Source organism: Chaetodon trifascialis, chromosome 23 (genome assembly GCF_039877785.1).
Source record: "Chaetodon trifascialis isolate fChaTrf1 chromosome 23, fChaTrf1.hap1, whole genome shotgun sequence".
Lineage (NCBI taxonomy): Eukaryota > Metazoa > Chordata > Actinopteri > Chaetodontiformes > Chaetodontidae > Chaetodon > Chaetodon trifascialis.
This window is the reverse complement of record NC_092078.1, coordinates 6,762,908-6,871,068: the sequence shown is the minus strand read 5'-3', so window position 1 is coordinate 6,871,068 and position 108,161 is coordinate 6,762,908. Positions and strand designations below refer to the sequence as shown.

At 43.5% G+C, this 108,161-nt stretch overlaps 9 protein-coding genes and 2 non-coding genes across 14 annotated transcripts; 6 read left to right on the top strand and 5 right to left on the bottom strand.

Annotated features, from left to right (window-relative positions):
- The first annotated feature begins 6,612 nt into the window (after positions 1-6,612).
- Positions 6,613-13,165, top strand: sat2a.1 (spermidine/spermine N1-acetyltransferase family member 2a, tandem duplicate 1). Its single transcript, XM_070993845.1, has 6 exons — positions 6,613-6,809; positions 7,419-7,470; positions 8,002-8,085; positions 10,144-10,245; positions 10,403-10,443; positions 10,642-13,165. The coding sequence occupies exons 1-6, from the start codon at positions 6,741-6,743 to the stop codon at positions 10,807-10,809; spliced, it is 516 nt and encodes a 171-aa protein (XP_070849946.1). The 5' UTR covers positions 6,613-6,740; the 3' UTR covers positions 10,810-13,165.
- Positions 13,166-15,923: 2,758 nt separating this feature from the next.
- tnfsf12 (TNF superfamily member 12) lies at positions 15,924-22,513 on the top strand. Its single transcript, XM_070992680.1, has 6 exons — positions 15,924-16,763; positions 18,136-18,217; positions 19,944-20,000; positions 20,150-20,173; positions 20,271-20,398; positions 21,353-22,513. Exons 1-6 carry the CDS (start codon positions 16,590-16,592, stop codon positions 21,626-21,628), a joined length of 741 nt encoding a protein of 246 aa, XP_070848781.1. The 5' UTR covers positions 15,924-16,589; the 3' UTR covers positions 21,629-22,513.
- A 3,701-nt stretch (positions 22,514-26,214) lies between these two features.
- Positions 26,215-65,911, bottom strand: chd3 (chromodomain helicase DNA binding protein 3). Of its 3 annotated transcripts, none has more exons than XM_070993189.1 (40): positions 65,205-65,911; positions 62,669-62,796; positions 62,399-62,587; positions 62,189-62,316; positions 60,875-61,113; positions 60,662-60,795; positions 60,436-60,565; positions 59,700-59,875; positions 58,352-58,633; positions 58,068-58,271; positions 57,374-57,597; positions 56,592-56,723; positions 56,405-56,498; positions 56,111-56,302; positions 55,812-56,012; positions 55,491-55,628; positions 54,844-54,965; positions 54,583-54,756; positions 54,289-54,430; positions 53,816-53,947; positions 53,503-53,620; positions 51,984-52,108; positions 51,667-51,898; positions 51,197-51,381; positions 49,927-50,104; positions 49,629-49,715; positions 48,960-49,045; positions 48,376-48,509; positions 48,142-48,286; positions 47,257-47,419; positions 46,975-47,138; positions 46,027-46,210; positions 45,834-45,938; positions 45,611-45,742; positions 44,550-44,658; positions 42,726-42,858; positions 40,568-40,763; positions 39,552-39,715; positions 39,100-39,226; positions 26,215-28,343 (listed from the first exon to the last, which is right to left on the bottom strand). In XM_070993189.1, exons 1-40 carry the CDS (start codon positions 65,368-65,370, stop codon positions 28,240-28,242), a joined length of 6,198 nt encoding a protein of 2,065 aa, XP_070849290.1. In that variant the 5' UTR covers positions 65,371-65,911; the 3' UTR covers positions 26,215-28,239. The 3 variants fall into 3 exon arrangements, with proteins under 3 accessions (XP_070849290.1, XP_070849288.1, XP_070849289.1); XM_070993187.1 differs by lacking the exon at positions 26,215-28,343 and adding an exon at positions 34,200-34,568; XM_070993188.1 differs by lacking the exon at positions 26,215-28,343 and adding an exon at positions 34,200-34,568 and having other exon boundaries at positions 49,629-49,694.
- A 2,951-nt stretch (positions 65,912-68,862) lies between these two features.
- On the top strand, positions 68,863-68,936 carry trnan-guu (transfer RNA asparagine (anticodon GUU)). Its single transcript has one exon. It is a non-coding gene; the product is annotated as a tRNA-Asn (tRNA).
- Positions 68,937-69,749: 813 nt separating this feature from the next.
- On the top strand, positions 69,750-69,823 carry trnan-guu (transfer RNA asparagine (anticodon GUU)). The gene has a single exon. It is a non-coding gene; the product is annotated as a tRNA-Asn (tRNA).
- A 378-nt stretch (positions 69,824-70,201) lies between these two features.
- Positions 70,202-73,446, top strand: naa38 (N-alpha-acetyltransferase 38, NatC auxiliary subunit). The gene is made up of 3 exons (XM_070993477.1): positions 70,202-70,287; positions 70,870-71,044; positions 71,790-73,446. The coding sequence occupies exons 1-3, from the start codon at positions 70,249-70,251 to the stop codon at positions 71,912-71,914; spliced, it is 339 nt and encodes a 112-aa protein (XP_070849578.1). The 5' UTR covers positions 70,202-70,248; the 3' UTR covers positions 71,915-73,446.
- dnajc3b (DnaJ (Hsp40) homolog, subfamily C, member 3b) lies at positions 72,652-80,137 on the bottom strand. Its single transcript, XM_070993476.1, has 12 exons — positions 79,688-80,137; positions 78,687-78,797; positions 78,384-78,508; positions 78,184-78,258; positions 77,938-78,081; positions 77,519-77,700; positions 77,230-77,349; positions 76,889-76,994; positions 76,613-76,733; positions 76,209-76,338; positions 75,952-76,100; positions 72,652-74,593 (listed from the first exon to the last, which is right to left on the bottom strand). The coding sequence occupies exons 1-12, from the start codon at positions 79,770-79,772 to the stop codon at positions 74,451-74,453; spliced, it is 1,491 nt and encodes a 496-aa protein (XP_070849577.1). The 5' UTR covers positions 79,773-80,137; the 3' UTR covers positions 72,652-74,450.
- Positions 80,138-81,189: 1,052 nt separating this feature from the next.
- On the bottom strand, positions 81,190-84,256 carry cldn15a (claudin 15a). The gene is made up of 5 exons (XM_070993284.1): positions 83,678-84,256; positions 83,240-83,404; positions 82,903-82,984; positions 82,696-82,803; positions 81,190-81,807 (listed from the first exon to the last, which is right to left on the bottom strand). The coding sequence occupies exons 1-5, from the start codon at positions 83,892-83,894 to the stop codon at positions 81,711-81,713; spliced, it is 669 nt and encodes a 222-aa protein (XP_070849385.1). The 5' UTR covers positions 83,895-84,256; the 3' UTR covers positions 81,190-81,710.
- A 4,162-nt stretch (positions 84,257-88,418) lies between these two features.
- Positions 88,419-91,095, bottom strand: fis1 (fission, mitochondrial 1). Its single transcript, XM_070992961.1, has 5 exons — positions 91,041-91,095; positions 90,456-90,588; positions 89,727-89,803; positions 89,381-89,486; positions 88,419-89,274 (listed from the first exon to the last, which is right to left on the bottom strand). Exons 1-5 carry the CDS (start codon positions 91,083-91,085, stop codon positions 89,171-89,173), a joined length of 465 nt encoding a protein of 154 aa, XP_070849062.1. The 5' UTR covers positions 91,086-91,095; the 3' UTR covers positions 88,419-89,170.
- Positions 91,096-91,245: 150 nt separating this feature from the next.
- LOC139351546 (cytidine deaminase) lies at positions 91,246-94,367 on the bottom strand. 2 transcript variants are annotated; one of them, XM_070993490.1, is made up of 5 exons: positions 94,204-94,367; positions 93,956-94,072; positions 92,645-92,756; positions 92,491-92,548; positions 91,246-91,462 (listed from the first exon to the last, which is right to left on the bottom strand). In XM_070993490.1, exons 1-5 carry the CDS (start codon positions 94,208-94,210, stop codon positions 91,349-91,351), a joined length of 408 nt encoding a protein of 135 aa, XP_070849591.1. In that variant the 5' UTR covers positions 94,211-94,367; the 3' UTR covers positions 91,246-91,348. The 2 variants fall into 2 exon arrangements, with proteins under 2 accessions (XP_070849591.1, XP_070849590.1); XM_070993489.1 differs by having other exon boundaries at positions 91,270-91,462; positions 93,956-94,068; positions 94,200-94,312.
- A 6,342-nt stretch (positions 94,368-100,709) lies between these two features.
- On the top strand, positions 100,710-105,916 carry tm4sf5 (transmembrane 4 L six family member 5). Its single transcript, XM_070993630.1, is given in 6 exon segments — positions 100,710-100,883; positions 102,092-102,172; positions 102,603-102,740; positions 103,928-103,938; positions 104,332-104,515; positions 105,873-105,916. Coding segments are annotated over 6 exon segments (606 nt in total). The 3' UTR covers positions 105,891-105,916.
- The last annotated feature ends 2,245 nt before the right edge of the window (positions 105,917-108,161 follow it).

Below are 108,161 nucleotides of genomic sequence, written 5' to 3'. Positions count from 1 at the left end.
ACCACCCAGGCCATATGATGTGAATTAGCCATTTAGCAAATGTTAGCAATGCTAGTACGCTAAACTAAGATGGAGAACATGGTAAACATTACACATGCTAAACATCAGGATGTTAACATTGTCATAGTAAGCATGTTATCATGCTAATGTTAGCATTTAGCTCAAAGCCTAAAATACCACCTCACAGGGCTGCGAGCACGCCTGTGGACTCTCAGTTCTGTTTCTGTTGGCCCTGTAGATACTGCTTGCTTGTCCGGCTCTTTTTACTTTTTTCCTTCTACTTTTTGTTTTACACCCCTTCAGCGACTGATATCAGCAAAAGCAAACAACCTGGGACACATTTAGACAGTTTATGTTTCAAAGTTTCATTTGGTTCTTATCAGGAAGTGTTAATCTGCGCGCTTACCTGTGTGCAAATGCGCAAGTCAGCTTAACATTTGCACAGTAGCCCTGAGGCTTGTCGGAGGATTATTACGCTTTCAAACAATTCAAAAGTAAAGCATGTTTGCAGTAGCAACAGGTTTACACGTAAATCTCTGTTGTCTGTAAACTGGGTTGACCTCAGAGTTGACCTTCCCCTCAGTGAGCGGGAATCAAAAAGGGAAGCTGATCATGGAGATGTTATCAGTGGAATAGAAATATGAGGCCTATAAATAACACTTTTCTGTTTGAGTTGTGAGTGAAAGGCAGGTAATTTATCCCTGATTAATAGCACAGATGAGATGTTTGCCGACGTCTTCCAGAAAGTGAACCTGGGGGCAGGACACTAACATGGAGCTTCGCCAGAACGAAAAACATCTGTCTTTTCCTTCCCAGAAAGCTCGTTGTTTATTTATCTTACCGAAAGCGTACCTGTGGTGTTATTGTTTAACCTTCTACTGCATGTCAGCCAGGGCCCCGAGGTGAGCAAGTGGCCAACGGAGCTGACCTTCGCAGAAATCACATGACTCAGATGGTCTGAGGGAAGTTATGAGAGGCGGGCTGGCCAATAGAAAACACAAAACAAAAAGCAGCATCTGCCTGCCCGACTGCTTCTACACACAGCCGCCCGCAGATGACCTAATAAGGCATGTTAATGGGCCCGTGTGGAGCAGCGGGAATGACACCGTGTCTGCTTTTTTCTCCTCTAGTTGTCTTTACACGAGGGTTGCGTCAGCCTGGCTATGAGCTAATTTCCCTTTTTTTCTACTTTGTCAGACTGAGATAGCTGGTCGGGTTTAAGTATAAGCTGAGGCGGCCAGACAGGAGGAAGGCTTCGTCTGGGGGAATTCCTTCAATCACAGGGCTTATTGTCAAGTTTTAATGTCACTCCGATGCAGACTTTCTTGAAATAGATCATTATTACAGCCATTTGTAACATGACACTTTGCCTAAAACCAATTATGTAACATCTTATAATAAATCAAAAATGAGACTTTAATGTTTTCTCTTGTGGCCACCGTATTCCCTGAGTGAGCCATTCATGATAAGCCGAGCGGAGGAATAGCTCTCTCTTATCGCGATGCTTTGCTGTGCTTTTGTGTTCATGTGCTGACACACGCCAGCGTGGTGAAGTAGCTAATTATGGAGGGCGCTTACTTTGACAGCAAAATAATGCCCAAAAATGGAATTTATGGCAGCTGAAGGAGGGAGGCAGGAAGGTGTCAGCAGCGATTCCTCTTTAGTTTTGACTGTATTTGCGTCCCTTCAACTCCTTTCTTATTTGCCACTTTTAGCTCTTTTTAGACACTGATAAATGAGGTGTTGACTGCTTTGTTGTGGAAATGCTCTCGAGCCCAGGGACCAATCAGAATCTAGACTAAACAGGAAGAGGAGGTGGCTTCCTGTCCAGGCCAGAAGGAGCTGACATTATCCAGTATGAGAATGAATATAGCAGTATACTGGAACAACTCTCTCAAACGGACAGCCAGACAAACAATAGCTCGACAAAATCAGAAGCAGCCAGATTAAAATGATGTATATGAACTTAATGCTACAATCCAGCAATTCAATAACACTAGCTTTATTTGTAGGTAAAGGCTTTTCTATTTCTCACAGGCTTGTTTTTCTAGATTTGTCCCTAAGATCATTAAAACATTTTAACAAGTGCATCACAACATGTTACATGACATTTGAAAAGCCATGTTTACCTTTCAGTTGTAGCACCAGGACTATTAACAGCATATTGAATTGTTCGAATGACGCTAACAGAACTTGGCTGTAAAGTACAGTCTGTAAATACACCTTCTAAAGTTGGCACACACAATTGCCATCTTTTTTATTCGGAGGTGCGAATAATGTCAGGGTTATGTAATAAGTGGTCTTTTCATTCGCGCTTAATAGAAGTGACACAAACTTGGCTTTAATCTTCTAGTGCTGCATCTTAGACGTCAGACTGTGTGCGACAGCGATATCATGTCCTGTCAAAGAAGGAGTGACGGTGTTTTCATGAGCAAAAAGAAGCAAAATCATGCCTGCTTTCAGCTCTGTGACAATTCATTTTTCACATTATTCTGTTTATTTCTCTTAAGGAGTAAAGGGACTTTCTCAACCTGTAAAGGAACACTTAATCATCCACTTTAAGCTTATCTGAAAAATTACAAATCACCAAATTTGGAGACACAGTGTACGCTTTCAGTGGGCAGCGCTGATCTGGCAGCAGCCACTCTGCCGCACGTGTTTCACACGTGAGAGCCTGATATGACATTTTGTTCCTTTCTTTGCAGAAGCGTAATTGTGTTTAGGTGGAAGTGGCCGCTGCCTCCAGTGTATAGCCATCTGGTTAAATAGGTAATCTATCACACCTAATTACAACAGATTTGGGGTTCCATCTATTCTACAGTTCTACCGAGCAGCCATTGTTTTTTTTTTAATTCCTGAAAATAAAGCAGATAACCTGCAGTCATAATATGCCTTTTCCAGACTGACCTGTCTTATTTATTTATGATTACGCTCATATTTGATTACTGTTATCTGCCTTTCTTATTGGCTGGCTGAGTTGTTCCTGGGGGAAGGAGGAAGTTAAAAATGTTGAAAAAAAAAAAAAACCCTACCTGCAACCATCATGTTCTTAAAGGAATAAATAGATATTTTGGTAAATATTTCTAACTGACAGATAAACACTTTCCTGCCAAGAGTTAGATGAGAAGATTGATACCACTCTCACATCTGTGTGGTCAATATGAAGCTACAGCCAGTTAGCTTAGCTTAGCATAAAGACTGGAAACGGGGGAAGCAGCTAGCCCGAAGCTAACAAAATCCAACACCCAACATCTTAAAAGCTCACTCATTGACTTGCTATTTCTCGTTTGTTTAATCTGTATAAAAGCAGCGGTGTCGTTCTTGTTCCCAGGCTTACTGTTTCTAGACTTTATGCTATGCTAAGCTAACCATTTGCTGGCAGAGGCTTTATTTTAATGGACCGATATGAGAGCGCGACATGAGTGATAAGCCTTTCAATCTTCTCATCTCGCTCCTCACAAAGCAAATAAGCATATTTCCCAAAATGTAGAAGTACGCCTGTAAGATAAAGGCTTTCGAATCGATGTGAGAAACGTACTTTGGTGCATCGTCAGTGATGCAAGCTGAGGTCATCGGGCATTTCCGGCCTTTCAACATCAGACGCCCAGCAGCACAGAATAATAAACCCTGATTAGCTACTGTTTAAGGCGTCAACAACATGCTGTGGGCAAGTAGGTATGACATCAAATCCACCGACCAGCATTTTCTCAGGGTTTTTGTAGCATTTGTCAGAAAGCCCAGTGAGGCCCGACTCGTTCTTACTCACGATCCACTGACGAATATTCTCTACATTGTTTCTGCTTCGAGCTGCCTGTGAGTCCTCAGCTGCATCTGTTAAAACTGTCAGGGGCGTCTTACGCACGTCATCAGCAGAGCCAGCGAGGCCGCTGATGAAAACGGTGGCAACGCTCTGGTTTTTCTGCTTGCGTCGTATGAAAGGAGCCGTTAGTCAGCCTTAAAGAGCCACACCGTCTTGCTGGAGCTATTAATAGCCAGGCAGGCGGCGTTATTTTCTTCCAGGAGAAAGCTGGCTAAAATCCCCTTCTCCCTGCTCATTTCCTCCCCACCCTCCAGTCTGAAGAATGCCGTGTACTGTGACAGATCTCTCATAAACGTATTTTTAGCCTGGAGCGCACACGTTCGTCTAATTATACTGTGACACGGCTGCAGAATCAACACATGAATAAGCAAAGGCAGCAAGTTACAATGAGTTATAAGCATGTTAGCAGTAATTCTAAACATTAGCAGGCTTGAGATTGAAAACACCTTCATGTGAGAGTGGCCAGTGACCCCTTTGAGGTGCTTGACTGCTGAATCTTTCGTCAATTCTTAGTTTGAAGCAGACTTCACACAAAGCTAAACCAGCTTTTCTGTGTCATCTGGTTTCACTGATAATCATTATGCTGTTGTTTAACCGAAGGCTCACTCAAAGATTAACCCACGCCTGCGCTGTCTGGCTTTGCGAAGAGCCATGAAAATACAGCAACAAGCTGAAAAAGGTGAATGGAAAAAGCAGATTCTGGAGGGTTTTTTGTGTTTATGTGTAAGCACAAAGGTTTGGCTTGTGTTTCAGCTTCACAATATGGGTCTCAAAAACATCGTTTGGACTTTCTTCCCCCCAAATATCTGCGCTGTCCACTTTCAAATACACAAAGAAAGACAAAATATTTAAGGGTGCTTACTTGGTGACACAATCAACCAAATTCCTGCGTCCAAACTTGTATTTTATTTCATTTTGTGTATCTTCTCTCACTTTTACTAGTGTGTAAAATCTAATTTACTTCTATCTTATTTGATTTTATGATTTATTTCCTTTTTTTGACCAGCTTAATAACAAAGGCTATCATAAGACTATACTGTATGAGCATCATAATGTCATCATATGGTGATTATACTCCCCATCAGAGCCGTAGAGCCACAGACAAACACAGACTAATAATGACTGTAAGATCATCATTTAGCTGCTAGTATCTGAGATTTTCATTGCACCGCCTCTGTTTTTATGAGAAAAAGCCATTTCTCAATCTCACAAACCGGATGCTTGAAAGGCATTTGACCGGCGTCCACGAGCAAAGATGTCATCCCAGCCCTCACAAGATGAGTAATGTTTTAATTTCTTCATCCATTCACATCATGTGGTTACTGTTTCTTCTTGCGGTGCATCCCCGTCTCTCCCCCTCTCTCTCGAGGCGTTCTCGGTTCCTTAAAGCTCTGCTCGCCGTGCCTGTGGGAAACGCCGTAGACGAGATCCGATCATGAGATCATTCTTATTTCTGGTGCCGAAGTTCACAGTTTGATGACATGTCCGCACTGTGCGTCATCTCAGGCAGGTTTAACTAAATATAACCTCTCCAGTCCTGACACCTTCTTTAAGGATTTCTGGAGGAGCAGAAACCTGAATGAATCTTCTAGAGTATAATGAAACAGCCCTCCACCCACACAGACGCATGGCGGCCTACAGTGTCAGTCCATATAAAACTAAGTTCAGGCTGTCTTTGCAGTAACTCAGTCTCAGGGTTACAAAAAATGTCAGAGACATTTGACCCAAACTTCAGTCCAAAACAGCCTGTTTTATGTTCTTAAACGTCCCCAGAGATATACAGTATGTATTAGTTGTATTATTTATGCACTGAATATTAAATGATAAAATGGATTTTAGCTTCAGCAATGAAGGAGGTGCACTATTTCCTCTACTGCTCCCACAGACATGCGTAATGTGAGCTGCACAGTAACATAAAGACAGACAAAACGTTGCTAGCGCCCCCTAGAGGCCACAATGTGTATTTCACCCCAGACAACTCAGAAATATTATTGATTTTGTGAATATGTAAAGATTATCCTGAGGAAGGATAAAGTCAGGAATTTGTTCACTGCACTTCTGGCCAAGAGTATTTAAAGATAAATCACTGTGAAGCACAGTGTTGAACAGGCAGGCTGACTGAGAGCGCTGTCCTTGCTCCAGAGCATCGGTTAGTTCAAATCCCCCTGAACAGAGTTGTACCTCTAAGGTTTCAGGTCATTTTCAGATCAGTGCCTCTTTTCATTCAATCAAGTGTTTTGATTAATGTGTCTAACGTATAGCACACAAGAATTCATCTGTCTTTGCAGCATCTTTGTAGAAAATACAAGCCACAATATGACTTTATCATAGATCATGTAAACAATTACAGTTACATTTTTTGTCATTTGGCAATATTTACTCTACCAGTTTATATTAAGCTGTCCTTTGTAAAGGATTAATCCGTTGTAACTAAGCCATTTGACAATGGCTAATTACTAATTTAGTAATTCTTTAGTAAATAATGCTTTGCAGACAAGTTAAAATTCATTAATAAGGATAATTTGGGGGTTGACAGGTTGCACAAAAAATCCCTCTAGATGGTTGATGTCCTTCTGGGTCAAATTTGGAATTGTAAATCTTACTAAGTCATTCCTAATGAAGGCTAATGTGTTTGTCACTTTCTAATAAGCTGCATAGTTGCAGTGATGAATGCTGATGAGCCGTCATTAACCTCAACTATCTTTCTTTATCAGTTCACCCTCGCTCCTCACGTGGAGATGGCTATCGCATCCGCCGGTCGCCTCCCTCCTGGAGGGCGGCGCTCTCAGCTCAGTCCTAAGTCTGCTTCCGTGAGGTTGAGTGGAGCGGTACACCTCCATCGCTCCTCATTTCCTTCCCACGCCGCATCCGCACGCATCCCACCCGAGAACCGCCGCACTGTGAGCGCCTTCAGCCCCGCATGACCATGGAGTACGCCATCCGTGCAGCCAACGTGGAGGACTGCAAAGACATCGCGAGGATGATCGTGGTGAGCGGCGACACGTGCGCGTGCTGCATATCAGCCTGCATCAGACATGCCATCCTGTGACTCGCGGGCTGACGTCAGCGCTTCATGTGCACCATGTCGCTGTTGTTGGATAATTGAGATGTTATAGGATTAGCAGTGGTTTTATTAGCGCGCACATGTGGCCAGGAGCGCCGCTCACAGCCGTTTGTTCAGTAGCGGAAGTAGACTTTTATAGTCAGAGTGGTGGCCAGAGGGTGGGCAGGGCTGTGTCAGGGGGTCCATCTACTATAGGCCCAAAATAGGAAAATACAGTTAAATGGGATAGTCATGGGATAGTAGCCAAATTCATCTAGGAATTAATAAAGTAATATCGGATGAATAACTGTGCAAAAGTAGATGCTAAAAAAATGAACCTGAGCAGTCTTACAGATGTTTTAACACAGCTGTGTCCAGGCGTTCGTCTCGTCCAGGCATGTGGAGAAATTTCTCTGTTTAAAACACTTTTCCAGCGTTTGAACGGTGCAAACAGGGCCACGCTTGAGCACAGTGATACTCACATTATCAGGGTATGGGTTGTCATATTTCAGGCAGCTGCTAATATGAATTTGTGTTATTTTAATGTGTTCACAGGAACTGGCCGAATATGAGAAAGTAGCAGACCAGGTGAAAATCACACAGAGAGGTACTCTATGATGGAGCTCTATTGGATAAATCTGTGCAATTCTTTGCCTTGATGTTACTTTAGATCTGTTTGACAGTGCTGGAAAGTAACTAAGTACATTTACTCAAGTACTGCACTTAAGTTCAATATTGAGATTCAGTTTTATTACTGTCACTAGGTTTATCTGACCTCTGGAGTTACTTTTCAGATTCAGATTTTACATGAGTGGCACGGTGGAGCAGCAGGTAGTGTGCCTGCGACCAAAAACATGCTCATTAGGTTAACTGGTGACTCTAAATTGTCCTTAGGTGTGAGTGTGAGCGTGAATGGTTGTCTGTCTTTGCATGTTGCCCTGCATTCGGCTGGAGACCGGTTCAGGGTGTACCCCGCCTCTCGCCCGTTGTAGCTGGGATAGGCTCCAGCCCCCCCACAACCTCGAAAGGGATAGGCGGTATAGATAATGGATGGATGGGTTTTACATGACTATTTACATTAACCATGAAAAGACCAAAACATTACCGCCACCTAACAGCGTCTGTGTATTATGTGCAGACTTGGAGCAGGACGGCTTCTCCAAGAACCCGTTCTTCCACGGGATCGTCGCTGAGGTGCCAGAACAGCACAAAACCAAAGAAGGTGAGAGAGAAGCATCAATAACACTGTTTATCTTTTAAATTCTGACGATTTTATGACTTGTCTTGTTTTATTTTGCTGCCTTTGTGAAGCACTTTGTAAGTTAGACTTTATAAGTCTCCATAAATAAGATTATTGTATGTGTGAGTGATAGCGTTGAACACATCTTTATTTTCAAACAAACATCCTCTCTCCAAGAATCATCTTAAAACCACACTGAACGACAGAAATCAGATTTTTCAAGCATTTTTAGACTCCCAGCCTCTCTGGTCAGCGATGTCCTCAAACAGCAGGTAGTTTTACCACCTGTCTAAAGGAAAACACCTGTTGTGGCCTCACTGTTTGGACTGTGGCCAGAGGTACAACATGATTCAAGCTGCCAGTGCAGAAACTGCATTGCAGCATCATTTTCTTTGCCCAGCAGCAGTTACAATTAAAAGGCCTGTAGCCAAATGGTAGTTATGGACAGTTGAACCCTTTCCCATGCTTAAAGTGACTCATGTAGGTAAACCATAAATCTAACCAACCAAAATTATTGTTTCAAACTGTTTTCTAGCTGGAAATACTATTATCTTGTTTGGTCCTTTACCCAAACGCTGACAGCCTAATAGGAGGTCTAGCACACAGGGATACACGTGGACTGTGGGCTTTTTGATTCAATTGCTATTATGAAATGAAGAGGAGAGACGCTTGTAATGTGCTTCTTACAGAAACGATTCACCCCAGAGTGACTCTTGTTTCAGCGCTCCTTAAACACCAGAACATGGCTGAGCTGGACAGCTTTTGTAGGAAGCATGTCGCTTTCACTGTGAGGCCTAAAATCCATCTAACTTCAACTAAGGACAACTTACTCGTTGAGTTGGGTTTAAACTTGTTAGCAAAAGTTTCCTTAAGCAATCCTCAAGATTGTTCAATACATCAAGAAGATATAGAGGACATTATAATTTGAAGGCATGTTTCCATCCATGTCCCAATATTCACTCTCATTTAGCTCTGTTTTGGTCTCCACCAGCCTCTGAGGGAAATACCCGCAGCTGAACGCTCCACTCTTTCCACGAGTTATTGCTATTGTTATATGCAGTTTGGTGCAGCGCCTGCCACTGCCAGTAGTTATTCCATTAATTGTTATTATGAAAATATTAATTCGCGCAGCTTGAAAGGAGCAGTGCATATGATTTAGTGGCACAAAAGGTGTTCTCTAGAGCCAGTGTTTGGTTTGTTCTGGGCCAAACATGGTGGTCCAACATGGCGGACTCTGTGGAAGAGGACCCACTCTCTCCGTAGATATAATGAGCTCATTCTAAGGTAGCAAAAACACAACAGTGCTTATTTTCAGGTGATTCTGCACTAATGGAAACATACATTTCTGATGATCGATCCCTCTAAATCCTACACACTGGTCCGTAAAGCTTATCAATCTTACCAATCTTCAATGAATTATTTTAAATGAGAAGAGAACGTCTGTGAAATAGATCCTTCAGTCACAAATTACAAACCCTTCATTGCCACAGATTTTTTCTTATTATACCATTTTATAAATGGGCAATGGTGCGGCACATAATTCAGAGCAGCTGCATTTTACACTTGTCGTCAGACCCATCAGTCCTTATTTTTTAGCTCTGTTACCTAATCTAACGGCATCCTGCTGATGTGGCCTCTGTCCTTACATAACGAGGCTAACACACTGCTTCTCCTCAGAATACAGTAATGAGAACATTAACGTACGCCCTGCTGCACAGCTGGGCCTTTTTCTTCCATGACACAGCCTTTTTTCCATACAGTCACCACTGTCCACTCTCCACTGGCCTCTGATATCTGACTCCATACTGAGGAGGGGCTGCCTGTGTCTGTGTTTGAGTTACTATGCCTGGATATCCCATTAGTCTGATAATCGAACGTGGCCAGACAGCTTCTTCATCAGCGTATATTTGCCTGACAGGATGCAGATTATTTTGCAGCAGCTACAATCAGCCCAAAAACCACACAGAAGTGAGGACAGGTAAAAGTCCACGGTGATTTCTGCAGGTGATAAAGGTCACATTTTTGTCCGTTTGCTTTCAGGCCATACGAAGATAGGTTATGCACTTTACTTCTACTCCTACAGCTCATGGGTGGGCAGAGCCATTTATATGGAGGACTTATATGTGATGCCTGATTTCAGAGGTACAGTACACTGTCTAAAAATTTGACATATTGTTGTTGTGGAGTAAAGATAATCTAATAATAATCAGAATGGCCTGGAGAAAATCAGCCACAACATCAAAAAAGCATGCCTTTATGTGCAGGAAATCTTTCATAACACGTGGTATGTGTCTTTCAGGGAAGGGTATTGGTAAAGCACTTATGAGCAAGGTAGCACAGGTGAGTAAATTCACCAATCCATTGGTGTTGTAACTGGTACCTTTTCTCTCTATATGCACTGTTGCTTAGCAAAAATAATGCATATTCTATGCATTATTTTGCATGTCTTGGAGCTTGCATGCCATTTCAAGTTCCATCCCTTATGTCAGCACAGTAGTACTCATGTCTGTCTTCCTGCTTAATTTTGCTGTCCCATAGCTGGGCCTGGCTGCCGGCTGCAACCAGCTCAACTTCACCGTCCTGGACTGGAACAAATCATCTCTGGACTTTTACCTCAGCCAGGGCTGTTTTGATGTCACGGCTAGCAAGGGCTACCACCTCATGCGCTGCGAGGGAGAGGCGCTGCAGCACCTGGCCCAGCCCTAACCCAACACCGGGCTCATGATGGCATGACCTCTGCAAGCATGAGGCCAACCCACAGTGCAGGGATAGAGCAGCACTCAGTGGCCCCGTTCCAAAACTTTACGACAAACATGACTCTGATTTCTCAAAAAGCAGGTTATTGAAATGACTGTTTAGCCCCACCCCCTTCAGTTACTGTTACTACACCTTAAAGTCGTCCATGCTAGCACAGCACAATGCTAGCAGCGGCAGATTTACCATCTGAAGTTCTTGTGAAGCCAATGGTTTTGGCCCTGGTATTATAGAACAGCATGATAAATAAAAATGGAAATAAAATGTTAATTGAAATGCTGAAATGGTTATGAAGACCAGACTGAGGTGTTTAACAGTCATATAGCTTTCTTGCATTATGACATGGCTAGAATTGGTGGAGTCAAGATTTTCCCAAATGCAGTAATGAACCACTAACATTCGCCTAAACTCTGATATCACAGGATTTTACATACCATCCCACACAGTCTATGTTTCAGTCCAATTTAACTTGTAACACTGCAAAATAATGCTGCTAGTTGAGCTCCTTGGCTTTGAAAGTAATGCTCAGTCATTAGCTAGTTAGCTAGGCATGCTAACATTTGCAGCGTCCATTAGAACAGACAAATAAAGGGTTAATGCATTTGTTAGCATTTTGCTGTGCCGTTATTAGTAAGACTAAAAACAGAAGACTTCCAAACTCTTTTTATACGAGGCATCACTCTGACTACAGCCTCACGCACAACACTTCAACATATAGCCTAACTGCTCTGCCTTGCTGTGGTTCGAAAAGGTTGGTCAGTTGGCTTGGTATTTAGAGTCAAGCATTTAAGTATTGGAACGGGGCCCACGCAATACACTTAAATCGTAGATAACCAAGGCACTGAAATCTGTGGTTTTGTGTTATTCTTTGTGATGATCCAGAGCACCTTTGGTTTTACATGGATCGGATCACTTAACCTTTCTGTTTAAAGTGTGAAAATTTTAGAATATATGGTGAAGGTATGTGCATGTGTGTGTGGTGGTGGGATTTTTAGAAGAGAAAAAGAGATAGTAACATAGTTTAACAGTCGATCGTGTAGAAATTAATTCATTGTTTTGCACAAAAATCCAGAAAAACCGTATGCATTGCAAAACCAAGTTTCAATGTTTGACTGTTGGAAAAGAGTGGGTTTTTGGTACCCTACCCCTTTAAATCTATAATAAACTATGACAACAGCAACCAAAGAGTCAGTCACCTCTCCCCTTGTCTTCCAGATGAGGAGTACTTGTAAAGCTGTTGTGAAGCAAAATATGGTTATTTGCACTGTTTTCTTCCTTTTAAGCTCAATTTATGTATGTATAAAGTTGTGATGAAATTGTGAATTAAAGGAATCTGCTGGACTCGACCTAAACCTACTTCCATGCAGCCGCACAACAAACTCTTGGGTCTGGTTTCAAAGAAATGGATGAAGCCTAGAATCAGACGCTCCAAAAAAATAAATGTCTTGGACCGGGCTCAGTTTGTGTCTTTGAAACGAAAAGGTCTGCACTTTGGTTTCATATCCAGTCTACTTTTTGCATCATTTCCAGCAATTTAATGAAAACAGTCTGAGTCGTGGGTTATATTTAGTTTGTTTTCTCTCACTCTAAACAAGTAAGAACCACTGACCCTCCTTCGTAGCTTTTGCAATTTGCATTTCGTGTCATACTTTGTTTACAAGATAATTGAGTAAAGAATGTGCAGTTTTAATTTTTATTTTTATTTTTTTAATCTTTGGGACATTGGGTTGGGAAATGTCCATGTCCAGTATGTTTGCTCCACTGCGTAAAATCTGCAGACTTCAGTTTGGAGGGTTACACTGGCTGATGTGAGCTGATGGCAGTTTGCTCAGGAAGAGGCACCGACACTACTCGGCTAGATTTCAGATCCAACCTCTGGGCCTGAAGCCAACATGCCAACATCTGCACTTCCTTGAACAGCCAGTTGTGAGTCAATCCCCATAGACTCCCCCCAAAAATGTTTGGTCTCTACAGCTAATTTCCCTGTTCATGATGACTGCATGGGGGTGAATTTTTATATCACTCACTCACTTAAATTATATCAAGGCTTTAAGTTCTGCGTAAGTGTGAAAATGGCTGCTTTGAGTGACAGCTAGCCACTAGGTTCAGCAACCAGGCTTCATTTGGCCCGCCGCAGCTCCACCAATGCTTCACCTCTTCGCTCTTTTTTGGATTAGCCAGGAGTTTGGCTAAGTGTTAGGCTGTCACTGAGCTTCACAATGGCTCTTCACAAAACCATGCCACCAGACTTCCTCCTTTGCTCCTGTCATAAAACGAATTAAACATTAAACGAAACCTGACCTTCTCGCACAGACGACTGGCTGTTTTTCTGGACAGGGCGGGCTGTACAGAGCACATGAGCCCAGAAATCAATACAGAGTCCAAGGGAACATGAAGAGATATTTATAACCTCCCTTGTCTGCAACTTCCCATCAGAATGCCAGACCCAGAGCTATAAATTATACATGTTACTTTGTTCCCAGGATGGATTCTGCAAACTGTTTCAAAATCAAAGTTCAGCCCTGATTCCTGTCAAGTCTTTGCAATGAACGAGGGTTTGAAGAGCAACTTTGCATGCAAACGACAAGAAAAGATAAATGTTTGAAATGTTTATTTAGATTTTAGTTGCAGGATGTGTGTGTAATAACTACACAGTGTAACAGTCAGTATAAGTAGACAAGACAGCCATGTTGATGTATTGGGCTCGTTTCCACAGTGTGGTTTTGTTGTCAGGAAGGGCTTAAGTGTGTCACCCGGTGTGCAATCCACATGGGGAGACATTTCCAGTGTGTTCTGTGTTGGTGTTTGTGTGTGTTCAAATGCTGCAGGCAGACATTGATGTATTATGCCAGCAGACGCGTATATTTTGATGCGATCATGTGGCCGATTTTATCTCTGAAATGGTTGAAAACGAAGACGGTCATGGAAACCTTGTGAATCCGACAAGTAAACACAGTGCATTTTACAGTTCATCCGGTTTTTAAAGGGTTTCATAAGATCAAATACATTCCCTCAACCCACAAAGGAGCAGGAAATTCCTCAACTGAAACATGAAAATCACCAAAAATGGACCCGTAGGGTTTTTCACACAACTAGCAATCATGCCATGGGCTTTTCTCATAAACTTAAATATAAAATCTAAAACGATTCACATTGAGAGAAATAACCTCTTGAATTCAAATATATGTATACAGTTTTAACTTTCAAAGAATTGCTTGAAATTGTGAAATTATTAGCAGTGTGTAATTGCCTTTAACCTATAACACCCTTAATGTGCTAGGACCAAGCTTCAATGCTAACTCCTTTGTTCACTATTTGCCTTCAAGAACACTGTGATCACCTGCTGCTGGTCTATTGGAGGTTTCCTGCAACAGCTGAGAGAAAATTGTGGATGCAGGCTTTGTTAATTATATCCAAAAGCTCTGGAACACACAGCCTATAGGTATCAGTGGAGCCAACCTGCTAAAATTTGAAGACAAGAAAGCTAAAAACATATCTCCTCGCTGTGGCTTTTAACTTCCTGGTACAGGCCTGAAACATCAGTGCTGCACATCTGTGAAAACTGTGTATTTTACTTGATTTATGCCCTCTTTGTACTTTATTTTAAAGGCACCCAGTGGTTGTCTGCGCAGACTCTCAGTCATCCAGGTCATGGTTAAGCAAGGTTGAAATAAGGACAGCTGGACTTGGCTTTGGAAACTTGAAAACATTTTACCTCTCATCTCAGAGGTTTCTTCAGCTCTAACTGACTGTTGGGGAGTTCCAGGTATTTAACCTCTGTGAGTCGTTATCGCAGTCATTGATACCACCTGGGTCATCAGTGCGCCAGCAGAGCTTTCTCTGTTGTTTCTCCACTTTTATGCACATGTATAGACTCTTTCACTCCTCTTTCAAACCATCTGTCCTCACTGTCCAAAATATGTAAGCTGTTGTCCTCAAAAGAGTGTCCTTTATCTTTCAGGTGTTGGTAAACTGCTGAGTGATTTCACCTGAGGAGTTGAGGTGTGCTGTGGTGACCCTGGTGTCCTAGTCCACTGTGCGTAAGACCACCGTGCATCTTCCTCCATCGGTACCCTGTGGAGTTTTTAATCACTAGTGGCATCGCAGAGCAATATCTTTCAGAGCGGCTCCCCTTTTTGTCACTGTCTCATGCACACACAGGACATGAGAACGCCTGTAAACAATCAGATATAAACAGATTTCACGTTCTTGCCTCAATGATAAACACTACCCTCCATTGTTCTTTGGTTAAACCTGTTTAACCTCTTATTTATTTTGCTCACAAGGTAGTGTTACGCACAGCTGCTGCAACAAGCTTTGAACTATGAGCAGTTGTCTATGAAAATTGGATTTTTGGGCAACAGCGAATGTTAACACAACTGTTTGAAGAAAAAAAATCATAGGGTACCTTTAATTACCTGCAGTGCGTTAAAATGGAGGAGGCTGTATTTATGGCTGTAGCGTAATCATTTTAACTCTTTTTGCACGATTTGTGGGAGGCTCTGGTTCGACCTCACAATACGCACCAGGGGTCACAAGTTGAATCTACATTCTTGTTAAATTTTGTTAAGTTCCACTTCATCAGAAATCTATAAAGCATTCAAATCAAACAATTTGTGTGGGAAAATCTACTGAAGCTCATTGAAATGCAACCTGTCACAAGGCGTCACGAGGACAAAGAGTTAGGAAATATCACATAACCTTAAGAACACGAGATTTTCCGGCTTGAACTTGGAAATACAACTTTTGAATTCATTTCATTTGGCTCCTAAAGCAACAAAGAAAAAAAAACTGTATTATCTGATAAATGTTGTGGGGTTTTTTTGGGGGGGGGAGGGGGTAATTCTCAATGTTGCATTGATTCATTGATCCTTCACAGTTTATGGAGAGGTTGATTTTCTATTAAATGTGGCTTGTTTGGGAGAAATAGTGCACTGGCATCAAGGTGAGCGTGCCTCACCTGTTGATGGCACACAGGATAGACAGTCCTACAGTCAGTGCAGGCGGCTGTATCTTTACCTATACACTACAGCCACCCTGTGGTCACAAACGGAAGTGTTACACGCGTGAATGGCACATATTTTCAAGGCATGCAAGTTGATGAAAGTGACTCTGAGAAGCAGAAAGCACCGGTGCGCCTCGTATGTTTTTCTTGTGCTCGCCGCGGCGATTTTAGCGTCGGATGCACGTTGCTATCACCACATCAGAGCTCGCCGAGGACGCACGGAAAGTTCACCTCCAAGTCTGTGCGCGTGTGCCTGCGTGTGTGTGTGTGTGTGTGTGATTTCACGCTCGTGCGTGCTCGGTCGGTCTGTCTAATAGAGTGACCCCCCAGCACGCTGTTTAAAGGGAAGACAAGAGAGCTGAGTCAACGAATCACAAGGAGAAGGATGCAACAGTTGATGTGCGCAAGTTGCACAGTTTTCTTGTGTTTGGAGACGGGCCGCACACACGGAGGATGGTGGCTTTGATCTGCGTGGAGGAACGATCGGATGTTTACTTGCTTTAAACCCCTTCATCTGTCAGATACAACGACAATTAAACAGAGGGACCCGCGCGTCTGAAAAGCAGCGGGTGTTAGTTGTAGGCTCTCCACTCGCGCGTCTTCCTTAACCAAAATGGACATTTGGACAGAAATACATTTGGAGGGACTTCATGCTCTGCTGGAATGGAGTTGAAGCGGGGATCTCGGATGATCTGCGGCGGTGAGTAGCAGTGCAGTCTGCACCAACATGCATCGGATTCTGCAGAGGAGGCGAGTGCGCAAGCTGCGGGTCGTCTGGGCTTCTCTGGCCCTGGTGGCTCTGTCTCTGGCCGCATGCAGCGCGCTGTTTACGGCGTGGACTTGGCGACAAACGCGGGACCTGTCTCAATCCTTTAAGATCCTGCAAGACCGACTGGAGCAGGTTTGTAGCATACTTAACAACCAAGTGTGCCTCTCCGAATAGCATGCATTTTGTACAAACGATAATATCTACGCGCCTGCAACTATTACAGATCTTCAAGTGTTTCTTATGTAACTTCTTTTGTGGCTGCGGTTACTGGGAATCTTCGCGGGGGGGATTATGGAAAAATGCAATTCCACACTTCACCCCCCTTCTCCCACCCCTCGCACGTACTCGGCTCTGTTGCACCATTTGTCTGCTTGGCACATTTATTGCTTACCAATAAGTGCAGTCAAGTTGTGTGGAGTTACTTATTTTTGTGTCCAGCCCCCACCTCTGCTCCCCCCCGCCATGTTTAATTACTCTGGTGCCAGTTTGTGCTCCAGTTTTATCTCCATTTACTGGAAAGCCTCAACTATTTGGCATGTGAGCACTTCAGACCCAACTGACTGCACAGAGGCTTGAAACAGGCTGGATGTGTGGCAAGTGTAAATTATTTGCAACGCGCGTAGGCGCTCCTCGTGCGCAGGTCAGGCTCGGATCATTTCAATGGGAGTTGCATTTGCAGAGGACAGTCCTAAATCCTATGCAGTCTCATGCAAAGTGCAGTTAAGAAACTTCTTGCACTTGCAGCAAATGTTAGACTCCGGCATGAGGTTGCATCACAAGGCAAATTATGTCTGTAAAAGCGGCCAAAGGGAGCTGATGGAAATTCTTCTGGTTTCAAGTTCACAGTATTTACAAAACCAGGTTGCACTGGATTTGAGATCAGGGGGACAGGTTGGCTGTGTATCATGTTGACAGACCTGCACACACACACACACACACACACACACGCACTCACAAACACCCCAAAATTGGACACGTGGAGTGTTGATGCTGGAGCCTTTCCCAAGGGGCCCCGTTCCGTCCATTTGACCGTTGGCCAACTCCTGATGAGAGCCAGTGAGTGAACGTCTGGAGAGGGAAGAGCAACTCGCTGCCTCCATTTCCACAGTAGCAGTAAATTTAAACATACTTTCCTTGAGCCACTTCTCCTCTTACTTCATATAGGCCTCCTTCGGTCACTCAGTGGGCCCCCGGCCAAGGATTTAAAACTTTGCTGGCTTGACAAAATTCATTTCTTTCTCAAAAAGGGAGTAAAGACATGTGAGGAATGCAAAGCACTAAAAACATGCATTAGGTGTCGCAACCAGTCTCTGAGGAAGTGGTAGACCCATTCTAAAGCTAGCATGGCAGCGGGGGCAGGATAGTGGAAGAGACGAGCCTGTTTATGTGGCTGGCTGGCTTGAAGAGGCCGTCTGTGGCTGTGTGGGATCGCTGCCAGAAAAAAGTCATAATAGGCTTATTGGACATTTGTTAATAGTGCGTTTTTTCCCCTCTCTTTCAACAGGTCAATACACAGAGGAAGGCCATTGTTCAGCTCATTCTGGAGAAGAGAGAGCTGCTGGTGGGGCAGAGAGTGAAGAGAGACGGTATTGCAGATCACAAGTCCTCCACAGCTACATTTTCTTTGACTTCGACACCACCAACATATAGAAGTTTTGTGCTTTTCAGCCGCCCCCAAATCACCACAGACACAATACTTACCAACTGCGCTCTGTTGTTTTTTTGGGACGAACATTTAACACAAACGCTGGCCAGCCTTGGCCCACATGCCACTTTGGTCAGGTCTAGCGGGCCGCAGGCACTACCCGCTGCTAAAAGTTGACACAGGAAAAAGTAGGCAGCTGGATGACTGCTTCAGAAATTACAGGTCTGACCAGAACGGCCTCGGAGCCCAGAAGAGCAGCTGGCGCGGGACCGAGGCCTTGTTGCACGCTTCTGGGCAATGAAATTGATTTTTTTTTCAACCCCCCCCTCTGAGCACACGACTGACACAGCTATGATTTGTTGTGAAAGCAGCGATATTTGATGACCTATCATTGCAGTATTTATAGCCTCCGCTTGCGTCACCATCACGAGACTGCTTGATTGTTCACATTTTGTCCGAGAGTGAACCCTCAGTCGCTTTTCATGCTGGATTTCAGCGGGGGGATGAATATCCAAATTTGACAAAAGGATTCATTTAGAGAGCGGCGTGCCTCGCCAAAATATCTATATTGATATCCTGCAGATATTTTTTTTTCTTCAGTAACTGATATCTGACTTTGTCTTCCAAAATGCATTAAACAGTGTTCAGAAATTCATGGCCATCAATGGAAAAAGAAGGCCCAAACAGCTTTTTCCAGTTTGTGGAAAGTTGACCACCACGGTGGTGCAGCGTTTCAGCAGGACACTGCTTTTATGTTCTCTCCTGATGACTGACAGCTTAAGTCAGGAAACTCTGGCCTGCCTTAGGGCTTTACGCTCGCCCATAGCAAATCCAAAATCTACAGGGTCACCCACCTGTGAGTTATTTTAGCAGGGACTTAATATTCCTGCATGATGGCGGGGGCCCGGCGTTTGGCTGCTCCATCTCGAAACATAAAGTACGCATTTCACAGTTCATATATACAGTATTGGAGTTGTATCTGTGTTTAAAATCGCTCCCCGTGGGCCAGATTGCAAAGCTAAAATAAACCATTAGAGAGTAACAAGAGCAGGCATTCTGGAGCTCTGGCCTTTTAGTGTTGTGTTTTATTTATTGTATTTATCCGAGCAGACCCCGTAGCTGTTGCTTCACTCTGTTCTTAAGCGACTCTTGTGGGTCACAGAGCAGCCAAAGACCTTTTTGACTCTCTTTTTCCGGCACTTCATTCCTCTTATTTAGTGTTCTCAGCTTTGTCTCTCAGGCTACATTTAACGCTCTCTCACTCACTTTCCCTCCGTCTATCTTGTATTTTCCTGCACCCCCCCCCACACAGCTCTCCATCCTCCTTCACTCCATCTCTCTCCTCTTCTCTCTTTGTATTCTGTATTTTCGAGATGACTGCGAGCAGCTGGCACTAAGATTAGCCCCCACAGGAAAAGAAAAAAAAAAGAGGCACACACTTATGACTGAAAATAACAGTTTGAGGAAATATATTGAAGCACGTGAAAGGAAATCCTTTGTCCATCTGCTAACCGCGTTAAAACGAGCCAGGTTGAATCTAAATGGCTGCAAATTAACACACTGTGTTATTAGACAGATACAGATGGGAAGGGTTGTTTTATCAAAAAAACCACAGACGTATTTTCTGCCATTCAACCTCATATTCTGTCTCTCCTTGCCTTCCGAAGGGGGGACGGTGCGAGGAAGGAATGGAAATGGAAAGAAAGCGGCGTCTCATTTTGAGAGTAAGTGGCTTGGCAGATCGCTTATAGCCGTCTCGCGTAGCATCTGCTGAAGTGGTTTCAATCATATACCCCTATACGATTGCACTCATAAAATCTTAATTGACTTTCCCTTTTCTTTCTCTTTCAATGTCTCTTTTACTTTCCACCAGTAACCAAAGTCTCCTCTCAGCAAGGTAAGAGTCATAAAAATGAAGGATGGAGGATAATCTGTGAAACTTTAGTCTATGAGATGATTCATCTTGGCTATGTGTGTGTGTTTCTGTGTGTCAGTGGGAGAGGGTGGCGTGATAAAGGGTTGGGAAGAGAGGACGCTGAATATGAGCAAGGCGGTGAGGTACAACAAGGAACAAGGCACCTTCACTGTGGAGAAAGCGGGCGTCTACTTCCTGTTCTGCCAGGTGAGTTTGTGCTGGGAGCTGTAGTTTATTAACAGTTTAAAGGTGAACGTAATCAATATTTTTATATTAACATTGGACCAAATGAACATGTGTGATATTATAGGAGTTGCTTGTAAAGACAGACCCACTGAGAGTTATCATCTTTGCAGCTCCCCTCGGTGCTGTAGTGCCTTTAAGCATCTTTGGCTCATTGTTTTGGCTTTCAGGCCTACAGCTTTAATGTTTTGGTTCACTCTCACAGCTCTCATCAGCATTGTTTCATCTGCCCTGCACCAAACCAGCTAACAGACAAAGTTAGCATGTAGCTGGTGAACTTGGAGGAGCTAAAGAGCCAGATATTTCCCTAAGGAGCCGGTAGAGACCAAAACAGGGCTAAAAGTAGAGGTTAAAGGAGGTATCCAGAAACAGCTTCTAAATGAAAAAGGATTTACGTGAAAAAGTTTTTGTTTTCCTCAAGGTGAAAGGTGTTGAAGGTTTGCAAATTCAAATGAGCGTCTCTGATGAAGTGTCTTTCCAAGTAACATGGTTTTAATTTTGTTCAAAATATTCAAAATTAAAAGAAAAGTTTTGCTCTTAAATTGGGTTTCCTGACTTGCTGAGGCGAAGTGAAGAAACCTTTGATCGATTTCATATTTGTAACGAGTGTGAGTCTTGGGATGAGCCCCACTTTTGTTTTCTTACGTAGTGGATCTTTCTAAAACACAGCCACACTGTACTGGTACCTATCACGTTTTTTGGAGAGGCAGATATCAGGTTTCCAGTAATCTCATGTAGCCAGACTTTTGACAGAGGTCTGGAGAAAATCTAGCCAAAAAAAAAAAAAAAAAGAATTATGATAGCAGGACTTTGGAAATCACGAGGCAGTCTGGTTAGTTTTCACATGGATAGTTGAGAAGAAACAAATTCTTCAGGTGTCTCTAGTTGCTAAGATGTAGAACATCTCTGTCTCGTCAGGTGTTGTTCAACGAGCAGCAGTCTCAGTATGTGAAGCTGGATGTGGTGACCAGCGGCCAGAGGCCTCAGAAGCTGCAGTGCATGGAGGGTTACGGGACGACCCCCTCCGCCGGGCCGCACCCTTTCCACTTCCTGAAGCCCTGCCAGGTGTCCGGCCTGCTGCGGCTGGACAAAGGCACGGAGCTGCAGGCCATCACGGGCTCGTCCTTCAGACTCCACACCGTGGGCAACCCTTCAGCCTCGCCTCACATCTTCAGCATCTTTAAAGTCAACTGAAGCTTGGGATTCGTTTTTACACAAACTCATCTGAGACCAACAAAATTCACTTGTTTTTGTACGGATGGGATTTTGTTTCCTACACGGTAAAACAGTCATAAGCATTCGTGGGCATCACATCGTGCCACAGCCTCTTCCCAAAGACGTTAATTTGAAAGACAAACCTGACATTTGTGGAAGTTGTTGTGGAATTTTTCTCTGGACAGCGGTGCTGTTTTGGAACGCAAAACACAGACTTTTGGATTAAAACCAAAACCCAAAGTGGATGAAATGCCTGGATGAATGTCTGCCGAGAGAACAGATGTGATGGAAGCTGTTCTGTAGATAAAGGGCTTCTTAAAAAAAGAAAAAATACTTGGATGTTCATCTTAGCCTTCGTATCATGTAATAAATTGTGCTTACACTATCTTTATAAGACTGACAGTAAAGCTGTGCATGCACCTTCCACTTTTATATCACCGTTGCCTCAAGAAGCTGAGAGCACATCTGCAAGCGTCAGATCTCGACACTATAAGCAGCCTACACGAGTTGTCAGTGATACTTTATACAAAGCAGCATCTGTGTGAATTCTAATGAATCAAACTGTACTTGTTATACTGATTTTATGATCTTTACAATGCAATGTGTGAGTGTGACATTACTGCATTTCTTTAAATACTTTCCATATACTTTATATACTTTTTTTTTTTTTTTTTAACCTATGTGCATATCAAGACAGGAGCTGGGGGAACATTTTAAATAACATGGATGTGAATTTGTGCTCTTTTCTAAAGTCAGATTTGATTGTAAGGTATTTTTGTGTATAGTATTGGCTTTACTTTTGGAGAGTAGTTGCAAGTTATAGTAAGAAATGCGTATGGCTTTAAATACAGCTCTGCCGCTCTTTTCCTGCCTTTGTTATCTGTTTGATGATGCAGCGACCGTCACCTCCAAGCCGTAACTGTTCATTTGTCATTAAGAATCAGTCGTTAAATAGTATTTGCAGAGGCCCTCGTGCATCCAAAGCTATAGTGCAAGATTTTGAATTGAAAAAAATAGCATGCTGTTACACGTTAGCATGCCAGATTTAGCATGACCGCCACCTGTTGGTGAGCAGGAGATATTATCTGAATTTAAGTTTTCTCCAGACTGACTAACCTCACCTTTACCCTGCGGCAAAACACAAATCACTCACTCACCAGGACAGTCTACTGCTATGCTAGCGGCTCTGTGAGCTAATCGTCAGCATGCTAACATGCTCACAATGACAGTGTTAGCATGCTGCTGTTTAGCACTGCTTACCATATTCACTATTTTATTTTAGCGTGTTAGCACTAAACAGAAAGTTGAGCTGAGGCTGATGGGACTATATTAGTTTTGCAGTGCTGGATATCTTAAAATTTTGATGCCAGGTGATGCAGCTAGAAAAAAGTTAAGGGGGACCAGCAGATTAATAGGATCCGTCCTCTGGGGAGCATGAGTCTCTGGACCAAATGTGCTGTCAATCCATCAGATAGCTGTTGAGATATTTCAGTGTGGACCAACTGACTGACATTGCCATCCATAGAGCCACACTGTTAGCATAGCTGATACATTTTGGGTGTTTTTTGGCCTTCAGTGACTCAACCAGAATCAGTTCATCCCAACTAAAGCACAGCCCTGAAATAACGTGGAACAGATCCAGCCAGAACCCGGGAGTCTGGGAAATTACTCCGCTGTTTATTGTCAATAGAGCAGATCTGGCTTATGTACGCAGTCAATCTTGATAACCTCGCAGACAATAAATCTAAAGCTCTGGTTTCTGATTAAGGAAGATTGTCACGTTGAGCTCTTACATTTTTGCTCTCATAGGTTTCTCAGTCACCTCGTAAGACTTCTTTATTTTTATCACTTTTTAGAAATGAAACTCCTTCCATGCTCTCATATGCTGCTGCTGCTGCTGCTTTCTGTAATATTCCCTGCTACAATACAAACAGTGTGTATTTCTAGCAGTGGGTTCAGCACTCCCACTCTTGTTTATAAGTAGTTTTTGTGGACGGACCGCATTGGTTTCTCCTCAGCACTTTACTGCAGCGAACATAGTGTTTTTAATTGGAGCAAAACATCCATGTTTTCAAATGGAAAAATGTCCGATTTTTAAGTGTAGACATTATATCCTGTTTGATTTCCTCATAGTTTTCCTCTTCCCTTTTGTGTCTCTGTCATCCCCCCAACACCACTGCCACCACCCCCGTGCACCTCATATTTCCCCGTCAGCACCGATTAGACCGCACACACACACACAGATTCCCCTGAGTGTCCTCTGCACACACACACTAGCAGCCATCTAAATTTTCACTTCCTGAATCTGAACCTGAACCACATAGCTGAAGGTCTTTGTGTGTGTGGAGGGACAAGGAATGTTTTTCCTCACACACGCACACACACACACACACACACACACACACACACACACACACACACACACACACACACACACACACACACACACACACACACACACACACACACACACTGTTTTACACACTTCCCTGCCCCAATTCCTATTTTTCGAAATGTCAAAGTTTATTACCGCCTCGGAAAATCTTGTGAAGACTTCTGAAGAAGTTCTCTGTAAAATCATGATGTACATGCAGTTTCGTCTCGACTCACGCGTCATAAATGTGGAATAAAGTTTTTTTTTTTTTTGGTTGTTTTTGAAGACTTTCAAATTTGTTTCATGAAAAAGCAAAGAAAAACTGCTGGTAAATGACAGTAAAGGTGAGCAGAAAATGTCAGAAATCTCTGAAATTAATTGGATGGGATTCAGAATAAATTCAAAGCTGCATTAATCGATATTTAGTGTTAACAAAGGGTCAACTAATAATAAGTGGAGTGAAAGGAGTTGCTCAATCTGGGATGACAAACCAGCAGATATTATCACTCTGCTCTGTAGAGCATTTTAGCATCTTTAAGCTAACTGTTTTGGTGTTGAGGCCCATGACTTTGCTGTTTTGGCTTACTCTCATTGACATAATTTCCAGCGCTTTTCAATAACTTTTTTCAGAAAAAAAGCTGAGATAAAACCACTGTTCACTACCTGCCAAGTACTAAAGGTAGACCAACAAAATTAGCAACAAGCTGGCTAACATAGCGGAGCAATTAGTGGCGAAAGAGCCACATTTTTCCATCAGGAGTAGGTGGAGACCAAAACAGAGCTAAAAGGACAATGAATGTTGGACTTGCATTCATCAGGCAGACACACATCAATACAAATGAATGCTAATGTTGCTCCTGCATGTATGTCTGCTAACACGTTAGTCAAAACAGCTTTAAGGTTGTATGTTTTGGCAAGTGGCCAAAAATCTGTTAATATTGCTTCAAGACAAGTTTTTAGAACATAGAGTTACATGTAAGATATTGAAAACTGAAGAAAGCAGCCTTATGAACAACACCATGAGTTAAAAATAGTAGCACACACGCTGCAAAGCATGGCTATAAATTGATCCAATTACCAACTTAGTCATCGCAGTTTAAGTGCGTGGTCATCCAACCGCACGCTTTAACGAGTCATACTGTAAATCATATTTGGTTTGTGACACCTCATCACAGGCTGAGTCACTTTGTGGACGAGAAGCGTTCAACCAGATTTTTTGCTTTTCAGATTGTTGCATATGACGATTTTTCAGAGAGAGAGAAAAAAAGCTAAAGTCATTAAAAAATCTTATCCACAGATTCATCTTGGGCCCCTTTGGAGACTGAAGAATCACCACTGTAATTAACCCAGACAAACATTAGAAATATCACATACTAATGATGATTTTATTTAGTAATTTATCATTACTGGGATATCATTTTATTATTATTATGTTTTATACTCCAAAAATGTACAAACTCATAGCATCTGATGAGAGAATATTACACAATTTGGGTGAATTTATGAGGCCTCTGTGAACTGATTTAATTACATCTTCAGCAATATCAGTTAAAATTTCCTGACATTAATACATTCGGAATCGGCAATGACCTCAAGTAAGAAAGTCCGCATAAAAAACATCAGCTACATGCCAGAAACATGAACGGAAAATGAATGTACAGTAGAGAGGAGCGTTCACCTGAGACGAGCTAGTATATTATCTATAATGAGCCTGTCAGTGTGCACGTAATGGGAGTCCGCGAGGGATCATAAAGCTCAGATAACAGCGAATAGTGAACTGTGTGGCATCAGTCTGTTCTGAAAAACAGAGCAGGATGACTCCTCACCTTTAGTCATCATGAATCACTCACCATCTGCTCTTCAAGGCTGCTGTTGTGTGTGTGGAGGGGGAGACAGAAGAAAGTATGATTAAGGCCTGTGTAGAGGAGACACTGAATCACAGCCCCCCACATCGACGTCTCCCCACTTCTACGCAGCATCCACAGCAGATTGATGATAAGTGTTATTCTCTGAGGACGCCTCTACGGTCTGTTCAGTTCGAGGTTAGGTTTTATTTGCCTTCATTTATCAGCAAAAGGTAAACAGAGTGCCCGTTTCTTCAGTAAAGCCGCGCATTTCAATTTCAAAAAAGGGCTAATGTGCTGAAATACAAGCAAAAAAAAAAAAAAAAAAAATCCACACAGGGCATTTTATCATTTCATTCAGTTTTATTACAAACAAAAAAAAAGAGAGAGAGAAAGAAAAAAAAGGAGATGCGTCATCACTGACGTTTCACTGCCACTCATCATTTGATCGGCACCACTACATACACAGTGACACAAGATACCCAGAAATTAACACAAAAATCTGGAGAGAGGACAAAGAAAAAGTGGAAAAAGAACTTGTTTTTGACACAACGTTTTAGTTCAGGGGTTGCAAAATCTTCTGTATGAAACATAATTTGTAAAATGGACTATTTCCTGGGAAGATTGGCGAAAAATGTCCGGGATAAATTAACTCCTACATTAACTATCTTTTTTTTTTCTTCTTATTTTTCACTTAAATCAGACTCCAACTACAATTTACAGGTTGACATCAGGTTCTTAATTCAGTTTGCTAACTTTACATTTGTTCAGCTATGTTTATTAAGGCGTTTTTTAATGATGCGGCATATAAAATGGATTTCCAGTCTCTGATTTTCCAGATAGTAACCGTGACTTTTACTGGGGTTAAATAGTATACACTTTGTTTTTGCTCAGAGAAGCATTTAGGGTTACATATGGCCTAGTTTCTATATATGCATATGTCATTTGCAAGCCCCAAATCTAAAACGCAAGCGAGAAAAATTAGTTTTCTTGTAATATATCTACCTCTGAAGTTAGCTCAACTTCTTCGTTTGCGTTCTCTTGTAATTATAGGACAAAGAGGTGCATTGTGTGTCGCACATATCGTATTGTTTTTTTTCATAGTTACAAAAAAAGGTCTCTTTTGGTAGAAGCTCTTTCTCAAATAGCAACAGCGAGAACAACAGCAACATCGACGACAACAATACCCAAAATCGCGAGAGTAGAAACACAAGTGAACACGAATGAGCTGTTTAAATATGCAAAGTATATCACAGGATTTTGTAGAAAGTAATAGAAACGCGGAAATTAAAGGTTGAGAGAGGGGAATGGAGGAGCGGGAGGGGGAGGGCGTCAAGAAAGAGGAGTGTTCAGGGTGATCGTAGGCTTTAATAACACTGACTTGCTTATGAAAGGTTATAAACATTCATAGGAGGTTTCTGAAAAATAGCGTCGACGCGAGGCCTTTTCTGGAACAAACCCCCCAAATACCTCAAAGCTCTGTACATAAACTAGATCCAGGGAAGCGGAGAAGGGATGGCGGCAAATACTTAATGTGGTCAAAGGAGTCCTGAATATAATTATCATTATCATACCTTTCTGCGTGTGTTTATCTGAATGTGTACCATTGAAAAAAGAAAAAAAAAAAAAGCAAAACAAAGGGCCGAAAAAAAAAAAAAAGCTGGAGCTGTGCTTGGAGCTGCTCGGACTGAGAAATCGAGAGATTCAGCCTCTCTGGGAGAATTAAGAAACAGTATTAAAACGACTGTAGGCACAGCTTGACACCATTTTTTTTCCTTGCCACGAGACAGCATTATTGTGATTAGAGCATGCTTCAGGGGATGGAGTGCGGCGGGAGAGATGATTTTCACATGCAGCTTCCTGTCGAGAGTTTAAAGACCGGGCGAGGAGGAGGAGGAGGAGGAGGAAGGTTACATGGTCTACTGAGAGATCTAAAGGTTTCTAGGATTGAGGTGGGTTGAGCGTTGTGTGTGTGTAGGTGTGTGTAAGTGTGTGTGTTTTGATGAGGTTAGAAGCATCCCAAGAGGAGGAGGAGGAAGAGGAGGAGGAGGAGGCCTTGTGTGAGGAGGCCGCTTATGAGGAGTATCATGGTTTGAGGCAGACGAGAAAAGGTCACAAGAAGTTATGAGACAATATGGACTGTATTTACTGCAGTGAAACGTGTGTGTGTGCGTGTGTGTGTGTGTGTCCGTGGACAGTAAGTGCACATGTGCGTGAGTGTACTATACTGTACGCGCGTGTGATTGTAGTTTTTCAGGGAGTACCAGTCAGCAGAGTAAAGTTTTCGGGGAGAAATTGGAGATATCTTTGCAGCAGATGGGTTTCAGTGTGTGCGTGTGAGTGTGTGTGTGTAGTGTGTGTGTGTGTGAAGTCTAGTCGTCGATGCAGATGACCTCTCCGGTGCGCTGCTCCCGCCGGTTGACTAGCAGCTCTGCTTCCCGCTCCTTCTTTACAGACATGGGAGGCCCGTTCAGCACTGCAGAGGGAGAGAGAGACGCTCAGTGCTGCGAGCAGAAAATCCTCCACGAAGCTCAACACACACACAGGAACACACAAATGCAAATATGCAAATTTAAGCATCTTTTCAAGACTGCTATTAAACATCAGTTTGGCATTCATCGCAGGAAAGAAGGAAAATGACTCCTCACGGCTTAAAAAAACACAACTCTGGAGCGACAGTTCGCCCAGTTTCTGCTCTGCATGTTTATGAGAAGTTGTTTTGGATATCTCTGGATGGCAGATTCAACATGCTGATGTCTGGCTCGGACCCCTTTTTGGATAATGAGGAATGCCCAGTAGGTTTGACATCTGGACGTTTGTGGATGTACCAAAAATGTAATTTAATAACATCAGCTCTTGATTAACGCATATCCCCTTTCTTAGGTGCACGTGTTTCCAAGCAATCATGTTATTCAGAGTTTGAAAGGTGCTGCAGTACATTTAGCATTTTAGCATAGATAAATAATCCTGTTGTTGTTTACAGTGTCATTACAGCAAATCAGATCACTGCAGAGAGCTTTTAGTCATCCCCCATTTTCAACTGCTTCTATTTATCTGTTCGCTTTGAATATTAAAAAATGGTGAAAAATGTGACTGAGAAGTACAATTTGTAGCAGAAACACTCAGTAGTTCAATCATTTCTCCCCATTACCAGAAGGAATCTTGTGTTGAAATGTGTTTAAACCAATGCAATGCTTTTACAAATCTACGTGTTTTTCGTAAAAGCCATTAGAAAACTGACAATACTTTTTAGTGCTGTATCCTCTTCAGGAAATCAAAGAGGACTCTGGAAAGTGGAGCAGATACGGGTGAGAAGAAGGCTCAACATCCTCTTTTGCAACATCGATCAAAGTTTGGAATGAGGCTGGAAAAATATGGCCTTGGTTTTCTTTTGGCCTCAGGACTAAAACCATTTCCAGCGCTGACAGGGAACCTGCCAATCATCTCGTTTATGATAAGGCGGCCAAGGAATCGTAATGAGCTATTAAAAATATGACAAGTTACACCTTTAAAACAATTGTTTTGCCATGAATAAGACACAGAACTGCACCCAGGCTTGCAGCATAATACCTTCATAATCTTTTTAATGAGCAAACTTGCATAATACAGCACATCTATATATAATATTATACAGTATCATGTTTACAATGATGATAAACCCAGAATGCATAACTGTTGAGAAAGTGAGGCCGGCAATGAGTAAACACACGCAGGCAATTGAGGTCACAGACACACAGACGCACACATGCATGACAATAACCATCTTTCTACACGACTGCACAGCTGGCCAGCAAAGGGATCTGCGCTTCCCACATTTGTGCGCTATCATGAATGTGCTCGGGGAGTGGAACGGCGAGTTTAGCGCTGCTTTCAAAACAAAGCCAGGAATAGACCAACAGCGCGCTTCTCTCACTCGCGCCACAGGGAAAGATAAACTGTCATAACACCCCCGTGCAGATCAGAGATGTGATAAGGAGTGTATTGAGTTGAAGACGTTTGACGCGGGGGGGGGGGGGGCTGTAAGTGTGTGTGTGTGTCTACAACCAGAGGGGGGACCACTTATGGGAAAACGTATGGCATTCTGCCAGTGGAGGCCAACAAAGGGGATGGAGAGCAAGAGAAAGCAGAGAGAGAGAGTTCGTGAGTGTGTGTGTGTGTGTGTGTGTGTGTGTGTGTGTGTGTGTGTGTGTGTGTGTGTGTGTGTGTGTGTGTGTGTGTGTGTGTATGTGTGTATCAGACAAAATCTGATAAGAGGCAAAACTAATCGAGGTAAAGACTGGGTGAAAGAGCAAGAGGAATTACGGGTGCATAGAGAGAAAAAAAGATGCAGAAGAAGAGATGATAAAAAAGAGAGATGGAAAGAAAAAAACAGTAGAGTTCTCTGGAAGGGAAGAGGACAAAAAATAGAGGTTGACCGATACGTCGTCACGACCAATAGAACAGCTAGAAAATGTAGTACAACAATGCCAACGATGTGCATGAGGTAATTTCGAGTCATCATGATGTAGTTTGTCCACCAGAGAGCGCTGACAAGCATATTTTTCAACTGTAAAATGTTCCGCTCAGTTCATAAATCATAAATTTTAAGGATCCTTATCGAAAATGTTTGGGGTTGTGCATTTAGGGGAAAAAAATAAGCCAATACTTCTTTTAAAGTTGTAATCCTAAAGATTTTCATGACATCAAACTCCACTTCTGATGGTATTTAAGCAATGTGTTTTTAAGCAATAGCCATTCAGTGTATTCACCTTCATGAATTACCTCTCTGTACAGTTAGTTTAATTGTTGGTGGCGGAGTCCGCCAACACCTCCACCTGCCTACAGGTGGTTATCCACTGTGACTGTCATTTCATTATTATCACGACAGAAGAGAGCGGATCCGTTTTAATACTGGCTTGCTTCTTCATGTAAACAAAGTGAGTTTGTGAGTAGCGCCCTCTTGAGGATTATAACGTAATGATATCGGGATTAGCCTCACAAAACTCCAGTATGAGTTGGGCATACGGTAGATAAGCTACGAAGATAAAACAGGAGAAGGAGTTCAATGAGGCACTTGTATTACACCAGATAACCTCTGCGACCTCCAGCATCGTACATTTCTCTCTGCACTACCTCACCTCTGTCCACCCTCCTCCTCCTCTATCTCTTCACCGTACAGATCCTCACTCTCTGCAGCCTGCCAGCAGATTCACAGTAGCAGCAGAAGTTGTTAGATAAACATTTTCAAATCCCAAATTAGGTCGGCAGTGATAATTGCAGTTACAGTGAAAACATAATCCAACAGCTCACACCTGGACACATCTGTAAAAATTCCTAAACCATTTTATACGTCTATTAGGTCTAAAACTCTGGAAGTGAACTGGATCGAGCATCTCAGGTCCAGAAAGGCAATAAAAAACATTCCTGGCCAACATGACAGCCTGTGTCTCTCCCCTGTAGGTCCTGCCTACTATCTGATAGAAGTGAACGCTGCCATCTTGGCAGGAAACGCAGCATTTTTCCTTGCTGAAAAGCTTTGCGTGATGGTGTCCGTGCCAGAACCTTTCATCAAGAACAACCTTCCGTGTCTCAACTGTCAACCGTTCAAGAACTAAGAAAGCAGAGGATTGATTGTAGAATCAAGAGTCTGTCCAACTGGGACTTGAAAACAGTTTCGTGAATCCATGTGTTGCAAGAGTTTGGGGGTAAAATCATGTCCTTTGAAAGCGTGTCGACACTGTGGATGCATGTGTTTTCAAGGCTGGGGATCTCACCTCAGCTCTTTTCTGAATACTAATCACTATGTGAAATGTGAGTATCGCTAACTGTCAAGTATTCAAAGTGGGCACAAAATGCTTGATCGGACTCTTTGTCACGTATTCTTCGATTGGATATTTCCTGATTTAAACCTGCATTAATTCATTTTTGGAGCACTTGAGGGCAGTGCAACATTTATGTATGAAGTTAATATGGCTAATGTGTTAGCAAACAGTCGTCTCTTTGCGCATCCAGCAGATGAAGCGTAACATTAGCATTCATGTTTCTGTCCAGCTTGTGATTGCAAGCGCAAGGTTCTCTCCTTTAAGCTCTTTTTTGGTCTCCACCAACACCTGAAGGAATCATCTGGCTCATTAGCTTCGAAGTGTTGCGCTATGTTCACTAGCTTGTCGCTAAACTTAATCAGGCGCTGGGCAGGTAGTGTACAGTGGATTTATTTGGTTTCACCCAAAACCGCTGCCAGCAGCTGGAAATGGTGAGTCTGAACCAAAACAGTAAAGTTACAGCCCGTAAAACCAAAACAATGAGCTGAAAGACGTTAAAACGCTGTGTGAAGCTAAGAGGAACTGCATTGTTCTTTGTGGGTTCGTCACTGCGAGTGACTCCTTTTGCATTACACATAGTAATATGAGCTATTGCTAATATAAAAATATCGTTCAGTGCAGCTTTAAATCCTAATTTAGCTAATTTTCGCAATCACATTTAGGCGAAATTCTTGCACGATTGTTTCGAACGAGACAAAACTTATCACGTGAGAAGATGCATTGGAGCGGTTTAGCTTATTCTGTGACATAGAAAAAAGGGATTTGTAGAAAAACATTCTCCTCTTCCAAAATGTACCGTTTTGGAATGAGTGAATGAACTCAGGTAACACGTTGGTGGTGATATCAAAAGCTTTAAACAATACGCAGTGTTGATGAAAGTGGCAGTGCTACAATGAACACATGAACAAAAAACACATTCACACACATACAGTGAAGTTCTCATTGCAGGCCACACCGCTACCACACTTGCTCTGGTGTTCATGTCCTTCAAGCTTAAGAGGGAAATACCACCCAATTTTATCCCAAAAATACTCATACGGTGTAGAAAAGTCTGGACCGTGTAACCTCCCTTCCTTCCAGAAACAAGGCAGAGGAGTTTGTCCTGCTTTTTAGTCCGGGATGTCACACTGATGTACAGCTCTACTGCACACACGCCGAGCTGGAAAAACGATGACACAGTCCAGAGTGTTTTATTTTCTCGGGGATCAGGGGACATTTTCCAGCGTGGAATCCATCACACTGTCACAATAAAAGAAGCTGAAACAACGAAAATGTCTCCTCGGGCTTCAAACCGAGTCGCCCCTCTTCTTTCAGTGACAGATTACAGTCTTTAGCTTTGGGGAAGAGCTGCTCGTAGATACTGATTTTGGCTGTGACGAGGCTTAAAAACAGGAAATGGAGTGATATTCCCCTTTAAGTGACCTTCACAGAAAAGGTGCAATGGTAAATATGCTTTGTAATACAGTAAATATCTCAATGCCAGTCCATCGGATTGAGTCAGAGCAATGTTGCTGCAGATTGCTGGACAAAGGCAACGTCTACTTTTTTATATTCATGGTTCTTGCTTTTATGCTTGGTTGGACTCAGGAATGCTAGGGCAAAGGAGTCCATGGGAAGTAGTGTTTCATACTTACAAAGTCCACTTTTTTTCCCCTTCTTTTCTTTTTTGCAAGATAATCTGAGTCCGCTTCGTCCCTTTCTATTTCGAGCTTGGACTTCGTCCATCTGTGCTCAGCAGATTAATTAAGTTCTTTGCAGGTTTCTAGGTTGTGTGTGAGGTCCACAGTGTATATAGTATGTATATGTGTGTGTGTGTGTGTGTGTGTGTGTGTGTGTGAGAAAGAGAGACGGAGGAGTGGAGGACTGTGGAGGAATGAGGGAGTGCAGGGTCAGAGCGAGGGGACAGGCTTGTTCACTCAGCCGGCGGATGAGGGATTGATCTGGGGGGAAATCTTTTTCGCCGCCGAGGGAGAAACAGAAAAAGAAGTGGAGAGAAATTCGTCTGAGGAGTTCTAAAGAAAAAAAAAATCCTCCTTTGTTGCATTTCTCTCCGTTTCAACCTTCATATCTGAATTCCTGAAAACCTGTGATTGCATTAACATACTGTCTTTTTTTCCCCTGCTCTCCTTAGTCCAGACATCTTTTCCCTCTATGTCAGATTTTTGGGCTTTTTTTCAGTAGCGTCTTTTCTCTCTTCTCTGGGATTGGTTTGTTCCAGGCAGGTCATCTCTCTTCTTTTCTGTCTCTCTGCCTCTGCCCCCCCCCCCCACATCATTAGTGCTTGATCTCGGGGGCCAGCTTTTCACCTCTCCCCTCTCCTTTTGGATCTCTCTCCCTGCAGCTGATTGCTTGTTTTCTTGGATCAAAGTGCTGCCGCTTCTTTTCACTTTTCATGTCCTCTCCTTTTTGCCTCCCGTCCTTATTCGATCCGTCCTCTGAGCTTTATTTCTCCCTTTATATTCCTTACATTCCAGCAGTGTCGGGGTGCTCTGTCCTTGGGTCCTTTTTGGACTTCCTCCTCATGCATTCAGGTTTCAGTCTCTCCTATTCAGCTGTCTCTTTTTCAGGCTCCGTTTTTGTTACATTCCAGGATGTTTTATCCTCTCTTTTTTCCCTGAGGTGAGCCTCCTCCTCCCCTCAGGGCTTCTTTGGTCGCCCGTTGCGCGGCAGGTTCTCCACCGTGTTGCTGAGCCGGTACTTGACGATGATGCTGTGCACCGTGGACTTGGGCATCCTCAGCTCCTGCCCGATGGCCCCCTCTGATTTGCCGTCCTTCCAGAGGTCCACCACTCGCTGCCGCTGCACCACATCGTGCTCCTTGGTCTTCTGGCAAGCAGCGGCTGGCCCTCCGGCGGCTCCCCAAGCAGCTCCCCCGGTGGCCCCAGCAGCGGCAGCGGCTTCTGTGGGGGCAGACAAGCGGCAGACTGTAGTGGAGACTCGGAGAGGGGAGCAGGATAATGTGACACTTTACTCGTCCCCGTAGGGGATTCTCTTTTAGTTAGCCTCCCTCCTCTGCAGGGAGGTCAGAGGTCAGAGGGAGAGCTACTGGAGCTGGCGGGGGTTCAGCGTCCCGCTCAAGGACACTTCAGCAGGCTGGGCGCTCGCGGTCATGAGGGCTCCACTTGAAGGGCAATCTGCCTAATTTCTACCCCCCTAAAGGCCGAAGTTTTGTCTAGAGTGTGGGACTCCTTTTAGTGCAGATGAGTAGCTTCCTCATGGCAGTACTGATGGCTGAAACAGGTTTTCCAAAATGCAATTCAAGATATTGAGCAAGTGCTGAGATATTGCCATGTGTGAGACAGCACAAAACAATCCTTCATTGGAGCATTCGTGTATCATTGCATTGCGCAGCAAAGTTCAGAGAGTGCAGCTATAGACATAGATGTGTAGACATGCATATTTCTGGGTATGTTTTGTGTACTGGAGTGAGGGAGCTTCTCTCAGGAGATGTGCTATTAACGGAGGAAAGCTAGGAGGTCGCATCAGAGAATCCTGTTTTTTTAACTCCATTTCTCCTGCTCGCTTTTTCCCTCCCTCGGCTGAGTCTAAAAAGGTCAGGAACCAGCACGACCCCAATCAGGACCGTAAATGTGGCCTCATTTGCTGCACGCCTGTGCCCTGCCAGGGTTCAGGATGTTCAGACTCGGCTCGGCCTCGGCTCGGCTCAGCTGCTCGCCGCGAGGCCCCCGCAAAGCAGAAACCCACAGAGCAGCACAGCTCGCGCGACTATTTCTGAACAGCCAGCGCCGGGGCCCAGCCCTCCACCGGTTCACTAGTCACAACACGACGTTTACACAACCAAACTCCTTCTGCGGTTTCTGTCCCTCTCAAAATACCTTGGTACAAAGTCCGAATGTTTTCTTGGCACGGACAGATTCAGACGGGCTGAGCATAATGACATTTTCAGAGATAGGCCCTGGCTCTCTAAAATGCAATGCCTTTGACAGATGTCTCAGTCTACAATTACATAAATCAAGATACACTGAGTGAGAGGCAGGCGCAGCACTGAGAGAGCTGGCTGTTGTGGTTTTTAGGGCAAAGCTATTGGGGAATATCAGGTTTTACCAGTTATCTCTGCTACATCTCTGCTATCTAAACATCTCTGAACACGAACGCACATGCAGAGCGCAGAGTGTGTCTGGTGAGCATATGCTGTTACCAAACTAATTATGAGAAAATAAATTCACAAACTGCCAGCGCAGGGCTCTGACAGACTGCAGGCGAGCGCAGTTGGACGAGAGGCCAAGACGGAGCAGATTTTGCTTTTTATTTTTTACGATTTTAATTCTAAAGCTTTTAAGTCAATAAGTAATGAGAGGCACAAGGACTTCAAAAGAGAAAATAAACATGCTTGAAAAAGAAAATACTCCTCAGACAGGTTTGATAACACTCCAGACTGTGCTTTACTGTTGCACAATGTACTGCTGAGCGGAGTAGTGAGGGTTTGAGGTTGGACATGTTAAGAGATGAAAATGCCTTAATATAGCAGCGCAGCACGTTTGTGTTTGATTTTGGTAATGTCTATTTCAGGTGTCTATCTGGCAGCCACATCAGAAACTCTGCTACAGATGGTTTTTTTCCAACTCCTTTCTGGATTTTGAAGGTTTCACAACTTAAGCTACTCAGGGAGATAAAGCGTCTATTCAAAGTGTTCAATCAGGTAGCTCTTTACTCCGCATATTTAACGACTATATTGAAATTTAAGAGTTAAATAACGCTGACTTGATCATAAAACTGCAGCGCATAGACATTTTCCTGAAATAGCCAATTCCCACAGTCGGTAATTTTGATGAAGCCTGAACATTTTTTTAATTTTCTCTGCTAAATGCTTTTCCACAACAACATAACCATATAAAGATGGAATTCCACAGATGATATCTTTAAATAGAACCAACATTTTGGACGGGTTTTGCCCATCATCAGCGCAACTTGCCAAATAATCAAGTCCAGATCTCTGAAGCCAGATTTGTGCTCCTCTGTCGGGGTGTCGTGGAGGCTCTGTGGCTTTCCCGGAGCTGATGTGCACCCTCTCCAAAAATTTAACAACACTGAGGCTACAGAGACCACAATAACAGTGATTAGCGAGATTGGTCTGCTTGTGTTTTGTCATACATGTCTGATGTTGCAAGAGATTATCTAAAAAAAAAAAAACCCTCTTATTTTTACAACCCTGATTCCAAATAAGCTGGGACACTGTAAAACAAATAAAACAGAATGTGATAGTTTGTTAATCCTTTTTGACATGTACTCAACTGAAAACAGCACAAAGACAATATTTTTAATGCTTTACCTTCATGGATTTTTGTAAATATCTGCTTATTCTGAATTTGATGAAGGAACATGTTTCAAACAAGTTGGGACAGGAGCGACCGAAGACTGGGAAAGATGTGGAATGCTCCAAAAACACCTGTTTGGATCATTCCACAGGTAAACAGGTTGATTGGTAACAGGTGATAGTACCATGATTGGGTATGAAAGGAGCATCCTGGAAAGGCTCAGACGTTCACAAGCGAGGATGGAGCGAGGTTCACCTCTTTGTGAACACATGATTGCAGGAGGATATTACTGCATGGACTCAGGAAAACTTTGTAAAATGTTGCTGGCAAACACAGTCCCACAAAGCTGTGATACTTGCGATCTAGGCCTTTTAGTAGCTAATCTGTGTCAAGTTCCAAAAACACTGGATCCTTTCCCATTATTTCCCACAATGCAACCCAGTCCTTCCTTAAAACCTCCTTGCCTGGTAAACGCTGGCATCTTTCATCCTCCACAACCCCAGTTCATGATGCAAGCATCGATATTGTCGGTTATCAAACTACAGTTTCTGCAGGCTGAGCAGTGCTTCTCAACGACTTAACAGAACTTCATGTGAGTGCCTCTTTAAACATGGTTACTTTGATAAGTTAGCGTTTTAGCAAACGCAAATTCTGCAACGAATCTTTGCATAATCATCCTTAATCACCAAGCAAATGAAAGAATGTACCTTCAGGTATATAATGAATGCACAACATGACCTTAAATCTGCAGTGCGAAACTTTTGTCTCCCCCTTCTGGCAGTGAGATTAATTACACAAACAATGACATGTTTTTGGGCTCCGCCACGCTACTCAATGCTGCAGCCTATGCCGTTGCTACCGCTGTTCCCCCTGCAGCTCCGGCAAACCAATCGCTGGTTGACGTAAAATGCATCACATCTGGTGAGCCAGCGTGGCAAAGTCACCACAGACCAAATTTAAAAACTACTATCACAACATATTTATAGCAAGTATAAAGCAGGAATTTTGCCAAATTGTTCCAAATGTAGAACTCGTGCAGGCACTAGCTTGCATTGCCTAGGGCAATGCAACAAAATTCAATTATTCTGGAGCAAAAATCAGTAGGTGTCAACAGGTGTCAGCAAATCCATTTTTATGTCTGCTTGGAAATATCCCTGACAGACAATGTGAGGAAGCAGTTCAATCGCTTTTAATGCTGCCAGGGAAAGCCATCATGGTGAAGTGGGTCAGTGATGACCCTCCTTCTGTTTCCATTTGGAAACGTCTGATCTCCGAGGTTGCAACCTCGTCTTTTTCTGCAGAAATGGAAGAAACCGTCGAACTGTCTGGCAGTGAAATGTAATCTGGACTTAGGTGGAAGACAAGTGCGGACAAACAACTGAAGCTGGGACATTTGGCAGATATCTGACACATGTAATTATCATGTAATTTCACCATATTGTGTACCTTATCACAAACACAAGAGAAAAGAGAGAGGCAGAACTGGCAGCGATGCTTAACGAGCTTTGTGTGAGCTCGCTTGGAAAGCGATTGAGTGCAACAAACGTTCATTTGTAAGTAAAAGTCTAACTCTGCTGTTGCTGTTGTGCTCCAACAATCAACAGGTTAAATTCTCTGCTGAGCTATAAAGCGGCTCCCGTGCCAGAGGCAGCTACAGTGAGATTGCAAAAACACCTCCACAAAGAAGCATAAATCAGGCTTGAACTGCAAGCTTGCCAAGTGTCAAACAGATCAAACAAACTGGTATTCTTGTATAAATTACCTTGAATACTATAATTACAGGATGCCTTGATGACTTTGATGTTTGTCATTACTGATTGTAACTCATTCACCTCTCTCACACACACTCAGATTCACAGACAGAGCACTCACGCTGGCCTAATGTTCCCTCCTGGCTGACCCGTTCAGTAGCTTCCAATCAAGATAAAACATTTCTCCGCACACAAACAGTACATATTTAAACTCGCTAGTGGTAGCTCTTCAAATCAAAACTGTATCGGCTCACATGTTAAAACTAAAAATGCCATTTTTTACAGCTAAGCCTTTAAATAAAGTGAAAAAATCCAGATATCTAGGGCATCCCATAAACAGATTCACCTGGATTTCATACCAAAAAAGAAACAGGGCTTTCGTCACTGGAGCTTCAAACACTGACCTGATATGAAGGATCCGGGTGGCATCTGGCTGTAGTTGGCCCCTCCCATATGCAGGGCGCTTGGTGGGGCGGGGGTGAAGGGGGCTCCGTAGTTCTGAGGGGTTGCGTAGGGTCCCGGAGGTATGGGCTGCACAGAGGAAAGGAAGTCCTTTTTCAGGAATTATGTGCATGCAGGAAGTGATTTATAGAAACAGAAGATATAACAATAAGAGAAATAAGAGAAACCACCTTTAGGTTACATAAGCTGACAAAAAAAGGGAAAAAAATCTGCTGACTAAACAGTTGAGGAGTGAAAAATCACAGGTCGGTGACAAGATAATGGGCTCTGTGTTTTAATTGGCCGTCCTCCATCTATTATTTTTCCACTGAGTGCAGGCAGCTCGAGCAGGTTTCAACCTGTGAATGTGGCTGTTTTCTTAAGTGTGTGCGTGTTTAAAAAAAAGGCTGCTGACCGGGGGTGTGTGCGTCTCGGTGCCCTTGCTGGCCAGCCGGCTGAGGATGCTCCTCTCGGACATTTGCAGGCGGGCGGCGATGGGTGGGACTCTGGACAGCGTGGCTGGTAGCCGGGTCACGTCAGCCTTCATGTCACTCAGCAGCTCCTCCAACTGGTTCAACACTGCAATGACAACAACAAATGCATCGACAGCTGCGGGCTTACTGGAAGAAAGTCCGGATGGTTCACTTCTAATCCAGATTTTCACATTTTAGCTCCTTTTGCGCCTCTTATCAATCATTTGATGCTTTATCTGGATATGTTGTTGATTAATGCAGAAAATTTTGTCTGTTTCCTTCTGAAACTCAAGCTGGTATAAGTTCAGTGTAAAAGTTATTGTGATAAGTATGTTGCTTCTAACATTTACAAGGTCTGAACACTATAAATAACTTGTTAAAAAGTCTCATCTTTATAGAATTTCTGGGCTTTTAACTTGCAAAAAAAAAAGCACATTTTTCACTCTATTTTTACAAGAGGTTTCGGTTCCCATCCTTTGTTATCTCGCCTCTCTGTCATCACATCGCTACATGGACTTCATCACTGATTGGAGACAATTTGATAAAAATGTTTATGAGCATTCATGAAGTTCAGCGGCGTTACGTGCAGAAACACAAGGCAGGAACGGTGGCGCACTGAGCATGTTATCTCTCGACAGAACAATATAAACATGGACAGACTTGCCAGGGAGCCAGAGAGGAAATGTTTGGAGCTATCACTTAACACAGTGTAAGCTTATCTGCCTGGCTTTACTAAAGTCAGCTCCAGGCAGAGTGATTTGGTGGCTGCAGCAGGAAAGATTGATTGCGCAAACGACGCTGTGAGATGTGCTGATGTATATCTCTCTTTTTATTGTGCGCCTGCTATTATCTGTCTGCCGATCTGAGGCTGGCTGTTTGCTTCCTCTGCACATACTGAATTTGTGTTTTTAATTAACTGTGCAGACAAAATGACTGGCATCATCCCATCAGCCCCGACCTTTGTGCAGGACAGCGTTGGCCGGCTTGTTGCCCGCCAGCGACTCCTTGCTGAGGTGCTGGTGCGACTCGGCGAGGCACTCCACCTCTGCAAAGCGTGCATTGAGCGCCATGGCCGGGTGGGTGGGGTCCTGGGTCATGTTCAGGTAGGCCGCCCGTCGCAGCTGCTCCTCTATCACCAGCGCCTGCTCCAACAGCTGGACGAGAGTGAAAATGCATTGAAGTCAAACCAGCATCTATTGTATCACACAGAGGCATAAATTCACATTTACAAGCCCGGCTGGTCTGTAACGCTTCATGCCAGAAGTTGTTAAAGGCAGGTGAAACATCTAACATTAGTAAGTTCAGATTGCAATAAACAAAGTGCTTGATTCACACTGTGTCCCAATTCCAGTCCTGTTTCAGCAGCGAGTATACAAGAAATGAATTTACTGTCTGTTCTGGACTAAAGAGAACCGATGCGCTAACAGACATTAATCAAACTGCGACTCTGGACTTAAAACCAAGCCTCATATGTATGCTACTATTTCAATTTCACGCTTTGCTAATACTCATGTACTTTTTGTGGAAATGAACCAGAATCATTCACTTGTCGTGTTCAGTTGTAGTATAATTTTGCTGCAAAGCTTTTATGCATCTTGTGTGTATTTTGAATATAAGAACCAAGAGATGATTCTCATTTTGTAGCAAATGTTGTGATCTTAAAGGTAAATATTTCATTCAAAAATGTGGAATAAGTAAATGAAAATACTTCTGCAAAACCCCAAAAATTGCACATAAAACAACAGAAACAGTCCAAATCTTCCCATCATCACCCTCGCAAACATACACAATTCTTTTCATTTTACATGTTTTTCCTGTCTTTTATTTTGACATACTACGACTGCACCCTCCGTGTCTATTATTTAACAAAATTTTCATGATAAATGTAAAATGAAAACACGTCTTCATGAATTCAGTTTGAAGAAAACAGAAACCAAAGATTTCTAACTGTTCTGAAATTGTCCTCAGCTGTCTCACCACTATCAACAATTTGTTGTAATGTTTCACAGCTGTGCGAATTTCCATTGTGCATTGCATTGTGGGATACTACTTTCCATCAACAGCACACTCCAAAATCAAGTGTTTTTTCAGTGAACCTTTTGAGTTTACTTTCATTTTTCCAGTGTGAACACATTACCTACTTAAAACCACCTTAGAATCAGTATCAAGTGTGGAACAGGGGCACGGGTCCACAACAAACACTGGTGTTTTTTGGACAATTTGATGAATTCAGGAGGATGTACAATAACTATCTCGCCAAGAAATAATGAAAAACAGGCGGCAGAATGAGACAGATAACAATGTGTGCAGAACAATGACAGCAGATTAGGAAAAAGAGTTATTTCTAAAGCATGAAGATCACAGAAGAGCTCAGTGTTTTGTTGACAAGTAGATTCCTGAACTGTTCTGGCATTTATCAAATGAGTGCTTCAAACATTTCAGTCTCCTCAGAGCATGAGAGACTCTATATACCTTAAGCTCCTCCCCTGCACAGCTGAAGTCACTGATTGCATTGAGAGGCGTTAAGATACGACTCCTGATCTGAATGGCAGCAAAGAACAAGGTAAAAAAAGCACGCGTCCAGTCAAGAAATACACTTCCGATGACTTAGCAAGAGAGATACGAAGGGCGTGAAAGAAGCCGAGATACAGTGAATGAGGATGTTGAGGGCAGGATCTGAAACATGTGAGCCGGTCAAAAACAGGATGAGAGCTTTTCCAGAAGTGCAGCGGTCAGCAATACCATCAAGCCAATATGTGGGTCTAGGGGCATCTGTCATCCGACCATCAAAGAAGTCACATGATCGAAGACACTGCGAAATGTTACTAAAATAGGTCGTTTGCATAAAAGTACAGCTGGGATTTTTTGAGTTTTGTTTGCTGCTCATAGTCATAATCTCCTGATTGATTCTGCCAGTTAAAGACTTTATTTAGGCAAAGTTCTTATACTTAATGTTTGAGAAATTTGGCTTCTTAATCTAATGAATGTTATATTTTGTCAGGTATTGGGAAAAAAAGCTGAATAAAACAGCTTAACTACTAAAACCTGAACAGTGAATCTAGTGTCTCTGCTTCTGAAAGTCAAGGTGAAGCAGCTCTAGCTATGTCTTGCCTTACCTTGAAGCGGCGAGCCAGGAACTTGTTTTTCATCTCCAGGAAGTTGCCTTTATTCGCCTGCGACTTGAAAGGCTCATTGACGATGGCGAACTGGGGATCGTTCTGGATGTCCTGCCATCGGGCGTAGCCGTGACTGGCACAGGGGTCAAGGGTCATGTAACACTTTGTGTAAAAGACAGCGTGCAGCAGCGCTATGTGGGTCATCATCTTCCCTACCCAGCATCATAAAGGTAACAACACAGTGAAGCTACACAGGGAAAGTTTTCAGATTTTTTCAGCAATGGAGAAGTTATGAAGCACATAAAAATTAAAGGAGTTCAACATTTTGGAAGACACTTGCTTTCTAAAAGAATCTTACCTGGGAAGATCAACACGGCTCTCACACCTGTGTGTTTTATATAGAGCTGGAGCCAGGAGACGATTAGCATGACTGCCTACATTAGCATACAGTAAAAACTAGCATAAAGAACAAGTGGACACTTGCTAGCTTGGCTCTGCCCAAAGTTCAAAAACATGTTATTTTTTGTGGTTTTACAAGGAGTTACATGCTGTAACTATTTCATGGAATATTGTTAGTTTTTGTGGAAAAATATGTTTATTCCATTTCTTATATTTAGCATGACTTAGCATAAAAGCTAGCATAAAGCTCTAAGAAAACAGCTAGCCTGGCTCTTGTCTAAGCTAAAAAATATGCCCACCAACACATGTACAGCTCGGTAAGTAACATATAGTGTCTTGTTTGTTTAATTTGTACACAATTAGAAATATAAAGGTGACCATTTGTGGTTTCACGAGGAGTTACGTGCTATAACTTCATGGAAAAGGTCTCTGTTTAAGGTGTAAAGGCACCATGGTACCAAACCCAGCATTTCCTGGGGAGACAAACTACAGCATATAGCTCCCCCTAAACAACAAACAGTTGTTTTTCTATTTTCTACTTATGTATGGATTGAACAAATGAGATACAGTGACCTTTATAAAGTGTTGGTAAGTCTATTTTTAAATTCTGGACGAAGCCAAGTTTGCTGTTTCCTGCACATTCCAGTCAATTATGCTAAGCCTGGCAAAAAGCCTCCGGACTCCAGCTCCATACAGTTTTAGGAAACATGCTACCTCACTTCTTAGCAAGGCTTAGGTGAAAGGACTCACTCTTACAACTGTCCATTCAATACAAAGTTACAGCTAGCAGCCAGTGGGCTCTGCTAAACTGCCTCTTTCTGAGGGTAACAAAGTCCAAGCAGCACCTCTGAAGATCACTAATGAGCACGTTGTATGTGATTAGCTTAAAATGTTCATAAACAGAAATGTCAAAATGTCTCCTTGGTTGCTTATTTTAGGCAACCAACCTAGGTAGCTGTTTACCACTGTTTACTGTCGTCATGCTAAGTTAAGCAACAGACTTGAGAGTGATATCCATCTACTCAAAAAATAAGCAAATAACTCAGCAAATAAGTTCATTTCCCAAAATATTAAGCTATTCCTTTAAGCTAAACACTGTTTTATAAGGGTGATTCATTAAATTTTTCATTTTCTTAAAATACAAAATTGCTGTTTTTTAGCACATAATGGGTTTCAGGCAGGTTCTGATGCATTTCTCCCTTATTATTTCAGTTTAACCAGTTTTATGTGAATGCTGCATGGCCTTAATTACCATAATAGAGGGAACAACATGGACTAAATGAGCCACTACATCAGCTTCCAGCAGACGGTTTGCTGTTTACTGAGCTCTGGCTGGCTTGTTGACTTATTACGCTGGGCTTCTGCCGGCTGATAGAAAAATAAACACGCCGGGGTCATTGCCCGGGCAACTGCTGTCAAGGATACATCACGATTCCCGCCAGCAGCCAGAAGTCGTGTCGGCGGTGCCAGATCTCGTTCATCTTCCCCGAGGAGATGGCAGCCCGCTCCTCGTTCTGCCAAAGAGTGTGCAGCTCTGCGGGGTGAAGCCAACACAAAGTAAAGCTGAGGCTGCTGGTCTCAAAGTGCTTAGCTAGCTGAAACCTGGCTGCAGGTGTTTCCACAGAACAAAGAGCCGTTCTGGGTTTGAGCTCAAGGTGAGGCTCGTTTTGGCTCACGGCTGCCTTCGTGCTGAAGCTCTGGGAAGCGAGGGGAATGGTTTTTGTATTAGTGGTGAATTCTGTGTTGTTTAGACTACTTGGTGGCTTGTTTGGACAACTTAACAAGTTATTTTCACCTTCTCACCTTTCTCTCCTCATCTTTCAGGGATCCTTTCAGGGAGTATTTTTATCCAAGAAAAATGTTGATCCTCCCAGTCCCAAACAATGTGTCTAAGCTACATTACATTTATTTTTTGAATAATACATACAGATCTTTGTAGGTCTAACAGACAGGGATACAGCTCTTACTTAAAATATTGCCGTACAGAATAAAATTGCTCTGATAACATCTGTTTGGCACTTGCAACTAATAAGCCGACGCTGTTTTGATCTGTCGTGGGGCTCTTCAGGTGTCCTGTTGGCGATCCTGAGATTTTAGGAACCGACAGTGTCGCCACTTGAAGAGAAAACAAGCATCCAGGCCTGAAAACATCCTTCCCAGGTGTAATCGCTTCCACTTTAACAAGGCTACTGCTGCGTTCATGTCATGTCTGAGTTACTGTAATTAACAGTTTCCGACTTGCCAATGCAAAACTGTGACTAGAAAGCCACAATTATTCTTAAAACTCCGGTATGTCCAACTTGGTGGTTAAAAATCCGGAGGTAATTAAAGCTGACCGTGTTGCTGATTATCCCTGCAGCAAACAATTATTTTTCTTAACATGTTATCTGTTGACTGTTTTACATTTACAAATACACAACTAACAAAACTAAATGCATTGCTGCGCATACGCCACCACATCGATCAGCTGAAGGATCAATACTGACCAGTGAAGCCGCCGTCTGCGATGTTAAACATAAAGCGAGGTCGCTCCACGGGAGGCTTCCCGTTGCCCTTCGGCGCCTCCTCCTTCGCTGCTTTGACTTCTTTCCCAGCATCCTTTTCACCCTTGACTTCCTCTGTTTCGGAGAAAGGCAGCAAAGGTATCATTTAGCAGAGAAAGGAGCTTGTGTTTCTAAGGCAGCGGAGATCACAGACAGTGAGAGGTACCTTTCTTCACATCAGCCACCTCGGCTTTGTCCTTAGCATCCGTCGCTTCTGCCGCTGTGGGTGTCTCTTTGTCTTTTTCCTTCTCCTCTGCTGCCTTTTCTCCATCTGCAGGGAAAAACACTACAATTCACACCTAGAAGAACTTCTACTGCATTGCTCCACGCTACGTTCAATTTCATCCAACTGACCGTACCTGATTTCTCCTCTTTGACCTCTGTGTCTTGCTTTGTTTCTTCTTTACTCTCCTCTTTTTTCTCCTCCGTTGGAGGGTCGCTTGTTTCTTTCTTCTCCTCCTGCTTCAGGTCGCTGCCTTCCTTGCCTTCGGCTTTCTGACCAGGGGACGCATTGTGTGATGTCTCTTTTGTCGAAGAGGAAAGCTATGGGAAGCAGCACGATGGACATGGTCTCTTTGTTGTTGTATGATAGAATCTTTAAATGTCAATCAGCTTTAAAGGTGCAGTGTGAAGGATTTAGGGGGATCTATTGGCAGCAATGGAACATATGTAAATCTTAATTATTATTCATGATTGATGGCCACACTGTTATTCAGTTTATTAAACAGACACCACCATCATCACTGTATGTTGCAGACATTTGTCTTTTTTATACTTAACATTTTGGATGAGCACTTTCCAGAGCATGCTGTAATAGTTTGCTTTGTGTTTTTCTACCTCACGGGCAGCCAGTATTTTCCATTTGATATAAAAATGCCGCCATAATTCCATTTAAAGCATGGTTTCTTCCAAACCCGCGCTGTTTGCCACACAATAACAATGTCATTTTTCATTTTCATGGTGCATGAAAGTGAGCAGAAAAACCTGACTGGAAGCAAGAAAGACACGCAAAAAACAATGGCATGCCTTGGGAATGTGTTGAAAGTCGTGCGAAGTATATGGGCTTTGTGGCAAAACACATAAGAAAAACAGAAGAGTGTGACTCATTTATCTGTATCTCTTGCATTAGATGTAACTCCATCAGCGTCTCTTATTGATTAAACTGAGGTTTTGCAAAAGGAACATAAAACAGAAACGTTAAAGAAAACTTTAATTAGCCTTAATTGGCTGATTAAGAACACACTAATTGGACAGGATGTAGATGCTTTAGCTGTTAAGTGTCTGCTGGTTTGAGGACAGTGTCCCACCTCCTCTGGGTCTGCAGTCCTGTTGCCGTCCACCTCCTTCCCCTCATCCTTCTCTTTGTCCTTCACTTTCTCTTTGTCAGACGGGGCTTCGCCTTCCTCTTTGTCCTCCTCCTTCTCTACCTCTTTTCCATTCTTTTCCAGCTTGTCTGAGGGAGCAGGGGTTGCTGCAGGTGTTATAAATAGACACGCAAAAACACATTGCTGTTGGTTGGACTGAGCTTTATCTGGCGCCCTTTACATGGAGTGCCCCCTGCTGGATCTGGTGAGCGTATGTTTGGCTACCTGGCTTAGAGGTGCAAGGTGTGTTGTTATAGCTGGCGTCGGGGGTGGGTGTGGCGGTCTTCACGGCAGGAGAGGAGGCCCTGGAGGAGGTTTTGTCTATGCTGACCTCAGGCTTGAGCTCTGGAAGACTCCACCGCCCGTTGATGTGCTCAAACTCCTGGATCTGGACACACAACACTCAGCAAAATAAAAAGCTTGGCACGCGCTCACTTTACCTAATACCACCTTATTTAAACTCACCACCCACTTGCCCTGCTCGCCTGGCAGTATATCATACATTCCCCCTGGCATAGACAGCAGATCACGATGTCAGCAGGTTTCGACAAGTTGGACTGAGAACTGGATTGAAGATGTTTGGATAAATTCAAGTAAACTGGCGAACAGAGAGTGGTAGGCTAATCAGAAAATATTTCAAGATGTCAGGGTTGATTTCTTCACTGGAAAAACACGTTTTATTCAAGACCTAAAGACTACACTGCCTTAGAGTTTACTGAATTTAAGACGTCTTACTACTTATGGACCCTGCTGATGTGGACATTAAAGCTATAATCCTTATGATTTTCATGAAAGCAAACCCTGTTTATGATACTTTTTATGCACAGCAATAGCCATTCAATGTCTTTGCATTCAATAATTATCTCTCTATAGGGCAGTTTTCATTGGTCGCAGGTCAATGGCGACACGGGAAACAACAGATGATACTTCAAGGAGCGAGGAAGGAAGTCGGTGAATGTGACTGAAGGTAACGTGAATCAAACTTCTGATGAGTCATGTCAGACAGATTTCATCAACAATGGTGGTTGTTTAGCCATGAACTCCCTTGTTTTGTCTTGACAACATGCTTCATTTGTCTCGACCTAAGAGGCAGAGCGGCTTTGGTCTCACCTTCTTCTTGACGAGAGACATGACGCCGATCCGGGTGAGCACCGGCTGCCGGCACAAGCCCTCCCTCGGCACGCCATCGGCGAACGTCTCTGCCCCGTCGGCCACCGGCTCGCATAGGTGACGCATAAAGAGAGACACGTAGGCTCTGGCAAAGAAGAGGACAAACGTGCGGTTAAAGGACGGATAGGAATGGAGGAAGATTGAATATTTTCCTTCAGCGCAGTTTTTCCTCACTTGAATTCTTTCTCAGTCTTGCCCCTGAGGTCTCTGACCAGCCACTGAGAGGCGAAAGCGTCCTGAGACGGCATCCCCCAGCGCATCACTGCGTTCAGGAAGGCCTTTCGCTGGCGTGTGTTAAATCCCAGCACCTAATGATGGAAATGATGTTATTTCAGATAATCCTGAAGGAAGCTGGCGCAGTCTGCACGGCGAAGACGCTGCCAGTCTGTTTAAATGCGTCTGCATGCGTGTAAACCCTGGAAGTGAGAAAACTTTTTTTCATTCATGCATTTCTCAAACGCCCCAAGGCCTTTTTCGAGTACATCTGATTACCTAATAAATCTAAAATAAACTTGAACAGCGCTGGCACTCATAATCACGTCCGCTATTATCAGGATGATGAATGAGCTTGGAAGGTTCAGAGCTGTTGGAGATGTAATAGCTCCAATCTCCAATTTAAGACTGTTAGATTGTTAGAAAAATATCTCAGAGCGCAAGTTCAACTTGAAACAAATCTGACAGATTCCAGTAATATCACAATATAATAAAAAAAAACAAGCAAAATGAAAGCAGAGCTGGTTCCAGAGCGTTGTACAAACCTCGAGGTTGCCTCCCACTCTGGCCAGGAGAGGAGGCAGAGGTTTATCTTTCTCATTCCTCAACTGGCGACGCGACTGCCTTCGACCTGCAGGTCACAGGAGGCGACATAGTCAAGATAACGTCTGTTAACGAGTTGCTCATTAGCATGCGTACTGGTAGCCTATTTGCTCCTCAGTAGTCCTTATAAAAACATATTAATGCTTTATTCTTAAGTTGTTACAATTCATGTACGACAATTTCCTTACTTGCTATCAATAAGCACTAAATAGGAGGTGATTAAGAAAAAACTGGTCATGCAGAATAAGGCATTAATATGTGTTTTATAATGACTTATAAAGCGGCAATATGCTACGAATATGCATGCTAATAAGCAGCTAGTTGATGGCTGGTGTTTGTAGATCATTAGAACATTCCACCAGAAACTTCTCAAATGCTTTGAGTGTTTTCCTCTGACTGTCAGAAGGACGGGGGAGGAGGTGGAAGGAGGTCTGCATTTTTGGCGATCCGACTAGTTTGACTCTGCCAGGCGACTGTAACAACTAAATCAATTTTGACCTGTAATTCAACACAGACCCGATGAGTGTGCGTGTGTGTTACAGCAGGCATCGCTCTGTGCTCACGAGCGGCACAGCTCGGGTTGACGTCTCTCTTTCGCCCTCTCTCCTTACCTTCTGGCCGATCGTCAAAGTCCTCGTCCTCCTCCTCGGAGCCCACTGAATACTCGGACTGGTTATCTGAAATGTCAGCATGCCACTCTGAAACAGCACACGGTGGTTTGTCAATAGGCCAGGCCCATTCACTTCCACTGTGCAATAAACGACTCAAACAGAGGATGTGTCGTCTAAAATACTATTTCTACTGACATCATCAGATTAGAATAAAAACATAGATATAGAGTCCTCTTGAACATGATCCTGAACTACTTGACAGGAGTTTACTGAGCCTGTTAAGGCTGCCAGGCCCTACCTTGGTCTTCCTGCGCAGCATCGTTGTAGTTGACCGGCTTGCGGTTCCTCTTGCCTTTACCCAGTTTGCTCGCCAGGTCCTCTTGTTGCTGTTCGTAGTGATGTCGCAACAGCTTCTCCCAATAATCCGGATCCACGTTCTCCTCCTGCTTGATGATCTCCCGCTCGATCTCCTCGATCTGGAGCGTCAGAGGAGCACAGCTTTGAGTTAAAAACCCTCCTTTGCTGCAAGTTAAGACCCTGGTACAAGTTGTTCAGGATGCTCCTTTCATACCCAATCATGATACTATCATCTGTTACCGATGAACCTGTTTACCTGTGGAATGTTCCAAACAGGTGTTTTTGGAGCATTCCACATCTTTCCCAGTCTTTAGTTGCTCCTGTCCAAATGTGTTTGAAACACGTTGCTGCATCAAATTCAGAATAAGCAGATATTTACAGAAATCAGTGAAGCTCACGAGGGAAATCATTAAATATATTGTCTTTGTGCTGTTTTCAGTTGAGCTGAGTCTGTTTTGTGGTGGCTGCATTGAACTCGTTCTGTCTGTGCTGCATCTTTCCGCCACAACAACACGCACATTTATTTTCCTGCATCATGAGGCAAACAGGCCGGCGGCAGCACCTTTCTGCAACTACCAGTTAGTTTCATTATCCATTAATCTGCTGATTATTTAAACCAATTCATCGTTTGGCCTGTAACATTTCAGAAGACATGTCCACACTGTCCAACAAAAAGTCCAAAATGAGACTTTTACATAATCACTTTATTGATGATTTCTTTTTGCAATTTTCTATGGACTGAAATGAGCAACGAAATGTTTCATTCACATTCAGCCCCACATGCTGGCATGTGTGTCTGTGTGTGTATGTACTTCTGAATTTAGTGGGACACTGGGAAAAAAAAACCTTTTTATCTCTTTCTGTCAATTTCTAACTCAAACAGGGCTTATGTTATGTGTGTGGAGGATAAAAACGGCTGCATTTATATTGTACTTTTATCCAAAACAGACCATCAGGAGCACAAAGATACTTCAACATGTGGACCACCCAAGCCCAGCCCGAGAGAGAGAGATCATGGCGGATCTGAAAATGACATGATTTGTGAACATGCATGTGAACCTGGAAACAATCTGGGAGTCCAACTGTCTGCTTTATCTTAGAGTGTGTCGGTATAGTGTGTGCACTGCACTGCACTAAACCCCCACTCCTCAACCACATCCAAACTCCCGCTTGAAATCCATCATAACATTTCTACCACCCCTCCCTCTCACCTTATCCTCCTCTCGGACCATGTACTGGGCCACTTTAAAGGAGCTGAGGTACTCGTTCATGTTCTGGACGTCCGAGTCGTCCGTGGCGTCTTGGCTTCGGTCCAGCAGCCTCTCAATGGCCGTGCTGTCGTAGTGGATCACGCTGCCCTCGTCCTCGGCTTTATCCCTCGAGCTGTTCTTCATACCTGTAGTCAAAAAGGTGGAGACCACTTGTGCTGTTCTTCCAGACAAATTCAGCAAATGCAATTATTCTTGTCAACCAGCTGCACCGTCAATAAAGCCACGACAAGCCAAGCGTGTCGGCCGGCCAAATGTGTCGAGATGAGGGGGCGTTAAAGTGAGTGCGTTTGACAAAATAATTTCACGCGGGTGGATCAGCCTGCCAACTCGTCTCCATTAGGATCAATCTCACGCTAACGTTGACCCAAACTCTACTGGAAATCCCGCTCGCCAGTGAGAAATAACCCCACCTTCTCCTTCGTCCTTGAAGAGCTCTTCTGTTCCAAACTTGAGGATGTCGTCCAGTTCCTGTTTGGTCATGGAGCCAGCTTTGGACCCCAGGCCCGGCCGGACCACCAGGTGGGTCAGCATCATCTTCCTCTTGGCCACCTGGGTGATGCGCTCCTCCACGCTGGCTCGCGTCACAAAGCGGTAGATCATCACCTTTCTGGCCTGCCCGATTCTGTGGGCTCGACTGAACGCCTGCGGAGGGAAGGACAAAGCCGACAGGTGAAGCTCAGATCGCACCGAACCGCTGCCTCCATCGGCGGATGCCGGGCCGTCGTACCTGTATGTCGTTGTGAGGGTTCCAGTCGGAGTCGAAGATGACGACGGTGTCTGCTGTGGCCAAGTTGATGCCTAAACCTCCAGCTCTGGTGGAGAGCAAGAAACAAAAGTGACAAGCACCAGGAGCTGCAGGCAGAGACAGAGCGACACAAACAGACAGTGGCATTAATTATTTCTCTTTAATGACAGAATCCTGCTGATACCTGCTCTAATCGAGATGTTTCTATCCATATCCTGTAATATCATGTTCCTCTGTACAACTGCACAATTATTATGGATGAGCATTGATAAGATTTTATTGACACCAATGCTGTTAGTCTGATCATGATCAGTTTTCCGTGTGGAAAAAAGGAGGTCTGCACAGGTTTTCAGCATCAAAGCCCCTGATTTGTTACCTCTGCATGTGACTCAGGTGTGCAGAAGCTCCACTGTTCACCTGCTCGATTCCCATCCCAGGCAGTTCTTCCCCCTCATCACTGTTCTGTGTGGTGGGGTCTATTTTGTATAGTGTTGTCATATAAGCTCTATTTATCAAATTTGAAATATTTATATATAAATAAAATATTTTGTGTGTGTTGTTGTGTTTTCTATGGCCTCTGTGCAGCTTTTTCTATTGCTGAAAATATGTTTGGAGGCTCAAATTGACTCTCGTCGGTTGCCTGATACTGAAACTTTTTTTCAGGTCAATGCTCTTCTTTTTTCCATCAGCACTCATCCTTCAGCTACTGTTCATTCTGTATTATTTAATACCAATTGTTGCCAACAACTACTTTGTGATATAGCCAAATTCCAGATTAAAAACAAACTCAGCATGAGACCCAGTGCCAATCGTCCTCTGTAACTCTCAGACATCAATAATTGCTGTGCCCGGTGTGAAAGCTAAATAAATCTCAGGAATCTGTCGGCTTGGCATCAGTTGGAGAAACTGATTCTCAGTTCTGATCCTGCTGCCTGACTCCTCGTGTCCCTCTACCAACTACCTGAACCTCCATCTGCTCAGCAATGCAGAGCAGCAAACTGTGAAGTCTAAAAAAGCCCAGCTCTTAAGCACACAAAGGAAACAGCAATGCAGTACCGATGCAGTATTTGTATTAGGATCCCTCTTCATTAGGCGTTTCCTTTGGATTTAGCTCGCTGTCCCTGACTATCATTCAAGTCCAGGTATTAATACACATTCATACATACGTATATATGCTTACAGTACATTTCTGCAGGTTGTTTTACATTCAGTTGATAAAATAACTCCATCTATGAGGGTACATGTTAGCCCTTGTTAGCAGGAAGTGGGAACTCTTATTGTGAAGAAACAGGAAGTTTGGCTCTTCTGATAAAGGTTGTCATGAGCATGGAGTTTGCTAACTTTAAACTTTTTCCTGTGGAGTAAAATGTATGATTTCTGTCAATTTGACGGAGCTGCATGAGTGAAACTGGTGATAATGATGTAAATCCTACTGGTGACCAGTCAAGGTGATGGAGAACTTACTGCACCTTTAATGTCAGCACATCATCCAGTGTCTCACCGTTGAAGCGGTCAATGGCCTCCTGTCTCAGCGCTCCTGTGATTCCTCCATCAATCCTCTCATACTTATAACCTTCATGGTCCAAGAAATCTTCCAGCAAGTCCAACATTTTAGTCATCTGTGAATGGAGGAGAGGAAGAAAGCCGGTCATGTGAGCACGCTTTCATCTACACTTGATTACCCTCAGCTGGAGTCGGTCTGCTGCTGAGCCTTCTGGAAGAATCTGTGAAGAGAGGTGTCCATCTGGTGTGTGTGTGAACATACTCGCCTGTGCTTGTGCTGACTGTATATCTGTGTCCGTGTGAGCGTGTACCTGTGAGAAGACCAGTACTCGGTGCCCCTGCTCTTTCAGTTTTCTCAGCATCTTTTGCAACAGCATCAGTTTCCCAGAGGCCTTCGTGAGGGCCGACCCCTCGTAGGCACCGTTTGGTGTCTTTTGGGCTTCCTGCAACATGCACAAAACATGCAACGAGGTGAGTAATAGCACAGGAACTTAAAATGAATTAATGAAAAATGATGTGAAGCCTCAGAATAAACAAATGACAAAGACCGCCTGCATCTCAAAAGTCTTAAAAGCACAAATGTGATACAAAAGCACTACTGAACATGGCCACCAGGTGTCACTGTTCTGTGATTGAGCAGTAATTCAAGCCAATGGATTGAAAAGAAATGAAATACCAGCAAATAACGGAGGACTTAAACCTCCTGTGTGATCAGACAGAAGGTCAACTGTTTGGATTTAACATCAGAAATGATGCATCGCTGGTTTTCTCTGTCTGCTCTCACCATGGAGGCGACAGGGAAGAGGTAGGGGTGGTTGCAGCACTTCTTCAGGTCCATCATGATGTTGAGCAGGGAGACCTGGTTTCCTCCGCCTTTCGAGTTCAGAGCCTCAAAGTTCTTGGTGAGAATCAGCTTGTAGTATTTCCTACATTTAAAGACATGAAGACGAATGATGAAACGGTAAGTGCTGTATATATTATACATGAACATATAGTTGGTGCTGGCATGTAGCAATTGAGGAGGTGTTGAAAGAGTGGTGACAGGCAGACCCCCCTCAAGCCCTCCCACGTGTCGTACTTCTGCATCGGGCTCAGCTCCACTCTGACAATCAGCTCGGTCTTGGCCGGCATGTTCTTGAAGACGTCGGCCTTCAGCCTCCGCAGCATGTGAGGCCCCAGCAGGTCGTGGAGCTTCTTGATCTGGTCCTCCTTGGAGATGTCTGCAAACTCTTCCAGGAACCCCTCAAGGTTGCTGCACAGAGAGATGGACTGGGTGAAGGACCGAACGCTGAGTTTTTGGTTCAAGTGAGTGTGTTTGCGTGTGTGTGAGAAGGCCTACTTGAAGCGGTTGGGTGTGAGGAAGTTGAGCAGGTGAAACAGCTCCTCCAGGTTGTTCTGCAGAGGAGTTCCTGTCAGCAGCAGCTTGTGGTCGATCTTATAGTCGTTCAGACGCCTGAAAAACTGCAAAGGCAAGAAAAGTTAAACTCCCTTTCAAACAATCCAACATCTGCAATCATTTCAGTACTCTGTTTCCACATACAATTACAATGTATCTGATATTTGGTGCATTCATGTATTTACTGGCATTGTGGCTGCCATTATCAATGTAATTATAATTTCCTTATAGTTTAGTATATATATATGTAATCACAACTGGCTCTAATGGTAACATTTATACAAGAGCCCAATTGATACATGTAATGTTTTTGATAATTCGTAGTTTTATTCTTTGTTTTCAGTTTATGTACTCGGGACTCCCTGAAAAGCAGTACTAATACTGAGTTGATCACATTGGTATTGAGTGTTGTCATTACACAGTTTGTCCACCAGAGGACGCTAAAATTTTCAAGTTTTTCAAAAATGTTTTATACTGAATACTGACTCGAATATCTGTCTCAAAATTACAGACTTAACAAATTTAGGCTTTTGAAGTGATATTACAGCATGTGAACACTGACACACACACACACACAGTGGCCACAGCACCTTGGACTGGTTGTTCTTCAGGCGGTGAGCCTCGTCCACCACCAGACAGGCCCAGTCGATGGACTTGAGCGCCGTCTGGTCGATGGTCACCAACTCGTAGGAGGTCAGCAGCACGTGGAATTTGATGGGAGCCTCTCTCTGCAGGAGCAGTGGAGGGGAGCAGGATGTAAACAGTATGTGCACACTCACATGTGCAGTGCATGTCATGATGTGTGCGAACAATTCTGTCAATGCAAATAAAGGCTTTCCATAAGATTCGACTGAAAATGAAACATCTGTCACATCTGTTTCCACTCTCCTGTCCACGCCTTCCCTCCTCACCCTCAGCTTGAATGCCTTCTTCCCTCCTTTGACAGCCGTGTCGTCGAAGGAGAACTCGTTCTCTCTGATGATGGCTCGGCTGTCCTTGTCGCCCGTGTACGTCACCACGTAGAAGTCGGGCGCCCACATCTCGAACTCCCGCTCCCAGTTGATGATGGTGGAGAGCGGAGCGCTGACCAGGAACGGACCCTTAGTGTGACCCTGAGCGACAGAGGAGGAAGAATTCAGGCAATCTGTCAGTGTCAGCTTTCACAGGGAGGAGAAACAAGACGATATGAGGGCCGGGGGGGCTCCAGCACCTCTTTGAACAGCGAGTAGAGGAAGACGATGGTCTGGATGGTCTTTCCAAGGCCCATCTCATCGGCCAGGATGGTGTCCGTGCCCTGAGCCCAGGAAAACCGAAGCCAGTTCAGACCCTCCAGCTGGTACAGGTGCAGCGTCCCACCCGTCGACGTGACAAAGTCGGGCTGCTCCTCGTATTTTATCGTAGGCTGCGAGGACAGAAGGAGAAAAGATTTCTGGTGTTTTGGTAGACAGGAAGCGGCTATAAATCAGACTTCTTGATACGGAAACAACAACTTCAGTTAACCCACATCAGTGACCGGTGAGGCAGGAGACTCCTCTTCGCCCTCCTGGTTTTTGGTCCTCCTTCTGGGTTTGTCTGGGTCCTCCTTCATTACTGCGTCTCTGTTGGACAGCAAGCCATCCCTGAGCATTAACCAGCCATGTAGCAACAAGTGAGAAGTCAGTCGGGGTGGGATGCTATGCAATAGGTCCTACCTGTGTCTCCAGTAGTTGCTCTTGTAAACTGCAAAGCCGGGGATTTCCAGGTCGTCCCTCTCCCAGGTGCACTGGTCGTAGGTCAGGTCTCTCCATTTGACCAGGTAGTGGTAAATCCCCTTCTTGTCCACACTGGCAGACAGGACAGTGAGTGCTTTCATCATGTGTGTGATTGGCATGTTTATAAAGAGCAATAAATCACATTGGCTGACCCTGGAAGACAGTTCATTGGATAGATGATTACACCATGAGACAGGGTGGACATTGATGAACTGGCTGCTGTAAAGCTCGAGTTTGTGGTGTCCAAAATGCGAGAAATACAGTGTGCTAACAAAGCCCTATTTTTCTGTTTTGCTCCTGAAATTTGTGGTCTCAGCCAACATTGGAGTCAGACACTTGGACGGCGCTCCTGTCACTTTAAGGCTCAGAGCTCAAAACGTGTAAGCCAGTTAATTTCCACGGTTAGGTTGTTTGACAGAAGATGAAATCTTCTACGCTTTTTTGCTGAAAAAATGATGTGTGATGAGAGAAAACTGCGGGAGTAAGACAGTTTAACAGCTGAGCCCTGCTCTGCACAATGTCACCTCTCGAACTCCTTCCATTCATTTCAATGAGAGGAAAAAAATCCCATAAAATGAGAATATTTATCCTAAAGGTATAAACATCACACATACACTCAGGAACTGAAGCAGGATTGATTTCATGTCATGAAGTACTTAAATACTGTCAAATGTTACTTTTAAAGAACTTCAACGTCCACACACCCAAACAGACGCCCTCACCTGTGGTTGATGATGCGGTGGATCATCATCCACTCGGGCTTGATGCCATATTTGTAGTACTTGTCATCCAGGATGGCGTACTGGGGGTCCTTGGCCCTCCTCTTGCTGCTCTTTCCCACTCCGTTCTCGTCCTCTCCGCCCGACCCGTAGTCCAGGCTGGGAGGCTCGTCCATGTCCGTCTTCCTCTGGTAGTTTCTGTACATCACCGAGTGGTAGATCTCCAGCTGGACGGAAGAAGAGGGAGAGAAGGATGATTTTTCCTCAAGCCAATCAGAAGCAGCGACTGGATTAACTTTTTGAGTAAAACTCACTATTGACTGTCTTTATATTCCTTTCAGTGACCTCTTCAGTGAATCACATCTGATGGCTGAAATACTGTACAAGTCGAATAAAGTAAGAATAAAGTTCTTTTGCCCACTGAGGATGCACAGGATCACTAGTTTCCAGCCTTTTTGGCTTGCGAGCCTTTAAAATACAGTGAAATAAAGCTTTCATATGAACATGACTTGTGAGTACTTGAACTGAAGAGTTATTTTCCTCCTTGAATTGTTTCATCTGAAGGATTTTTCAAGGCCTGTCGAGGTTAAACGATGCAGTATTTCACAAGAAAAAACAACTGAAACTACAGTTCCTCATCTTCTTCTTCTTGGATTTATCACTTAATCCATCGCTCCGCTGATCGTCCCTCTCTCACCTGCAGCTCAGTGATCCAGGTGCAGTGCCAGTAGGACTGCCCGGTCAGCTTGACAAAGAACTCCCTCTCGGCTCTGCCCTTCATGGGCGGCGGTGGGGGGGCGTCGGGTGGGGCGTCAGGAGCTGGGGGGACCGGGATGGGAGGCGGAGGCTCACCCCATCGCCAGTGGAGGATCTTCTGGACGCGTCCTTTGATTGGTGGACACTAGGGGGGGAATACACTTATTAGTTAGTCCTTGGGACATCAGACATAAAGCGCAGAGAGGTAAACCAGAAGCAGCTCACCGTGCAGCGCGGACACAGCCACTCTCCGTTGGGGATCTCCGGCAGCGGCGGGTTCAGGCAGTGGATGTGGTACGAGGAGGTGCAGGTGTCGCAGCACAGCAGCTCACCTCCGTCTTTACACACCCGGCAGAACTCCATGTGGTCGTCATCCTCCTCCTCCGCCCCCGTGGGGACACCCACCCCCACCCCGACCCCGACCTCTGATATCACTCTGTCCTCGCTGTCCTCCTCGAAATCCTCGAAGTCCTCGTCCTTCGCCTCCCACTGGATTCCCTCTTTTTCCTGGGAAAGGAAACGTTCGATTGATCGATCAACGTCTCAGCCGAGTTTAAGAACACAGTCAAAGCGGCCCCAGGTGTTTTCTTATTGGCTTCGAGCAACTATGACAGAAAAACTACGTACGGGGAGGAGAACTCAGAAGCTGATTGATCCTCGGACCACCCGCCTTCCATCACAATCACAGCTGAGATGCACTTAATCAAAGCACGCGACTGGCCGATCTGATCTACCTGACTTATGCAAGACTACTCCAGCAGGGGGCGATGTCAGGAGAAGTTAAACATTTGTGGTCCTTTTCCTTTGCACCAATGACCTCTTCAAAAGTAGACTTTGCATTTTTCTTGTGTTTCTTCCATGTGTTGTAAGCATGTTGCACACTCAGTGAAACTCCCTCTTCATCACACCACACTGTTGACGATACAGCACCTTAGCGACAACAGTAATGATTACAAATGTGCAGATAGTATCGGGTCAGCTTCACAAGGATCTGGACCACCATTCATTGTTTTAGCAGTGATTTTACCAGCACATGCACACAAAGTCTCCACCAAACACCCGGACAGTCGACTAAAGTCACAGGGATTCAACCCGGGCAACAAGCTGACAGCGACACACAGAACAGCCCACAGACTGGACCAACACTCGCTGTGATTGGCTCATTTCTCCACACGCACACACAGTCATGCCTTCAGAATAAACTGATTCAATCATCACTTCATGTTCTCCACATAGTGGCTTTCTTGAAGTGATAAAACAGTTCACTGTGTCATGGTAAGGAAAAAAGAAAGAGCATGGTTTTTTTTGTGACATTACTGAATAGATCTACACCCACAGCACCTCTTCAGGTATCTGTCTTTGTCTGGGCAGGATTCTGAATCTCTCCGCCGAGATGTGCAATGCAGCTACAAAGCCTCTATTCATCTGCTGCTCCAAGCAAGTAAAAACAAACCACTTGTAACTGCTTTTTTCACTCGGGTTTGCCAAGTAGACGCGTGGCCGGGGGAGAAATATGCGAACGAGGATGCTGGGAACAATCACGCGTGGAGAGCAGGACCGGACATGTACTCACGCAGTGCGGGCAGCTCCACTTGCCCTCGGGGGCCTTGTCCAGCTCGGGCTCGAGGCAGACGAGGTGGTAGGCTCGAGGGCAGGTGTCGCACAGGATGATCTCTCCGCCTTGCTGGCACACCTCGCAGTAGTCCTGATGATCCGTCTCGTAGCCGTCGCCCTCCTCGTCACCCGGGACTGGAAGGAGCAGACCGAGGACGGGAGAGTTTGAAACATGAGCGTTTTTGCCAAGACTAAAAACACATAAATTAAAGCAGATCCAGAGATTTTTCAGCCATCTGAGAGTCTGACGTGATCAGATTTAGTTTTTTTGTAAGAGTGCTCGTGGAAACTTGATCGAGGATGGTCAAAAAAAGGGGGCAACATGCAGGATGTGGGGAGGATAAATGTCACGGTTTGTCCATCTAACTTGCTAAATGCTCGTTGCTGAAGCTTTCAGTGTTGCTTCCTCTTGTAAAAACTCTACAATTTGTTCTGCTGCTGTATGAGTCATGTTTCTGCACAGTCATGATAACACGTTATGTAGTTCAGCTGTGCTCAAATCGATTGTGAAACTGGTTAAAGAAACACACTTTAAACTCTTATAGAAGACTCCTCTGTGCTCATGTCGGTTGTTGGAGTCTTTGCAGTGACTCTCACTGTCTTTTCAGCACATAATAACACAATAACCGTGATACCGTTTCATCTCTGATATCATTTCTAGCACTACAGTGCACATAAAAACAGCCGCTGCTCACTCTTCTTCTTCTTCTTGGCCGGCCGTCCTCGCTTGTTCTTCTTGACGCGGCCGGAGCTGTCGGAGCGGACCGAGGAGCTGTGGACGCTGGAGTCCTCCTGCTCGGACTCGTCCTCGTCCATGTCGTCGCTCTGACAGAGAGCAGGGACGGGTGGAGGAGAACAGAGGTGAACAGGTGACAGCTGGGACGTGGACGGAGACGGAGGGCGAAGAGGATTTGTACTCACTGAGCAGCTCTTCTTCCTCTTTGCACCAATGGGCGACAGTTTGATGCGAATGGGCGCCATCTTTTTGGCCTTCGCTGCAGCCTTTTTCTTGTCTGGGACTCGAGGACTTTTACTGCGCTTCTTATAACCAGGACCTGGACGGATACGATCATGAGCAACATTTGACATAAAAAACTACCCACAACTATTGCAGGTGTAAAGCTGACCGCTGACCTTTGCCCTCTTTCGTCTTGGCCTTTCTGATCGGCGGCGGCTGCAGCGGCGGCTCGGGTGAGGCGGTCGCCGCAGAGACCTGCTCGGCGACAGCGATGGCGGCGGCTGCAGCGGCTGCAGCGACGGCAGCGGCGTTGCCCTTAAAAGGGTTGTTAGAGCTGAACTCCCTCCACTTGGCCCCCAGGATGGTCATCATCTTGGACATGGGGATCTTAGGATTCTTCTTGGCTATCATCGGCCTGGGGAGGGAGGGCGAGATGGTTGGGAGAGAGAGACCATACGGGCACTAAAACACAGAAATCTGCATCAACTTTCACCTAATTCTAAGTTTATTTTCATTTCTGCTGACTGTTAATTTATATGTATTAGACTTTTGCACTACAGCTCAGTCCGACAGCCAAATAACTTCCCAACATATACATGCAGTGGACACAGATTCCTCCACGTTATCAGAGTCAAAGCGGCCAAAGGGTCGAGACCCGATCTCGTGCTCTTGTTTTCAAGCCGTGCCACCTGCATCTGCGCTAACACGCCGCTGGGAGTTTCACCAGGGACAGTTTATGCTGAATGGTGCTGCCAGCGTCGAGGGAGGCTGGTCCGTGCGACAGCAAGAGGCTTGAAACTTTATACAAAAAGTAGCCATTGCTCCGTTTTTTGTGCACACGGCACATATCCACCTTCTGTTTGGATATAAACTTACATTAATAATTCAGTATTTATTTCAGCACTCTTTGCACTCTGCACCTTTGCATTACTGTATTCTTGTTTACAATCCACAGTAGCTCTTCAGCTTATATACAGACACCGTGACATATTTCTATGCTTGTGTGTACGCAGATGTCTTTGTTCAGCTTTGTTGTGCAAACAGTGACAGTGAGACAAGTCAGAGTCCTTGCATGGGTACAGGAAGTGAGGCTGTGTCTGATTCTGATACATGCTTTTAGGAAGCAGACCAGAAACAAGCTCACACTCCAAAAGTAGGCTGATATGAACCTTGCACCTAAGTTCATGTATGAGACCAGTTTCTCACTGTGAGGAGACAAAGTGATGAATAAATTACATTAAAATACAGCAATGATTTTTTTAAAAAAAAGTTTTGTCGTAATATATTTAACGTTTGACCTCATCGGCTTCATTGATTTTTGTAAATATCTCCTTATTCTGAATTCGATGTCGTTCACAAGCGAGGACGGAGCGAGGTTCGCCACTTCTCCATCACCGAACAGTGTTTGAAGCAAATCAAAAAACTATTTGTGATGTTTTACCAGCAGCAGCGCATCAACGCCACGTGGAAACGAGAGGGAGAGGCTGTACCTCATGAACTGGCTGAAGGCTTTATAGTTGGTGAGTTCCCTGTAGTCCTCCTCCGTGAAGGTATGATCAACATCCTCCAGACCCCACTCCTTCGCCAGCTGGGCCGAGGTCTTCTGCTCTATCGGTTGCTGAGGAGAAACAACGCGTCAGAACAGAGAGAAACCGGATCGAACGAGGGCGGACTTGCCAGAGACGACTCAGCCGCTTTACCTTCGTTGTCTCCTCCTGACTGCTGTCTCGGTCCCCGTCGTCTTTTTTCTTCTTCTTGGTTTTCTTCTCCTTCCTCTCTTTATGTTTCTTCTTTTTCTTCTTCTCCCCAGAGCCATAGTCGCTGGCTACGCTGTCCGAGTTCTCGCCGTAGTCTCTCTCTCTGTCTGAGTCTCTGTCTACATCGCTGTCCTGACACGAGAGAGGAGGACATGCTGTAGTCAGTAAGAAAAAATGTAAAAAATCCAAAGCAGGACAGCTTAACAAACTTACAATCTTCTTGCGTTTTTTTGCTTTGGCAGGTTTCCCCTCTTTGTCCTTCTTCTTTGTGTCTTTCTTCTTCTTCGGCCGGCCCTTCTTCCTGCAGGGGACCTCTCTGTCAGATATCTCGGGCTCTTCGTCTGGGAGGAGAAGCAGAGGGGAGATGGGAAGCGTGAAAGAATCAGACCAACGATAATCTCCTCAACACCCGGCTAATCCCCTTCTGAACATAACCACACACAACAAAGGCTGTGTGATGGCCACGGTGGCTTCGGCGACCTCTGACCCCGCCTGAATTGACACATGCTAAATTAGATAGTTTGCCAGAGGGCTGCGAGTGAGACTTGGCCGCTTGTGTTGGTGGTTCCATGTCATGGAGAAGTGTGACCGACAACTTTTTAAACAAACTATCTCAGCCACAAGTCCTGAAGAGAATAAATAAATCTAGTGTTTTTATATTTAGAAACTTTTCATTTAGGCAAAAACAAGGAAATCCTTTTATCATAGAGAGCTCTCAGGCTCAGGGCGTCTGAAACGCACGGCTGTATCTCGGCTTCCAGGCAGCAAATGATGTGAAAATATCAGGCCAGTTATTCCCCACGGTATCTGTGCGATATCATAAGAGAGGTTAAAGCTATTTAACCTGCAACCTGACCTGGCTTTGGAGCAGAAAAAGAGAAGTACAGGCAGCCATGGAGAGGCAGCAGCCTCAGCTTCAAAGGACAAACTGCAGCAAAGCGTTAAAGCATGACCAAAATACGGGCTGCGGTATGTTTGATCGGCTGCTTTTTGTCGGATTTTATTGTCTGCCTTGTCTTTGTTGGTGAGCGCTCCCACCAGCAACCAGCAGCAGCCCCCCCAAACACCTCCTCCTCCTCACTCCCACCCCGTCCAAACAACCAACCCCTCGCTTCCCGCGTAGCCGTGCAGCGCGCAGCCGCCGAAGACACGCCGGGGGCGGCGGCAGCACGCACGCAGGGCTCGGTGATTCAGAGGCCGCCAGCGGGACAGTGCGGTGAACTGGAGCGACTTCTTCTTTCTCCCCGCTGTGCAGCTCCCGCACCGGGACCCCGACCACCGCTGGCAGGGCTCGTGAGGGGTTAAAGTCCTCGTCAGGAAGCCCCGACAACATAATTTATCTGTCTGGCACGGCATGGCGGCGGGTCAAGCCAATTAAGTCCAAAGACAATGCAATGGATCACTCCTGTAATATCCATATTAGAAATTACATTTTTATCATGTTATGTCACATTTCCTCCATTATGACATCTGCTCTGTGACTTTTAAGTGTTCTCACACATCTGCATTGCATCCAAAGCAAATCATTAGTTATTATTCGCCTCTTGTGAATAAACTGCAACCTTAAGGCTGCTGCACTGCTGTTTCTGACTTTCTACAGTTGCAGCGGGGTTAACCAGCCGCTACTTTCACTGCAACTCCATATGCAGCCCCGCTGTCACAGAAACTTCCAGAATGTCATATGCACTCACTCAATCATCTGTAGACCAGATCAATACTGCACATCGCCGCCGAGAGCAGCAACTCGTGCAGCACAAAAACACACCGATCTGCTGCACGAGGATGCTCGATTAAACATTTCAGGGATATTATTCAGATAACTAGTGTGCTAAGCTACCAGAGGGGCTAAACAGTCCCACCTCTCTGGCCTGTAAGTGAGCAGCATGCAGCAGTGTCCTATTTTGACCTGTCACAGAGACAATGGGGCAGGGGGGGCAAGTTTCTGTCTCACGCCACGATTTCACACTATGTCCCAGCTTTCATGTCTGCACCGCTAAAAACGCATCAACTCCTCCCGGTGATGGGTTATCTGTGTATATGTAGCCTCGGGCCAGGGGAGTCCATGTTTAAGCCAACCTCTCTCGCCGAGAGCTTTTTACCCTTCAGCTTCGACCTTATTACCCCGCAGCCCGAGCTCATGCACATGTCATGTCGCGTCTGGGAGCTGTCAAACGGGGGATTTAAGGGACAAACAACTTTTGATGCGTGGGGGAAGCGGACAGCGGCGGTGGCAAGTTGCTTTAAACTTTGTCAGGACGTGATCGCTGTCGAGAGGAAGTGGAGAGGGAGAAAACAGAGCTCGCGACGGCGCTGGGACACATCTGGCCGGTTGTGCGTTATTTTGTTTGTCTCTTTTGCGCTTTGTTGCAAACTGTTCCCAAAGCGCGCCCCTCTCGTCTTTTCCAGCCTCTCTTGCAGCTGCAAACATGGCACCTAAGGCGGCATATAGGTGCAGTAACTGGGTGGAAATAGGTTTAAGGTGGGGGGGGAAACATGTGCGTCTTTTAAAAAACCAAAAAAAAATCTGGATTGGTAAATTCGATTTTTGGACGCGCGCACTCGACTTGTCCTCGCGGGTCTCTCCTGCACCGGGTTGGTCCCGGACGGGTACGCTTTTGAGGCACAATTCGCGGGTTCCGGCTACTTCCATCATGCCTCCCTCTCCACCACCTTAGCGCCAGTTAAAAGTGTGTTTTTATCCCGTGCGCGCGCTCCCGACCTGTCCGCCAGCTTGCTTTTTTTACCGTACCTGGCGCGGCTGGTGTTGCAGTTTCCCGAGGCGCCGCCGGCGAGTTTATGTCGCTTGCGTTCTCGTCTAGGTCTCCGTCGTCGTCGTCTTCTTCATCAAAATCTCCTCCCTCGGAATTAACCACCATGCCCTCGTCTTCCTCACAGGAGCGGAGAGGAGAGGACATTATATTCCTGTCATCGGGTCCGTCCTTGTATTCAAAAAAGCGTATTCTCGCTCGAATGTATGATATTTATTTAATATTCAAATCGGCACAGGAAAAAGTGGGGGGCGTTTTGAAATATTTTACACTCGGCAGAGCAACAAAGATGGCCGCCCTCTTATATTTATTTTTTAACAACCCCCCCAATAAGAAAAAAAAATCCCCTTACATAAAAAATGGCTGACTATATTATTTCAGAAGGCACCCCCCTCCTCCTTTCCCTATCTCTCTCCGTCTCTCCCTGTGCGCGCCCCCTCCCTCCTTAAAAACGTACACATTGTTACAAGAAAAAAGGGGTGTGTGTGGCTGCATGTAAGTTACATTGTTACTTGTTTGTTTCTTTTCTGTCTGTGCCCCCCTCCCTCTCCTCTCACTCCCCCCCCACCACCCTCCCTCTCGCTCTCCAAGTCCGGATCAGTCACGAACGCGACACACTTGCCTGGTGTCACTGTCACTTGCGAGATCACACGCAACAACTCTCGCTTTCTGCATTGCAGAGCCCGACACAAATCTATCAAATATGGCCACCTTATATTCTCCGGAGCCCCCACCGTTGTATAAAAAAGTATTTTGGAGCAGTGTGTGTGTGAGTGCTGGGGAGGGATTGAGAGAGGGGGGTTGGGAAAATCTGCCGCAGCCATGCCCAGACTTACATCAGATTGTATTGCTTAAAAATTAACTACTTGTGGTGGGGATGAAAACAATTGAGAATATGCAAACTGTACTCAATCCGCGCCAAAGCGGCGCGTTAAACGGCTCCCAGCGCGCGATCCGCCTCTAAAACAGAGCTTTCAAACGAAACTGGAGCGATTTTTGCGAGCGCTTGCTGCGAAATCTCACGCAGCCGGCTGTGTCAACTGGATGGCAGTAAGGCCATGGGAATCCCTGCATCCCATCCAGCCCACAGTGGCCGCTCGGGGCACTTTTGTTTTGACAAAAGGAATTTTGATGTGCCGTGCGCGTTCAGAGCGAACCAGGAGGGGGGCTCAGACAGCAGAAACTGGATGAAATCTGGAAAGAAAAAAAAAAAAGCTGCATTGTAGTGAAACGTCTGCATCCTGATGAGCTTCTGAAAAGAAAACCACGTGTTAAAAGAAGTAGTTTCATTGTTTGGTTTCATTGTATTTAGCTAATTGTATTGCATTTATTCACTTCAAGAAAGAAGCGTTCAGATGAGCAGTTTCTCACAATGACTGACTATTTCCTCAACGCAGAAAATGGCCATTTATTACTTAAGCAGCCTTTAATGCCACAATTCACACGAGTGTCTCAGCATCTTTGCTCACAGCTGACAGTAAGATGTTCAGCTCTTTAATACAGTGTTTCATTCATTTGAGCTGGAGGTTTGTACTCGACCTTGGTAATGTAGCTGAATGAAGAGGAAATCTTCACAAAAGTGGTGCTTCTGGAGCTTTTTTATTGCATTTAACAGCCTGCAGAGCAAACCACAAGACTGAGAAGAAACCTCAGCCGAAAGCGGAGTGGACCCCGGTGTTAAGACGCCTTTCTTTTCTTCTTTTCCCAGTTTTATTTACTGATGTCAACGTTTGTTTACTTATCGTTTTGCAAGGCAGGGCTGCACAGAAAAAATGCTCGTCCCTTTAAGCTACTCACAAAACAAAAACGATGTAAATGGATGAATGAATGATGAGTTGTGAAAATAGACTGTTTCATGGTAGAGTGCAGAGGATGAACTGAGGGGTCATGTCTTAGAGGTCAGCAGCATCTTTTTCACACGTTTCCCTCGTTTAACGAGGCCGAACTCAATAAAATTGGACTATTTTATCAAGACTTTGTCTTAATATTGAAGCTATTTATGCAGCTCAAAATGCTCTTGCCAGCTAACCCTGCAGCGGCGCTTAACTAACCCACAAAAACAAGAAGTAAACTGCTTTCCCTGAGCATTTAGTTATGTAACAGTGTGTCTCTGTGATGAGGGAGAGCGCCGTCACATCACAAGTTTTCGAGGCATTTCAGGCTTTCCTGAGCAGCGTGAGAGACAAGGTGCCTGGATTGAACCCGTGGCATCCTGAGCGCGTGGCCGACGGCCAGGCCTTCCTCGCTGCCACATTTTTTGCCCGCTCTGCAGTCTGTCTGCATACATTACTCCGTCAGCTGCAGCTTCTACACCAACAACTGGATGTAAATGAGAATTTCAAATCGGCCTCGTCTGCTGTGCACACTCCTCTCTCTCTCTCTGCAACAGGTGCCTGAACCGCTCCGGCTTGGCTTCCCCAGCACCCACAAATGAGAAGAGAGGAATTCGTTAGTGCCTGATCCAACGGCCACATCTGCCAGGAGAGACACGGTGTGATGAAAGACACACAAGGGAGTTGGAGGAGGAGGTGGTGGTGGTGGTGGTGTGGTATCTGTGCAGGGAAAGTGACTGGGGCCCCCCCACTAAGCCTCTGCCCACTGAGGCGTCTGCTGTTACCAGATTGGCTGGCTGGCAAAGTGTGTGTTACTATGTGCATTTGTGTGTGTAGGTTATGTCCCCTCACCCACAGCATTCATGCATGTGTGTATTTGTAGCCATGACTGTGCATGTCTCACTATGCGCCTGCAAAAAAAAAAAAAAAAAGGTGAAACTAGCCAGGACTCTCATATGCTGCAGGCCCTGACACACTGCACTACTGTACTGTGGCCGCCCACCAACCCCTCCTCTCTCCTCAGACACCCCCGTGTCCGTTTGGCAGGGAGACGTGTCGAGGAGGATGAGAGGGAAAAGCGCCTCCCCTGGGTGCTGCGCTTTAGCTAACCCAGATTTTATGCAGCGTGACACGCAGAGGAAGACGCCGGCTCCTGCGCTCCATGCAGAGCTGAGCCGCCTGAACAGAGGCAACCTGGAGAGCAGATCATGCCGAGATCACGTTCATGCAGAGAAGACGTTAGCTTTGCACGTCCCAACAAAGAGAACGCAGGACATGTTGTTTTGGTGTTCAGCCTCGCATGAGCCGGTTAATAGGTTCAAATTATTGGTATTCTGCCCTTTGAGATTTAAAGTTTCTATCAGTGTTTAAAAAAAAGCTCCTCAAACTTTACTGATTGGCTAAAAAGTCCATCAATAAATAGTGTAGTTTAAAGTTGCTAAATGTAGCACAATTCAAGTTAACAAAATGCTTGTGAGTGATAATACTTTGAGGGGCAGAACAGAAGTTAGCCTGGACAAGGTTACAGATGTCTTAAAGTCAATTAATTCACACATTAAGAGCTAAAAAAAAAAGGGGGAGAAAATAGAAAAAAAAAAAAAAAGTGTGACAAAGGGTTAGCAAAAGAAAAAAGATGCAGTCCAGCATACCTGATGCTCACCTGCAACATTGTGACATCAAGGTGTTGACTAAAGCGGTCCCACGTTAGTCACATGGTCATTATGGGGTCAAAGGTGTTGACTTTTTGATGTGAGTAAAGATGTATGGCTGTGTGCTGGAAATCAAGGACACTCCCCCCTCTGTAGCAGTCTCTGTGGCGCAATCGGTTAGCGCGTTCGGCTGTTAACCGAAAGGTTGGTGGTTCGAGCCCACCCAGGGACGGCCTGTGTTTTTAAAAGGAACATTAGCTTCCATGATTGAGGTAAGGGTTAGCGGATTGTCAGCGGGAGTGTGTCTTTGTATCCAAAGATAACAGAATGTAAAGTCAAAGTATAATTAAAACTGATCCTTAAAAAGATATTAGCCTCTACAAATCAGTTTCCTCATTATTGAACAGCTGTATTATAACCGGGGGTTTCTGTAACTTTTTTATTCATGTACTCAGGTGAGTATCAGGAGATGGTGTTTGGTACTTACTCCAACCATTGCGTGGCCTTAATAAACACAGTCTTCCTCGCTGTCATCCTCAGTGTCTCCCTCACCACTGTCCTCTGCTTCTTGAGGGTGGATGATGAAGATGCGCCTCCTGGTCCCTGGTTGAGCCTTGATTAGAGGTCTTAAATGGCATCCCCAGCAGCAGCTCCACCCTGCTCCACCCTCGGGCCCTCAGCTGGTGATGCTGGCTCCAGTGACCTCACAGGTGCCTGTCATGGTGGCTCCTCCACAGGTCCGGGGTATCATCTTCTCCTCTGGTCCCTCTGCTCCTGCACAATATGTGCAAGAAACCAGGAACCTTGGGATCAACTTTTCTCTGTATGTATGTAGGAATAAAAGTTTAAGGTCTTTAAAAAAAATTATGATATTTACCAACATTTTAAAACCTTGGTGCTGGACGATCAAGCCATAAAAAAATCCCTCCTTTTTTTTTTCCTCCTCTGCACTAAGAGGAACTGTTTTGCCCACCATTGACTCCATCACAGAGATAATACGTGTCGGTGGAGTTCATCTACACCCCCTTACTGCGTTGTGATACAAGTCTCTGTGGCGCAATCGGTTAGCGCGTTCGGCTGTTAACCGAAAGGTTGGTGGTTCGAGCCCACCCAGGGACGAACGTTTTTGCATTCATGTGACTGGCTACTTTTATGTATATAAGCAACTACACGTCTTTATTCAGGGGCAAGTAACAGAGAAATATAATAATGTATAGCTATGTGGGTATGAAATACAGAAACATACACATCATTAGCGTATGCCAGTCAACTTCCACTTTGTCCAAAGCACAAGATAAACAAATAATAAAAAAACAGCGTTATCATCGACATTCTTCTACACTGTGAGCCAACGGGTTGTACAGAGATGACAGAGTTTACTGCGTTAAACACGTACGTACGTTATATTACATTAAGTTCGATCAGCACCTTGATGGTGTCGGTCCCTTTAAGAAAAACGGATAGTGAGTTTCCGGTTTAGCTGGTCCGTCCGAAAAATTGTTCCGCAAGCAAATGCAGGAGTAGAAGAAGAGGAAGAAGGGGTTATGGCAACAATGATAGAGGAAAATGGTCCTTCGACTCACGTATGTTTCTGTCTCTTTAATGTTTCAGCATTTTACCTGATTGTTCACGGTGTTTGACGTGTCATAAAAAGAGAAAACGGTTTTCTTAAAACATCGCGATCAAGGCTTCAGTTGTGCTTAAACGTTAGCTAGTGGCTATTGAATTAGCTAGCTAACACAACTGATTTGTCACTTGTTAAAAGTATGTAATGTTAACCTGATTTATCAGATAATGATTGCATATATTAAGCTACTTAACCTTTGTATTTAAATACTATTAATTAATAATTAATATTAGTAAACCCGGCATACAGTTTCCTGAAAGCAGGTATGAAAATTGACGCTAACCTGACTATAAACCCAGGTGTATCTTACTGGATTTGCGAGTAAAAATAGTTTTTAATATCGAGTAACGTCGCAGGCAGTGACTTATAACAAAGCAATAAGCAACTCTTCAACATGTAAGCTCTAAATGTTTGTAGTTTTTTAACTTGTAAGAGGCGGAATCAAACATATTTTCGTGTCTCAGCTATGCCGTGATGTGACTGTTTCACCGTTAAATTCAGTGTTGGTTTGGTGTGTTACCCCTCTGTCGTCACCCAGGAGCAGTCTGACGTGTCCTCATCGTCCCAGGCCAGGCACAAACTGGAGGCGCTCCTGAACAAGAACATGAGGATTCGCATGACAGACGGACGGACCCTGGTGGGGCTCTTCCTCTGCACGGACCGAGACTGCAACGTCATCCTCGGATCAGCTCAGGAGTTCCTCAAATCCACAGGTGGGTGATGAGGAAAGGTGGCCGAGCAGGATGAAGGCAACGGCAAGCTACTCCATCATCAGGAAAATTCTGGAATAGCCAGTTGAACAGCCTGTGGCGTCCTTTTTATTTGTATTAATGTAACTTAATCACTTTCCTCATCTCCTTTCCTTGCCTCCTCCAGGATATTTCCTGGTAGGAGACAAGTGGAAGAAGGGAGGTTTAGTCTGAAGCACCCACAAGTTGTGGTGGTTTGTTTTTGGTTGGTTTTGCCTGAAGAGTGTTTTCTAATCATAGGATGGCACTCCTCACATGACTGCCATGTGACCGCAGTGCGTCTCATGTGACATCAGTGTGTGAAATTGCCATCAGAGCTTAAATTGAGGTCAGCTCCTCGATGCTCATCTTCTAGTCTTCAATTTTTAAGTTGTAGGAATTTGGTTATTATGTGGTTTTAACCAGCAGAGCCATCACTAAAATGCAAACTCTTTGACTATTCTGGTGGGCGTATTTATTTAAGTTAAAATGGCATTTCTACTTACTTTCCATCATGTTGAACAATCACATTTTCTCGTAAGTTTAAGCCCTTAAATCATGGAGCATTTTCATTAAGCACCTTTAACACATTTCCAACAATAGCCTCTTTGAAAGAAGAGGAGAGACCTGAAAGGGTGAAGATGGACTCATGTTGTTTGATAATGAATGTTATGCATTTTAACTCTCAGTGCAAACTTTGATTGTGTTTTTAATGCCTTTATGTCCTCAGACACATTCTCCCAGGGCGAGCCCAGAGTCCTGGGCCTGGCCATGATCCCCGGTCATCACGTGGTCTCCATCGAGGTGGAGGCAGACAGTCTGGAAGACGCACAAGGATTTGGAGCTGGCCATTGACGAAGCTTTGCCCCTTTGGACAGTGCGACTGTCTCTCTGTGAGCCGGCCGCACGGCTGCAGCTGGGCTCAGACAGAGAGCGGACACCTTCAGTGGAGGATTTTATCAGTCACCTCTGCAGATGCAGATGCAGAACTCCTGTGTCAATAATCTGGATTTAGCCATCCCTTCTATGCTTGAAGATGTGTCCACTTGCAGTGACAGCTGTGCAGTGCAACGTGTGCGTGAAGGTGTGATCAAACAGCAGCTACCTGGAAGTGTTGTTTCAGTTCTGTGTACGGCAAACGTCTTTGCTTCATGATGTTTTAAAATGTATCGCCGTGTTTGAGACTTTGTGTTTGTCGTTGACAAAAATGGATGCGAAGTTGACTGAAGTTATCGCTTTTGGCTCATTTCTGAACTGTACATCATTTTAATGTGTCAGGAGCTACATGTATATCAAAGACGAACTCCACTGGTTTTACGCCCAAGCTGCATTGTGGGTAATACTGGGGCCAGGTTTTGAAAAGCAGAGACGATATCTGTGGCTCTGCTGCACTGAGTTTTTAACTGTCCACAGTGAGTCTGACAGTAACAATCGTTTATTTGTGTATGTACATTTAACATGGTACAAACAACTATTAACAGGTGGCGTGCTCTTTTAAAAGGAGGGGAGCTGGGGGGGGGGGGTCAAATACCCATGAGGACCAACAGGGGAGCTGTTCCTTGCATGCCACGCATCAAGAAATCAGGACAGAATTTTGATCTTTTCAGTTATTTAATTGGCTTGAGCATATCAGCTGATTCCGTTTGGCAACAGTGAAATTGAAGCCACTAACAGCAGAAAACCCTCAAAAGAAAACCCAGAAACAAAACCGTCCCACTCAGCTGATTTAAATCCAAAGAGCTGGTCACATTTTGAGAGGATTCAAAGCCATCGCAGTCACTGTATCTGGAAGCTGGCGCTGACAGAATAATTTAGTTTGTGCTCAAAAAGTCAAAACTTAAAAAGAACATGATTTTGGTACGTGGTGAAACTCCTTCCTGCCTGTGAACTGCACTTTGAATTTCTCTGCAACTTGATGCTTCAGTTTTCAAATTGTCCTTAGACCTGGACCTGACGTGCCGCGCCAGCTCCAGCTCCAGCTCCGCTTTTCTGTAAACTCTTTGTATAAACGAGGCTCTCAGATAACCAACCGCCTGGTTCGTAAAGGGTCTCTGAAAGGCCTTTAAAAAGCCTGCAGTAACGTTTCAGGAGTGTGGAGTGGTTTTTCAAACATAAGGGTAAAAGTGCAAGCTGCCGAAGCCGTGCTTTGAAATGAGTGAAAAGGAAAAGAACGAAATACTACATCTCTTAATTCAGTCATCAGTCCCTTCGCTTTTGTGCAGGAAACGGCTTCTCCGACCATGTTAACATGTTTTATAAGTTACATCCATAATGTTTGGTGCCAGATATAAATCCAGCTGAAGATAAAATATTTCCACCCAAATACAGAATTCACACATTATTCCAATTAGAAAGCTGCAGAAAACAAAAAAAAAAGTACTTTAAAATAAACACAATCACAGAGCGGCACTGATTTAAGATCCATAGGATTTCAAAACTCTGAACACCCACAACTACTTACCATCCATGTAGAAGCTCAACAAAACGCGTCCTGATGTCAGCGTGTATAAAAATCTTGGCTCTCTAGTTCAGAGAAGGTTTGACACGGTCAAAAAATATAGACTGAGATCAGTAAGCGTGTGATTCCTTCAGAAAGAATACTGCGAGCAGAAACCAACGCGCTGACGGTCCTCCTGCGTCGTGTCCAAGCAGGAGCTACTGCACTGAAGACAAGAGTCCCTCGAGGAAAAGGCTCAAAGAATGGCACAAAGAAAGAAATGAGAGATCCGACCCTGATCCCAGAAAGGCTGGGACGCTGTGTAAAACCAATAAAATGGGATTATTTGTTAATCCTTTTTGACGTATGCTCAATTGAAAACCTGTGGGATGCTCCAAAAACACCTGTTTGGATCATTCCACAGGTGAACAGGTTGATTGGTAACAGGTGAGAGGATGATGATTGGGTATGAAAGGGGCATCCTGGGAAGGCTCAGTCGTTCATGAGCGAGGATGGAGCGAGTTGTTACTCCATTGTTAGGATGTTACTACTAGGGACTCAGGGACACCTTGTTTACAATGAGTGTATTGTTTTTATTTACGTTTCACACAGCGTCCCAACTTTTTTGGAATCGGGGTCGTAACGGCCGACACCCCCGACGTCCCGCCACCTTTTCATTCCTACGGATCTGAAGTGTTGACGCAAAACTTCATTTTCCCCGACCGCGGCGACGACCGCCGCCGCCGCCGCCGCCGCTGCTGCTGCTGCTGCTGCTGCTCGGTCCTTCGTCTTTTTTTGTGGTAATTTGTCACTGTCGTAAAAATCAAAGTTTCAAGTAACCGACAAAACTGTGCGAGCTGAAGCACAAGTTCCGAGGAAGACTTCTCCGTAAATCCGCCGCCGATCTTCTCCCGATGTCCCCACCCGGCCCTCGCGTTGGTTAAGTCCTCCTCTCTAGTTTTGGTGGAACTTGAAGTGGAAGCTGCCGCCGGACTGAAAGGGGTCGAAGTGGAACGGCCAGGCCTGTCCTCCGCCTCCGCCTTGCTGGTTTTCTGGGTCCAGGGGATCCTCGCCTGCGTCAAACTTCTGCCTCATTTCTGGCAAGACAATGGGAAGAGTGGAGGGACAAATTTAAGACAGTTGAAGCTCAGTCACAGCTTAACATGATGCGTACTGTTCCTGACTGCAATTTACTGGTAGAACACTTTGTACCAAGTGTCGCGCTTCCCAAGATAAACTGACAAACAAGTGTCTTTCTGTTTGTTTGTTTGTTTTTGTTGAAGCAAAAGGAAGCCAGTGCGTCAAAGCTGGTTTGTGGTGACGCGCTCGCAGAGATGAAAAAGGTTAACCTCAAGAGTCAGTGCAGCCACAAACATGCGAAACTGGATGAGCTCCAAGGACAAATGCCATTGGATAACACTAACGCTCCTCTGCAGAGTTTGGATGCCCAACAAGCAGCGAAGCAGAGAGGCTTGTTGCTGCTGTGGAGCTGCTAACACCAGACAAAGTAAAGCTGTTCCAAAGTGTCAGTTTGTCTGGAATAACTCACAGAAATGAAGGAAAACCTGTTGTGGAAACTCAGTGACAGCAAGCATCTGTGTGATCAGGCCTTCATGGTGGACATTAAGAGCTCCAGCAGCTTCTCAGCTCTTTCAAATGTCAAATCATTTGCAGTGAAATTAAAGAACAAAAACCTGCTTGGACATCTGAACGTGCTGCTGAGTGTGAAAACTCCTTCAGGCATTTGGTGAAAGCTAAACGTAAAGTAAACAAAAGGGTCTGAACATATTTTCTGTTGAATGTGGAACCAGCTGAAAACCCACAGCCTGAAGTCATGAAGCTGCAAAGCAACGATCTGCTACTGAGAGCAGCTCTTTCACAACTGACTCTGACAAAGACTGGACAACCAGCTGCGGGTATCATCATCATCATCATCATCATCATCATCACTGCTATCCGACATCAGACACCTCACCAAAGAGAAGCAGTCCCAGCCATCGCAGAGCTTAGTGAGATGCAGGTGTTCGATAATTCAGCATGGCCCTCAAAGGGTGTTATTAAGCTGAAATGGGACTTAGCAGGAAAAAGTTGACCACCCTCGGTGTAAGACCTCTGGTTAAAGGAATAATTCAACATTTTGGGAACTATGATCACTCTCTTTCTTCAGATGAGAAGATCAATACCACTTTTAGAACTGTTCAATCAAAGCTACAGCTAGCAGCCGGTTGCAGGCTGTAGCCTTCAGATTGAACGCTCGGGCATGAGAGCGGCATCGACCTTCTCGTCTCACTCTCAATTAGAGAGTCTTTTAAATATGCTATGAGCAGTGTGAACATGTGACAGGCTGCCAGAACTAAAGTCAGCAACGTCAAGTATTTTCTTCAGAGTAAACGTCTGCTACATTCCTAAAACACAAAGCGATGAAGATGAAGCAATAATGGTCTGAGCTCCTGACCTGGGTCGGTGAGGACCTCTTTAGCCGAAGCGATGTCGATAAACTTCTTTTCGGCTTCTTTCTTCTCCGACTCGGACTGGAAGTTGTCAGGATGCCACTGCTGCGCCAGCTTCCTGTACGCCTTGATGATCTCCTGCTTATTCGCATTCCTGAGAAAAGAAAAGCTCGTGAGAGTTGGACGGTCCGATCCGCTCGATCTGCGAGTGTTTGTTGTCGTTCTCCAGGACAAAAACACTGTAACTGGTTGGACTGGTTACCTGCTGACGCCGAGGATCTTGTAATAGTCCCTCTTACGAGAGATTTTGAGCAGCTTCTGCGCTCGTTCCAGCCCCTCTCTGATGTCGTGGTTGTCGTCAAACTCTCTCGCCTCTTGGTAGTCCTCCACGGCTGAAGGGAAACGTTAGAAAATAGACATTTGTCTGCCACACATTTACTCTAAATCCAATAAAATAACCTGTTTTTTCAATCCAGAGTTGTTTTCTTTTCATAAAACAGTAAAATCCCAAATTACATCCTGGTAGTTTTGACATCTTGAACCGCAGAAGAGGACACAACACATCTACCTTTAGCACTATGTCTCCTCTGCTTCCTGTTTGAACAATTATTCCTACAAGAATTTTCTAGATCAGACTTTGAGGCTGAGATGCGGGAGTCCTCCTACCTTTCTCGTAGTCCTGGTTGAGGATGTAAGCCTCTGCTCGGTCTCGGAGGATGTTGGCGTTTCGGGGGTCTCTCTGGTGAGCCTCTGAACACAGGTCTATCGCCTCGTGAGCCAACTTTAGCTAGAATTGGCAAGACAGAGGGACGCTGTGTTTGCAGAGCGTTGGAAGAAAATCTGACCTCAGACTATCTTTAAAAATAGAATTTCACGTTGACTAATAAACACATCTTCTGTATGATTTATCACAGAAAAAGAAGTTAACAGATGCAGGCTCACCTTGACGAAGCAGAAGCAGATCCTCTCTTTGGCCAGGTTGGTGTAGTACGGGACATTCGGCTCCGTCTTCATCACGGATTCATACTTATCAATGGCTTCCTGATACCTAGTTGCACGTAAAGAGAAAATTCAGCCTCAGCAGCAGCAGGATGGAAATCTTAGCTACTTTTTCCTTGTACTTCTGTTTTGTTAGACTGTCGACAAGATATTAAAAGAACAGGGATCACATGCAACATGCAGGCTGTGAACTGGAGTTTAGCGTGTTGTAAATGCATGTTAGATGTCCTGAGCTGATCATGATCCAAGAGGGAAAAGATTAGCAGTCCTGCAGAAGTACCGACCTCTCCATGTGAATTAGCTCCTCCGCTGAGTCCAGCTGCTTGCTGAGCTTCTTCACCTGCTTGTAGTGGCTGAAACACTCTTTGTCATCCTGGTCCAGCTTCAGGCACTCTCGGATGTGACTGCACAGAGACAGACCAACGCACGGAGTGAAGAACCAAGAGTGAGAAGCACATTTTGGCTCCAGGAAAACAACAGGGTGTGACGGGGGCCCGAGGGATGAAAATCAGCTTCGTTTGCATGACTCAGCCCACTGAATCAACATAGTTTGTTGAAATGAACGAAGCTCACTTGAGTGACTCGTGGTGCTCTCCGAGGCCGTAGTGCAGCATGCTGAGCTTCAGGAAGGCCGCGCGGTTGTCGTTGCGCAGCCTCGTGGTCGGTGTCAGATCCTGGATGGCTTTCTGTGGATCCCCCATTCGGATGTAACATTCCGCACGAAGCTCCCGCGACTCAGGATCCCAGGGAGAGATCTGGAGAAAGAGTGAGGAGACAAACCGATTCAGCTCAAAAGCGTGAGACGAAAATGCTCCTTCTTAAAATGAAGTGTGCATATATGCCTTTTTTTGACATACTGTAGACTAATATTTGATATAAAATGGTAAATAATCCAACAACACATCTATGAACATACAGACAAAATGCACGGGAACTGCTTTAATCTGAGCTGCCAAAACAACAAGCCTCTCTATCCCAGAGCTGACACACACCTCAATGACTCTCTCGAGCACGGAGATGGTAGCGCTATAGTCCCCTTGGTGGTACGCAGCATGGGCCTCCTCCTGCAGCTCCTCCAGCTCATTTGCTCTCATCAGCTGGTCCTGAGCTTCTTCGTGGTCTGGGGAGCGCTGCAGCTACAAAACAGGTAGATTCCTCCTTTAACTGCATGTATCATTCCGGCTGTTTCGGGTAAAACCCCAGAGGGACAGGAGTAGTGATTTAGGGCTTGAACTTACCACGGCTTCAAAGTCCTCCCGGGCCTCCTGCGTGTTGCCCTGCTTTAACAGGATGTTGCCTCTCTGCAGCCTGGCCTGAAAGTGCAGCAGCGTAAAGAGACAGGAAGAGGAGAGGAGTCCCAAGATACAGAAAGAAACGTGATGAGTATATAGATACAAAATAAGGAATCTGTTTTCTCAAGTCTACAAGATGAGCTTACAGCAAGGAAGTCAGGTTTGAGCTGAATGGCTCTGGTCAGGTCCGGCAGGGCGGATTTGGATTTTCCCATAGCCAAGAAGACCGCAGCTCGCTTGTAGTAGGTCAGGTAATTCTTAGAGTCTCCCTCTGTAATGTGTCAAGAACACTACATTTATGTACTGAAAGACGTGATTCTGTAAGAAGTGTGCTGAAGTGTAGGTACGAAAGAGGACAGCCGTTAGCGGAGACTGAAAATGTCAGCCAGTGGCGAGAGCATAAATGTGTGTCAGTGTGTGTGTGTCGGCATGTCTGTGTGTAACCTTACCCACGGCAGAGTGGTAGTGGGACAAGGCTTCAGCCAGCTGACCAGCAGCCAAAAGTTTGCGGCCCATCTCCAAGTGGTGCTCGATCTCGACATGAGTGGCCCCCAAGACCCCTGAAACATAAAACGGTGCTTGAGCCTCGCTGGGAACATGTGAGTGACAGACAGCAGGAGACCATGCTGTAGCCACACATAACGAGACGGGAACGGCCAATTTATGCTTACGTCTTAACGTTTTACATCTTTAACTCAAAAAGGAAATCTGATTTCATTCAAGTAATTTCTCACTTTATTTTGAAAACCTCCTAAAAACAAGATGGTGCATCCCAACAGGCTTATCCTCTAAAAAAAATAATAATTAAAAAAAAGAAAAAAGCAGAAGAAATTGGTCACTTCTAAATTAATAAATAATTCTATTTTTATTGTCTTTAAAAACAACAAAAAATGGCTATATATATATATATATATATATATTCTTGTCATTTAAATATATTTGCGTTTTGGTTGGACAAAATTCGGTAATTTAAAGAGTTCAATTCGGACTTATTTATTTTAAATTCTATATGTTTTAGACATAAATCGACATTAAAAAAATAACCATAATGTATATTATATTAGTTGTATGCAGTTTGTAAACAGGTAAATAACTCTGTTGTTCTTTACGGAGGTAACAGTAGGGGTGTGGAGAGGGGTCCTGAGCAGAGCATGTAATCTCACCAGATGTTTTTAGCTATTAATGCAACGCTTAAACACCTCGTACACATGTGACGTTTAGCTTCAATAACCTTTGCTGGAGGAACAGCTCGTCTCTGACTTTCGTTTTGAACCAGTCTCGGAGGGGTGGGACGTCATGTAACCTAACCCAGGTAAGCTAACATTCCAGGGCAGCTTGGGAAACTTTTAGCCGCTGCAAACGATAAACACGCCAGAAACGTCTAGAAAAGTACGTGCTGGCGTTTGAGAGGGCGTCCAAAACTTATTTCTGAATGTAAAGCCAGCCTTACCGTCCAGCTGGATGTCCAGAATGACACACAGCAGCGACAGGGAGCACAGGACCCCGCTGAGTCCGGTCCGCCGACACGAGTCCATCGCTGAAGTTATTCACGCTTTGACGCCGGAACCAGCAAACTTAACGCCTCTGCTTTCAAATCGAGTGAAAATGCTGAATTGTTTCATTGAAACGGTGATGTTCCTTCTTAAATGTTCATCGTTTCCCTCCGCCGGACCGCAGAAACAGATACGACGGTATATTTACGGTCCCGGCCTGACAGTATTCCGTGTGGAAATAAGGTGCGCAGCTATAAGGTTCCCCCAGAAATTGTGACGATTTAACGGCACTTTGTCACCTTGACGGGGTCTCGATGGGCTGCACTTGAACTTAAAATACCTTCAGGTAACATAATGATGGAGAAGCTGAACAGCTGACGACCTGGACACTTTGTACACGAAGCCTTTCTGTCTCCGGTATTTTCTCTCCGCCCTTTCTGCCCTACATTCCCGTGATTGGTCCACATGTCACACTTCCGCGCTCGTCTAGAAACGTGTGCTGCTCTCATTGGTGGGACTATTTTAACACTGATCCCATGGCCCATACCAGGAGACCCCACAGTGCAAGTAATTACTCATATTGATAACTAATTACAGCCTTGTTTAAATAACTGTGGATGAAGTAGAACAGGCTGCACTTGATAATCCTGCACCTTAATTGAAGGGAAGCCCAAAGTTTACATTGTCAATGTGTCTCCTATATGGAGGCTTATTTCTGCCAAATAAAATTGTGTACATTTTTAACTAAACATATTATTTTATTAACTTTATTTTGATGTATTATTATTGTTCTTGTTACAATTACCGTTTTCATTCTTTATCACTTCAATTAATTTATTATTAGTGATATGAATTCATATATCACTATTATGTTATTCTAACATTTTTCTATAGGTGCATACATATCAGTATAGATATGTGTAATTTTACTCTCCCTTGCTTTTATTTTTATTTTCTCATGCACAGCTGGACATGTTTGTGTCTTCTTTCAATAAAACACATCTTTGCGTGAAAACAACTCAGAGTATCACCTAAGTTTTATTCAATAGTGAGTGTGTTTTAAAATACATTTTTATCATCAATGGGAGCGATAAGGGCGAATTTCTCATCCTGAAATTACATGCAATTTTCTTATGTAGATGGTGCAGTGTCTTTTAATTATAAACTAGAACACTGTAATATACATTTCATACATAAAGAAAGAAAAAGCTACTTTTGTTGCAAACTTACATTGTAAAAATGAATAATTTGATGGAAATGTAACCTTTGAGACACATGATGTGAGCTCTGAAAAGTCTGGCGCTGGTGCCTACATGCTTTTATACTTTGCATTCATACTAATCATTAAGCTCAATGATAACTTTATTAACTATACGAATACAATCAAACTGGAATGTTTAACATAACACATTTTATTGTGTGCAATTGTAAAAAACAAACAAACAATAAAACCATCAAAATGAAGATAACTTGTCCTCCACCCTCTTTCACATGTACTATCTATAAAACTGTACAAAGCAACTCACACAAACATCTGGATTATCACTGTGTTGACCTTCTACTTACAAATGTCTCGACATGTGTATGCAGATCATCAGACTGGATTGGATTTTTTTTTGCAAAAAAAGTGGCTGTATGTAAATGTATTTGTGCTAACATCATCAGGCAAACATAAATAGAATTGTTGCAATCATACAGTATGTTTTTGCGCGGTGACGTGCTAAGTAGCATAACTTTTTACACTTTCAATGCTATCATTTCAATGCTATCATTTTGACAGAATATACACTTTATATTGTGACTATATACACAGTACTTCCATCAGTGAACATGTGATGGACCTTTAGCTCCTCTCCAGAGTCATGGACAGAAAGCTCCGACCGCAGTGTGAAAACTGAACACTAGGACCTGCTATCAACAAAAACTGAGATGATGAAAATGTTTACCCCAGACATTTGTAAGAGATTAGATTTTTTCTCCTCAAACATAAGCATTGCGTCCGTAAGTACTAGCAACCACGCTTCTGGTCGGTGCAGCTCCAGAATATACAGTTCCTCTGGCTTGATAAGGCAAAGGGCTGCAAGACAAGACGGTTTAACAAAAACATCAGTCACTGAAGCATTTCACAGGCCTTCATCACAGATTTGGCTTGCCATAACAGAAAAGCACAGGCATAACATGTCCCAGTAAGTCGCAACAGTGGACCTGCATGCACAATACCAGCAATACTGAAGTAAATGGAATTCGGCCATCTAATTTTATTATTCACACCAGTCAAAATGTCTCTAGTCTCTTGCACAATGGAATTATAAGAAGGTGGCGTTAAAGATTTTGCTGTTTTCAGCCCATTTGTCTGAGCAGTGTGTGCTACTGCAGTGTCTTTTTTTATCCTGCCACTGGGGGCGCCAAACTCACATTTCACATCCTACACATAGTGATAACATCCAATGAGAGCTCCTGACACCACACAGGTGAATTAATAAAGGTCTGCCACTAGAAGGTGTCAGAGATTTTCAAGATTCCCCACAATCATGTGTTCGATCTGTGCACGGAAATTATAAAAGGCTTGGCTAATGTGAAAATAAGTGGTGAGCCATAATACAAATTAAAACTTCTTCTAAAAGAAAATCAATTAAATTTCATGTATTGGTCCTTTTATTTAAGCATGGTACTTATTTCTTTTTTTTTTTTTAACTGTGTTGATTTTCAAAAATATATTTAGATATTTATTCTAGCTTCAAACTATTTATTTATTAATTGTTCTTTCATTGATACACTTCTTTAACCTCAGATAAGAGACCGTTTCATTTCACTAACTTACATTTCAAAGTGACATCCAGTCTATGGAGGAACTAGAGAGCGATGTAAATGGTTGTAAAGCAATGCATCAATAGTTACGAGTGAGCGATTAATAGAAAATCTATCAGTAAATGAATGCTTATCAAACAGTTTGAATTGAACTCACTATTTTTCCTGCGTGCCCAGTTTGCAGGAGCAGGTGAGACAGACTCCTCCGGCGATGGCGAGCACAGCGGAGCACCAGCCGATGTAAAGCCCTTCTCCTATTTCATACCTGCGACACACAGCAGAGTTTCAGTCAGCCGACGCTCATGTTAGGCATTTTAATCATCCGTCTCCACTCACCCAAGCCCCCCTACCACCGCTGTCTTACCTTATCCCGGGATAGAAAGGGTCAAAGAAGTCCTGAGTGATGTTGAAGGCGTACCAGGACACTGCGATCATTGTGCACACGCCTTTTGATAGAAAAAGAGGAAATCAAATATTTTTAAATCATTGAGAAAGCAGCTGGGAAGCTGCCAACACAGAGGTTCAAAGTCTGACAGGAAACCAAATCAATTATTAGACATATTCATTAGCCATATTTAGGACTGAAGCTCCTTTATCTTTTCACAGGTCAAAAACAGCAGAACCTGTCTTCCCTTTCTTTCTTCTTCTTCTTCTTCCTAAAATACACTTCTCTAGTACATTTTCTTTTACATCTTTGTTACCTTGAAGTATGAAAAAGACCCCAGCCGTGCCAGCAATCCTCCCTTTAAGGACATAGTTCTCCCCTCCTGCCTTGGAGCACTGGAGCCCTATCAGGCCCGCAATCAGTCCAATGGTGCCCATCACTATTGAGGCGATCATCAAGGCACGAGACGCTTGGATGTAACCTGAACACAGTATCGAAATAAACAAAAACAGACCCTGAAGTCACCGTCTCTTAAGTGCACTATTTAAGGTTCAACAGAACATAAGTTCAGGGTGTCCAAAGGTCCAGAAAATGTTGAAATTGTCCTTTAACAGGCACTTTTTTTTATGGTCAAAGCAAGTGTTTCATGTACTTTATTTAAAGTTTAAGTTGTCTATCATTGATGTTTTCTGGGTCAAAGTGTGTGATTTAAATTACTCGTCACAATTAGATGAAGGATTTTCGGTCAACGTACCATTCAAAGCGAGCATCGACGGGAACTCCCTGCAGTTGTGTACCCCAGTCGAATCCGTCGCACATGACATCCACAAGTTTTCATAGATGGTGGAGGTGGTGATGACGTTCCCGTCGACGGTGGACGTCCTCCAGTAACGGTTAGGCAGGGCGACCCCAACCATCACCCAACCGAGGAACCCCAGAAACAAAGCCACTACTTCCACAATTGGATCCATGACCCCTCCTCGGCCCAGCAGTCAACCAAAAGTATATCCAGAGCTCAGATTTCTTTTTTTAAAAATCCCCAAAATGTATTATGAAAACCAAAACATTTGATTTGGTGTGAAAGTCAGTGAGTATCTGAGCACGCGGTGCGTCTGCTCTGCCACTGTGAGATGTTGTCTACCTCAACAGATATGTATAATGATTTATATGACTCGCCTTCTCTCCTCCCCCCTCCATTCACACACATACTCTATCTTCTTCTTCTTTTTTTTTTTTTTTTTTTCATTTTACACCCCTGAAACTGAACAGGTGTTTATCGGCTCACTCTCAGGGTCCAATGGTCATCGGTCTCTCTTAATGACGCTGCACTGTGTGTGTTCATTAGACATATTCAGCCACTTTTCTCCCTTTGAAATGCATCAGATGGCACAGAATCATTCAGAGATTAACAGATTAAACAATTTGATGGACAGTTAAACATTATTAGCAATTTATGAAAAGCTTGTTGTTGGTTTTTTTGCAAAAAATTTTTTGGGGAAAATTTTGTTTTTATGCTGAAGTGGCATTATACAGCACACAGCACATTTTTGAATAAAGCCAATTGCCCCTTGTTAGTTTTATTACTCTGGTTTGAAAATCTCAAGGCCATAAGACACAAGGGCACATTCACTGAGAGGCACACCCAGCAGTTTACAACATTTTGTAAAGAGACCAAGATGTACTTAGTTTAAGTTAAGGCCTAAAGTGGGAGCTGAGAGCAAATGACAAAGGTCTAAAGTTATCCAGTTCATCCTCAAGTTTCTGTGTTTGGGTGTCTTCATTAATAATCCTCCTGATGGCTGCAGGGACAGCGTTGCCAAATCCAGGGCACACAGTTCACACACTGATAATATTAAGATAAATCTTGACCTGCGTTTCAGACAAAGCCCTCACGCCCACAGAGACGAGGAGATTCTTAAGCCACATGTAAAAAAAAAAAAAAAAAACATTTCTGTGAGGGTCGAGAACGAGCTTCGAGAAACAGACGCGCAGCTCACCGACAATAAACCCGATCCAAGCTGCTCGTCGGCTGTCTAGAAGGAAGTAAGAGGCGACGTGTTTGCAAATGATAGTTTGCTATCTGTAAAACAGCTGCAGTGACACAGAGATGGCTGTAAATTTTAATCAAAATCTGTTTGAAAGCAATGATAGCAATTACCCCAGACAATAGTGTTAGATTTTATGGACTAAAAAGGATCACAAACTGCAAACAGTTTTAAAATTTATATTCTTTTCTATGTTCTGCAGAATTATTCTTTCTGTTAGAATCACTTTGTGAAGCAAGAAGTCGAACAGAGAAATCACTTTTGGATGAGCTAAACTGCTAATAAGTTCTTAAAAGGCGCCTGTTGTTGTAAAGTTAGCACTGATGAAGTAAACCGATTACAGACGACCTCATTTTTCTACGATAAGAATAACAACTAGCACATGTAGCATTATGAAAGAGTCGGGTCACACAGCAATTATCTGGGTGTTAGCTGTGAGCTTCTTGACGGTAGTTATCTTCATTTCTCATTTAACAAGTTTGATATTTCATTGATTGCGAGTATGTTAGCATCTGGCTCAAGGCAGCAGTGCACGGCCTCAGAGAGCCGCTAGTGTTGCTGCTCTGTCAAGATAAAGAAAAGTAAATCTAGCATTTGAAGCTGCAAACTTGAGGGCAACAAAAAGAAGTTGTAGCAACACAACACTGACATGAAGGTAGAAATTCAGTCCACATGCAGTTCTAAACTCAACGGCCTCATCCACTTCACGTTCACTTGAGCTTCTCTGAAAACTGGATCCTGCCCTGTCGTAAACGTCTCACTTTATGGCCGAGCTGTTTGCAAAGGCCGTTTTTACAGCTCACCCGGCCGCAGCATTGGTTGCTGATGAGTTTGCGTTGTTAGATGCCAGTGTCATGGTGGCTCTGTCTGTGAAAACAAAGTTTATGTGGTATTTTTAAAGTGAAGCCGGAGAAGAAGCCCATAATTTTTCCATGTGCTTTCTAGGAATAACTCATTAAAGGGAGGTGGAATGAGCATGTGACCAGGACAGGCAACACAGGAGACTGCACAGAAGAATAAATATACAAATATAAACGACGGTTGTGTATGCTGGTTTATTTAATTGAGAACCCTCTTAAAATATGCACTCTCAAGTTCGTTGCAGGAAAACAGTTCAGATTTTATATTTGAACTAAAATATCGTGTTTAAAGCTACTCACGAACATATTAACGGATACATAAATTAGCATATATTTCTGATAGTTGACAGTTTGGCATATATTGGTTGTTCAAGTGAAAAGATGCTTAACAGTGTTTTATTATTATGAGCAATGGAATCCAAATGACAACAGTTTGGGTTATTTCTTCGTCGGCCTGAAGTGGGAGGAGGTCAGCTGTCACACACTTCATTGCACCAATCAGAATCTTGCGACATTTGAGATATGAAGATAGACAGCGGTGGGTTGTTGCTAATGCTGCCAAGCAGCTGTAGATTAGCTGGGTCTACGAGCGTCGTTATCAACATTTATTGTTAATTAATAATTTTGTTAAATAAATAAATATCTACTGTTAGTGTTTGTTTTCAGGAGCTTTAACACGCTTTAAGAGGAACGTGTTTCCCATCAGGTTATCAAAAACAAGTATTTTTCTGAATTTTCACATGAACCCTGATGGAAACTTCCTGCAACGACTTACAGATTGATGTAGGATGCTAATCAATCATGTGCTTAATCGTCTGGGCGGTGTGGAGTTAAAACCACCTTTCATACTGTTATGATAATAAAAAAGTACAAGTGCCACACGAATAAGATAACAACAAGAGCTAGCTAGGGGGCACCACCACGAACGCCTGTACAAGACTGACCAACCTCCCATCAGGCTGATTAACCAACATGCAAAAGCAAATTAAGCCTTCATAACGTCCTTTTTGTGGTTTTAAGGCAAAAAAAAAAGTTATTTTCCCACAGTTGGTGTTCCTCATGAGACTGTTTTTGTCCTAAGACTAACAAATGAATGATTTTATCCAGAAATAAGATCTAAAGGTTTTTGTGTTCATCTCTTCAGGCCTTGATGCTCTGCAAATAAAACCTGAGTGTGATCAGCGCAATAAAAACATAGAAGGAAATCATCAAAGCCAGGAAGAAATATTTCACAATAACGGCACTGAACGTTGTTACAAAAATCAAATTTTACTGTCTCTCTGTGTACCTGCAGTAATATAAAGTGACAATGAACTGCTGTTCTGCTGGATTATACAGTAACTTCAAATTACTGTAATGACATTCACAGGGCGCAGCTTAAACACCATGTTCCCAGACGTATTCCCTTTCTTCTCGGTGATGACGCATTAATATCTCTCAGCCGTGTGTTGAAACCAGCGGATACTCAATGAACATTGGCCCTCGTGACTGAAAGTCACTGAAGCCGATCTGAATTACACCGGCTCTGAAGAATCATTGACGCTAAACTATGTTTTCCTGAGCATGGGATGAGCCTGAAGACCAAATTTGATTAGTTTTACATTTTCTGGAAGACTTCCACCCACACTGATGGTCTGGTTTTCTCTCCGTTTACCCACTCGATCACCCTTTTCACACCAAAGGCTTGTTTTCACTGATCTGTCCCTGGGGAGTTTCGGTCCCGTCAGGTGGGTTAATGAGTAACATCCCACGAGGCTGATAACACCACACACAGCTGATAGCCTCCATAAGCCTTCCTGTCATAAAACGGCGTCTTGGATCACCCTGGGGGTCAAGATGTGAGGATGATCGACGCGAGTGAACTAGGCCGGGCACGTTTTTGCTCCAACATATACAGGGCGATCTTACTGTTGAAGGCTCCAACGCTCAGATAAGGATCATAATGCACTCTTGTACATAGTGTCCACCAAAGCCTCATTGTAAATTTAATAGCCAACAAATGACAGTGATAAGAACGGAATTATGAAATGACTGATAAATGATTGTCAGTTTATATAAACGGAAAAGGTCTCCTGGTCTTTCATCACAGTTAAAAAATAAGACTTTTTCATGATATCTCTTTTTATGCAGATGATACAGTTTTGTATGTAATTTGGTCTTCTTCCTCTCAAACAATGTCAAGATTACAGGCTGTAAAACCTCATGTGGATCAACGGGCACAGACACGGAAGATGAGCTTCAGAATATGGAGACCCGAAATGTTCAATGTCAAAGATATACGCTGTTTTGATATAATCATACAATAACTTGACGTGAGATGACCCGATATCGCTTTCAAATGACCTTGACATGAAAAGTTATTTGATCCAGTTTCTTCTTACAATAAAGTTTTCTGCAGGTCATTTTTATTTGTTCAAGCTGTTCTAAGTTCATAACGTCCCTCATAAAGCCATCTTTATCTGCCAATTAAGACAAATGGAAAAAACTGCTGAAACTGTTGTAAGTCTAAATCTCAAGAGAGATGAATACCGTTGTCTGTTTGGTGTTCAACACTTCCTCAGAACTCAAAACTTCCTCAGAACACAATTCCCTCAGTTCAAAATCATTTTATTTAACAAGATGGAAAACACAACCCATTCAATGCAGCACAGGTATGTGTTAGGAAACTCATTTTACACGACAAAAGGTATTTAATTCCGTTATTCAGAACAAATGAGAAGAAACCTCATGTCCGAAATAAACGCAAACGTCTCATCAACGCCTCCACAGCAGCAGCTGGACCTGCAGTCTTCTACCAGCAGCATGGCGGAGGCAGCTCCACCCCTACAGCCAACAAACCACCACAAGCGACACTTTCCACGGCACCAAAAACACTTTCCGAAACAATCCACTTCTTCATGTCAAAAAGAATTAGACAGACAGTTACAGGCCCACATCTGCACTTTTATAAAGATATTATTTTTACAAAATATAAATGACAACTTATGAAGTTTAGGCAGAGGTGCACACTAACTAAGAAATGACATAAAACTGAGCTGCACCTTCACCATTCTACTTTATTTACAGAAATGATAAGAAAGTGCCATGCTATGAGTGTGTGATTAAACAGCTAAGTAATGTCTTAAGGTTTGTCTTATAGTGAATCTCAACCCTGTTAAAGTGTGAACACGGGTTATTCGTTGCCATTATTCAACCCTTTAATGTGCTGCAGTACATATTCTTCAACTTCAAGCCAAAATGTTAAATCCATCAAGAATCCACCACAAATTTCATTTCTTTAAGCAGGGGGACGGGTCAGTGTGTCAGTCCAGCAAAATGAAAACACGGTGTCCCATGTCCAGGTTACGATTTAGCAGCTCCCTTTGACACAGCCAGGCCGATGAGGCCCGCCAGACCGGCCACGCCGAGGCCGATTCCCCCCACGATCGCCATGCCAACCAAGCCATCTAGACGACAACAGGTGAGGGTCAGCATTTAGTATTCATTCACCCCAACAACAGGGCGAAATAGATCAAAATCTATTATTACGTCACGACTCAGATCAGTTCTTACCTTTCTTCAAAGCCTTGTTGATGAGGTGCTCCAGTTCCAGAGCCTGCTTGTTCCCCGGCTCGTTCCGGAGGAGAGTTCGGATGTACTTCAGGGCTTTCTCATATTCCTGGTGGAAGAACAGGGAAATAAACGAGAAACAGGAAATGAAAGCAGTCTCAGCCATCTGCACATTTTCTATAATATAATCAAACCTGAGGGCTACATTTAAAATGATGAACATGCTACAGTTTTGATGTAAATGAATTACTTTTAATGAGTGAGGTTTCAAGACCAAATGATCAGGAGAGCTCGGGCAAAAAAACCCCTACAAATTCAACGACTTCAATATTGCCAGAATGAAACTCACTTTGAGTCTGTAGTTGGCCACTGCAAGGTAGAACAAGAAGTCCCGGGAGTCGTCCTTTGATGCTTTCTGAACAAGCTCTACACACACACGCAAAACATTTCAACTGTTCACTTAAATAATGTAATTTTCATGTTATTGAGCGCATCACATCATTCTTATAAAAATAATAGCTGCCGAAGTACTTTTATATGTTTCACCTTCTGAAACAACATCCAGTAGGCTCATCTATCATTATCGCGTTAAGCTAAAGCAACCAGTTACAGCTGAAACAACGTGCCAAGTTATTGATTAGTCAATCAATGGAAACAATTTTGGTAACTCATTAAACTGAATGTCAAATATTTCCTGGTTCCAGCATCTCAAATATGAACATTTACAGGCTTTTATTTAGCACTGTGTGATAGTAACTTTTGGTTTTGGACTGTTGGCTGGACAACACAAGACAACTAAAGATGTCACCTCTGACATGATTCATCCTGATGTCTAATTTATAGAGCGGAACGATTAATCGAGGAAACAATCTGCAGATTAATTGATAATGACAATAATAGATACTACATGTATCTATACATATATATGTACATATATATCTCATACATGCTGCATTTTCAAAACTCAAAAAAATCACAAAGTACACAAAGTCCAATACTGTAATGATTGAAAGCATAATACAACAACCCTCTACTACACACAATAACAATAAAAACACACGTTTTTTTATGAACTCACCTTCCAAGAGCACAATTCCCTTCTTGATGTCTTCTGTGTATTTACTCCTGATCAGACACCAAGCATATTCAAACTTTGTGTCTTTGGAGACGGCTCCCTTCACCAGCTCACTGTTGTATTTCTTCTCAAATTTCTGTCAAAACACACACAAAAAACACAGAAACATGAAGGGACCGCGGAAGTGAATTTGCGTAATATTTGCTTTTGTGCGTTTTGGCAAATCCTGTAGTACTGTACAGTTGTATAATATTTCCTAAGTTAAAAAAAAAGCGACAGTAGTACTTCGTCTGCAGTTATTATGATATTAAGCCCATAAAACACATATAACTCAGAAACTGTTACTAGCATGAGTCATATCATTCGGACATTACGATGACACCGCGGCCAGCGTTTGATCATAAACATCATCATTAGCATTTAGCTAGCTATGTGACGCGATAAAGTATCCTCCTCCCAGCCGTTTTTTTACCCAAGTTTGAGCCCTTTCCCCGGAAAAATCATGTTGTAAGACCCTCATTATGTGCCGTCTATGTGTTGATGTGTGTGTCTCAGGACAGAAAGAGGTTTAATAATTTGAAAACTTACTAATAGGTCCTCAGGAGCTACCACATCGCTCACAACAGCCTCCATGTTTCCGGAAAGTGACTACGAACACGCCCACTTTTCATCACGTGACATGGGTGTCTGAGACGTCATCTTTGAGTCTCTGGTAAAAGTCTGTTGCATGCCACAACTACTACTCTTACTAATAATAATAATCATCATCATAATAATAATCACACATAGTATTGGAGGAATGTTGTTTATTGTTTACCTAAATTGTAATTTTAAAACAAAAAAGAGACATTGCAGCTAAAAAGTAGGCCAACTAAAGCACTTAACAACAGTGATCATCAGTTCTTTGTGAGGTGTGCTGGGGAAAAGGCGAGAGGCAACAGTTCACTGAGGCGGGTTTCCTTGTAAGATCCGTCCGGCTTGGTCAAGTATACGGTCCATTCTGATCCAAACTGGTGAAACAGACGCACAGAAAGGAAAAAAACGGTAAGATGAAAGGTATAGATAGGTTCATTGTCATGGATTTATATCAACAATGAGGTCAGTATACTATCTAAATTCATAATATCTCAATTTTCCATTCTGTATTTATTACATTTACTGTTCAGCTATGTTGTTGGTGAATTTTAGTTGCCAACATGAAGGTCTGAGTGCAGTTTCAAAGCCCAGCAATACAGTTCTGGTGGAGTAAAGCTAAATTTGCATATTTTTGTTGACATGATAGGTGTCACATTTATTTAAATGGCAGGTCTGAAAATACTGGAATCAGCATTTAAAACTAAGTGTGATCTGAAACCAGAGAGGTAAATGTTGGTTTAAAAATGGTACTTCGGATGATGCACAGAAAATATAGGCAAACAGTAATTAGTTTGTTACGAAAACTGCTGAATTAGAGGCCTTGAGAAAGAAAAACCCTTTTTCTCTGATATAATTTACTGAACAATGCTGCTGTACTTTATGAGGAAGCTGCAGCATTTTATTGTGCTAGGTTATTAGTGTCAGTGATTGTAAAATACAGTGGCACCTGTTGTACACGTGGCCACTCCTGCAATACCCAAATATGGGTATGATAGGGAAAAGTTAGTGTTCGTGGTTCACACACACTGCAAAAATTCACCTCTTATTAAGTTTTCTTCTTTAGCTCAAGTGAAAATCCTGCCAGCACAGGGAGAGAATTTTTACTTTTTCCAAATGCAAATTGACTGATTTCAAGTATATTCTAAAATCAAGTTTTCCTCCTTTTAGTGCAGTGACCTGCCTCGTTTTTCATTGTTTCACACTCATTTCCGGGAAATCTCAAAAACAAACTGATTTCGGATTAAATGACGGATTAAATGTCCTCAGTGCACTCGCTGATCTCTTTATGTTTTTAGGGTTCAATTATAGACAGAAATAACTCAGTGGAAAGTTTTTTGCAGTGTATTGCTCGCTGATCAGGCGATAATGATTGCTTGCGCTGGTCATAAAAGAGATGTCTCACCTCCATAAGAACCTGGCGACACGCTCCACATGGCCCGACAAAGTGATCTTTGATATCACTGCACAGAGGAGAGGGAGGGAGGATCAGTGAGAGTGTGTGTTATATGAATCTCTGAACGTGGCGTCAATGTCTTGATAGAGAGTGAGAGTGTCACCACGTCACAGCGATGGCGGAGAACTTTCGGTGTCCCTCCACCACGGCCCTCTGGACGGCCGTCCGCTCAGCACACACCGTCAGACCGTAGGAGGCGTTCTCCACGTTACAGCCTGAAAACACACAAACAACAGAGACTCTGGACTCTTTTTTAGGCTCACTGGATTCATTTTAATTCATTGTGAGTTGTGCACTTGATTGTCCTTGTTTTTATAAGTCCTACATATATTCTGTCTCCTCTTTGTGCACCAGAGTGGCACCTCTCAATGCTACAGTGTTATATTACTGTATTATTACTGATGGATTTGTGTGCACGCAGCATTTTAATACTGTAGCTGGAGCTATTTCCAATTGTTTTACATACATTTCGGTCATTTACTGTATGATGATGTACAGTATTCAGACCTGTAAGATAAGATAAGGAAAGGGAGTACAAGAACAGAGTACAGTATCGATTAAAAAAAGTAGAATACTACACGTTATAAGCATCTACTGTATACAAAATGAAGCAGTTCTCCAGTATTTGTGACGGGTGTACTTCAGTGGTGAAAACATTTCCAGATTTTTTTACTGAGAGGGGATAAAAACATCAACATTTAAATGGATCACGACAGTTAACTCGTCTACATTTATGACATTGTGTACATTCGGATTTACACCTTATCATTAACCAGTTTTTCTATATATTCATGATTACACACAGTTACCTTATCTACATTTCTGGCATTGTGTACATTTGGTTTTGTACCTTGGTGATAATCTCTAACCTTAGTTTGCTTCTATTTGCACTTCATAAAGTTGCACTTCCCTACTTTGCACTGCAATTACTTGTAATAGTCAAATAGAAGTCCTTCATTCAAAATCTTACTTAAGTACACGTACAGAAGTATTATTAGCAAAATATACTTTCATATCTAAGTACTTGTTAGGCACAGAAATGGCCTCTGTGAGATTAAAATAACTTATGTCTTGCATCGTTACTGATGTATTAATGCGTGAGCAGCATTTTACTTTAGGTGGAGATATTTGAACTACTTAACAGATTGTTTAGTTTAATCTAATGCACTGGATTATTTTGGTCTTGAGCTGTACAGTGGATGTAGTGGAGGAACTAATAATTCTGAAATAATGAATCATTAGTAACTAATTTAATTAAGTACAAGTATAAAGTAGCATCCAGTGGAAGCACTCAAGTTAAGTACAATTACCTGAAAACTTACGTGCAGTACTTAAGAACATGCGTATAGCCTCCTTTCAGCACTGCACAATCAGTTTTCAGTCAGGTCCGCAGGGTCACCTGATGGGTTATTACCTGTAATTATAGCGCCATCTGCTGTTAATATGGCAGCACCGACAGGGAACCGGCTGTATGGACAGTATGCCATGTCCCGGGCCTGCAGGCACCTCGAAACGAGCTCTTTGACTCTATCTGCAGACAAGAGAAAGCCCAGGGTTTAACAAGACAGCGTTAGTTATCGTTCACGATGAGACACGTCAAAAGCCCGCCGTGGCGGAAAAGGTTTGCTGAGAGAAAAGTGTGTCACAGGCAGCTGGACTTGCCTGTCATGGCAGAAGAAGACTTCGTGGTTTTTGGTGGGCTGCTGTGGACGAAGTCACCTTTTACAGCTTTAATTGAAATAAAGTCTGGGTGAGTCTACCACGTTTGGCGACAGCAACGGGGTTCACGGCACGCGCATTGTTTACCTCCACGCTATTGGCCGGTTGGACGCAGCGTCATCGATCAGTTAGGGACTGAACCGTCGCGATCAGATGGGGCCCGACTTTTGTCACACGTTTCTCGCGAGAAAAAAGGGTGTTTTGAACAAACGGGAACAATGACCAATCCCATTCGATGAGCAAGGTGAATGAACTTCACCCAAAATAACTCACCTTAACCTCCGCTGCCTAATTACGTCATGTATCGATCAAACGTTCACCATGGCAACAAAAGTGTGGCCATATTGTGTTAATTATTGTCGCGGTGTTCAAACATTTTACAAAAGGCTTCACTCAGCTTTTACCAACAGCCTTTATTTAAAACTGACATTTCAGCAAAAACAGATATAAAACAAAATTAACAAATAATTGGCACATAAATAAACATAAATACTACGTATAGTTATTGAGTCTTACAAGTTTACACACCTTTGAAGACAAAACAGTCAATGCCAAAGGAAAATAATCACAATTTGTCCATAAAAACAACAATGTGGAAAATAAAAAATACCAATAACCAAGTTTGGAATAAGAGTGAGGATGATGATTAATCAATTAGCTGAAACGATTGTCAATTTTCAAACAAAAATGCCGGTTATTCCCTTGTTGCAGCCTTATAAAAGACATTCACTCTCACACACTTACATGAAAACCCGACTCTGATTCCCAAGAAGCTACATATGACTGCAGAACATGATCCTCCCACTGTACAAAATTATTAGAAAATTAGTGCAAAAGCAATATCATTTTATGCACAGCGATAATTAGGTCAATCTTTGATCCATCCATGCCTCATACATTCCTATAAAAGTCTGCGTTTGCTGGCGCAGGATTCATCATCACACAACACAGCAGCCCTTTGCAGAGTTTGGCCAGGCAGCACAAAATCCCAAAAGTCTCAAACACTGCATTCAAGAGGGCGAACGTGTACAGGGTCTTATCACAGTAAAGACCATCAGCCGCTGCAGGATCATAGTTGGGCTGATAGACTGAGAAGACCCACACGTCACCTGTGGGGCAAAAACATTCAGCTGCAGTTTTTTTAAGTAGCCAATGGGATCACAGCTGTGATACTTCTCGTCCTTACCTGCCAGGTTCCATACGTAGATGAACAGGCCCATTAAACACAGCAGACAGGCTTTGAGGCCCTTGGGGTGCTCCCGTGGCTGAGCTGCCTCGCTCTCACAGGGGAGGGTCACGAATGGTATCATGAGCAGGGGTATCAAAGCCAGACCTAACAGGTAGTTGGGAATGTTTGGCTGCTGTGGGCACTCCTTGAAATAGACAACACCTGTAGGGGGAGATGGTGGCCAGAGCGTAGTTACAAACTGAAAGACAATACAGTGAAACATCATGGCGACGAGAGAGCGGACTGACCGAAGATGACTCGTACCACAGTTAAGACAGCCCATCCTGCTGTGACTGCATCTGCGGGTGAGAGTTGAATAAAAGTCATGTGAGATTAAGTAATTGCATATTTTAAGTCATGCATATAAGAACTTTATTTGCATTAAAAGTGTGAGAAATGTCTGTGTTTTTTTTTAGCGACGCACTTTTTAACTTTGCTTTGAAAAGTTCAATACAATTACATTAAATTAAAGGATCAAAACATGACTGCAACTGTAACTGTAACCAAACTAAGCTCTAATAATTGACAAAAAAATGCAAAGATGATTAAAATTGGATGTTTGTAAGAATACAGTAATGTAAACTGCTCTAAGAACATGATTTACAGCATGTCTCATCTGTGTTTTATCTATTTGTTGGTTTGTTTTGGGGACTAATACGTGTTACACATTTGCCACTTCATTAGGTACAGCAAGCTGCAGCGCTGCAATAAACCCTCCCTCCCTGAGGGTCACAATGCTTGCTTTGTTTAAACTGCAGCTGACGAGGTGATTTAATTTAACGGTTTGTTTTTGGAGGCTGTAGTTTATTGCTGTTGGGGTTTTTTTTTGCTGGTGAACTGCCTTGCATTGAGAGGAGTGTCTAGTATGTTTCCCCACATGTTTTTAGCACTCAAGGGCAGATTGCACATGCCTAAAAAAACACCTGTCAGCTTAACACAGTGTAATTCAACATCACCGCAACATCAGCCTGGAAAATGAGCCTCAACTTGGAGCTGAAGGCATGATTGACTGCAGCGTTGCTGTATTAGGCTCCATTAGTTTTTGATGGGTAGCCTACCTGGTAAACTGCGTTTTTATTATGCTCACCTGATAATCTTGGGGGTCTGGGTGGTGGAGGCGGCAACTGAAGCCTCCATATGGTACCCACAGTTATTGTCACTGGGTGTCTTGTGGACGGAGCTAAAGAGCGAACACAGTTTATATACTTGATTAGATAAAGTCCACAGAAAGAGCACACCTTTAGTGTTTTATTGGAGTCATTGGACTCATGCAGCTAACGAGACGAAACACATGAAATAACTTGAAGTACAAGGCAATCTTTTCTTGGCAAGCTACCCATTCATTGCTTTCCATGACTTTACATAACAGATATAAATTACAAAGTGAGACTGAGACATGCTAGCAGCTGTGTGAGGCACAATGGTGCTTTCAGCTAAAGGCTAAGTGCTGCTTTCAGGACGTTTCAGGGCCGCAGCGTTTGGGCAGATGGTGTGCAGCCAATAACAGGGTGCAGGTGATGCTGGGACTACAAAAATATCAACGCAGCACCAAAAACTGTTTGTCTACATGCAGTAACTGACACTTCCTGCCAAGCAAACCTTTAATTCTGGGTGTCACTGGGAGTCATCCTCTGGGGATTATCGACGTCTACGCAAATTTAGATCCACTAGCTGTCGAGATATTTCAGTCTGAGCCAAAAATCAATCAAATCAAAAATGGGAGTTTACCTTTAAGGTTAAATACAGCACAGAGGAAGGAAGAAGGGAAAAGCAAGTCTCAGCTGTCCCATTGATCAGACTGCAGGTATTAAATCCTATCACTCTCATAAACGGAATATTAATATTGTTTTTACTATTATTCTCTTTTTGCCGTATTCATACTCAATCCAGAAGTGAAAGTCACGGTGTCTCTCATGTTTTGGAGGAGTTGTTGCCAGATATAATCAGTGATGAAATTTTAAAAATCCCGCTTTGAGAGACCAGTGTATTCTTTAAGCTTTTACAGTCACAGCTCATCAGACACATTTCTATGCTGTTATAAAAGAAACACACTTGCCTGTCATTGTTTCCTCTCTTTGGACTCTCAGTCGAATTACTTCAGTCGGAGACACTTACAGGAACAACCGGGGATTTCTACGAGCTGATGCTTTCATAATGAGGTCAGCTGTGAACAGGACAGTCTGGTTAGTGCGTGTTATGCCATGCAAACCATACACAGAAAGTGAAAGTGCAATTAGATATATTGAGAATTAGATTATTAAGAAGCTGCATGCAGCTGTGCAAACTCCTCCACAGTCTCTTTTAGAAAACAGTGCACTTGCTTTCACTGTAAAATCGTGAAAAGTTGAGAGTCTGTGGAGCATGAAAAACCATTTTTCACCTCATGTTTGATGCAGCCTAGCATCTATTAACGTTACGCAGGGGTGTGACCGCCGTGGCAAAAACACTGATGTCAAGAACCTCTGCAGCGCTGGGTGAAATGAGCTGTGAGATGGGGAATTTCTGCACATTGGAGGTGTAAATGCTGTATGCCTGAAGCTAAGGCTTGAGAAAACATGAATTTCCCCCTCAAAGGAACTGTGTGGTGACAAGTGGAAAACGGTGAGATGAAAGAGGAAACTGAGGATGTGCCCTCACTATCCCACATGACCGTTTGCAGACAAAACTGCAAACTTTTATGGCCTTCTTGACCCTTTGTTCCTTCTACTATCTGTGCAAGATAAGATATTATAACACGCAGGAACCACCATTATCCTTTGTGTATATTAAGCTTTAATGGTGCATAGTACCAGACAAATATGCAATTAATCGAAATACCAAACAGTGAATCTGAGGCGTTTAGGGCCCCTAAGATTTTGGCCCTTAAACCACCTTTTTATTTGGTATGTTTTGACATAATGGCATGGCATGCTTTGTTATTTGTTCTTCTGTGTGGAGTCTGCATGTTCTCCCCGTGCTCACCTGGGGTATCCTCCATAAAAAAAACCCCCACTAAAAACATGCAAGAAGGTCACCATCTGACCAACGGTGACAAAAGGAACTGGGTCTCCAGGCGCCACTGTCGGCTGGCAGCCCACCACTCCTGGTCCGCCGCAGAGGAAGGACTTCCAGGGTGGGATAAAAGCGGAGAAATTATTTCACAAAGCATGGCGTGTGCATGTAGTGTGTTGTGATAATAAAAGTACGTCTTCTCTTCTCTTCTATTGTAGTAAGGATTTTGTCTAACGCCAATATCTGTTAGAATATGACAACCATATATAAAAACATATGCTGTGTTAAGAATACAGCTGATGCAAAGCAGCAAGCCGGCTGCGTTCCACATGTGTTCCACTTCTCAGTCACCAGATCTCAACCCCTGTGGGAGGTTCTGGACCGACATGTTAGACCAGTGGTTTCCAAAGTGGGGCCGGGGCCCCCTGGGGGGGGGCCTCAGAAAATGTTTTATTTTTATTTAACCTTTATTTAGCCAGGTTAGTCCCATTGAGATTAAGAATCTCTTTTTCAAGGGAGACCTGGCCAAGACGGTCAGCGGCAAAAACACAAAGTTGCAGACAGAGACACACAGGGAGACAAAATACAATTCACAATCACTAAAATTTGCATAAAGAAAAACTATCAATAAATCAAGACGAGTGTTTCTGAGAGTAATTTGTACAAACGGTCAAACTAAAAACATCGACATCCCGTAGAAACTGCTTCCAAGTCCTTCATTTTAGATTTAAAAACATTTAACGACACGAGCTCCTTCAGTTTTAAATCATTCTGCAACAAATTTTCAGTCCGAGCAATTGGGACAGAGAGCATAAAGAGGTATAAAGAAAAAGAAATTGGAGGGAAGTTAAGAAAAAAAAGCAAAACATGTTAGTTAATAATATTCTTATGCTAAACAAATGTAATAATTATTGATTAGTGAACACACACAATTGAGAGGTTTGATTTCTTTTGTTCTGTTCTTATCTGTCAGCAGTTTGTTGATAAGTTCATGATTCAGTGAGAATATAATACAGTGTTGAAAACATGTTCGTTAATATTCTAAACAAATGTAATAATTATTGAATAGTGAATAAAAGTAAGAAAATCATTCTAAAAGTTGATGTTTCTTTACATATTTTGTAGCATTGTTGGTGGTTTGCAAAGGGGGTCCCTGGCCAGAAGCTAATGCTGCTTGGGGGGCCATGGCATGGAAAAGTTTGGGAACCCCGGTGTTAGACGACGCCCTCCACCACCATCATCAAAACACCACACGAGGGAATATTTCCGGAGGCGTGGTGGTCATCCCTCCATTAGAGCTCCAGATACTCGTAGAACCAAAACCACTGAAGCTGCTCTGGTGGCCTGACACCTCACTAAGACACATGATGCCGTTTAAGTACAGTTTCATTAATTTAAACAAGCGAAATGCGTAGAATGATGACTGCACGCACACACGAGCTCGTTCATTTCAGGTGGTTAGAATGGCTCTTCGTATCGGGCCGAGCCCTCGCTTGTGTTTGTATTAAGCCATAAACAGATGAAAGTGAGTGATATCATCATGAGCAGGTATCAAAGGGCGTGAAGCTGCATATAGTCATAGTCAGCTAAACACACACACGAACACACACGCACACACCTCCACAGGCCCCTCCACTCTGTGCTCTTTAATTTGTTGTTGTTGAGTACTGTTGATACTTCTGGTACTTTTTACTTGTGATGGTATATTTACACTGTGGTACTGCTACCTCTACTGCTTTTAGGGAAACTTTGACCAGTAAGAGTTGAACATTGTCTGATCTCCCGCTCACCAAGGACACACACGCATACTGTACAACAGGCGTGACTGTTTCCACTGACGTCATCTTGACAATTTAGTTTGATAGCGACAATAAAGAGTGAATAAATAATGTAATCTCATAAACAGGTCGAATGTTTCTCTTGCGTTTGAACTTGTAAGGGAGCAGTTTTTATCTCCCCGCTGATTGTTTTCATTTTGACCAGAGACCCGTGAGGAGAAGCACAGGTCACAGGACCACGCCAACACCTGGCCTTTGCTCCCTCTCTCCTTCCTGCTGTAAATGTCACTGGCTGTGTTTGACTTTGACGGCGCGAGAGGCGTGAGCTCATGCGCCTCCTTCTTTTGTTTCGCCCACATTTCGCCGCCTTCCTCCTGACTTAAAGCGAGGACAAGATCACGGCGAGAGACGGAGAGGCAGCTGCGCACGAGCGAAAAGACAAGGTGAAGACCATGTGCTGTACAGGGAAATGTTCCCGCCTGGTGGGCCTGATCCTCCTGCCTTCAGCGTTCATCTGCATGATCGCCAACCTGCTGCTGTTCTTCCCTGATGGGGAGAAACTGGAAAACAACCAGATCCCCACCCAGGTCTGGCTCATGGGGGGGCTCATCGGAGGAGGCCTCTTTGTGAGTAAAGGATTATGATCTGGTCTGGTTTGATGTTTTATGGTTTGTTTTATTAGTTTTTTTCAGTCATTAACTCTGTGCTGTGTAAACTGTCAATGCTTTTATTGGTTTTGGGGAATAATTATAAGACTTTTTTTTTTAGAAGTATAACATAAATTTGTCAAGTTCTTTTATCATTTTAGTGTTGAATACCCAGAACTGGACCTGTCCCAGTATTTTAAAGTAATATTCGGCTTTCAGAGCCATGAATGAACGTATATGCAGGGCTTCAAAATTAAACTCATCTCAAGCAAGACTTTAAGAATCCTTGAAACAAACAGACTCAAGCACATTTTTAAGACGCTTGTATTTTGAGTATTTCCATTTGAGGCCACTTCATACTTCAAATCCACTATGATTCAGAGGAAAATACTTTGTACTACACTATATTTATTTATCAGCTCAAATATTTCACATACATACAGTGAATTAAAATAATGCACTGTTACAGGTTAAATCATCCAATATGTATAAAAGCAGCTCTAACTCAATCAGGTACAAGATTAAAATTCTGCCTGCAGTTTAAAACAATACAGAAATATAATGAAAAATAAAAATTTTCTTTTTACTGAGTACTTTTGAAACTTTGATGTATATTTACACCGTGGATTTGCTGTGACTTGAATAAATGATCTTCTGCACTTCCTCATCAAAGACACACGCACACACAACAGACATCATTATTTCCACTGACATCATCTTGACAATTTATAGTTTGACAGCGACTATAAAGAGTCAATCTGAAATGTAATCTCATGAGCAGATCAGACCTTTGAGTCTTTATCACTGTGAGATTACAGTTTGGAGCAGCGAGCAGGACATTTTTCCCCACTGCTGACTGTGTGGATGTCATTGCCTGCTGGGACGAGAGAGTAAAACTCGACTCAGGATTCGCAAATATTTGGTTTAGGAGATAGGAAAACACACACACAAGTGTACAGTAGATAAACATGTGTGTACACACACACACACACACACACACACACACACACACACACACACACACACACACACACACACACACACACACACACACACACACACACACACACACCATATCTCTATATTAAATGCTTTTGAGAAACTCTGGCTTGCATTTAAAACACGTCACTAACCGTGTGTCTTGCACGGTAAATGAGAAAACATCGTCTCTGTTTTCCTCTTTTCAGATGTTGTGTCCCAGCTGCTCAGCCATCAGGGCCGGGGGCAAGGGTTGCTGCGGAGCAGGCTGCTGTGGCAATCGTTGCCGGGTGCGTCAAGTAATTTAAGAGATTTCCATCATGTTAGTGTGCGGCCTGGGCTGATAATGACGGGTGGTAAAAGGCAACGGCGAGGGCGGCGTCATACCAAAGACAGAGGGACAAACTAGAATCATGTACATTTTATTGGCTGTACACCATATGGACAGTGCCACTGTGTTATTAAACTCATATTTACTGTACTGTAATTAGTTATTTAAAGTTGAAACTATGTTTTACAGCAGGCCCAGGAACCTCCACTGCATAGTGGAAAGTAACTCAAGTACTTTATTTGAGTACAGTACTTCCATATTTGCTACTTTATACTTTTACTGTGCTACATCTCGGTGCATATTGTACTTTTACTCCACTACATTGATTTCATGACCATAATTACTGTACTGGCTGAGATTATTAAAACATTTTGGCCTCTTTCTTTCAGATGCTCAACTCTGTGTTCTGCTCTGTTTTCGGTGTGGTTGGATCCATCTACTGCATCTGTGTATCCTCATCCGGCCTTGCTGACGGACCCATATGTGAGGTGGGCGAGAAGTGGCAATCCCCCTTTAAACAGACGTGAGTGCTTTTCCCACGATCACACGCATGTATTTAAATGAACTTTTCCTAAGTCTGTTTAGTCAGGCCCCCTCATTCTTTGCTGCAGAAAGTGTCAGTTCCTGATTGTGAAAATAAAAAATGTAATATTTTTAAAAATCCAGTAGGTGGCAGGCTGGACCAGTGCTTTGTTTCTATAGCATGAGACTGATAATTAAACTACAACTCTTCTTTCATAACCGAGGGAAATTCTTTTTTAGCTCGATTTCATGTCATGGTAAGCTGTAAATTATGAGTCTGCACTTTTTCTGTTGAGAAACAGTTGCTTGAGTGCACTTTAGCTCCGCGCTGACCTCAGGCCATATGACTAATAATAAAGAGCAGCCAAAGTCCTAATGGTGAGAGGATAACACGACTGGCAACAACGCAGCATTTTACAAGCTCATGTAAAAGTGAGTCGCCTGATAGACCCTCCATCGGGCAGTTTGGACAGATGTTAATAAATATAGCATGTTGTTAATAGGCAGGCTGCTGCTCTCCATGATGCCAGCGGTATAAAGGGCACACGTGTTTAAAGGCAGGGAACCAAATTTGATTACACAATGCATGTTAGGATATTCATTTTCAGGCTCTTTCCTCCAGCAAACCTCAATTTCCCCTTTTTGTGCTTCTGTTTTTCTGTGAGGGGTTCTGCTATCCTGTTTACTGTACGTTACTGTGCACAGTGAACAAACTGGAGTCTCTTGTTCATTTAGTCCAACAGAAGCAAAAACCTCTGTTACCTTTCAAGACTGTTGTAAATTGTACAGTAAATCACTCCTTTACTTGGTATATTTTAGTGGTCAGGTCGCCTTTGCAAAAGAGGTTTCAAGGTTTTCAGATTGCAAAACATATGGACTTATGTCATTATTTGCTAAAATATTCACAACATGACAAAGCAATACCTCCATAAGGTCCATGTATCAGCTGTTTGGGAGCTTTGATCGTATCACATGGCCTTCAGCAAAGAGTTGTCGCATCTGTACCTGTAGATGTTGAAAGTTTCCAGTTTTGTTGGGCTTTCAGGACTTCTCAATACCAACAATCTGTTCTAAATGAAGAGTGAAATATTTGGTGAATACTGGCTGAGCATTAAATGAGAAGATCGATACCACACGAATGCTTGTACGGTAAATATAAAGCTACGGCTAAGCTGATTAGCTTAGCACAAAGACTGGAAACAGGCAAACGGCTAGCCTGTCCAAATAAAACTACATCATGTGTCCTCTTTACACTTAAAACAAACTGGACATATTATGTTAATTAGTGAGCTTTAGATGTGCTGGTGGGCAGATTTTGCAGGAAAGTTACAAAAGTTAGCATAGGTCACTTTTCTCCAACAAACCTCCCGACGTCATCAAGACCTTCTCAATCCCTCTCCTTGTTATTTTCCGTGTGCTTTCTTTCTCCACTCCTCACTTGTTCCATTCACCGTCTCCCTCTGACACATATTTCCTCAACTCAGTCATCGCACTTTTTCTTCCTGCACCCCAAACTTGGCCTGCTTCATGCATATTTTCATTAATGCTGTGTGTGTCTTGGACGATGCTTACACTCTGCTGCTGTTCTCTTTACAGGGACTACATTACAAACCAGACTCTGTGGACAATCTGCGAAAGCCCTAAAAACGCAGTGCTGTGGCACATCGTCCTCTTCTTCATACTGCTGGCCATGGGGTTGCTGCAGCTGATCCTCTGCGCCATGCAGGTGGTCAACGGCTGCTTGGGATGCGTCTGCGGAGACTGTCGTGAAAGAAAAGATGTAGGTCGACAAATCCCGAATCTCTACCTCTGAAAAAGTCTTTAGAATGACACAGCGAGTCTTGAAGAGTGTCTCTGAGCAGGGGAGGTCACGAGAGCTGTGCAGAATTTTATGAAACTGGACCAATCCAACGTGAAGGAACATGTTGAGTAATAACTGGTTTGGGTGCTGGGAGTGAGCCGGCTATTCTTCCAGCCGTGGCCTTATAGCAGCTTCCTACAGATTTAGTGCTGTTTTGATTGCAGTTCTGAATTTATATTAGGTCTGCCGCAGGTGGAAAGCAGGAAATGAAAAAGGTTTTGTTGTTTAATCCAGTGTTGATAATATGGGCGCAAGGAGGATGGACTGACTGGGACTGTGGTCACAGTTGCACCATCAAACAGGAAGAAGGTTCAGTGTTCATTTAAAGGAAAAGTTAAACATTTTGGGACCACATTGTGCTGCTTTTACACTTTTGGATAGATTCACAGACAAGACACAGAAGAAGTTAATTAGTGAACTGCAGAGGTGTAGGCTGGTGGATTTTGTCACCTTTGGACAGAGCTGGTTCCTCTGTTTTGAATATTTTTGCATGGATAAGCTAACTGGCTGTAGCTTAAAATCTATCACACAAACATAAGAATGGTACCAATGTTCTCATCCAACTCTTGGACAGACAGCGAATAAGAGTATTTCCTAAAATGTCGAAGTGTTCTTTGACAGAATTCCACTTCAGTCAGTGCAATTGGTGGCCTTCAAAATCCAAAATCATATGCAGAGATTAAATGATAAAACCTCGGACGTCATCAAGATTCAGTCGACGGACAAAATTTTATATTCAGAAAATGCTGAAATGCTTCTCCTGTTAATTTTCCAAGTCTTTCTTAAACTTTTTTTTTTATTATTATTATAATTTAGATCTGTTTAAGGTTCACTGATAATGAACCTGGCATAGTTTGATGATTCATTTGATTCCATAAAGGTGCAATAAATCAGCCGGCAGCTTGGCAGGAAGATGAAAGAGGTTAAAGATCATTTCTAACTTTTGAAGTGGTTGAAGATTAAGCTCAGATTCAGCACGTGGTTGAACACGCAGTGAGGACAGCTGGCTTGCATATAGACTCAAACACATTTCATATGCACACACTAATAAGGGATAAGTTGATTTGAAGGACGCAAACGTTGTTGCTAAAACACGACTTATTGTACTACATCTCTCGCATTCCTCAGGAAATAGACGCATCCATATGTCTAATGTATCATCTGATGTCTACTCATTAACGTGATGCTCACATTTAGTAACAGCTCTGTCAGTCATCTGAGAGCTTGCTTCCTGTCCCAAACATGACATGAACGTGTGAATTCTGTCCTATTGCAGGATGAAGGTGGACTGTAAAAGTGAGGAAGATCGCCCCGTCGTGACCCACCTTCACAAGGCCCGGGAGGCACTTCTGCTTCTCACTTGTTTCCCCGCATTCACGTTGAAGGAAACTTCAACTTGTCTTTGAAGGACTTTTTAAATATATATCATATATATATTATATATCAAAGCCTTACTCCATTATTACAGGCTATGAATTAGATTCTAGCTGTTGGTTTGTGTGTTGCCTGACTTATTTTTCACTGAATTCTTCATTAATTACCGAATCAATAATTCATTTCAATACTGAGGTTTCAAGACATACATACATGGATCGAAGCAATAATTGTAAATAATTCTTTATGTGCCTCTTTTTGTAAACTATCACTTGAATGTGGCAACACAATAAGAAATGATAAATTAAAAAATATTACATTATTTTTTAACCTTTTTTTATTGGATTTATGCACAATTAGTGAAATTCCTCAGAGATGTTCTATCAGTTCTGTGATTATTAACATTAAAAACCTATTTCCCTCATCAGTTTTTGTGTGAAACTGTTTTTTTTTTTTCTTGCATTGCTTCTCCCCAACGAACACACTGATATTTCTGTACCTGCGCACCAACTGTGTCGCTCTGTGACTCTGATTATCCAGAGGAAGAACTTACGCAGAATCACTGTTAGGATCTCTGTCAATCGCTCACCTCACACTGTGCCCTGCAGCCAGACAGCCAGATCTAACAGGATGAATGCGCCTCCAGACAAGGTCAAAGGTCAGAGTGCCCCCTGTGGACACTGTGAGCACTGCAGCTGCATAAACAGTACACAATCTGGACCAGCAGCGCCTGTTAGGATAGGTGCAGGTTAAGCTCATAATCTTTTGTTGCCATGGAGCTGCTGCTTCGTGGTAATTGTTACCTAACTTTAAAGTTAAAAGCCTGTTGCAGAGCTGCACCCAGGTAAATATAGGCACAGTCTCTTGAGAGAGACCAAATCACCCAAAGCTGTTGCTCAAAGCTAAAGCCAAAGTCTTTGAGCAGTACAGATAAATACATTTAGATGTGCTTCAGTGGCCTCGTCACCTCGTTAACAATGTCCTCTTCTGCTTAAACAATTTTTCAGTAACAGCCTGATTACAATTCCTTGCAAATTTCAGGTGAACATTTCTTTCAAACTGTTCTCACAAAGAGGGGAAATTATGCAGCTGTGGATGTGGAAATAAGGCCTGCGCCCAATGCTGTGACCGTCTTAGCTCAGCGATCGGCCGGTGTTATGCAGCTCTCTTATATAATGCACAGCACAAAGCGAGGAAGGAGCATAAGTGAGGAGAATTCAGAATAAAAGAATGTTGGGACAAAGGGAGGAAAACGGGAAGGGGGCCCAGTCTCAGCCACTTCTCATGCAAATCGTAGCCCCTCTGAAAGAATCCGGGAAGGCAAAGAAAGTGATGTTCAGAGTTGTTGCAGACAAACACTGATGTAAGACTGTAGGGTTCCTCGAGACATAGAGAGGAGAGGAAGAAGAGAAGTTGATATACAAAAGCACAAAAAGAGATGGCCACTGGACAAACTTCTGCTGTTATATTCAGCCTGTGCACTTATTTAAACCCTGCACTGAGGCCATTATTTAGACATGTGCCCCCTTCCCAAAACTGAGCCCCTCCTCTCTGCTTAATCTTTTTTATGCTTGACTGGAATAACAAGGAGGCAGAGGGGAAAAACAGGGCGACACGAAGCAGAACTGGACAGTCTGGAGCAGGCCAGTGAGAACAGAGCGGGACAGTGTCCTAAAACTATGTGTGCATGGCGGTAAAAGCTTTTAATGCGTGTGATATTACTACAGCGGTGTGCCTGAGCTCCTCGTTAACTTTTCTCATCTGTAGGTCAACCGTGGTTGAAATCTCCTCAACACACCCACAACCACAGCATCATTTAAAAGCAACAGTCATGCTGGAACCGGTGGCACGGAGTCAGACAGTAAGTGATAACTCAGCAGCGTCCACAACCCGGTAATTACGCCAGCCGCACCACGAATGACCCAGGCCAAGCCGCAAAGTAGACAGTCAGGTACATTCAGCAGATCTGCAAGCTGTTTATTTACAACCCAGTCAGCAAGTCTGAAATCAATTAACTTTTACACCGAATTTCCTTATGGTTATCTAATTGTACTCATCTCTGTTAAGCATCTTGGTGTTTTTCTTAAATGCGCCCTATAGATTACCTGATTCGACTCAATCGCTCAACACGCTGCACTGATATTCAGCCAAATGAAAAGTTATATCTTAAACTGGTTGTAATTTCTGCTCA

Coding starts and splice junctions, on each gene's coding strand:
- fis1 (XM_070992961.1), bottom strand. CDS start 91,085: ATGGAGGCTGTTGTGAGCGATGTGGTAGCTCCTGAGGACCTATTA. Junction 89,804..90,455: donor GGGAATTGTGCTCTTGGAAG/GTGAGTTCATAA, acceptor GTGTGTGTGTAG/AGCTTGTTCAGAAAGCATCA. Junction 89,275..89,380: donor CAACAAGGCTTTGAAGAAAG/GTAAGAACTGAT, acceptor GTTGTCGTCTAG/ATGGCTTGGTTGGCATGGCG.
- cldn15a (XM_070993284.1), bottom strand. CDS start 83,894: ATGGATCCAATTGTGGAAGTAGTGGCTTTGTTTCTGGGGTTCCTCGGT. Junction 82,985..83,239: donor GGTCTTTTTCATACTTCAAG/GTAACAAAGATG, acceptor TTCTATCAAAAG/GCGTGTGCACAATGATCGCA. Junction 82,804..82,902: donor CCTTTCTATCCCGGGATAAG/GTAAGACAGCGG, acceptor TGTGTGTCGCAG/GTATGAAATAGGAGAAGGGC.
- dnajc3b (XM_070993476.1), bottom strand. CDS start 79,772: ATGGACTCGTGTCGGCGGACCGGACTCAGCGGGGTCCTGTGCTCCCTG. Junction 78,082..78,183: donor GGGAGGACTTTGAAGCCGTG/GTAAGTTCAAGC, acceptor CCTGTTTTGTAG/CTGCAGCGCTCCCCAGACCA. Junction 76,339..76,612: donor CAACCAGGACTACGAGAAAG/GTAGGAGGACTC, acceptor GTTTCCCTTCAG/CCGTGGAGGACTACCAAGAG.
- tnfsf12 (XM_070992680.1), top strand. CDS start 16,590: ATGCATCGGATTCTGCAGAGGAGGCGAGTGCGCAAGCTGCGGGTCGTC. Junction 20,001..20,149: donor AGCGGCGTCTCATTTTGAGA/GTAAGTGGCTTG, acceptor ACTTTCCACCAG/TAACCAAAGTCTCCTCTCAG. Junction 20,174..20,270: donor CAAAGTCTCCTCTCAGCAAG/GTAAGAGTCATA, acceptor TCTGTGTGTCAG/TGGGAGAGGGTGGCGTGATA.
- naa38 (XM_070993477.1), top strand. CDS start 70,249: ATGGCAACAATGATAGAGGAAAATGGTCCTTCGACTCAC. Junction 70,288..70,869: donor AAAATGGTCCTTCGACTCAC/GTATGTTTCTGT, acceptor GTCGTCACCCAG/GAGCAGTCTGACGTGTCCTC. Junction 71,045..71,789: donor GGAGTTCCTCAAATCCACAG/GTGGGTGATGAG, acceptor TTATGTCCTCAG/ACACATTCTCCCAGGGCGAG.
- chd3 (XM_070993187.1), bottom strand. CDS start 65,370: ATGTCCTCTCCTCTCCGCTCCTGTGAGGAAGACGAGGGCATGGTGGTT. Junction 56,013..56,110: donor TCTACTCGCTGTTCAAAGAG/GTGCTGGAGCCC, acceptor TCTGTCGCTCAG/GGTCACACTAAGGGTCCGTT. Junction 51,382..51,666: donor CTTCAAGGACGAAGGAGAAG/GTGGGGTTATTT, acceptor TTTTGACTACAG/GTATGAAGAACAGCTCGAGG.
- sat2a.1 (XM_070993845.1), top strand. CDS start 6,741: ATGACCATGGAGTACGCCATCCGTGCAGCCAACGTGGAGGACTGCAAA. Junction 7,471..8,001: donor GGTGAAAATCACACAGAGAG/GTACTCTATGAT, acceptor TATTATGTGCAG/ACTTGGAGCAGGACGGCTTC. Junction 8,086..10,143: donor ACAGCACAAAACCAAAGAAG/GTGAGAGAGAAG, acceptor GTTTGCTTTCAG/GCCATACGAAGATAGGTTAT.
- LOC139351546 (XM_070993490.1), bottom strand. Junction 92,757..93,955: donor AGATGGCGCTATAATTACAG/GTAATAACCCAT, acceptor GTGTGTTTTCAG/GCTGTAACGTGGAGAACGCC. Junction 91,463..92,490: donor GTCGCCAGGTTCTTATGGAG/GTGAGACATCTC, acceptor CTGTTTCACCAG/TTTGGATCAGAATGGACCGT.